This window comes from Schistocerca gregaria, chromosome 3 (genome assembly GCF_023897955.1).
Source record: "Schistocerca gregaria isolate iqSchGreg1 chromosome 3, iqSchGreg1.2, whole genome shotgun sequence".
In the NCBI taxonomy this organism is placed as follows: domain Eukaryota; kingdom Metazoa; phylum Arthropoda; class Insecta; order Orthoptera; family Acrididae; genus Schistocerca; species Schistocerca gregaria.
This window is the reverse complement of record NC_064922.1, coordinates 957,441,741-957,585,919: the sequence shown is the minus strand read 5'-3', so window position 1 is coordinate 957,585,919 and position 144,179 is coordinate 957,441,741.

Genomic DNA, 144,179 nt, shown 5'->3' with positions numbered 1-144,179 from the left:
TGCTTTTATGGCGTTACATGCAGACGGTTTTACCACACAGGAAGGGTAATAATAATGCTGATTATGAAACTTATTTTTTCAGTTGTAAATGTCGAGACCGACGTACTTACTCTTGCCTTGATTTTGTACTTAATGACTATGCGAGATGCAGTACCAGTGCCATTCGTCTCCTGCGAATCAAATCTGGTGAGATATGTTTGTGATACAGAGGCGCCGGCCGTAGTGGCCGAGCGATTCTAGGCGCTACAGTCTGGAGCCGGGCGACCGCCACGGTGGCAGGTTCCAATCTTGCCTCGGGCATGGATGTGTGTGATGCCCTTATGATAGTTAGGTTTAAGTAGTTCTGAGTTATATATATATATATATATATATATATATATATATATATATATATATATATATATATGAGGCGTAGGTGGTGTGGGTCGGTGACCACAGATAGAAGTACATAATCACGAGGGTCTAATTTTGCTGATAGTTTGTTCAAGAATGCACCTACATTGAAAGATTCGATGTATGAAATAACTTACCTAAGACAGAGTTCAGCATTGAAAACGAACACTCTCTTTAGGAAATTTTTTAAAGTCACTTCATTGGACGTGAAAGTCGAGGTATTAATTCGTAACTAAAACGACGTTATCAAATGCATGACAAGCATGTTAGTCATCTTGCCCATGCGGTTTTCCTTTCTTTCTCTCTCCCCTTCTCTCTCCTCTTTCTCTTCCATTTATTTTTTTTTGCGAGGGGGGGGGGGGGGGAATTGTGACATAATTCTATAATTCTGTAAGGAAATTATCAGACTGAAAGCAATAATAGTTACTGTTTGTGAAACGAGTGTAGTGTTTGTGAGCGTTCCTTGTACTGCTGTTGTACTGCTGCTTCCGAGTAGATGTTACTGGAAGTGGAATAAAACAGTAAAGACGACCATATACTTACTGTTTTCAGTCTTCTATAGAAAAACAGACACTTGCCAGAATATTATGACTTGCCTTTGAGAGTTTTCATAGTGAATTATCACAATTTATACTGCGCCATTTCATTGTCCAACCCAACGGCTAGTACCAAATATTTACTACTTACTGCCATGTCACGTTTTTTGTAGATGTTGGAGTTGATATGTTACGTCCTGACGAATGTCAGCTTGTGTTCTGAGCTGAAAGTGTTTTGGCTTTCCGCATTTCATATAGGTGACGGAGTTCCGATTACAAGAATGGCGCCCCCATTACCCCATGGCGAGAGTTCACTATATGGAGCGTATACTGCAAACTTTCTCCGTTATCCATGAAATGCTACGTTCGTCACAGGAGTACATTCTAATAATTATTTTCGCACTTACGAAAAATAGTGCAAGATTCCCTCGGCCGAAAACGTAATGCTCCGAAACCCAGCATATAGAATGTCAGCGGCAAGAAAGTTGCTATGCAGCTTCGCCTGCAACCTCGTCGATTTCGCCAAGGTCATCGGACGGTTGCCAAGTGCAGCAGGCATCGCTTCTCCGTGTGTCGTCACCAGTCCAGCCTCGTACGCTACACACGGCGCCTGCTGCATGCCAAACGGCGCGGGGATGCGTCACGAGGCGGCAGCGCCGAGGCGGAACCGGCGGGCCCGAGGCTGAGCTCCGAGGCCTGGGTGACCCCTACCTGACCCGCAGCGGCCGTCACTTGCTGACTGGCGCGGCGCTGGCGCCAGCATGAGCTGCGCGCCGAGGGCTCAGGGCAGGCACAGAGAAATGCGCCAAAGAGCCGGCACACATGGCTGTGTGAGAACCAGGGCGTTTCTAGGATTCCCTGCCCCAATTTGTAGAAAACAAACTCGTACAGCATTTTTAAGGTGCCTCTTATGTGAGGAAGACTCTTTTACCAGTTTTAATAAATTATTGTCTCTTATTGAAGTATTCACGACAGTTAGGAAGTGCTGTAGTCCGTAGGCGGCCACGAGTCGGAGAACATTTCCCACGCTGGCTGGCTAGGTGACGAAGCGACCATATGTGGCGCGTAGTGGAGTGGGGCTCGGCACTGGAGCGTCAGCCTGGGAAATATACGTGACGGGAGGTATCGCCATCTTGGCGCCAAAGTCACCGATTTCATTTGTATTTAATAATTAAAGTCCTTTATGACAACATGAATTCTAGGAGGAGCCTCTGGATGTTTAAAACCATCTATCATAATTTTGGCTCGTTAAAATTCACACCCGTTCATTAAGAAATGCATATCTTAGTAAGTACGAACTTGATCGGAGATCCACGAACTGTGACGAAACTAGTAAGAGGTACGGACTGCGCGACAAAGTCGGCAGTCAGCGTTAAGAGCTCTTCCCGTCTTGTTCGATGGTAGCCGTGCTCTCTGTTACGAGTAGTTTGTGACATGAGTGTTTCATTATTGATCTAATAGGAATAAAAGTGATATTACGGAATTCTGAATGTCAATTTCGAGTAAATAGATACCCCGAAGTTGATCGACAAACAAATTCAGATAATTGTCTTCCACCGACAAAGACATCCAATGCGCCACTGAAGAATCTGCACGGGACGACATTTAAGAGAGCTGCACCGCGCACAGGTAGGAGGAAACCCGACGACACGAGCCGCCAAGGAGGATCAAGGAAGGTCCGACTTACACTCGGATATTGCGGGTGGAAATGCTCACCAGTCATACTGCACGTCACATATACCACCCTCTACCGACTCGCGGCTAACCTGAGTAACAATAGTATCAGTTTAGAAGCGAGGGGATCTTGCACTTAGCTTTGTTGTCCGTCACTGTGTCTGTCTCTCTGACTGTCAAGAACACTTTCTCTCCGGAACGGGTAGACGTATCACGTTCAAATTTATGTCCCAAAGTAAAGTCTGTGGTCCCTTTCAGGTGTACAAAGTTTAAGCTGCTAAGTCAAGGCAATCAAAATATACGGAAATTTATTCGACATATTTTGATACTCGCAAACTCGCGGCTCAAACTTTATAGAGTGACTCCTGTTGAGCTAGAAATCGTGAAATTTGGCCAGAAGCAAGTTTTCACAGTGCAAGTAAGGGTGTTAATTTGTAACTGTATCACGCGAATTGTTTTCTTTTTTTATCTGTCTGTCTGTCCATCTTTTAAGACACGTTTTCCTCTGGAACAGTTTGGCGTACTGTCTTCCTTCACGTCACCGAATATGCAAGAATAACATGGTGAAAGATCTTGGCTTACGGGGAATATTGCAGTTATTCTCAACCAAATCGCCTTCGTCCGATTAGCAGTTTGGTGGCGGACCTTATGATGCGACAGGATGGTTCTGTCCGACGGCACTCCTGGGCGTTTTGACTTTACGGTGCGACGCTGTTTTTCTTTCAAGCGTCTTCATACTGCGGCGTACTAATCGTGCCTCTCCGCTTTCAGAAAGCAGCGGAAGCATCCTGTTGAACTATAACGCCCGCCGCCACTCTACTAACTGGACGAATGCTACGTTTCGACAATTTGGTTGGGAAACACTGCAACATCCTCCATACAGCTCGAATGCTTTGCGCGTGATTTTCGCATCTTTGGTGACCTGGAGAAAGATATGCGTAGACGTCGGTTTCAGTCGGATGGGGACGTGCAAGGGTGTGGATCCGTCAGCTGCAGACCGTTTCCTACGAAAAAAGAATTGATCGTCTCGTCTCCCATTGGGATAAATGTCTTAATTCATGTTGAGATACTTTTCAATGGAGCCAGTCCACGGTCCCCTAGCGGTGGGTGTTCGGTTTTTGTTTGTGTGATCCTCATAATTCAAGTCCTATAGTTTAAAAAATGTAAGTCTTGTTTCTTTTCTGCTTTTACTTGTCAACCTCTTATTTGTGGCGGCACTAATAGTTCTACGTACACTGGTAGCAATTTTTAGTACTAGACCTTTCCTTTAAAATTCGGAAATATAATTTTGCAGTTTGAATCTGTTCTACTGATATTTCAGTTTGTAGTTTTACATTGATCGTGACCGGGCCAAATATCTCACGAAATAAGCGTCAAACGAAAACGAAATTCGTCTAGCTTGAAAGGGGAAACCAGGTGGCGCTACGGCTGGCCCGCTAGATGACGCTGCCATAGGTCAAACGTATATCAAATGCGTTTAAAAAAAAATAGAAACCCCCATTTTTTATTATATATTGGTGTAGTACGTAAAGAAATATCAATATTTTGGTTCGACCACTTTTTCCGTTTTGTGACAGATGGCGCCGTAATAGTCACAAACATATGGCTCACAGTTTTAGACGAACAGTTGGTAACAGGTAGGTTCTTTAAATTAAAATACAGAACGCAGGTACGTTTGAACATTTTATTTCGGTTGTTCCAATGTGACACATGTACTTTTGTGAACTTATCATTTCTGAGAACGTATGCTATTACAACGTGATTACCTGTAAGTACCACATTAATGCAATAAATGCTCAAAACGATGTCCGTCAACCTCAATGCATTTCGCAATACGTATAAGACATTACTCTCAACAGGGAGTAGTTCGCCTTCCGTAATGTTCACACATGCATTGACAATGCGCTGAAGCATGTTGTCAGGCGTTGTCGGTGGATCACGATAGCAAATGTCCTTCAGCTTTCCCCACAGAAAGAAATCCGGGGACGTCAGATCCGGTGAACGTGCGGGACATGTTATGGTGCTTCGACGACCAATTCACATGTCATGAAATATGCTGTTCAATACCGCTTCAACCGCACGTGAGGTATGTGCCGGACATCCATCATGTTGGAAGTACATCGCCATCCTGTCATGCGGTGAAACATCTTGTAGTAACATCGGTAGAACTTTACGTAGGAAATCAGCGTACATTGCACCATTTAGACTGACATCGATAAAATGGGGGCCAGTTATCCTTCCTCCCATAATGCCGCACCATACATTAACCCCCCAAGGTCGCTGATGTTCCACTTGTTGCAGCCATCGTGGATTTTCCGTTGCCCAACAGTGCATATTTTGACGGTTTACGTTAACGCTGTTGGTGAACGCTTCGTCGCTAAATCGAACGCGAACAAAAAATCTGTCATCGTCCCGTAATTTCTCTTGTGCCCAGCGACAGAACTGTTCAGGACGTTCAAAGTCGTCGCCATGCAATTCCTGGTCCATAGAAATATGGTATGGGTGTAATCGATATTGATTTAGCATTCTTAACAGCGACGTTTTTGGGATTCCCCGTTCTCGCGCAAGTTGTCTGCTACTGATGTGCGGATTAGCCGCCAGGTTGACGTTTCACATGTGTCTGAACACTTCCTGTTTCCTTAAATAACGTAACTATCCGGCGAACGGTCCGGACACTTGGATGATGTCGTCCAGGATACCGAGCAGCATACATATCACACGCCCATAGGGCATTTTGATCACAATAGCCATACATCAACACGATATCGACCTTTTTCACAATTGGTAAACTGTCCATTTTAACACGGGTAATGTACCACGAAGCAAATACGGCCCGCACTGGCTGTGTGTGGTCCACCAGCGTGATCGTAATTTCGGAAGATAAGCTGGTACAAAATGATTAACATTCCAGTAATGAGGGTATGGAGATACTTAAGGATAATTTGTCTAAATAAGAACACATCATATATAACACATATTTTTTAACGCTACGTCCCTTTTTTATATTACAGTGATAATAGCTGATGCGTATTAACAAAAGCTTTGCACATCACAGGCAATACCAGAGATTAATGTCTTCTTGATGGTGCCTGCTTGTAATTAATTACATAAAACTGTATGTTTTCTGATTGAGAAGACAATTATCACATTCCGAGTTTTGCACAAATTATGAAATATAGATTTCGGAACGCAGCAAATCCGCTTCCGCCTTTCATGGAACAGATATAGTAACTGATAAAGCGTTCAAGGCCTCATTTGTCCTGAAAAAAAACAGAATTTTTTTTATATCATTAATCGATACGTGTACATAGAGATTTACAGCCGCCGCGCAGGAGCGCAAAGATAAAGAGTAATAGATTCTGTCACTGCTACGAGACGACTCATTTCTTTTACATTACAATTATTTGTTAACTTCAGACCATCAGGCGTTTACTATTGAGCATATACTAATGTTTTTGAGGCGAAAAATTACCAATATTACAAGTTGCAGATGGTAGCCTAACTCATTTCGACCATCAAGAAGAATATAGGGCTCTTAATTTGCCTTCGAACGGAACAGTGGCCAATGATTCAGCTTCCTTGTCCATGATGGAGGCCTAACCGATAAACGCTACTCACTGAGGACATTACGAGTGCGTTAGCGCTGTACAAGAAGACATGGAACTTGGGTGAAACACAGAAATGCACCCTCTCTCAGTTTCGTGTACACATAGGGAATCCTTTTGTGACACATCAGGAGACTCTGTCTTCTCCGGCGCCCGTACCGAGCAGACTTAGTGAGCTACATTTCATTGAAAAGATATGAACCACTCAGAAAGAATCGCTGTCAACACCTCTCTGCAAAGCGTGCTCCGGTGTCAGTAACAGGCGAAAGGGAAAAGCGTGCCGAAAACAAACGCCCCCATTATGTCCAAATTATCGTGTAGCCCGTTTTATGCTTGATATGGTATGTTTGTAAACTATGATACGAACGGGGTGTAAAAGCTTTTGTTTTAAAAAAAATCAAACCATTGTTCAGTAAAACTCTTCCTATATCTGCTAATTTCTCTAACTCATAATCCACCATTTGCATACCCAGCAGAAGGATAGTCTCAAAGTCAGTAAGCTACAGTACAGGATCACAGTGTTAGTGTTACACACTTGCTCCTGCTTAGACAAATGGAGCAAATTGGGTGGTTCTTTTTGCATTTGATGTTGTGCACAGGTGTACCGTGGGCTTGATGGAACTTATATAGGCACCATCAGTTCATGGGTGATTCCTCAGAAACCTCAAAACAGAGATTTTTAATATATTTTCGCTGTCATCAGAGGAGCAGAATCCAGCAGAGGGTTCCAAGACGGCTGTGCACAGTAAATGCCTAGAACTTTTGCGGTATATTCCTAAGGTCCCGATTTCGAAAAAGCTTGAAAATTTTCTTCACATTTTTATCCATTTCTGAGATATAGTGGTTAAAAGTTACCCTACTTGTATACGTAAAATACGGACGTAAAATTGGGAGTGACGAGAATATGTAGTTTATAAAGTGACGTAGCACGGAAAAATATGTTGTGTCTCCGTTACCATCTGGCAGAACCATGTTGCAGGATTGAATCAAATGGAAAACATTTTTGGACGTAAAATCCGTTTTGATGTGTAAACTTACGTTTGCTTTACTGAAGAGGCTGAAAAATCAGCAAATCAGTTGTAAATAAAGGTTTATTAGCTCTTGGCCTAGGTTTTTTTTTTTTTTAATATCTTCATCAGAAGTAGTCGGCCCTAAAAATTTAATCAACCTGTTACAAAATTATTTTTCCAAACATAATAAAATAATAATAGAAAAATATTTATGAGGTAAGCGTAATCACTTGTTACATCACATGATGGCACATTAGATTAGACGAAGCCGACCGGCTCTTGCGCCGGTCGGGGTGGCCAAGCGGTTCTAGGCGCTACAGCCTGGATCCGCGCGACCGCTACGGTCGCAGGTTCGAATCCTGCCTCGGGCATGGATGTGTGTGATGTCGTTCGGTTAGTTAGGTTTAAGTAGTTCTAAGTTCTAGGGCACTGATGACCTTAGAACTTAAGTCTCATAATGCTCAGAGCCATTTGAAGCGGCTCTTGCCATAAACAAAATGACAAAACAAGAACCATTGCAAGCCATAGCAGCCAGACTACATCTATCGTGCTTCAGAATGAGTCCTCACTAGTAACCGCCCACAGGTAGAGACTCTTGTCAACATGAAATTTTAATAGGCGTCACAGAATAAAATATCTGCGAAAGTTGGGTGCACGTCATGCCAAAGACTAAGGCCAGCTGCTGCAGAACACAGGCTCAAGGGACCAGGAAAAACTGCGCCGCTAAATACATGCTTGTAAGAGATGCGTCTTAGTTGTGTTGGACAACAGCATTTTAAATTAAAGTAAGCATGGAATTTCCTCTACAAGGCTCTTAAAAATATAATAGATTTACTAGTACACTTTACGTATAAAATTACTAATACATTTGCTGACATAGCAATACTCTACATAAATTAAGCGTGCAGAAGGTAGAGTCCTGTTTACTGATGATCACTGCTACAGCTGTATGGGAAAAGAAGAGCAAATATAAGCTACAACAACATCACTAAAAAGAAAAAACCTCCGCTTAAGACTATGGAAGCCTAAGCGATAATAACTGCGTTATCTCAGTTTCACATAACTAAACTATATAACCTTTACTGACCAATAAATAACTCTTCATAAGGGTTACATGTCCTGCTGCAGCAGGAAAAAGAAGGGAACCAGGGTAAAAATGCTGTAATTGAAGCACCGAAACTGCGAATAAGATCCTATTTATTATTTATTTATGTTCATGCTTATTTCAAAGACACAGACTGAAAAGTGGAGTACCAGATGCCTCATTCTACCTTCCTCAGCACCTTTAAAATTTTTCTCAAAATTTTGTACGGCCAACATATTCACGCTTTTCTATGCTAAGAGAGAAGAAGACTGACGCAATGGCATAGAGACGAAAAAGTAATAAATACTGGAAGATAGTAGACAGTGGTTGTGGTAGAGAAGAGCGAGTGAGACAATGACAGTCTCAAAGAAAGAGAGGGACACAATATCTGTGGACCATAGTTGGTAGTGACAGAACAGTACTAGAAGAGAGACAGGGTCACATAGGGAGGAGTACAGAAAGGAGAAAGTTGAAGTGGGTGATGCAGCTCTCTATGCTACTCTATCCTGTGCAAGATTGGTCATCTCCCAGTACGTATGGCAGCCTACATCCTTCTGAATATGCTTAGTGTATTCATCTCTTGGTCTCCCTCTAGTATTTTTAGCCTCCAAGCTGCCATCCAATACTAAATTGGTGATCCCTTGACGCCTCAGAACATGTCCTACCAACCGATCCTTTCTTCTAGTCAAGTTGTGCCACAAACTCCTCTTCTCCCCAATCCTATTCAGTACCTCCTCATTAGTTATGTGATCTACCTATCTAATCTTTAGCATTCTTCTGTAGCACCACATTTCGAAAGCTTCTATTCTCTTCCTCTCCAAACTACTTATCATCCATGTTTCACTTCCACACATGGCCATACTCCATACAAATACTTTCAGAAACGGCTTCCTGACACTTAAATCCATACTCGATGTTAACAAATTTCTCCTCTTCAGAAACGCTTTCCTTGCCATTGCCAGTCTACATTTTATATCCTCTGTACTTCGACCATCATCAATTATTTTGCTCCCCAAATAGCAAAACTCCTTTACTACTTTAAGAGTCTCATTTCCTAATCTAATTTCTGCAGCATCACCAGACTTAATTCGACTACATTTCATTATCCTGGTTTTGCTCTTGTTGATGTTCATCTTATATCCTCCTTTCAAGACACTGCCCATGCCGTTCAACTGCTCTTTTAAGTCCTTTTCGGTCTCTGACAGAATTACAATGTCATCGGCGAACCTCAAAGTTTTTATTTCTTCTCCATGGATTTTAATACCTACTCCGAATATTTCTTTTGTTTCCTTTACTGCTTGCTCAATATACAGATTGAACAACATCGGGGAGAGGCTACAACCCTGTCTCACTCCCTTCCCAACCACTGCTTCCCTTTCATGTCCCTCGACCCTTATAAGTGCCATCTGGTTTCTGTACAAATTGTAAATAGCCTTTCGTATTAGACCCCTACCACCTTCAGAATTTGAAAGAGAGTATTGCAGTCAACATTTTCAAAAGCTTTCTCTAAGTCTACAAATGCTAGAAATATAGGTTTGCCTTTTCTTAATGTAGCTTCTAAAATAAGTCGTAGAGTCAGTATTGCCTCACGTGTTCCCATATTTCTACGGAATCCAAACTGATCTTCCCCGAGGTCAGCTTCTACCAGTTTTTCCATTCGTCTGTAAAGAATTCGCGTTAGTATTTTGCAGCCGTGACTTATTAAACTGATAGTTCGGTAATTTTCACATCTGTCAACGCCTCCGCTCTTTGGGATTGGAATTATTATATTCTTCTTGAACTCTGAGGATATTTCGCCTGTCTCATACATCTTGCTCACCAGATGGTAGAGTTTTGTCAGGACTGGCTCTCCTAAGTTCTAATGGAATGTTGTCTACTTCCGGGGCCTTGTTTCGACATAGGTCTTTCAGTGCTCTATCAAACTCTACACGCAGTGTCATATCTCCCATTTCATCTTCATCTACATCCTCTTCCATTTCTATAACATTGCCCCCAAGTACATCGCCCTTGTATAGACCCTCTATATACTCCTTCCACCTTCCTGCTTTCACTTCTTTGCTTAGAACTGGCTTTCCATCTGAGCTCTTGATATTCATACAATTGGCTCTCTTTTCTCCAGAGGTCTCTTTCATTTTCCTGTAGGCAGTATTTATCTTACCCCTAGTGAGATAAGCCTCTACTTCCTTACATTTCTCCTCTAGGCATGCCTGCTTAGCCATTGCACATCCTGTCGATCTCATTTTTGAGATGTTTGTATTCCTTTTTGCCTGCTTCATTTACTGCATTTTTATATTTTCTCCTTTCATCTATTAAATTCAATACTTCTTCTGTCACCCAAGGATTTCTACTAGCCCTCGTCTTTTTACCTATTTGATGCTCTCCTGCCTTCACTAGTCACCCCTCGAAGCTATCCATTCTTCTTCTACTGTATTTCTTTCCCCCATTCTTGTCAATTGTTCCCTTATGCTCTCCCTGAAGCTCTCTACATCCTCTGGTTTAGTCAGTTTATCCAGGTCCCATCTCCGTAAATCCCCACCTTTTTGCAGTTTCTTCAGTTTTAATCTACAGTTCACAACCAATAGATTGTGGCCAGAGTCCACATCTGCCCCTGGAAATGTCTTACAATTTAAAACCTGGTTCCTAAATCTCTGTCTTACTATTATATAATCTATCTGGAACCTGTCGGAATCTCCAGGCTTCTTCCATGTATACAACCTTCCTTTATGATTCTTGAACCAAGTGTTCGCTTTGATTAAGTTGTGCTCTGTGGAAAATTCCACCAGGCGGCTTCCTCTTTCATTTCTTAGCCCCAATCCATATTCACCTACTACGTTTCTTTCTCTTCCTTTTCCTACTCTCGAATTCCAGTCACCCATGACTATTAAAATTTCGTCTCCCTTCAGTATATGAATAATTTCTTTTATCTCATAATACATTTCTTCAATTTCTTCGTCATCTGCAGAGCTTGTACTACTGTCGTAGCCACTGGCTTCGTGTCTATCGTGGCCACAACAGTGCGTTCGCTGTGCTGTTTGTAGTAGCTTACCCTCACTCCTATTTTTTTTATTCATTATTAAACCTACTCCTGCACTACCCCTATTTGATTTTGTAATTATAACCCTGTATTCACCTGTGCAAAAGTCATGTTCCTCCTAAATTTTCTAACCTACCTGCCCGATTAAGGGATCTGATTTCGACGCTCCGATCCGTAGAACGCCACTTTCCTTTCTCCTGATAACGACGTCCTCCTGAGCAGTCCCCGCCCGGAGATCCGAATGGGGGACTATTTTACCTCCGGAATATTTTACCCAAGCGGATGCCATCATCATTTATCCATACAGGAAAAATCACGGCCGTAGTTTCCCCTTGCTTTCAGCCGTTCGCAGTACCAGTACAGCAAGGCCGTTTTGGTTATTGTTGCAAGGCCAGATCAGTCAATCATCCCGAATGTTGCCCCTGCAACTACTGCAAAGCCTTGTGCCCCTCTTCAGGAACCATACGTTTGTCTGGCCTCTCAACAGATACGGTACAGCTGTCTGTATCGCTGAGGCACGCAAGCCTCCCCACCACCGGCATGGTCCATGGTTTATGGGAGGGGGGGGGGGGATAATGATATACGGAGTATATAACAACAACAATGAGTTAGAGGGGGGTATAGTGAGAAGATACAGCAGCATTAGGAAGGAAGGAATGAGATATTAACAGTGAAAGAGAGCAAGATGGGGACAGTGACACTGCGAGGAGACTGTAGTAGTAGGACAGAACGAAGGGCACTGTGGCTGTAACAGAAGAGAGGATGACAGAGAGGTTCAAAGAGATGATGGCAATGAGTTGGGCTGAATGACTGAGTGACCAAGGGCCACTGGGAGTGGATGGGTACGAGTTGCTTGCAGAGTTGGATTCGTGGGTGTGAGTGACTTACAGTTAGGGGAGTTTGTCACAGTTTGTCGCGAATATGTTCGCATGCCAAATTTTTGCGCAAGTTTTCAAAGGTGCTGAGGAAGGTAGAATGAGGCATCTGGTAGTCTGGCAGTCTGAGTCTTTTAGATATGTTGTTGTTGTCTTAAGTCCTGAGACTGGTTTGATGCAGCTCTCCGTGCTACTCTATTCTGTGCAAGCTGCTTCATCTCCCATTACCTACTGCAACCTACATCCTTCTGAATCTGCTTAGTGTACTCATCTCTCGGTCTCCCTCTACGATTTTTACCCTCCACGCTACCCTCCAATGCTAAATTTGTGATCCCTTGATGCCTCAAAACATGTCCTACCAACCGATCCCTTCTTCTAGTCAAGTTGTGCCACAAACTTCTCTTCTCCCCAATCCTATTCAATACCTCCTCATTAGTTACGTGATCTATCCACCTTATCTTCAGTATTCTTCTGTAGCACCACATTTCGAAAGCTTCTATTCTCTTCTTGTCCAAACTAGTTATCGTCCATGTTTCACTTCCATACATGGCTACACTCCAAACAATTACTTTCAGAAACGACTTCCTGATACATAAATCTATATTCGATGTTAACAAATTTCTCTTCTTCAGAAACGCTTTCCTTGCCATTGCCAGTCTACATTTTATATCCTCTCTACTTCGACCATCATCAGTTATTTTACTTCCTAAATAGCAAAACTCCTTTACTACTTTAAGTGTCTCATTTCCTAATCTAATTCCCTCAGCATCACCCGATTTAATTTGACTACATTCCATTATCCTCGTTTTGCTTTTGTTAATGTTCATCTTATATCCTCCTTTCAAGACACTGTCCATTCCGTTCAACTGCTCTTCCAAGTCCTTTGCCGTCTCTGACAGAATTACAATGTCATCGGCGAACCTCAAAGTTTTTACTTCGTCTCCATGAATTTTAATACCTACTCCAAATTTTTCTTTTGTTTCCTTTACTGCTTGGTCAATATACAGATTGAATAACATCGGGGAGAGGCTACAACCCTGTCTCACTCCTTTCCCAACCACTGCTTCCCTTTCATGCCCTTCGACTCTTATGACTGCCATCTGGTTTCTGTACAAATTATAAATAGCCTTTCGCTCCCTATATTTTACCCCTGCCCCCTTTAGAATTTGAAAAAGAGTATTCCAGTCAACATTGTCAAAAGCTTTCTCTAAGTCTACAAATGCTAGAAACGTAGGTTTGCCTTTTCTTAATCTTTCTTCTAAGATAAGTCGTAAGGTCAGTATTGCCTCACGTGTTCCAACATTTCGACGGAATCCAAACTGATCCTCCCCGAGGTCTGCATCTACCAGTTTTTCCATTCGTCTGTAAAGAATTCGCGTTAGTATTTTGCAGCCGTGGCTTATTAAACTGATAGTTCGGTAATTTTCACATCTGTCATCACCTGCTTTGTTTGGGATTGGAATTATTATATTCTTCTTGAAGTCTGAGGGTATTTCGCCTGTCTCATACATCTTGCTCACCAGCTGGTAGAGTTTTCTCAGGACTGATTGTCCCAAGGCCGTCAGTAGTTCTAATGGAATGTTGTCTACTCCGGGGGCCTTGTTTCGACTCAGGTCTTTCAGTGCTCTGTCAAACTCTTCACGCAGTATCATATCTCCCATTTCGTCTTCATCTACATCCTCTTCCATTTCCATAATATTGTCCTCAAGTACATCACCCTTGTATAAACCTTCTATATACTCCTTCCACCTTTCTGCCTTCCCTTCTTTGCTTAGAACTGGGCTGCCATCTGAGCTCTTGATATTCATACACGTGGTTCTCTTCTCTCCAAAGGTCTCTTTAATTTTCCTGTAGGCAGTATCTATCTTACCCTTAGTGAGATAAGCTTCTACATCCTTACATTTGTCCTCTAGCCATCCCTGTTTAGCCATTTTGCACTTCCTGTCGATCTCATTTTTGAGACGTTTGTATTCCTTTTTGCCTGCTTCATTTACTGCCTTTTTATATTTTCTCCTTTCATCAATTAAATTCAATATTTCTTCTGTTACCCAAGGATTTCTAGCAGCCCTCGTCTTTGTACCTACTTTATCCTCTGCTGCCTTCACTACTACATCCCTCAGAGCTACCCATTCTTCTTCTACTGTATTTCTTTCCCCTATTCCTGTCAATTATTCCCTTATGCTCTCCCTGAAACTCTGTACAACCTCTGGTTCTTTCAGTTTATCCAGGTCCCATCTCCTTAAATGCCCACATTTTTGCAGTTTCTTCAGTTTTAATCTACAGGTCATAACCAATAGATTGTGGTCAGAGTCCACATCTGCCCCTGGAAATGTCTTACAACTTAAAACCTGGTTCCTAAATCTCTGTCTTACCATTATATAATCTATCTGATACCTTTTAGTATCTCCAGGGTTCTTCCACGTATACAACCTTCTTTCATGATTCTTAAACCAAGTGTTAGCTATGATTAAGTTGTGCTCTGTGCAAAATTCTACTAGGCGGCTTCCTCTTTCATTTCTTAGCCCCAATCCATATTCACCTACTATGTTTCCTTCTCTCCCTTTTCCTACACTCGAATTCCAGTCACCATTACTATTAAATTTTCGTCTCCCTTCACTATCTGAATAATTTCTTTTATTTCATCGTACATTTCTTCAATTTCTTCATCATCTGCAGAGCTAGTTGGCATATGAACTTGTACTACTGTAGTAGGTGTGGGCTTCGTATCTATCTTGGCCACAATAATGCGTTCACTATGCTGTTTGTAGTAGCTTACCCGCATTCCTATTTTACTATTCATTATTAAACCTACTCCTGCATTACCCCTATTTGATTTTGTGTTTATAACCCTGTAGTCACCTGACGAGAAGTCTTGTTCCTCCTGCCACCGAACTTCACTAATTCCCACTATATCTAACTTTAACCTATCCATTTCCCTTTTTAAATTTTCTAACCTACCTGCCCGATTAAGGGATCTGACATTCCACGCTCCGATCCGTAGAACGCCAGTTTTCTTTCTCCTGATAACGACATCCTCCTGAGTAGTCCCCGCCCGGAGATCCGAATGGGGGACTATTTTACCTCCGGAATATTTTACCCAAGAGGATGCCATCATCATTTAATCATACAGTAAAGCTGCATGTCCTCGGGAAAAATTACGGCTGTTGTTTCCCCTTGCTTTCAGCCGTTCGCAGTACCAGCACAGCAATGCCGTTTTGGTTAATGTTGCAAGGCCAGATCAGTCAATCATCCAGACTGTTGCCCCTGCAACTACTGAAAAGGCTGCTGCCCCTCTTCAGGAACCACACGTTTGTCTGGTCTCTCAACAGCTACCCCTCCGTTGTGGTTGCACCTACGGTACGGCCATCTGTATCGCTGAGGCACGCAAGCCTCCCCACCAACGGCAAGGTCCATGGTTCATGGGGTTTTAGATAAGCATGAACATATTCTCGTTTTCTGTATTCCGATAGGAGCATTTGTCCGTTGGCGCTATGATCGTCGTTAAACGTGAGCAAAGTAGCCGCCTAGCTGGCCCAACCATGGAGACAGAGGCGCGTCTCGAAACTCTTATAAGCTTTCGCCTTCAGCGCAACCAGTGCGTCATCCGAAGCCGCATAAAGGAGGTGATACCGATGCCGCTGGTTACCTGCTGTGGGCAGCAGACAGCAGACGCGGCAACTACTGTAGCGTCAGGTGACTGGCGCGTCAAAGTACGTTGAGAGCAGAAAGCACTGGTCATCATGGTACAGTAGCCAAAAACAGCGAACATATAACTACGTGAATAAATAGCAAAAGCACTTTATACTTAAGAAACGAAGACTAAAGCCGTCCTTTCACGCGACGCTAAAATGCACATGGCCGAGGAGCTGGTGAGGACACACCATGGAATAGCGTGAAATTAAGAATCTGTCATGTTAGATGCCTCCCTCGTGGAGGGGAATATGGCCAATGAGATGCGACAACTTTTTACATCACAAGCAAAACATACGAGCCGCCACATTATATGGCGTTAAACATCGTGTTTGGTATATTTTCTTCCTCATAGAGTACGTAGTATGAATATAAGCTCTTTCAAAGCATCAGAAAATCGAGGACTTCCCGAAAACGCGTCGTTCTAGCTATGATTAGTTATAATATGAGTAAAATGATGGAAACTACATACCTGTAGGTAATGGCTTCCTGCGGTTGTTTTTAGTGTACAACTTTTACCGTTTCGATGCACAATGATGATCTATGAAGCGCGTGACTTTGTGGTACAATTTCCATATTAAATATCAAATAATGACATTTGAACATACAGTCTGGAGACAGGGTATGCAGCATTAAGAGACACGATAGTTGCGTAGAAAATGTAGTGCTGCTGACAGCGTTGTGAGACGTGAACTGTAAAGATAAAGGTAGCAGATTCAAATTTATCTCTTTTAAATTTTTTTCACCTTTTACTTTTTAATGGATCTGGCTCTTTCTTATTCATACAATAGAAGATTCGCCTCAAAAATCGATGTTCTGTATTATGAATTATGTATTTGCTGCAATTATTGTTGAAAAAGCTACCAACTTGAATGTTTCTGAAGTGGACAGAAACCTTTACTTGAGTGCCAGTCTCTGAAACTAAAAACAAGATATACACTGGAAGTTTTCGCCATTATGGAGCTTTCTGTAAAATATATATACCTATTTCTATGTTTATATTCTGCTTCATGTTTGTATCTTGCCGGTAAGTATCTTTTGAATGATGGAGAGCAGTTTCGAAAAAATGTCTTATTCGATTCGAATTAAATTTCGAAATGAATCTCGATATTGTAATCTATATGGTGAAGAATGTTGTTTGCGAGTGTTATTAGTCAACGCAACATCGAGAGTGTGGATATTATGCGTGCGCAAACAGACATTGGGCACCGCATCTTAACTATATTCGATTCAAAACCGCTAATGGTATGAAAATCCATTATTGCGTTAACGGATAACTTTTACTAGTATGTATCCCAGATGCCTGTATTGGATTATGTAGTGTTCCTCTATCAGCATTTCGCTGTCCAAGTCATTGACTAGTTCAGAATCTACTTCACGGTTTTCTCCGCTCTTCTTCGACAATCACTAACGCACCTGTTTTACGCGCGTCCATTTTCGTAAGGAAACTGTGTGGTTAGCGAGAGCTGGAGAGCGCTGAGAGAGCAAATCACGTTAGCCAGCTCGTCCCGTGTGCGCTGTCTCTCGTGAAGTCGGATGTCCCTTCTGTGTCCACGTCAACGCTAATAGCCTTGTCCCGTGTGAGGAAGCCTTAAGGGGAAGTCTTCATATTAAAACAAAGTGGCCACACAATTATAGAGATCAATAATAAACACAAATGTTCAGTAACAAGTGGGAATCGCATTACAAAGTACTCAACCACGATAGTTTATGAAGATATACCAAGAGCAATTTAAAGTCACAATGGTTCTGATCTTGGTGTGAGTCGAATGTGACAGAGTCGACGGGTAGTTTACTTCGAATCCAGATGCAGTCTTGTCGAAAATTTGCAAAGTATCGCTTATTTTGCCACAAAACTGTATGAAAAGGTGATAGAAAAGTAGAAACAGTGTAAAGAAAACACAATGTAAACAACTGAAATATGCGTAACAGTAGACGAAAATGGTCTTCGTTTTTTCCACCTCAACAGATTTGCATACACGTTAATGTACTCACTATGGGGTGCGACCATCCCTGGCTACAAGAGGGGCCTGACAGCGATGGAGCATACTGTGAATAACGTCATCAGTGTCATATTGAGGCAATAACGCCCATTCTTCCTGCGGAGCTGCTCGAAAGTCTTGGAGAGTGGTTGGCGGGTACTGACGTGATGCAACCTGTCTCCCTAGAGCATCCCAGACTGCTCAGTGGGATTCAAATCGGGAGAGCGAGCACTCCATGCGTGCAGTATCTTCCGTTTCCTAGAAAACATCAACCAGCTGTGCTCTGAGTTCGAGCACTGTCGTCCATCAATACGAAATCTAGGAGCACAGCACCTCGCAACAACCGCACACGAGGTCCCAAGATCTCGTCGCGATACCTGACAGCAGTTAAACTTTGCCACACCTTTTGCGAACCTCCTCCATATCGGCCCCTTTCCGCAACCTTCGGGCATCGAAATCGTGTTCCACATTCACTTCAGAAGCGAATCCATCGAGAATCACTCTCCAGATCGAATCTGGACCCACTGGTGAAAAGAAAATTGGCCCACTCTTTGACTATCCAGGTGGCACGTTGACGACTGCACTCTAGACGCTCCTTTCCCCGAAGAAGCGTCAGAGGTACACATACAGAAGGTCCGACTGAGCCGTGGTACAAATTTATGTTTCGAAGAGTGCGTCGCAGCGCGTTGTGTGAGGCAGTCGCCCTCCGTTTCTGGCGGTGGCGCCGCTGTGGCAATGGCAGCTTTGGTGTCTCCCTCTGGTGGGAAAGGGGATAGGTTGCCTGCTCACGTACATTTAAGGGGCGCTATCAGCTAGGCAGTTGGTCAGTCGAAACGAGGCTGGGTCAGTCTGAGTCGGTCAGTCTGGGCGAGTCTGGTCAGTTGGTCAGCCGGGTCAGTGTGGGGCAGTCAGTGTCTGTCTGTCGTCCGGAGTGCTAGTGTGTGTTAGGCCGCCAGTCTGCTCGAGTTTGTTCAGGCAATGGGCATCGGCTGTTGAATCGATCGGTTGGTTGGTCGCGCACTGGGACACAACATGACTCGTCCGCCTTGAGCGTCGGCGCATGTGAGGTCGCCACGTGAGTCCAGTGGGCCGCGCCGTATAGCGAGGGGTAGTGGCTTCGCGGCCGACACGAGAGCAGCAGGAGTCAAGCCACGACATGGGTCTGGCCGGCGCGAGCTGCGACGCCGTGAGACGGGAGAGCAACGCGCCTTCCTGCGTCCGTTGAAGCGGCTGGCAGCGGACGGTTCGGGAGAGCGATTTGGGGGTGCTGCGCCAGGTCTTCGCCACACATCGGAGTTATGAGAAGTTAAATGATTCGTGATATGTTATTTCATTTACTTGTTAAATTCTACTTGTTTTCTTGGTCAGTCTCTCGTCCCCAGCTTGCTCCTTTGTCTCTCGTCAGCAAGATAGATGGAATTCTTTCCAAGATGCCGCACACCGTTCGCGTTCAATCAGCGTTACGTCAGCCAGGCAGTCAGAACAAGCAACTCGTGATAATTTCTGGAAGCGGAATGCTATTGAACCGTCCCACACTGCCTCTGTTACAATCTAGGTCCAGTACTTCGCTGAAGAAATATATTTTATTTTCTGTAACTTTCCGGGTACAAGGGGATCTGTGAGAGTGGACGGAACTCGTGTCTGGCGAGGACGCACGCTGACACAGCTTCCCTACGAATCTTCCACACGTCAGTCCACCGAGTCCAATGTGACGTTAGAAAGCCAGACGCAATATTATGGTAACCATTACTTTTCGTAATCATGGGAAAGAATTAATATGGAAACAACTACTGTTTACTATATTATTACTGATTTAGTAGGAACAGCTTCATCTGATATTGACTGGGTATTCTTTGCAAGAAATTAAGCTACATTTGTAAGACGCAATGTATGAAATGGACAGTATGCCTTGCACACAATTCAGGTTAAGAATAGGCGCACATAAGGCAGAAGTGATGAATCATACCAGTGAAGTGAATACAGATGTGCTGCACTTCAAAATTTACAAAGACTCATAAGTTCAAAAAGTACTCACCCGAAACCTGGGGTGAAGGATTCTGAAGCCCGAATGGGTCCATATCCATTGTTTTTTTTTTTTTTTTTTTTGGAGATGCGCATCCATCACGATTCCAAATATTTTTAAAAAAGCAACCGCAACATTTTAAAAACCTTTGGCTGTTCGATCTGTCCAGTTTGACTTTAAAAACAAAGCTGAATATTTGCGAGACGCATACCATGGTACTTGGAGCTTTCACGTCATAACAGCTCCGACGTTCAAAGCTCCTGACGCAAGGAACTTACCAGGAGCTTTCACAGCCCCTTCTGGAGTGAAATCTGCAAGGCGAAAGGCGTATTAAACCTTGTGGAATACCTCGAAAAACGTTCAAGCAAAGAGAACTACTCAAGACTGTTTTGCACAGCTGCATCCGGGGATTCACCTACAACCAGTTGAGACTATAAAACAGGCAATGATGACAATAGTGGAGAAGGTGAAGATAAATGTTTTCAGATGTCATTGTATGCCATGTATCACATTTTTCGTCCTTTATCTGTAATAAATAATTGTTTAACAAATAGAAGTCGTAAGATATTATTTCAATTCGACAATAACATTTTTGTGGTATGTAACTATGATATTATTATACATTATATTGTTGTTGTTGTCTTCAGTCCTGAGACTGGTTTGATGCAGCTCTCCATGCTGCTCTATCCTGTGCAAGCTTCTTCATCTCCCAGTACTTACTGCAACCTACATCCTTCTGAATCTGCTTAGCGTATTCATCTCTTGGTCTCCCTCTACGATTTTTACCCTCCACGCTGCCCTCCAATGCTAAATTTGTGATCCCTTGATGCCTCAGAACATGTCCTACCAACCAGTCCCTTCTTCTTGTCAAGTTGTGCCACAGACTCCTCTTCTCCCCAATTCTGTTCAATACCTCCACATTAGTTATGTGATCTATCCATGTAATCTTCAGTGGCGCTTTTATTCAATTCCGCAAAGGAAACACTACTCCAAACCATTTTCCTTCTATACCTCAACAGAATACAATCTGTTATCACTCAATTGCTTCTGATAACATTTATGATGCCTACAGAATATTTAGACAAAATAAAAGCAAATTAGCTACTTATGTGACGAAGATACGCGGTGTTTTTCGTTCTCTCTTTGTGATTTTCTGATTAGTGGGGTTTCTGCCGGATACCCCTCAATTGCATCGCCAATATTTATCTGTGTTAAAATGAGTCCGTTCAAATGATAAACATATTACGTTGTAATTCAATACATGTCGTCGCGTTTGGAGTTAGTTTTACTAACGTCAGGCGTACCTACTTTGAGACTACAGGTCATGCATTAACACAAGTTATCGGTATGTGTATAATACAGCTGTATTTGATTACAGTAATGGGTTTTGCCATCAGCTCAGATAAGAACGATTAATTTCACACATTAATGAACTTACGAAATTCCCTAAACGAGTAACCTCTACCGTCAGTCAACTGAAGGTTCATCTTGATACCAACCTTTGCGGTTATAAAAAGTGAGTCGCAAAGCATCCCATAATCAGTACAGTTGTATATTAAACCTGTCAAAGCCCTGGACACGTTTAATGAACTTTAAATTCTTAACAGACTTTTATGGAAGTAACATTTCATTACGTATATCTGAGCAGTCAGGCATGTGTAATTAGTAATCGATAGCTAGTTAAAATCATGAAAGTATCACCACCATTTGCAGACAGTCGGATGTAGCGAGGATACAACGCCTGATAATACCATTTCTTTACGAAAAGAAAAATGAGAGAGGTTGAGAGGGGACGAATAAACAGGAGTGATGATACGACCTTTAAAACAGACATACTGCACAATTGTAGATTTAGAAATCTGTACCATAATATAAAGAACAAAGGCGTGCACGATTATCGAGTGAACAGAGTTGTAGAGTGAAAGAGCCAAAATGCAAAGCGAATATAAAGTAAAAACGAGAAATTATGCGGAAAGCAAGAAAAAAGAGTAGAAATGTAGCGATATAAATTCACAAGAATTCATGGAAGAATTTAATAGTTTTAAACGCAACAGTACTATTACTTTTAAACCTAAAAGAAAAAAAAGACATTTAGAAAACTGGACTGAACAGAAACTTTCAGTCAACAATCAGATCAATCTGTTACTTCTACCCACATAACATTATACGTGTCAGAGAATGTGTTACAGAGTAAAACCTTTGTAGGTCGAAAAGCGTCAGACGAATTTGAAATCGTAATCACAATCCTGAAAAATCTTAAGGCAACAGGGTCGAATATCATAAATTTTTACAATATACGTTTGTTACCTGTCTCTGCCTGAAATGTTTTATCAAGACTTGTAGGGAACACAGAAATAAAGCAGAGTGGTGAAATTTCAGAGTGTTTTCGATTGAAAAAGACGTTACCACACCTAAACACCACTAGTGCTTTTGATGGAGAGCTGTTCCCCGCAACAGCTATGTAAATGTTATTCTATAAACGAAACACGTTGTACCAGGAAAAGGCTTTGTAAACGAACATGTAATTGATTACACACTACATGTGCCGTGTACATTCGTAGCGCTCCACTATTTAACAGCTGTTTGTAATGCAAGCAAATACGGCAGAAAAGCAAATTAGTTCCGAGAGATAATTGGTCTGATTTTACCGTTCAACAAATAATTGCAAAACCCTCTGCAGTTAATGAACAAACTCACTTGAATTATTTGCGTCAGTAGAAGGCTTTTAATCGAATCAGTATACCTTTTCTGTACAACGATGCAAGAGGAAAAGAAATCACTACGTCTAAGCTGATCACAAAGACGCCGAAGGCGGAGGAAATGAAAATGCACTGTGACAGTAACTAGTAATAGAAGTTTACGAAAAGAGTGCTTCGTGTCTTCCATCATGCTTAACTCATACGGTGGTGAATTACACATTGCACATTCCATGCGATGCGGTGACCATGTAGCAAAGCAAGGAAATGTTAGCCGGGTATTGTAGTGTATAAATCCACCTTGCTATTGCCACAGATGTTAGCAGTAGAGCACAGCAGCTTAACACATTTTGGCTAATTTCGAGTCATTTTCCCATCAGAACTTCCAGCATAACATTACCAATTGATATATAATATTCAGAAAGTACTATTTTCCTAACCAAACAAAAAGACTGCGTTTAGCGATTTTTAGAAAAGCAGAGTTTAAGAGCTAGCCTCATTGAATTACAATTACCTGTGTTTGTATGTGGGATTCTCTGAAGTTCACATAACCTGATTGCCATAGCTCAGCCTGACTGACCGGTACATACCGGCCCACAGACCTGTATGTGGTATACGCCACTTTGTGCCATCGGTTGCAGTCTGCCTCTACTGTCGAATGGGAATTACTAGGTTACCTGAACAATAGAGAAGATGGAGATTAAAAAAAAAGGATCCCATCTTTGCCGATCATCTTTAAACTGAAAACAAGGTACATGAAATAGAATGAAAAATTCGGAAAAGTAGAAAGTTCACACTACTGGAAATACTGGATATCAAGAAACAAATTATATAGAATGCCAGTTTAGCTTAAATGACCAAACATTATTTTCATTTTCTCCTCTGATAAATAAGGTTTTACCTGCACATTTTAGCTAGAAACAGCAAAATCAACTCTATTTAGTATCGGCTTCTACTATCTCTCTACATAAAAACTTTGTTTCCGTTTTTGGTTAGTGTAATCTTTTCTACGTGATAGAAAGTGCAACACTTTTCTCAGTTCTTCTAATAATTTCCGGGTATGCAGCCGGATCCCGTCGACATTCTGCCACGATATTTCGGCCCAGAGACTTCCGGCCATCATCAGGTGAGTTCACAACTACTGAAGAGCCCAGGTGCAGTCGCGGTATTTATGCCGATTCTCGCGCACGTGTTTACATGCGCGGCATAGCCGAGTTGTACGTGCTGCCCTCGGTGGTGAAAGTCACTTTTCTCAGTATTCACTCTACGTGTTATCTTTTTCGTACATTTTTTATCTTCTGTGTAAATGCCATCGGGAAGGTAGGTTAGAAAATTTAAAAATGGAAATGGATAGATTGAGGGCAGATATAGTGGAAGATAGCGAAGTTCGGCGGCAGGGGGAACAGAATTTCTGCTCAGGTGCATACGGAGCTATAAATACAAAATCAAATATCGGTGAAGCAGGAGTAGATTTAATAACGAATGAAAAATAGGAACTAGTAAAACAGAACCTTGGGATGACATAAAAATTTGGAGAAGGAATTAAAGTCCAGTCAGAAGAAATAAAATCTTTGGGATTTGCCGATGACATTGTAATTCTATCAGAGACAGCAAAGAACCTGGAAGAATAGTTGAACGGAGTGGACAGTGTCTTGAAAGGAGGATACAAGATGAACATCAACAAAAGCAAGACGAGGATAATGGAAAGTTGTCGAAATAAATCTGGTGATGCTGAGGGAATTAGATTAGGAAATGAGTAGAAGAGTTTTGCTATTTTGGGAGCAAAATAACTGATCATGGCCGAAGTAGAGAGGTTATAAAATGTAGACCGGCAATGGCAAGGAAAGCGTATCTGAAGAAGAGAAATTTGTTAACATGAAGTATAGACTTAACTGTCAGGAAGTCGCATCTGAAAGTATTTTGGTGGAGTATAGCCATTTATGGAAGTGAAATACGGACAATAAACATTTTAGACAAGAAGAAAATAGAAGCTTTTGAAATGATTTGCTACAAAAGAATGTTGAAGGTTACATGGGTAGATCACATAACTAATTAGGAGGTAAGGAATAGAATTGAGGAGGAAAGGAATTTGTGCCACAACCTGACTAGCTGAAGGGGTCGCTTGGTAGGACATGTATGAAACTTTAAGGGATCACCAATTTAGTACTGAATCGTAGAGGAAAACCAATAGTTGAATACAGTAAGGAGGTTCAGGAGAATGTAGGCTGCAGTAGTTACTCGGAAATGAAAAGGCTTGCACAGGATAAAGTAGCATGGAGAGCTGCATCCAGCCACTAGTCAGTTTGAAGATCGCAACAAGAACATCGTGTTCTGGCAATCACCTACGGAACTTTCAGTTAATTTTAAAAATACTCAAGGTTGTGTTTAATATTTTCCAGTGTCCATGTAGTCATTATTTACACCAAAGCTAGTACAAAATTCATCAACTGTGTAGCAGACTTCATTTTTAATCTACACGACTTCATTTCCTCCTTGTTTACTCATCGTAATTGATTTTCAGGACTGCTTTCAAATAACTTATATTAAGTTCTCATAATCATCTTTGATGTTGGTCTGCACTTCTAAACAAATTGTAGTGTAAAATGTCGTAGCTCGATCAGGTCCTAGAAGTTCGTCTATAAACTTCCTGCCAGATTACAACTGTGTGCCCGACCGAGACTCGAACTCGGGACCTTTGCCTTTCGCGGGCAAGTGCTCTACCACTTGCCCGCGAAAGGCAAAGGTCCCGAATTCGAGTCTCGGTCGGGTATACAGTTTTAATCTGCCAGGAAGTTTAATATCAGCGCACACTCCGCTGCAGAGTGAAAATCTCATTCTGGAAGTTCGTCTAGGATTGTTAGGAATAGTTTTTGTGACACAGGTTCTCCTTTGCTGAATCCTTTTTATATTCTGAATTTCTCGACATCCGGACTTTAAATCTAAAACCTTGTTTATCGACGAGTGTTGGATCTGATTTCGTATTGATTACCTCAAAATCTTCTTCAAAATCTAGTAATACAAAACTCATAACTCAAATTTATTCTTTCGTTCTATAATTTCATTGAGGACTTACAGCGGCTCTTGGTTAAAAGCTAATGTTTTTCTGTCAGATTGTTGGTACGTTTAGTGAATATCTAGTACATTACATAAGGAGGAAACATAGATCTGTAGATTCAGTGTATTGTCAGAAATAATTTCGGTAATGTTCTTCGGCAATTTTTTCTGCATCTACATCTATATGACTACCGTTCAATTCAAACTTTAGTGCCTGGAAGAGAGTTCATCGGACCAACTTCAGGTTATTTCTCTACCGTCCCATTCTCGAACAGCACACTTGAAAAATAAACCCTTAAATCTTTCCGTGCGTATTCTGATTTCTTACATCTTCTAAGTGTTCTGCCAATAAAACGCAATCGCCTTTCCACAGTATTAAGTATGTAATCGTTCCAATTTAAGTTTTTTGTAATCAAAATCTCCGAGCATTAGTTGAATAGACAGCCTTTTGGTTACGGTAATTTGATGTGTAACAAAAATGTAACGTATTCCTTTTAGTGTCCGTGTGGGTGACCTCACACTTCTACATCTACATCTACATACATACTCCGCAATCCACCATACGGTGCGTGGCGGTGGGTACCTCATACCAAAACTAGCATCTTCTCCCCCTGTTCCACTCCCAAACAGAACAAGGGAAAAATGTCTGCCTATATGACTCTGTACGAGCCTTAATCTCTCTTATCTTTGTGGTCTTTTCGCGAGAAACAAGTTGGCGGCAGTAAAACTGTACTGCAGTCAGCCTCAAATGCTGGTTCTTTAAATTTTCTCAGTAGCGATTCAAGAAAAGAACGCCTCCTTTCCTCCAGAGACTCCCACCCGAGTTCCTGAAGCATTCGCGTAATACTCGAGTGATGATCAAAGCTACCAGTAACAAATCTAGCAACCCGACTCTGAACTGCTTCTATGTCCTCCCTCAATCCGACCTGATAGGGATTCCAAACGCTCGAGCAGTACTCAAGAATAGGTCGTATTAGTGTTTTATAAGCGGTCTCCTTTACAGATGAACTACATCTTTCCAAAATTCTACTAATGAACCGAAGACGATTATCCGCCTTCCCAATTGCCATTACGTGCTTGTCCCACTTCATATCGCTCTGCAATGTTACGCCCAAATATTTAATCGACGTGACTGTGTCAAGCGCTACACAACTAATGGAGTATTCAAACATTACGGGATTCTTTTTCCTATTCATCTGCATTAATTTACATTTATCTATATTTAGAGTTAGCTGCCATTCTTTACACCAATCACAAATCCTGTCCAAGTCATCTTGTATCCTCCTACAGTCACTCAACGACGACACCTTCCCACACAGCACAGCATCATCAGCAAACAGCCGCACATTGATTTACACCCTATCCAAAAGATCATTTATGTAAATAGAAAACAACAGCGGACCTACCACACTTCCCCGGGGCACTCCAGCTGATACCCTCGCCTCCGATGAACACTCACCATCGAGGACCACGAGCTGCTCAGATTGTCTCCTAAATCTTTTACATATATTAGGTACACTAAATTGTCTACAACACATCCGTGGACAACAACAGGTATCAGTTATGTTTTACTCGATTACTTTCCTTCGATTACTACGGAATTCGACCTCACTGACAAAAAAGCACGAATTCAGTCGCACAACTGAGACGATACTCCATAGGCTCGCAATGTGATTAGAAGGCGCTATGTGGGGTACGATGCCAAAAATATTCTGGAAGTACAGAAATATGCAGTTAGTTTGAGATCCTCTACTGATACAGCTCATTACATCGTGTAAATAATGAGCCAATAATGTTGCACAGGGATGACATTTTCAGAAAACTTCCTAACTGTGTCTCCATAGATCGTAGTCTTCGGTGTCAACCATTACGTTCGAGCACAGTGTGTGTTCCAAAACCCTGCTCCAAACCGACGTCTAAATATATAAGGCCACTAACATGTTTATAACGTAGCTTAATTTTTGCTCTTTTCTTCCCATCATTGCTATAGGGAAAGAAAGAACACTTAATGTGGCATCATCACCTTTATTAAACAAATACTTATTTCTTCAGTATCTCTCCCGTTTTCTTCCCAAATTCTATCGACATATTGTTGTTGTTGACGTCATTGTTTTTGCAGTCTTCAGCTGAGGACTGGACTGATGCAGCTGTACGCGCTAGTCCATCCAGCCCAGTCCTCTTCAGTTCCGTAACTACTGCAGCCTGTATCCATTTGAGCCTGCTAGCTGTAATCAATTCTTGCTGTACGTCTACATTTTCACACTCTAATTCCCCAGCTTCAAACTGACAATTGCTCTGTATCACACAATGTGTCCCACCCATCAAATCATTCATTCCTTTCTCCAATTGTGCCATAAACTAATTTTCTCCTCAGTTCGATTCGTTTCATTCTCACTAGTCATTCGATCTACGAGGGTGAGTCAAATGAAAGAATTAAATTTGTAATAATAAATCGTAATTTCGAGCCGTTATCCTGTAAGTCGGTAAGCGTGCTACACACAGCGTGCAGAATGGCCTGTAAGTTGGCAGCATAGTGCAGTTGCACACATACCGTCGCAGTATCAGTATAACAATGGTAGCCCCACCTGCGACTTGCACCAGGGAAGAACAGCGTTCTGTTATTCGGTTTCTGCGTAGTGAATTTGTGAAACCTATGGAAATTCATCGAAGAATGAAGGTTCAGTACGGTGATGCATGTTTGTCACAGCAGCAAGTCTGCGAATGGAGTAGGAAATGGTGTGACTTCATCGAAAGATGCTCCTCGTCCAGGTCAGGCATAATGAGTAGTGACTCCGCAGAACATTGCAGCAGTTGAAGCCATAGTGAAGGAAAACCTCCGAGTGACACTGAATGACATTGCAGCTTGTTTACAGATTAGTCGTGGGTCAGCATACCACATTGTGCATGATGTGCTCCAGTTTCACAAAGTGTCTGCAAGGTGAGTGCCACGGCAGCTGACTCCTGAAATGAGAGAACGACGTGTTGATGCTTGTGAAGAACGTCTTCAGCGCTTTGAACGAGAAGGTGATGGCTTCCTTGAAAGAATCGTTACTGGAGATGAAACCTGGGTTCACTTCCACCAACCGGAAACGAAAGAGCGAGCAAGGAATGGCACCATTCCTCATCACCGAAACCACAGATGTTTCGAACAGAACCATCACCAGGGGAAGTTATGCTGACTCTCTTTTGAGAAAAAAAGGCGTCATTTTGGAGCACTACACGCCTAGAGGGACCACTGTCACCAGTGCATCATACACAGATCTCCTGAAAACTCATCTGCTGCCTGCAGTCAAATCAGAGCCACGTGGATTGCTGTCAGCAGGTGTCCTTTTGCAGCACGCCAATGCAAGGCCCCATACTGCCCGTACAACAGCTGCAACAATCGCAGACCTGCATTTCGAGTGTCTTCCTCATCTACCATACTCATCAGTCCTTGCCCAAAGTGTTTTCCATATGTTTGGACCACTCGAAGACGCTTTGGGGGAAAGAAGTTCCGTTCTGATGCGGTGCATGACTGGTTGCGCGAACTACCAAAAGAATTTTTTTCTAAAGGAATTTGTGCACGTCGTAAGCGCTGGAAGACTTTCATTGAGCCGCGCGGGATTAGCCGAGCGGTCTGGGGGACTGCAGTCATATACTGTACGGCCGGTCCTCCCTCGGGCATCGTTGTGTGTGTGTGTTTGCCCTTAGGATAATTTAGGTTAAGTAGTGTGTAAGCTTAGGGACTGATGACCTTAGCAGTTAAGTCCCTTAAGATTTCACATACATTTGAACATTTTGAACTTTCATTGAGCGTGGGGGAGATCGTGTAGAAAAGTGATACAGCTTTGTACTACTCCTGCACAGTAAATAATATTTAAAAAAATATTTGACTCACCCTCGTACAAACATAATTTTCAGCATTCTCCTGTAGCTGCGAGTTCCAAAAGCGTCTACAGTGAAGTGACAAAAGTCATAAGCACAGATGGCGGTAGTGCTGCGTGCGCAACGACTAAAAGGGCTGCGCAGTGGCAGAGGCGCCATTTTTAGTCAGGTAGTTCATGCGGTAAGGTGTCCGGCGTGCTTATGGCCGCGCGACGGGAATTAACGGAATTTGTACGCGGAATGGTAATTGGAGCTAGACGCATGGAAACATTCCGTTTTGGAAATCTTCAGGGAATCCAGTATTCCGAGATCCACAGTGTCAAGAGTGTGCCGAGAATACCATAACTTCATGGATTACATCTCGTCTCGGACAACGCAGTGGCCGATGGCCTTTAATTATGGGTGGGGAGCACCGGCTATTGCCTAGCGTTGTCAGTGCTAATAGACAAGCAACACTGCGTGAAATAACCGCAGAAACTAATTTCGGACGTACGATGACCGTATCCGCTAGGACAGTGCGGCGAAATACGGTGTTAGTGGGCTATGACAGCAAACGATGGACGCGAGTGCCTTTGGTAAGATCGTGACATCGCCTGCACTGTCTGTCCTGGGTTGGACGCTAGACAAGTGGAAAACCGTGGCCTGGTAAGATGAGCTCCGATCTCCGTTGGTAAGAACTGATGCTAGGGTTGGAGAGACCCCACGTGCACATCATGTGACTGACTTCCTTCAGGATGACATCACTCAACTAGAGTGGCCAGCATGTTCTCCAGACATGAACCCCATCGAATATGCCTGAGATAGATTCAAAAGGGCTGTTTATGGACGACATGATCCACCAGCCACTCTGAGGGATCTACGCCATACTGCCGTTGAGGAGTGGGACAATTTGAACCAACAGTGAACATGTGGATAGTATGCCACGGCGAATACAGGCATGCATCAGTGCAAGAGGACATTCTATTGGGTATTAGAGGTACCGGTGAGTATAGAAATTTGGAGTACCACCTCTGAAGTTCTCGCTGTGTGGTGTTACAAAGTGCAATGTGTGGTTTTCATGAGCTATAAAAGTGGCGGAAATGACGTTTATGTTAATCTCTATTCCAGTTTTGTGTACTGGTTCCAGAACTCTCTAAACCGATGTGATGCAAAGCATTTTCCGATGCATTATTATACAGGTTGTTTCAGAAGTGATGGTCAATCTTCATGGATAAGACAGGAAAAATTATTCGAAACAAAAAAGTCAAGTAAACAGGGGGTCTAAAACGCATACCTTTATAGCTTTGAGCTATTCTTAATCTTCGATACTGTGAAACAAATCTCTTCTACTGCAAGCTCTCTGCTTTCCATATTTTCGGAAGTGCTAGTATGGACTAAAACAAGAAAAAATCCAGTAAACATGTGCCCTAAAACGCATAACTTAAGGTGTTAGCAGTTGGTCAAATTCGCTATTTTGAAGCATAACTATTCTAATGAACAAGTGCTTATTACTTTTAAGATATGCATTTCAGAGCACACGTTTACTTGACATTTCTCTCTTGTTTCGGTCCATACTACCACTTCCCAAAATATGGAAAGCAGAGAGCTTGCGGTACAAAAGATTTTTTTTACAGCATCGAAGTTCAAGAATTGCTCATAGCTCTTAAGGTGTGCGTTTTAGACCCCATGTTTACTTGACTTTTTTTTGTTCCGAATTACCATTCCTGTTATATCCCTGAATATTGCATACCACGTCTGAAACACGCTGTATACAAGGTGAGCAACATAAAACTGGATCGGAAAACATTTCATGTACCCTGAAATATGCAACCCGACTTACATCTAACGCATCTGGGGCACACAACGTAAGTTGGCTGCCTATCTTAAGCTGCACGAAACATTTTCTGGGACAATTTCATTTTGCCGACCCTTTGCACGTTGCAGCGCTTCGTGTCAGTATGAAAAATATCGTTGTTGTGGCAATCTGATAATGTTCGTTAATCAGGCTATATGTAGAAGACTTAACAGTAAATAATGCAAAGGGTTAAACCAGTTTATACGAAAAACCTCTGGATGACATAGACTGAAATTCAGAGAGCAGACTTCACGTTCCTGTACACGTCAAAGCCGGTGATTGCATCCTATTTCGAGGTAAGCGACATGTTATGTTTCTACAAGCTAATGCAAGATCGCATATTTCCCGTGCTATCTTCACCTACGTCGATAAAGGTGTTATTCCACTCTGGGCCTGGTCAACACTCTCCCCAGATCTCTTGCACACTGGAAACATCTTGTAACGGGTTAGCGAGAAAGTACCACGCACCATTCGCGGGCGACTACAATTGCCAAATTTTGGCACGAATGGAATTCAACTTCAGTCTGGCGGTGCTTTGATTGGTTAGAGTCTTTGTTCTAAATATCGTAAGCTGTATACTCCCAGAGCACAGACAGGTGTCGAATACTTTGACAGGTAGTAGTACTCATCGAAGCAAGAAAAGTAAGTCCAATAAACATGGGTCCGGAAACACATACTTTCCGAGATAAACACATGTTTGTGGGAAAGGCTGCACGACGCTCTTTTGTGGATAATAGCACAGTCATTGCATTGGCGCTCCGTCAAACGCGCCGGCAGGGTACTATGATGTCTCACTCACAGTACTCTAGCTGCCATTACACGGTCTGAAGTCAGTCGTGTTGTTCAAGTGGTGTTGTAGGCTACTTCACTTTTCGTCGTCTCCGTGTGTCTTATTGCACAGTACTGACAACTCTGGGTATGTACCACTGATGTAGTACATTTACATTTTCGCTCTTCCACTACTTGTTAGCAATGGAATCCTACTACTTGACAAGTGGATTGGTGGAAATGATGTTCTGCTATGGTGTAGAAAATGGCCTAGGCTGGCCTTTGTCCTCTACGCTGAAACATATTCACAGCGCAGAGTGCCCTCTGATAAGCGCCGGCACGGTAGCTCAGCGTGTTCGTTCAGAGGCTTAGCTGCCTCATTTAATGGCTCAATGACGAAGTGAAACTGGTGTCTTGAGACGTCAACTCCGAGCAGATACAATTAACTAAAACGAACAAAATGAGATTTTTAAAAAAATGCGTCGTAAAAAAAAGATAAGCTGTTCGGGACACTTTTCCAGCGTATGAGGGACACAGGTACCATTGCACCTCGGAAGACGGACAGTGGAAAGCCCTGCACACTCCACACGTCTGACATGGAGGATCGTGTGCCAAGTTCACGGGAAGAAACCCCTGGGACCAGTGTGCGACGATTAGCAGAAGCAGAAGCCGTGTCTCACTCTGTTATCTGGTGGTACTTCATGAGTAATTGCTGTACCCATTTCATCTACAGCGCGTTCAGGCTCTAAGGCCACAGGATCATCATGGCAGATGGCGGTTCGGTCAGTGGCTGTTGCAGAAGTGTGCCGCAGATCCACAATTAACATCCAGTATTTTACTTACCGACGATGCAGGATTCACAAGAGATCGTGTTTTGAATTTCCATAACCACTGTGTATGGCAAATGCAAATCCGCAACCAATTCAGGAAAGAGGGCATCAACACCGATTCTCAATTAACGCAGCGACAGGCGTATTTGGCGATAGATTAATAGGGCCAAACGTGCTACGACAGAGGTCAACTGGGACGCATTTTCTGGACTTTCTCATTAACGTATTGCCAACCTTGCAGGAGGCTGGCCATTGCAACAACGAATACAAGTGTGGTTCATGCATCGTGGCGTACCAGCACACTTTCGTCACAATGTCCGCGAACATCTGACGCAGACATTTGACGACCGATGGACCGGTAGGGGAGGGAGGGGAGAGGGGTGGAGAGGGGGGTACACCTTGGCCTGCTCGCTCCAAGGCCTCCATTTCCTAGACATCTGGTTATGCAGAGACTTGAAGGAACTGGCCTATGCCACGCCAATAAACGATGTGTAGACACTACAGACTCGCGTCTTCAGTGTGTGCCACCAGGTACAACAGCAATCGGGCATACTTCGAAGGGTGCGTCATTCCTTATGCTGGAGGGCAGAGTGGTACATTGTCATGAATGGACGCCATGTTGAACACCTCCATGTTTATCGTCGACAGTACCCATTTTCGGACCCATATTTATTGGACTTATCTCAGGATGTATGCATTTTCGGACACATGTTTATTGGACTAATTTTCTTGTTTCGATGGGTACTAACACCTCTCAAAGTATTCAACACTTTCTTGAGCACCATCTATTGTGTACGAATACTAACTAAGATTTCTGTTAAAATTCGTGGTGAAACCTTAAGCTGTGATTTATTTTGCACAATTCACTACTAGTTTAGGTCAATGACCATTATCAAGCTTAGCAATAAACGGCAGTGTCTTACTAGCTGACGATGTGGACTAGCTTTTACAAACTGGGTTCAAGGGTGATAATCACATATATACATAAAAGACTAGACCATGATAGCGAATACTCGAGTTGAGAACGTATTAATCTTTATACTTCGACGGGACGTTAAACACTAATCTCCTCCCCCTCCCCTCCTTTATACTTTTCTGAGGTTATTCAGACGCTTTAAGCGAACGAAAAGCGAATCAGCGCTACCTCCGCGAATGATGATTGGCTAATAACGTCTTAGCAGTGGGCTCCGGAAGAACTGCTACGTTGTGTTGCTCATACAACCGTTTACGTGTCTGTAAGGTCTGCTGGACCAGGGAGGAGTAGTTAGTGACATGGCCCATTCCACGAACTTCGTCTCCTGTAATCGGTATTTGGACTACGTTTTATATTTCGGAATATGTGTCGTGTGTGCTTTGTAAGATAACGACTTTGAATAATTTCTTCTTTGTCGAACTAAGAATTAGGCCGCTTGTGTCATGTGTAAAGTTAAAAATTTACTTAGAAAAGGAAAGGTTTTCCTAATGTTGCGTAGATATTTATGGAATATGAAGAATTGTATTTCCATGTAGATACGTATTTTTATCATGTTCAGGAGAAAGAAAACTGGCGCTCTACGGATCGGAGCGTGGAATGTCAGATCCCTTAATCGGGCAGGAGTAGGTTTAATAATGAATAGGAAAATAGGAATGCGGGTAAGCTACTACAAACAGCACAGTGAACGCATTATTGTGCCCAAGATAGATACGAAGCCCACACCTACTACAGTAGTACAAGTTTATATGCCAACTAGCTCTGCAGAACACGAAGAAATTGAAGAAATGTATGATCAAATAAAAGAAATTATTCAGATAGTGAAGGGAGATGAAAATTTAATAGTCATAGGTGACTGGAATTCGGTAGTAGGAAAAGGGAGAGAAGGAAACGTAGTAGGTGATTATGGACTGGAGCAAAGAAATGAAAGAGAAAGCCGCCTGGTAGAGTTTTGCACAGAGCACAACTTAATCATAGATAACACTTGGTTCAAGAATCATAAAAGAAGGCTGTATACATGGAAGAAACCTGCAGATACTAAAAGGTATCAAATAGATCATATAATGGTAAGACAGAGATTTAGGAACCAGGTTTTAAATTGTAAGACATTTCCAGGGGCAGATGTGGACTCTGACCACAATCTATTGCTTATGACCTGTAGATTAAAACTGAAGAAACTGCAAAAAGGTGGGAATTTAAGGAGATGGGACCTGGATAAACTGAAAGAACCAGAGGTTGTACAGAGTTTCAGGGAGAGCATAAGGCAACAATTGACAGGAATGGGGGAAAGAAATACAGTAGAAGAAGAATGGGTAGCTTTAAGGGATGAAGTAGTGAAGGCAGCAGAAGATCAAGTAGGTAAAAAGACGAGGGCTAGTAGAAATCCTTGGGTAACAGAAGAAATATTGAATTTAACTAATGAAAGGAGAAAATTTAAAAATGCAGTAAATGAAGCAGGCAAAAAGGAATACAGACGTCTCAAAAATGAGATCGACAGGAAGTGCAAAATGGCTAAGCAGGGATGGCTAGAGGACAAATGTAAGGATGTAGAGGCTTATCTCACTAGGGGTAAGATAGATACTGCCTACAGGAAAATTAAAGAGACCTTTGGAGATAAGAGAACCACTTGTATGAACATCAAGAGCTCAGATGAAAACCCAGAACTAAGCAATGAAGGGAAAGCAGAAAGGTGGAAGGAGTATACAAGGGCGATGTACTTGAGGACAATATTATGGAGATGGAAGAGGATATAGATGAAGACGAAATGGGAGATACGATACTGCGTGTAGAGTTTGACAGAACACTGAAAGACCTAAGTCGAAACAAGGCCCCAGGAGTAGACAACATTCCATTAGAACTACTGACGGCCTTGGGAGAGCCAGTCCTGACAAAACTCTAGCATCCGGTAAGCAAGATGTATGAGACAGGCGAAATACCCTCAGACTTCAAGAAGAATATAATAATTCCAATCCCAAACAAAGCAGGTGCTGACAGATGTGGAAATTACCGAACTATCAGTTTAATAAGCCACGGCTGCAAAATACTAACCCGAATTCTTTACAGACGAATGGAAAAACTGGTAGATGCAGACCTCGGGGAGGATCAGTTTGGATTCCGTCGAAATGTTGGAACACGTGAGGCAATACTGACCTTACGACTTATTTTAGAAGAAAGATTAAGAAAAGGCAAACCTACGTTTCTAGCATTTGTAGACTTAGAGAAAGCTTTTGACAATGTTGACTGGAATACTCTTTTTCAAATTCAGAAGGTGGCGTGGGTAAAATATAGGTAACGAAAGGCTATTTACAATTTGTACAGAAACCAGATGGCAGTTATAAGAGTCGAGGGACATGAAAGGGAATCAGTGGTTGGGAAGGGAGTGAGACAGGGTTGTAGTCTCTCCCCGATGTTTTTCAATCTGTATATTGAGCAAGAAGTAAAGGAAACAAAAGAAAAATTTGGAGTAGGTATTAAAATCCATGGAGAAGAAATAAAAACTTTGAGGTTCGCCGATGACATTGTAATTCTCTCAGAGACAGCAAAGGACTTAAAAGAGCAGTTGAACGGCATGGGCAGTGTCTTGAAAGGAGGATATAAGATGAACATCAACAAGAGCAAAACGAGGATAATGAAATGTAGTCGAATTAAGTCTGATGATGCTGAGGGAATTAGATTAGCAAATGAGACACTTAAAGTAGTAAAGGGGTTTTGCTATTTGGGGAGCAAAATAACTGATGATGGTCGAAGTAGAGAGGATATAAAATGTAGACTGGCAATGGCAAGGAAAGCGTTTCTGAAGAAGAGAAATTTGTTAACATCGAGTCTAGATTTAAGTGTCAGGAAGTCATTTCTGAAAGTATTTGTATGGAGTGTAGCCATGTATGGAAGTGAAACATGGACGATAAATAGTTTGGAGAAGAAGAGAATAGAAGCTTTCTAAATGTGGTGCTACAGAAGAATGCTGAAGATTAGATGGGTAGATCACATGACTAATGAGGAAGTATTGAATAGGATTGGGGAGAAGAGAAGTTTGTGGCACAACTTGACTAGAAGAAGGGATCGGTTGGTGGGACATGTTCTGAGGCAGCAAGGGATTACCAATTTAGTATTGGAGGGCAGCGTGGAGGGTAAATATCGTAGAGGGAGACCAAGAGATGACTACACTAAGCAGTTTCAGAAGGATGTGGGTTGCAGTGGTTTCTGGGAGATGAAGAAGCTTGGACAGGATAGAGTAGCATGGAGAGTTGCATCAAACCAGTCTCAGGACTGAAGACCACAACAACAACAACTGTCGAGCAAACCTAGAGAATTAAGTTAGTATTTAAAACATTTCCGCGCGAACGCATTCCTTATTTTGCTTTTGGTTGCAGTTGGAAAAATTTTACCTTTCGAATTTTCGTTTAGTACATTTCAGAAAGTTTTCAGGTTAAAGTAAGGCCGTTTCGTGTGGCAGAAGTGAATTTTGAGTATTAGAACAACAATTTTAATTTTTTATGGCAAGATTTTTCGGGTGAATATCTTCTACATCTACACACTATGTGGTTTGTGGCCACGGGTAATTCGAAGGCCACTGTGGTCTTCGCCTTCTCTGTTACTTTCTCGAATGGTGCGTGCGGATAATGACTTTTGGTAGGGGTCTCTGTGTGTCGAACTGCCTCCATAACCGAGATCGCTAACACACACCTGGAAGTGGCTCGGCGGTAGGTGGTTCACACTCTGATGGTGAAAGAAATTCTCATCGCCAGTATGAGGCCGACAATGGGACGAGACGCCGTCGCATAAAATTCATATTATGTGTCCAGGACTAAGCGGCAAACCTATCCTCAGTGACTTATGTGGTGAAGGCAGTTCTCACATTTGATGATGATTCGTTTTTCAGTTGGGGACTTTAAACCGAGTGGTCTCCTTGGTAAGGTTCGAGAGTAGTAGGGTGCCCATTGTTCGTCGTCATAGATCATGAACACGTTACCAGACAGCATACACGCCAATTATGGTTAACTACATCCAACAGTATGAGTTAACGAACATTGCGCTCTCATTTAAATATATGGCTGAAAGAGTCAGCCTACAGGAATTGTGAAACGAACCTTGTCGTTCAGGACTGCATGCCACTAAGGGCTCAGATTCACCACGAGATGGGGAAACTCACAGGCGTCTATTGAGGCCTAAGCGCTGTAGTGTGTGAGTGAGACAGACGAAAACCTACGTCATAGGGAAACCAAGTATAATGCGTTTGTGGCTAGGGAGACGTAGCAGTGTTAAATATGGCGGACCTAAGATCAGCCATAGAGGGAAACATTTATGGGAAATATTTGATTATATAGTAATGCAGGGAATCAAGCCAGAGTAATTTTAATCTACCTCCGTTCATAAAATTTAATGGTGATTCCAATAAACCGAATATTGATCATATGTATAATAGTTTAGAATTTACTGTCAAAGTGAAATTCACAAGTTTTGTGACAAGGACTGTAATGCTAAAATCTGAACACTTTAGTTGATCTTAACAATCGACATTTCATATAGAAGCGCATCATTAAAATGACAAATGACGTACTATCAACTCTGTAACTTCATTTGTTTAAACGATACAGTAAATTTAAATTATTAGTATTTTTCAGTTAAGCATCAGATAATCATTTCCTCCACACAAACCACATTGAACGATGATAGCATGATTCAATAGAATCATTAGGTAATAGAATATTTGTTGTAAAATTTAGTGTATAATACTTACTTGTTCTTTATTTATTTATCAGAAAGCACATTGATGCAAGGCTATTGGCCCTAACATTCAAACTTAAGAAGTAAATTGTATTGGTTTTATGTAAAAGGATTTAACAGTGGATATTACTGTTACTTTATCTAGAACGTGATTATTAAATAAATTAAAAATGTAAAATATTGTAGAATAAGCTGTAGCCAATCAGATGGACGGCTTCAGGAGAGGGAACTGCACTAGTGAGTTGAGCGAGGACATTCGGCGCACGGGAAACGCGGCCATGGACGGGCAGAGGGGGACAGTGTTGGGGTAGACGCGACAGTGGACAGTCGGTCTTTAGGCAGCTAGGAGGTGAAACGGCGTTGTGTGGCATCGCGGGACTTAAGTCTCTGAGCGGCGAGCAGCCGCGCCCCTGTTGTGGACTCGAGAACGTTTCGTGTCAATATCGAGGTGGATTATTGGACTTGTGTTTCGCGATGAAACTATGAATGTTCGAACTGTGTCAAATGGATAAGCGATCGAGTGTAAAAGAAATTCAATGTACGACCACTTTCGCTATTAATTTTCCTTCTGAATAAACATTATTCTAACCAAATCGCAAGTGTGTGGCCTACATCATTTATGGGTCGTTAATTTAGTTCCCGATATTACCGTTACTATATGTTACACTAACTTTGTTTCATACAATTTCGCAAACTTGCCATCATCCAGACAATTTAAGCAAAGGGTCACAAGTGTCTAATTTATGGCGTGTAATGCGACACGTGCAGTTAAAACCCTGGACGAGTCTGAGCCAAGGCATTTCGACGAAGAGGAAACGCATGTGAGCCCGAACATCTTTGGGATGTTAGCTCGCAACAGATATACACCTCTCACAACCCGCGAGATCTAGGGCATTGTGAGTGGGAGAAACGCCTTTTTCTAAATCTACCCTTGCACGTATGCGCTATATCATTGTGCAAGTTGCGAGTCACTTGCATGATGCAACGACAACTTTGTCTATACTTCGTCTGCCAGCAGAGTGTCATCTTTCGTTATACATTGCAGGCAGAGCGTTGTTTGCAAGTCAGGTCGCTAGGTGGTTAGATTCGAGTTATTTTGACCCTGGCATAGGCGGACAAAGCACTCTTACACATTGAGCTGGAGATGCTGTTTGAATTCCGCTGTACGCCAACGGCTTTGAAAAAATTCAGATCTATTGTCTTTTCAGCGATTTGAGATAGGAATGACTCGGATATAGCTTCATCTACATCTACATCTACATCCGTACTCCGCAAGCCACCTGACGGTGTGTGGCGGAGGGTACCCTGAGTACCTCTATCGGTTCTCCCTTCTATTCCAGTCTCGTATTGTACGTGGAAAGAAGGACTGTCGGTATGCTTCTGTGTGGGCTCTAATCTCTCTGATTTTATCCTCATGGTCTCTTCGCGAGATATACGTAGGAGGGAGCAATATACTGCTTGACTCTTCGGTGAAGGTATGTTCTCGAAACTTCAACAAAAGCCCGTACCGAGCTACTGAGCGTCTCTCCTGCAGAGTCTTCCACTGGAGTTTATCTATCATCTCCGTAACGCTTTCGCAATTACTAAATGATCCTGTAACGAAGCGCGCTGCTCTCCGTTGGATCTTCTCTATCTCCTCTATCAACCCCACCTGGTGCGGATCCCACACTGCTGAGCAGTATTCAAGCATTGGGCGAACAAGCGTACTGTAACCTACTTCCTTTGTTGTCGGATTGCATTTCCTTAGGATTCTTCCAATGAATCTCAGTCTGGCATCTGCTTTACCGACGATCAACTTTATATGATCATTCCATTTTAAATCACTCCTAATGCGTACTCCCAGATAATTTATGGAATTAACTGCTTCCAGTTGCTGACCTGCTATTTTGTAGCTAAATGATAAGGGACCTATCTTTCTATGTATTCGCATCACATTACACTTCGCTACATTGAGATTCAATTGCCATTCCGTGCACCATGCGTCAATTCGCTGCAGATCCTCCTGCATTTCAGTACAATTTTCCATTGTTGCAACCTCTCGATACACCACAGCATCATCTGCAAAAAGCCTCAGTGAACTTCCGATGTCATCCACCAGGTCATTTATGTATATTGAAAATAGCAACGGTCCTATGACACTCCCCTGAAATCACTCTTACTTCGGAAGACTTCTCTCCATTGAGAATGACGTGCTGCGTTCTGTTATCTAGGAACTCCTCAATCCAATCACACAATTGATCTGATAGTCCGTATGCTCTTACTTTGTTCATTAAACGACTATGGGGAACTGTGTCAAACGCCTTGCGGAAGTCAAGAAACACGGCATCTACCTGTGAACCCGTGTCTAAGGCTCTCTGAGTCTCGTGGACGAATAGCGCGAGCTGGGTTTCACACGATCGTCTTTTTCGAAACCCATGCTGATTCCTACAGAGTAGATTTCTAGTCTCCAGAAAAGACATTATACTCGAACATAATACGTGTTCCAAAATTCTACAACTGATCGACGTTAGAGATATAGGTCTATAGTTCTGCACATCTGTTCGACGTCCCTTCTTGAGAACGGGGATGACCTGTGCCCTTTTCCAATCCTTTGGAACGCTTCGCTCTTCTAGAGACCTACGGTACACCGCTGCAAGAAGGGGGGCAAGTTCCTTCGCGTACTCTGTGTAAAATCGAACTGGTATCCCATCAGGACCAGCGGCCTTTCCTCTTTTGAGCGATTTTAATTGTTTCTCTATCCCTCTGTCGTCTACTTCGATATCTACCATTTTGTCAACTGTGCGACAATCTAGAGAAGGAAGCACAGTGCAGTCTTCCTCTGTGAAACAGCTTTGGAAGAAGACATTTAGTAATTCGGCCTTTAGTCTGTCATCCTCTGTTTCAGTACCATTTTCGTCACAGAGTGTCTGGACATTTTGTTTTGATCCACCTACCGCTTTGACATAGGACCAAAATTTCTTAGGATTTTCTGCCAAGTCAGTACATAGAACGTTACTTTCGAATTCATTGAAAGCCTCTCGCATAGCCCTCCTCACACTACATTTCGCTTCGCGTAATTTTTGTTTGTCTGCAAGGCTTTGGCTATGTTTATGTTTGCTGTGAAGTTCCCTTTGCTTCCGCAGCAGTTTTCTAACTCGGTTGTTGTACCACGGTGGCTCTTTTCCATCTCTTACGATCTTGCTTGGCACATACTCATCTAACGCATATTGTACCATGGTTTTGAACTTTGTCCACTGATCCTCAACACTATCTGCACTTGAGACAAAACTTTTGTGTTGAGCCGTCAGGTACTCTGTAATCTGCTTTTTGTCACTTTTGCTAAACAGAAAAATCTTCCTACCTTTTTTAATATTTCTATTTACGGCTGAAATCATCGACGCAGTAACCGCTTTATGATCGCTGATTCCCTGTTCTGCATTAACTGACTCAAATAGTTCGGGTCTGTTTGTCACCAGAAGGTCTAATATATTATCGCCACGAGTCGGTTTTCTGTTTAACTGCTCAAGGCAGTTTTCAGATAAAGCACTTAAAAATATTTCACTGGATTCTTTGTCACTGCCACCCGTTATGAACGTATGAGTCTCCCAGTCTATATCCGGCAAATTAAAATCTCCACCCAGAACTATAACATGGTGGGGAAATCTACTCGAAATATTTTCCAAATTATTCTTCAGGTGCTGACCCACAACAGCTGCTGAGCCCGGGGGCCTATAGAGACATCCAATTACCATGTCTGAGCCTGCTTTAACCGTGACCTTCACCCAGATCATTTCACAATTCGAATCTCCGTCAATTTCCTTCGATACTATTGCACTTCTTATCGCTATAAACACGCCTCCCCCTTCACTGTCCAGCCTATCTCTGCGGTATACATTCCAATCAGAGTTTAGGATTTCATTACTGTTTACGTCTGGTTTCAGCCAACTTTCTGTTCCTAGTACTATATGGGCGTTGTGACCGTTTATTAATGAGAGCAGTTCTGGGACCTTTCTATAGACGCTTCTGCAGTTTACTATTAGCACATTAATATTGTTATTCCTTGTTGCATTTTGCCTACTCCTGCCTTGCCGCGTCTCAGGAGGCGTCTTGTCGGGCCTAGGGAGGGAATTCTCTAACCTAAAAAAAACCCCATGTGCACTCCACACGTACTCCGCTACCCTCGTAGCCGCTTCCGGCGTGTAGTGCACGCCTGACCTATTCAGGGGGACCCTACATTTCTCCACCCGATAGCGGAGGTCGAGAAATTTGCACCCCAGCTCTCCGCAGAATCGTCTGAGCCTCTGGTTTAAGCCTTCCACTCGGCTCCAAACCAGAGGACCGCGATCGGTTCTCGGAACGATACTACAAATAGTTAGCTCTGATTCCACCCCGCGAGCGAGGCTTTCCACCTTCACCAACTCCGCCAACCGCCTGTACGAACTGAGGATGACCTCTGAACCCAGACGGCAAGAGTCATTGGTGCCGACATGAGCAACAATTTGCAGTCGGGTGCACCCAGTGCTCTCTATCGCCGCCGGTAGGGCCTCCTCCACATCTCGGATGAGACCCCCCGGCAAGCAGACAGAGTGAACACTGGCCTTCTTCCCCGACCTTTCCGCTATTTTCCTAAGGGGCTCCATCACCCGCCTAACGTTGGAGCTCCCAATAACTAATAAACCCCTCCCCCCGTGTGCCTGCTCGGACCTTGCTGAAGGAGCAGCCACATGTCCACTCACAGGCAGAGCGGGCGATGCCACACGGCCAGCCTCCACATTGACCCTCCGCCTCGTGCGCCGCGAACGCCGCTGAACCCGCCACTCCCCTTGGGGAGAGGGTGGCCCAACCGCGCCCGGTACCCGCGAAGATGTCTCGACAGCAGGGACAGTGGGTGAAGCATCTAACACCTGGGGTGCACCATGCGACGCACCAGACTCCCCACTGCCGCTACACTCCGAGGCAGCAGCCTGAAGACGGCTGACCGCAGCCATCAACACGCTCAGCTGTTCGCGAAGAGTGGCCAGCTTCCAGGAATTTTGGTGATAATGATTCACCCTCGCGCTGCGTTGGCATGGTGACATATCTCTCTCAGCGGCGCTTCATACAGCAAGATGTGGACATATGCGGAAAAAAAGACGAAAGCTCAGAAGATGATATGAAGTGAAAGGTGGATCAAATGATATCACACTGGCACCAAATTTCACCACAATTCGTCCCAGCGCCGGGTGTCACAAAATGGGTAGATCGTCGTACCCCCACTTACCCACAATTCATCCTTCTCTTGAGGCCTTGGCAATGGAGGTGAGAAACACGGCGCCCGACGCTGTTTACTACAGGGCGGAGGAGGAAATCGTTTCAAACACACCGCCGCTCAGAATAAACCCGGAAACGCCTGAGGGGGTGGCATAAAAGCGCCAATAAACCCGCCTTGCCTTGTGGCTATGATTCCAACACATTTCAAGGTCGAGAAGTAAACTTCGCAGTGCGATGAGCAGGAGAACGACTTCTTGGCACCTTTTAACATTGCTGACTCTTCAACTCTGTTCTACAGACACCGTGGGGCAGCTAACGCAATGAACGGGGTCGAACCCCTTTTTGGAGTTCAGTGCGATCTAAGTTTGTGCTCTGGTGTATAGGGTGGAACCACTAGGGACCGTTCAACACCACTGGACGAAATTTTAACCAGAGCCGAAGAAGCAGATGGAGCTTATGCTTCCTTAGCCCTGTTTCTCGAACTCCTGTGATGTGATCATGGGCTGGTGTGACTTCACAAAAGCGTGAACAGAACGGCAAAGTCCACCCAGTTACACAACATCCTCATTTGCTGAGCATATTAAAAATGTACCTATAGAGATACAATTCATGACGGAGTCCTAGGTAAGTGCAGGCGATGCAACGCTGCTGCTCTAGCGCCTGTTAGAAGGCATGCCGAAACGAAGGGAAGGCATGGGCTTGCCTATCTGCCAGCGTCCAAGATTCCGTCACAGGCCGTCTGCATTCGGGTGCATTTTTAAAGCGCGCTACAAAGGCGACAGGTTAGCACGGAGAGTGTTGGTGAGAGATCTTAGAGGGACCCTCTGCCGTTCTGCTCACGCATGTGTCAATGCCACACCCCTCTGTGATCACGCCAGAGAAGGGCGCAAAACAGGGGCATCTGAAAAGCGTAAGTAACCTTTCCTGCTTCAGATGACTTTCAAATTTCGTCAAATAATTTTGAACGGCCACTAGTGGTTTCGTCCTGTACAGCAGAGCAAAAATGGTGGATGCACTACGCTACTTAGGAGTGCGGTCGCATTCAGTAATGTTGCTGGCTCACAGTGTCCTTAGAGAAGCGTTGAATCGCCCGAGGAGTGGGATCAGTGTCCAATGTTAAGAAAGTCGTCCTGTTGCTCAGGAACACTGCCACCTAGCGTTCCCGATCGCGAAATGCGTGTCGATCAACTCCCCAAAGGAAAGGCACGGTTTCAATGACGTTTCGTATGCCACCTCCCAAGTCCTTTCCGTCTCGATTGTTAGCGGCGGTGTGTCTGAAATGTTTTCCTCGCAACCGCGTAACAAAACCGAGGAGCTGTAACGCTGGACTTTGCGGTTCTGACCTCCATCGTGGAGTCGTCGGAAGAAGGGGATGAAATGTGACTAAGTGGGGTTGTGGCGACCTTCCCATCGTATGACAAGTCCGCGGTGGCGTTGAGTGTAATTGTGGTGAAATGTGGTGTAAATTTGGCATCAGTAAACCATTTTTAACCTCATAAACGATGGCAGGTAATGAAAACGTCGTAACTCCATTTTGTTAAATTTTGCAGATCACGCAAAAACAGTTTCTTAAAAAATAATGTAAAGTGATTCAGAAAAGCTGCTTTATATGGGTAACTGTGTAGTAGTAGCCTAGGTATTGACAGATTACAAAGGCCCGTGCACTTTCAAATCTCTCTTTGACCATGGAGTTACTGGTTACTGCTATTACGTTGTCACGGACAGATGGAGTGACGAGGTTCTCATTGCCTTCCATCGAATATGAACTTCTGAGGTCTGGCCTTATTTCTGCATGTGTCGACACTCTGGTGCCTGGAGCTTCGCCGAACCCGAGGGCGACCTCGCAGAGCACCACGCTTTTGCCCCATTTCGGGGAAGATTGTAGGCACTTTGAGCCGAATTTCAAACTTCTACTTTCCAATGGAAGACAGCTAAGGTGATTCGAAAAAGTGAACCTTCAATCGTGTTACGATGTTTATATTGGGCTAATTTCTGTTTCTTCTGAAATTTTGGTATTTTTACATGCACGTGGTCCGATTATGGTCATTTGTATGTATGCCCAGGAAATTAAATTAATATTTCTAATGCGTTGTTTTCTCCTCAAGTCAGTCTTTAACATTACGGATTATTGGAGTCAGTAGTCGGTAGCAAATGTTCTCGATTACCCTTCTAGCTGACTAATAGCAGCCTGGATCACAGCTTATTATGAATGACCTGCCTTCACTACAATCGACGCCACTGTAAACTACTTTCAACAGGTGAAACATTTGCTACCTTTCCAGACTATTTTCAAACCAGTTAAGATAACTCGCAAGTTGAATAAAATTTCGATACACGTGATGCAAACGTAGACATTTCATGGCATTACATTTCAGTAATTTATTCCGTCGTTAGTAGTCCTAGGCTGTACAGAAGACGTTTGCATGTGAATCACAAGCGTCTTTTCTACACATTGTCCCAAGAACAATGATCCGTATTGATGGATATCACAGGAAAGAACAGTCGAAGCAAAAAAATCAAGTAAACTTGGGATATAAGGTGCTCACGTTAAGAGTTTTGAGCACTTCTTTGTCTTCTATACAGCGAATCAAACCTCTTGTAGAGAACATTCTTTGCTGTCCATATTTTGGGAGGAAGTAGTATAAACGAAAACAAGAAAAAATACATAATGAACATGAACTCTATAAAGTATATACCTTAAGAGCTACGAACATTTCTTTTCGGTGGAAGAGATGAGTTTTACAGCAGCGAAGATGAACAAGTGCTCGGAGCTTGCAGTAGAAGACATTTGCTTCACATTCTCAAAGAACGGACTTTTTCATAGTTCTTAAAGTATGAATTTAAGAACCCATGTTTACTAGACATTTTTGCTTCGAATAATCGTTCCAGTTATGTCCCTGCACATAGATCATTCCTCCTAGGACGTCCTATGTTCTAAGAGACGCGCTAGTAGTAATATGTTGTATTAGGACTGTCTAATAACTTAGACAGAAATCTGTCTTACTTTAATACATGTTAAAGCCCCCTTTGCATTCCGGTAGGCTATGAAAATTCGCTCACTGTCGCAAATTTGGTTAAGAGCAGTCAGATCCTGTTGTCAGTTCGTTCATGACTCAAATCATCTACAAAGGGTAATATTTTCAGGGAATTAATAACGGAATCATAACTTACATGTACTCTTAAGGTGTATAAAACCCAATAGTAAGGAAGGATTTCAGTCTACATGGGTTACTCAGAGAATAACATTGAGTTCACAGTTACTTAAACAGGTCACTAACTCAACTCATATCACCGTTCAAAACTCGTATCTAGAGATGCTTTCCACCAATACTGCGGTTTGGTAGTTTTGGTACATGACATAAATGAAGTAGTAAATGGTAGAAATACTGGTAGTATTGGTAGTATTGGCAGGGAAAAACATAAATGAATGAGTGACAGAGAAACTGAAAGCCGACAACTTCTCTTTGTTTATCTGTTTGTTTAGCACAAAATGAGGACCACATATCGCTCAGTGTTAGTCCATTGAGTATTTAGTATCATTACGAAATAGAAATTATATTTCATAAGTAATAGAAATTAGATAATCTTGTAATTTCCGCGCTTTGACGTAAACAATGCAATGACTTTTAATGCAACTCAGTTTACATGCACAACCATAAAAAAGCTATATAATTATTGTTGTTTTTTTACTTAATCGAACGTTCTTCATCGTGATCAAATACAAGATTTTCCTGTTATTACCGAGAATTGCGAAAGTTGTTCATGAATAACAGAAAAATTTATATAAGCTCAATGAAGTACTGAAGCAATGTTTGGCATGTATTTCTTTTACAATGCTTTTTTTGTTTTACCTTTCCTTTAGGAACTGCTTTATAGTGCTACATGATATATGTACTATAACATCCCCCTGCTTTACATAACAATCAACAAATTCCAAATAAAACCAGAATTAAATATCAACAATTTCCATTTGTCTATAAATACTTTTATTCTTAAGTAATAGACAGGATAACTATGTAGAACTAAAATGTTCTGTAAGTTAAGTACCGTTTATATATCCTCACTCAGTTTCTAAATAGTTCACTGCTGCCAGTTTCTAGGTGAACCTAGTAAGAAACTGGTCCCATATACAAACAAAGCGATTTAAAAGAGACGATGCTGAAAAGGTATGCAACACACCTAACATACAGGTAACGCTGTTACAATCGTAACTGACCAAAGCTGCTAGGAAAACTACCATATTCTACACTTACGATAAACTACTTGAGGCGTAGCGCCGTATAACGATCCTGCCTTGGAGGTGGTTAAGTGGGAGATGTGCCTCGGAGCTGGATACTGAGAGATGGTGACGCGAGACTGGACGCGCACGTAGTTTACGTATCAGCCGATAGATGACAGTATTGAATAGGGGGACTGTGATTGTGCCCACTAGAGTGCACTAAAGTAGTAGAATGCTTTTCACGCAGCGAGGTGGCGCAGTGGTTAGCACGCTGGACTCGCATTCGGGAGGACGACGGTTCAATCCCGCGTCCGGCCATCCTGGTTTTGATTTCCGTGATTTCCCTAAATCGCTCCAGGCAAATGCCGGGATAGTTCCTTTCAAAGGGCACGGCCGATTTCCTTCCCCATCCTTCCCTAATCCGATGTACCACATGACCTCGCTGTCAGGTCCCCTACCACCACAAAAAAAAGTTTTTCATAAACTGTTCTAGTATTTTCGTTAAGTATGAATGATGCGTGAATGTGGTTTAAGGTTAATATGAAGACAATTGTTTAACGAGTTATGTAGTAGGTTTTAGTGTGGGGACATTTAGAAGAAGTATGGATATGGATAAAGGGGATTTTTGTAGAATAGTTTTGTAAAGTAAGTTATGGTAAAGGGAAAGTTAATTTGGGTATAAAAAACAATAGTAAATAGCTTTATGCATAAATGAAACTTCAGCATATTACATAATTACGTCGGTAAAAAGTGCAGTCGTGAGGTTTACTATTTTGCGATTGGTTAAGGATGAAAAGCGCGGACTGAAGCGGAAGAATGTTGTTTTGCTATTGACTGTTAAGTAAACTGACCAATGGTAAAGCAATATTCTTCGAGCGCCTTTCTCTGCTGGTAGAGAAGACTTAGAGTATTCTAGAGAGGAGTCGGAGCCCAGCCATGTAACAGTTCGGACGTGTATAGTAGTAGTTCCGATGGAAACGATAAGTTGCCGGATCTAGCAGTGTTTCATACATCAAAAGTGTGGTAAAGTGAGGGCATAATTATTCTGATGTGTGTGTAGAAATTTCGGAATTTTTAAGTGAATTTTGTGTCGAGAAAAGACATATATTCTGCGTGGCGTGTTGAGCAGGTCGGTGGCTTAAACCTGTGACTGCATTAGGTACCGACAAACGTAACATTTGGCGAGCATTCTCAATCAAAAACAATCATTATTTTTGCAGCTATTACGTTTTCGTGAAATGCAACACCATAAACTTGCTAACATGAGTGAGAGGGATTGCTAGTCACTTTGTTAAGATTACCACGGGCTTGGCAGTGATAGTTGTTCACCTAAGTTTCAGAATATATTAATTGAGGACAAGATTTCCCACCTTTCATTTGAGTGAAAACTTTCTCCCGAAACGTAGATTAGTGATTTAAATTGCAGCCTGGTTCACGTCGAAGTGCAGTAGGTTTCACTCGGCTTTCCTACTGATTATCTGCTGAGACAATTTTCACAGGTAGGTACAGGTTCGTGGTAAAGGGACGGAAAGAACCGCGCCGCCGCATACTGTAGGCTACAGCAGGATTACAAATCTAGTCATACCTGATTGCGTATAGATGCTCTCTTATGACGGCTTAATTTTTTTTCTTTATTGCGATTTCATTCCCGTGCCCCACATGAGCAGGGGAGGGCTGTCAGCGGCACAATCCGCCGCTCTTCAGCCGAGTGACACTGCAACTAAAACAAGAATAAAATGATACATACATAAGGAGATAAAAAAGGGGAAACAAAACAGAGTAAGGGGAGAAAATTGACGTAAAATATACACTGACATGGAGACGTTCATGAGGGACAGTTTAAAAAAGTCACCAGAAAGTTAAAAAAACCAGTTGGCGATTCTTAAAACACAGAGAATATACTGAATGCGCAGGCACAGGTTAAAAGTCGGCCACAGTAGTAAAAACACTCCGGAACAACACACTTCAAACCCATTTGGAGCACACATGACGAACGATAAAACGACCAGGTGGGACCTGCCGAGGGAAAAGGTCAGAGAGTATGGAAAAGGGGGGGATATGACGGCTTAATGTGTGTCTTATACATTGATTACCAGACTTTATGCCTGAGAATAAATCCACCTGTGCTTCGAAATGGACTTTGTAAAAAAAGAAGCGCTAATAGCTGGATGTAGAAAGTTATATTAATGCAAGGGAATAAAGAATTTTCAATCTTTGTAGCAAGATTCTTATTAACGCCAATTCTCATAACTTAGAAGAGTTAGGAGTATTTAAGATCGTTTACGACCTCTTTCTCATGCCACATAACCAGCGCAATAATTGACAATTGAGCTCGCACGCCTTGTACGTATTAAAGCTGATACCGCTGATCCTCGGAACTGGGCAGCAATGAATTGTCGGTTAGCACAAAGCAGCGACGATAACGGAATGAACGGCGCACGGCCGACACGTAAGGGGCACTGGCCAGAGGCCAGCTCTGCGAAATGGTCGTAGTCGGGGCGGTGGCAGCGGCGGCGGCGGCGGCGGCGGCGGCGGCGTCGGCGGCGGGGTTGATGTAGAGGGCCGGTGCTCCCACAGCTGGGCCCGCGGCGCTGCGCGGGTTGCATACCTCTGTCCGCCCTCCGGACCCAGGGGTTGCTGCGCCAACGCGAGGTTCATAAGCACCGCCGATCGTGACGCACTCGTACGGCCAAGAGGGCCGGAGGCAGCGATGGCGTGACAAACCTCCTGCTGAAGAACCTTCCGCCGGGATTACACTGGCAACTTGCCGACGTTTTCAAGGAGATTCTCCGATCAGGTGTCTACCCCTCTGCGTGGAAACACGCGGAGGTCGTGGCCATTCTGAAATGCGGCAAGGACCCACGCCAGGCATCGAGCTACCGACCCATCAGCCTGCTCCCGTCCCTCTCGAAAGTTTTCGAGAGGCTGTACGCGAGAAGACTGATGCGACACGGCACTCAGGAGGGCATCATCCCAGACGAGCAGTTCGGGTTCCGAGAAGAACATGCCACTTCCCAACCACTTCCCACCAGCTCTTCCGGGTGGTAGAACCGGCGATGAGGGCACTGGGAACAAGGGAATACTTTGGGGCAGTGTTCCTCGACGTCTCCCGAGCGTTTGACTCGATGTGATACGACGGTCTCGAGGTCAAACTTTTTGGACATGCGATGCCGACGTCCCACATGACGCTGCTGCTGTCGCACCTGTCTCAACGAACCTTCCACTTGAGGGCTGACGACGGTACGTCCACAGACCGGCAGATACATGCAGGGGTGCCGCAGGAGTCGGTCCTCGGCCCCTCGCTGTACTTCCTGTATACTGCCGACACGCCGAAAGTGGCAGGAGTCGAACTGGCGCTGTACGCTGATGATACGGCCCCGTTCACGCGCAGCATGAACGCCCAAGTGCTGAGGAACCGCCTCCAACGCGGGTGCGACGCCTTGGGCTCATGGACAACAAAGCGGCGGCTAAAATTCAACTCCCCAAAGAGCCAGGCATTCGTCTTCACCCGAGGACTTCTGTCGCCAGGGCTTACTCCGGTCGAAATCCTGGGAGAACCTATCCCATGGAGTGGGACGGCGAAATACCTAGGGGTTACCCTAGACCGCAGGCTCACCTTGAAGCATCGCATCCGTGATGTGAAAGGGAGAGCAATAGGACGCCTCCTCGCCCTGTATCCGCTGCTAAACCCACAGCCGTCATTGCCACGGCAACATGGCATCACGCTTTACCTAACATTGGTTCCCCCACTGTTAGAGTATGCGGCCGTGGTATGGAAGAAAGCCGCATATGCTCACATAGTGACTCTGCAGCGGATAGAGAACTGGGCCCTGAAGACTGCTGTGCATCTTCCGAGGCGCTTCTCGACGCGCCAACTCCACGAGGACAGGATCCTGCCTCTCCGAGACAGGGTTCGCGCCATCGCCAGGACGTTCTACGAGAAGACGGGACGCTCCCGCAACTGGCTCATCCGTGGACTGGGCCAACAACCTCATCACACGCCAACCACGCGTTGGCCTGACCTGCTGAGGGATTAAGTTTTACTACTCCCTCAACAGAGTGTGTCTTTCTCGTTTTCAACAAGAGTGGTAATATATCTTTCTCTCTCTTACAGGAACCGCAGGAATGACACCACGAGCCTAGGACAGGCTCGTCATTCCAGCGTCAGCGTCAACGCAGTCGTACGGGAGGAGGCACAGTAGCACCGCACGGCACGTTGCTGGAGCGCCTGCCGGCGATTAGCGGCGCGCGGCTCAGCTGTAAACACCCCGAACTACTGCCCCAAAGGCCACGTAACATGCCATGCTACACTTTATCGCCGGAAATGGCTTCTGGGCTCCACCATTCTTCAACGAACTAGAAAACTATCAGCGCGGAATTTGTTAAACTACATCTTCCTCGATGTTGGTGGAATATGCAACTACTACCTGTTTACTCCTTCTTACAGTACCAAACACGGACGTCAGCAGAAATTTATCTGAGAGAGGGAAAGATTTGAAAATTGTCATTCACGATACAGCTAATGTTGTGAGTTTGAGAAGGTGTACCACAGAACTATTTTTGAAAGTAAGGACACCAAACATACACTGAAGTAAAAAAAGTCATGGGATGCGTATATGCACATATGCAGATGGTGGCAGCAGGATCACAAGGAACAAACGGGCAGCGCCTTGGAGGAATTGTCAATTTGAAACGTCCCCTTTGAACAATTATACAAGATTGTGCTTAAACTGACACACAATATTTTTAGCGCAACGCAATCTGACTTTCAAAAATCCCTACAAAAAAATGGCCCTGACTAACATTACCCTATACGTTTCACAAATCGCTTACCTCACAACAATCTTGGTCACTCGAACTACTGCAATACAGCGAGCGCCACTACTGCCAGCTAAATAAAAGATTCAAACTACTGAAGGCACTAACTACTGACAGGGATAGTTAGCAAATGAAAGATTTTAATAGAAAACAAACAATGTATTTACCTTACTATCATTATAAGTCATAATATATATAGCAGTTCATGACATCCAGTCCTACAAATTTCAAAACTCCGCCATTTCTCTCCCCACATCCACCACTGCTGGCGGCTCACCTCCAACTGCGCAACGCTACGCGCTGTTAGCATCCAGCTGCCGCTGCCCAACACTGCAATGGCGACTATTACAACAATGCCAACCAGCCACTGACTGCACACAGCACAGCCAGTGAGTTTTCATACAGAGCGCTACGTGGCGTTACCAATAAAAAAACCTAAACAGCCTACTTACAAATTGTACTCAGGTTATTCATGTAAAAGATTGCCGACGTGATTAGAGCCGTGCGACGTGAGTTAATAGATTGTGAACGCTAAATGTAGTTAGAGTTAGATGCATGGGACATTCTGTTTCGGAAATCGTTTGGGAATTGAATAACAATGCCAAGAGTGTGCGGAGGATACCAAATTCCAGGCTCCACCACTCACTACAGATGTGCAGTTGCCAAAGGCCTTCGCTTAACGACCGAGAGCAGCGGAATTTGCGTAGAGTTGGCACTGCTGACAGACAAGCAAAACTGCGTGACGGACGGCGAACGTATTCGTTTGGACAGTGCTGCAAAATTTCGCGTTAATGGGTTACGGTAGCAGACGACCAACAGGAGCGCCTCTAATAACAGCACAACATCGCCTGCACCGCATCGTCTGGGCTCAGAACCTAATCGATTGGACCCTACACGTCTGGGAATCTCGGAATACTCAATATTTCAGTTGGTAAGAGCTGATGGTAGGGTTCGAGTGTGGCGCAGACGCCATGCAGACCCAAGTCATCAGCAAGACACTGTGCAACCTGGTAGTGGCTCCATAACGGTGCTGGCTGTGTTAACATTGAACAAACTGGGTCCTCTGATCCAGCTGAATGCGTCACAGGCTGACAATGGTTATGGTTCAAATGACTCTGAGCACTATGGGACTTAACTTCTGAGGTCATCAGTCCCCTAGAACTGAGAACTACTTAAACCTAACTAACCTAAGGACATCACACACATCCATGCCCGAGGCAGGATTCAAACCTGCGACTGTAGCAATTTCGCGGATCCAGACTGTGTCACCTAGAACCGCTCGGCCACCCCAGCAGGCGGCAATGGTTATGTTCGGCTACTTGGAGACCATGTGCAGCCAGTCATGGATTCCATGTTCCCAAGCAAGTACGTCCTGTCACCAGGCCACAATCGATTTGTAACTTTTCAGATTCGGCATGTCTGCAGGACTACACCAAAACTACCGCCATGCACAGGAAAGGGCATATCTCACCATGACCAGCCCAAGAATCAAACAAATCCATGTTATATAGTCATTACTGACGCCATTTTATTTCCCGCCACACTCGAAATGGTCCCTTGTATAGTGTAGTAGAATCACAGAGAATCATATCTAGAAATGTGTAATAATTCTGTACCTCAGATTCCAGGAAAGTGAAAGTGCTCCTTTTTTCCCCCCTCTCTTGCGGCGTCTAAGATATCACTTTACACCAAGATTTCTCCTATAATAGATGCAGAAATGTGGTGATAGTATCATTTATTCCCAGAATTAACTATCACCGGGACAAAAGCAGATTGACAGGAGGAGGTGGACAGAGAGAGGGGCAAGAGGGATTGGACAGAGAGTGGGAGTGGAGGTGGTGGACAAAGAGACAGGGTGGAAGAGGTGAGCAGAGAGGGGGAGTGGAGGTGGTGGACAAAGAGACAGGGTGGTAGAGGTGAGCAGAGAGTGGGAGTGGAGGTGGTGGACAAAGAGACAGGGTGGTTGAGGTGAGCAGAGAGTGGTGGTGGACAAAGAGACAGGGTGGTAGAGGTGAGCAGAGAGCGGGAGTGGCCACTCTCTTTGTCCATCTTCTCCTTCCCCCTCTCTTTAACCATCTCAGTTAGGCAGAGGGGGAAGAAGAGGATGGACAAAGAGAGTGGCAACAGGTGATGGTTCAGAGAGGGGGAAGGTAGAAATCAATAGAGAGAGAGGAGAGAGGAGAGAGGAGGAATGGACGAGCAGAAGTTTGAAATAAATAAATAATTTCCCAGGCGACGCCAGATATCTCAGCTGGAACGCTGATAAACGGACCAGAAGAAAGAGAGGCAACGTGACACCATTTCGTTATATTAGGAAACGTTTTACTGAAAACTGTCGACAAAGGCTGCCTCCATATGAAACTTTAGCTATACGAGTAAATTAGTAGTTTTTCTCCCTCAAAGTTCGCTGCAGCTCTATTCAGTATTTCCCTGCAAAGCAGGGAAATATTCAATTTTCTTCCATTCTATGACTTCAAATGCCAGATATGTTTCAGTTCTTGCCTGTAAAAGTGCCTGATCAGAGAAAATAAACCACGTTTCAGTAGAAACACTAACAAAGACATTGAGAGCAGCCTCAACAAATCTCACAGTGGATTATTTTTCATAAGTCATCTGTTTTTGCAGAGCTATTGCCGGTTAGGATGACAACAGTGAAAACTTTGGGACAAAAAGTGATGAAAATCCATCATAAATTAAGACGTTCAAGTTCAGATATGTTTTATCACCATTTGGTTTCAAAAACAGTTCGTGAGTTTGGAGTTACGTGACGAAAAAGAACAAAGCTGCCATATTTCTAAGTTTTCTGCTCCAGAGATTCAGGAGACAGTTAATGATATATTTACTAAAGCAACATTAATGGTCACCGTTGTCGCTGTAAGCAGTCATTAGCCTTGTACATCCTTGTTTCCAACCAGATCTTTCTCATTTCCATTGCTCTTAGCTGGTGCAATCTCCTCCAATTTCATTTCGCCAGAACACGTAATAGCAGAAAACATCTGTTTTGTATATCTGTTTTTTTATATCTTCCACTAATATTATTGTTATTATTGTCATTTCTTTCCTTTCTCAGACGTTATGTCTGGTTAAAAATGGAAAGTGACGCTGACCTTGATCAAGCGTGACGTGACCTTGATCAAGCTGTGAGAAATTGGCCACTACAGAGTTGCAGTCTGCTACCACATTAGTGATGCCCGACATATGACGAATGTCCGTACTAAACTGGCTAATAAATTCCAATTGGCTGTACTGCCGTGGAGTACGGTATATGTTACATTGCATTTAGGAACTTTCGGGTAACTGACCATGTATCAATAATTACAGATTTCTGTTATCAATAATAACAGATTTCTGTATCAATAATTACAGATTATTATTATTATTATTATTATTATTATTACTGGCAGTAGCAGTAGACAAGTACTGCCATTATTAACTATATAAGTTCATAGTCAGTATCATTTACTCACATAGCCGCCTGAGACACTCAGATAAAAAATGGTTCAAATGGCTCTGAGCACTATGCAATTTAACTTCTGAGATCATCAGTCGCCTAGAATTTAGAACTAATTAAACCTAACTAACCTAAGGACATAACACACTTCCAGGATTCGAACCTGCGACTGTAGCGGTCGCTCGGCTCCAGACTGCACCGCGTAGAACCGCACGGCCACTACGGCCGACCACACTCAGATCATTTTAATACGATTTGTTATATTAAATTGATATTTCAAACATTAGAAGATCCTGTATGGAATGTAACAATATTATGAAAGGAAAGTTGCTACTCACCATATAGCGGAGACGCTGAGTCGCAGATAGACACAACAAAAAGTCACCAATAAAGCTTTCAGTCAGTAAGGCCTTCGTCAACAATACACGACATTCTATATCGTGAGTAGCAACTTCGCTTTCATAATATTGTTAAAATTGTTATTTCTTAGGTAACTATGATGCAAGAAAAGTAATGTGTGTCTTAAACCGTGCTTCGGTGTAAGAGAAGTCCTCGTAAGTGTCAGGTTAAATAAATAACTGAAATTTCTCATCTTGAGAAATGAGAAGACGCGATGTGTTTTACTTGGTAAAAAACCTTCTATAGTCAAGATCGCATATATTTGTTTTCGACAGTGGGTTTCGATACACTTTGCTGCTATTCTCTGGTCTTTGTAACAAAATTTTTTAAGACTGGAAGATGAGCAGCAAAAGCTGTCGCAACCGGATGTCGAAAATAAATTAGTATTTATGCGATCTGGGCTGTAGGAAGCGTTATACCAAATTAAATAAATAAATAAAATATACAGTTTCTCAGCAAATGATGAAAGTATAAATAGGCCAGAGATAGTTTCATTCTATAATAATATTCATTTAGGAGCTGATTTTCTTGCGGAGAAGGCACATACATACAGATACAAGAGAAAGCCAACATGAGAACATTTTGTCTTATGGACAAACGTAATCAACCTAGCAGCGCTGGACTCCCAGTGTTTATTTTCACAGCAGCATTACAATTAACAGAAGGCACATCTTACATAAGAAGAAGAAAATAAAACTTACATGAATTTAGAAAACCATCCCTCCAAAAGAACACTCAACAGGTGCGTTCTAGGTTTCGCGGGAACAGACGAAAACTACGGAAAATGGAAGACCACGACAAAGTAGATGCTTCATATGTTGACACAGAGTCGGAGAAAGTGGCGAAACATGCTAAAAATTGAAAAAAAATATTTGTAATGAGTAAAGTGTAATTACTTGTAAAGAGTGTTATTTTTAATAGCAGAACTTCTGGTACGAACGTAATAAAACTGAAAGTTTCTTGTTTAATTTCATAAAAATGTAATAATATTTTACATCATGCCTAAATGGAAGCCACAAAATCGTAATAAATGCTTCCTTATCTATCCTATCCCAAACAAAAAGTAATATTATGATATTCATTTAATATCACTATTTTGTTTTTGTTCTCATGTTGTGGTCTTCTAGACTCCTCTCTCGCATTTTTTTGGATTCAGTCGCTCATACATCGAAGGGTTAAAAATTTAATCTTTTATTACCTTATGTGACGTTTGTATTTCTTTCTGAATTGTAAGCACACTACATCAAGTTCCGATATGCTTGTAGTACCTAGCGTAGAGTTTAGTTCAGTAAGTTAACTGAACCCTTTAAGACTGCGAATAAAGTAAAACTGTCTTCAATCCCCATGGTTGGTGTAAACACGACAGTGGTTGACTAAGTTGGAGCGGCCCTGTTGGAGGAGTGAAATCGTAGCCTTCCACCGACCTTTAAAGTGACCTAGGCCTCAAGTCACACGGGGACGGAAAGCGTGGCAGTCAAACAGTCACGCAACTTAATGGTTTTGCTTGTCCTAGATCGTAGTTGAGGAAATGGCAATTTCGAAACGTCCTTGTAAAAATGTATACTGCTGAAAGGATGCTTATCAGAGCATTGTTTTCACTTTCCTGTACGCTAATATTGTAGATAACACAATAAACTTCAATAAAGAAGGAATGTTAAAGTAAAGCTATCAGTTATTGTACCATCCACATCAGTATCAGTAGTATTAGAGACGAACCAAAAGCTTGTATGAAGAATAAAGGGACAAAAAATTCATTACTGTCTTTCTAAGGAGATTGTGGCAAGCAAATAAGTTTTGAGAGGCCATGGGTAAACGATATCGTGTGGACCAAACAGAGAACTGAACGCTTCTCTCCCCAAGTAGGAGTTTGATGGTTCTTGGAAAGATATTGGACTAAAGAAAAATAAGATACTGCCGTTATAGTCGTACGTGTATGATTTACATGTATGTCTTTTTGAGCATTTGTGTGCTTTACGGACAACAGTGAAGAAGGCATTGTATCAAAGTGTGTCACGTCCTTCTGAAGGTGGCCAGTGGCCCAAATTCTGCAGGAAAACTATAAAATATTTCTCATCGAGACAAACATACCATCAGATTACAGTTGTCATCGTTTCGTTGTAAGCGTTGTCTTATAAACCACTTCTGATGTGTGGGGTTGGTGATTTGGAATGCAGAATCAGCGATTTCGGTGTCCTCTGTCCGATCATCGCCAGTGATGACAGAGTGACTGCTGATGTTGTTATCATTTCTTCTGTTTACGTACAGGTTGCGGATAACATATAAATCGCTTTTCAGAAGCTGGTAATTTCTTAAAGTGACTCCGAACCATGGTATAAATTGGCATTTTCCACATTACGAAATCTTCCCTAGAGGTGAAAGAAATGATAAGCAATATGAAAAAAATCTTAGCACGAACTGGGTATTTATCTCCATATGTTCCGATTTGTAGTCTGCAAGTCATACTACAAGGCGAAGATACACAGTATTTTTAGGATTGCACTAGGCTTCAGAATGTGCTGCATTACGTGAATAAAGGAGGAAAGAAACATTAATAATAACATTAATTGTGGTGATGCTGCAGCAGTTGTAAAATGCTAATTGTGTTCAGGTAAGTCAGTGTCCCTAGGATCCTGCGCTTGTGATTAAATCTTGTTAAGGTGCATGTCACGACCGCCTTACCGAAGCATGAGGTATAGTTTCACCTACATCTACTCCGTAAGTCACCGAATGGTGGGTGGCGGAGTCGACGCTGTACCAATATTTGTCATTTCCTTTCCGGCTCCATTCGCAGACAGATCGAGGGGAAAAGGATTGAAACTTCCTGGCAGATTAAAACTGTGTGCCCGACCGAGACTCGAACTCGGGATCTTTGCCTTTCGCGGGCAAGCGCTCTACCATCCGAGCTACCGAAGCACGACTCACGCCCGGTACTCACAGCTTTACTTCTGCCAGTATCCGTCTCCTACCTTCCAAACTTTACAGAAGCTCTCCTGCGAAACTTGCAGAACTAGCACTCCTGAAAGAAAGGATATTGCGGAGACATGGCTTAGCCACAGCCTGGGGGATGTTTCCAGAATGAGATTTTTCACTCTGCAGCGGAGTGTGCGCTGATATGAAACTTCCTGGCAGATTAAAACTGTGTGCCCGACCGAGACTCGAACTCGGGACCTTTGCCTTTCGCGGGCAAGCGCTCTACCATCCGAGCTACCGAAGCACGACTCACGCCCGGTACTCACAGCTTTACTTCTGCCAGTATCCGTCTCCTACCTTCCAAACTTTACAGAAGCGCACACTCCGCTGCAGAGTGAAAAATCTCATTCTGGAAACATCCCCCAGGCTGTGGCTAAGCCATGTCTCCGCAATATCCTTTCTTTCAGGAGTGCTAGTTCTGCAAGTTTCGCAGGAGAGCTTCTGTAAAGTTTGGAAGGTAGGAGACGGATACTGGCAGAAGTAAAGCTGTGAGTACCGGGCGTGAGTCGTGCTTCGGTAGCTCGGATGGTAGAGCGCTTGCCCGCGAAAGGCAAAGGTCCCGAGTTCGAGTCTCGGTCGGGCACACAGTTTTAATCTGCCATTAAGTTTCATATCAGCGCACACTCCGCTGCAGAGTGAAAAATCTCATTCGGGAAAAGGATTGTTTACATACCTCTGTACGAATGCAAAGCGACTCTTTATGTGCCTCAGTACCAACCCTAATCTCTCTAATCTTATCTTCATGGTCCTCGTCCGAAATGGCCAAATGTACGTTGGCGGCACTAGAATCGTTCTGCAGTCAGCCTCAAATGATGAGGGGGAATGCGCCATTCGAACGGTCGGAGCCAGTCGCATACCGGTTACGGCTGATCGGATGGAATCGTGCTCGCTCCAGCCGGCTGCGCCGCGACAAAAGCCCGGCCCTCGCCTCTTAGGCGGCTGGAGACACGCAGCGTTGCGGTGCAGCCGCTGGTGGCAGTAGAACACTGCACCGCAGAGCGCTACAGAGGCGTTACTGCAGGGTCGCCGTGCAGAATTACCTACGTGGCTGGCCTGCGTATTTCTTGCCTGGTTCTAGGGTGTGGCTGAGATCAGTGCTGCATCACATAATATTTGCCACACCTTGAAGTAGAAATAATCGCGAAAATCAAGGAGAGGACAGTAACCGCCAAGGTATCGATGATTCATAATGAATTTAAACGAGGAAAGTATTGTGTTACTACTCTTTAGTTCAGGAAATCAGAAAAAATGGTTCAAATGGCTCCTAGCACTATAGGACTTAACATATCAGGTCATCAGTCCCCTAGTCTTAGATCTACTTGGTCCTAACTGACCTAAGGACATCACACACATCCGTGCGCGAGGCAGGATTCGAACCTGCGACCGTAGCAGCCGCGTGGTTCCGGACTGAAGCGCCTAGAAGCGCTCGGCCTCAGCTGCCGGCTCAGCAAATCAGAGAAAGACGAGGGTCGTTCAATAAGTAATGCAACACTTTTTTTTCTCAGAGCAGATTGGTTTTATCCAGGATTCTAATACACCGTGTTATTCCGCACACTTTTGGCAACAAAATCCTGTTTTCCAACATGATCTGCGTTCTGTGCGACGGTGTTACATCACATTCCTAGGAGGGCCTGCATGACATCATGGTACCCCTCTACTGCAACAACCTTCCCATTCTCCAAGTACTGCTTCCCGTGTACTACATCCTTCATTGCACTAAGCATACGGAAGTAGGAAAGCGTGAGGTCTGGCCTGTTGGGTGAATGGCCGGCCGGAGTGGCCGATCGGTTCGAGGCGCTACAGTCTGGAACCGCGCGACCGCTACGGACGCAGGTTCGAATCCTGCCTCGGGCATGGATGTGTGTGATGTCCTTAGGTTAGTTAGGTTTAAGTAGTTCTACGTTCTAGGGGACTGATGACCTCAAAAGTTAAGTCTCATAGTGCTCAGGGCCATTTGAAGCATTTTGTTGTTGTTGGGTGAATGAGGAAGGACAGTCCACTGAAGCGCTGTGAGCTCTTCTTGGGTGCACAGACTTGTGTGTGGCCTTGCGTTGCCATGAAGAAGAACTTCATTTGCATTTTTGTGACGATGAAAACGCTGATGTCGCTTCTTTAATTTCCTTAGGGCAGCACAATACATTCCCGAGTGAGCCTTATACCATGACGGAGGACATGAAGCATATTCCCCCTACAGAGCACTAGAAAACCGTCACCGTTAATGTACTGGCTGAGGGTGTAGTTTTGAACATTTTCTTCGGAGGACAGTTGCTGTGGCGCCGCTCCACGGATTTTCGACTTGCTTTCGATTCAAAATGATCAACACATGTTTCACCTCCTGTGGCGATGGTCTACAGAAAATTGCCACAATCAGCCTCGTAAGGCGCAAGTAATTCTGCACAGATGGTTCTTAGTTGCACTTCATAGTCTTCTCTTAGGCGGAGAGGAACCCAACGGGCACAAATCTCAGTACACCAAGTAGTGGACGAGTGTGTCAGCACTGCCGTCTACTTGTCCAGAATGGTGTTTGATTACTGTCCGCCGGTCACCTTGAATGACAGAATCTGCACGTTCCAGCATTGCAGGAGTCACAACTGTTTGCAGCCGGCTGGTATGCGGGAGACCAGACATGTTTGCGCGACATCCTTCCGATAATGACAGACGCCTGGCCCGACGACTCACCGCGCTGTTTTTTTTTTCAATGACAGTTTTCGTTAGATGTTCTGCGATGCTCTGGTTTTCCACCAAACAAAACTCTATGGCGCCTCTCTGCCTAGAACGCACCTCTGTTACGGACGCTGTTTTGAAGGTTACGTCTAGTGCAGAAACCTAATGCAACTTCACATAACTATTGAGGCTGAAGCGGGAATATTCAACAATGTTCAACAACAAATTCCGAATTTTTTCAACCAAAATTGGACGAGGAAAAAATATGTAGCATTACATATTAAATGTCGCTCTTAAGAAAGTGGAATTTAATCAATGGTTGATCTTAGGGATAAATCAATCAGCCATTATTTGTCTAATGAGACACATTTTATTCTCCTTTACCGCTTTTGGGTGTTTTCAGACCCACGTAAGGACAATACAGACTTATGTTATCCGTAAAACAGGTAGTTGTTTTAGACTTGTGCAACATGATTATACTACTTGGTAAAAGCGACAGAAGGTGTAGACCTACCACCTACTTTATATTACATGTGCACCTTCTATAGCTGTATGTGATAAACCCGAAACTTGAAGGAACTGTAAATTTGATAACACAAATAGTGACTAGTTGCTGCCGTAATTCCCTCGGAAGGAATGGTAATCACCGGTTTAATTATCACCTCGACCAATAAAGTTGCGTAATAAATTTCGTGTTAGTTTGCAGGTACACGTCTGGAATCTTGGATAGACATGATGAGCCCCACGTTACAGCAGCATAAAATGTACAAGACGAGCCAAAACAAAACGTTACAATTCACTGTTTTATAAATCGGAATGCCATGTGGTAATTCGTTTCCTGCATTTGACTCCACAACAGTCTACAACGAGTTGGAAAGTGTGCGGCAACGATGAACCATCATGTGACACAGTGGTTAGATGGCGCGAACGATTCCACTGTGGTAAAACAAGTTGGAATCGAAAATGAAGTGGAAAACCAACTGTCTTTGGATAGCTTTGAAATCGCAAGAGATGTGTCGGGCCTGGCACTCGAAACCGGTTTACCATGATCGAGGCGAATGCGGAGAAAGTGAGGATCGTTCATTGATCAGTTTCCAACTTCCTGCACGACAATTTGAACATCGCAAATGCTGCCGTACACTATGTGGCACGACTCCCCACACGTTGTCAAAGAACTCTGCCAACCAAGAGTGAAAAAGCTGCAGATATGTCACGCCAGTCTGGATGACTTCCCCTGATCATCACTCTCCAGAGTCACACATGCTGCATCTTCGAGCTATCAAATCCCGCCCACCCCTCCCTTATTCTACTGATATGGCACCCAGTGACCTCTTAATCTTTTCTATAATGAAGAAACTCCTAGGTCTCCGTCATGTCATCCATCGCCGTGAAGAGTGTGTCACATTGAAGGGTGAAACTGTAGAAAAGGACTAACACCAATGCCATCGTCATGCCTCGTCTGTCCTCTCTTTACTTATCTCCTCGTTCCACTCTTTCAAACCATCATCTCTTGCCACTCTCTTTATCCAACTCCTTTATCCCCCTCTCTCCAACCACGTCCTTCTCCTCTCACCCTACCCTTCTTCTCACTCTTTATCCACTTCTCGTCCATCCTTTCTCCTTTGTCCTTAAATGACCCTGCCCATTAGCTCCACCACTTCCACTCTCTCTACCCATCTCTACGACCCTGTCTCTCTGCCCACTCCTCCACCCACACTCTCTGTTGACCTCCTCCTGCCACTCTATCAGTCCTGCACTAACCTCTCTCTGTGTATTTCCTCCTCCTCCTGTCTCTATTCAGCTTTTTCTCCCCAATCTCTCTGCCTCTCTATTCCTTCACCTGTCTCTGTCCATCTTCTCCTCTTTCTTTTCTCTGTTCATCTTCTCTTATCCCTTCTCTCTGTCCATTTCCCCCTCCAGTATCTTCATCCATCTCTTCCTCCTCCTTTCCACTTGCACTCTCTCCGACCATTTCTTCCTCCTCCTACCTGTGCTTGTCTCCTCCTTTCTCCTCGCTGTCTGTCAATCTCCTGCTCTCTGATTCCACAACGTAACACCCTAATAGGAGGCTGGTGGTTCTTGTTGATTTTGTTGTTGTGGTCTTCAGTCCTGAGAGTGGTTTGATGCAGCTCTCCATGCAACTCTATCCTGAGCAAGCTTCTTCATCTCCCAGTACCTTCTGCAGCCTACATCCTTCTGAATCTGCTTTGTGTACCCATCTCTTGGTATCCCTCTACGATTTTTACCCTCCACGTCGCTCTCCAATACTAAATTGGTGATCCCTCGATGCCTCAGAACATGCCCTACTAACCGGTCCCTTCTTTTTGTCAAGTTGTGCCACAAGCTCCTCTTCTTCCCAATTCTATTCAGTTCCTCCTCATTAGTTATGTGATCTACCCATCTAATCTTCAGCATTCTTCCGTAGCACCACATTTCGAAAGCTTCTATTCTCTTCTTGTCCAAACTATTTATCGTCCATGTTTCACTTCCATACATGGCTACACTCCATACAAATACTTTCATAAACGACTTCATGACACTTAATCTATACTCGATGTTAACAAATTTCTTTTCTTCAGAAACGTTTTCCTTGCCATTGGCAGTCTACATTTTATATCCTCTCTAGTTCGACCATCATCAGCTATTTTACTCCACAAACAGCAAAACTCCTTTACTACTTTCAGTGTCTCATTTCCTAATGTAATTCCCTCAGCATCACCCGACTTAATTCGACTGCATTCCGTTATCCTCGTTTTGCTTTTGTTGATGTTCATCTTATATTCTCCTTTCAAGACACTGTCCATTCCGTTCAAGTGCTCTTCCAAGTCCTTTGCTGTCTCTGACAGAATTACAGTGTCATCGGCGAACCTAAAAGTTTTTAATTATTCTCCTTGAATTTAGTACCTACTACGAACTTTTCTTTTGTTTCTTTTATTGCTTGCTCTATATACAGATTGAATAACATCGGGGATAGGCTACAACCCTGTTTCATTCCCTTCCCAACCACTGTTTCCTCTTTCATACCCCCTCGACTCTTATAACTGCCATCTGCTTTCTGTGCAAATTGTAAATAGCCTTTCGCTCTGTGTATTTTACCGCTGCCACCTTCAGAACTTGAAAGAGAGTATTCCAATCAACATTACCAAAATCTTTCTCTAAGTCTACAAATGCTGGAAACATAGGTTTGCCTTTCCTTAATCTTTTTTGTAAGGTAAGTCGTATGGTCAGTATTGCCTCACGTGTTCCAACAATTTCTACGGAATCCAAACTGATCTTCCCCGAGGTCGGCTTCTACTAGTTTTTCCATTCGTCTGTAAAGAATTCGCGTTAGTATTTTGCAGCTGTGACTTATTAAACTGATATTTCGGTAATTTTCACACCTGCTTTCTTTGGGATTTGAATTATTATATTCTTCTTGAAGTCTGAGGGTATTTCGCCTGTCTCATACATCTTGCTCACCGGATGCTAGAGTTTTGTCAGGACTGGCTCTCCCAAGGCCGTCAGTAGTTCCAGCGGAATGTTGTCTACTCCGGGGGCCTTGTTTCGACTCAGGTCTTTCAGTGTTCTGTCAAACTCTACACGCAATATCATATCTCCCATTTCATCTTCATCTACATCCTCTACCATTTCCACAGTATTGTCCTCAAGTACATCGCCCTTGTATAGACCCTCTTTTACTCCTTCCACCTTTCTGCTTTCACTTCTTTGCCTAGAACTGGGTTTCCACCAAAGCTCTTGATATTCATACAAGTGATTCTCCTTTCTCCAAAGGTCTCTTTAATTTTCCTGTAGGCAGTATCTATCTTACCCCTAGTTAGATAAGCCTCTACAACCTTACATTTGTCCTCTATCCATCCCTGCTTAGCCATTATGTATTTCCCTTCGATATCATTTTTGAGACTTTTGTATTCCTTTTTGCTTGCTCCATTTACTGCATTTTTAAATTTTCTCCTTTCATCAATTAAATTTAATATTTCTTCTGTTACCTAAGAGTTTCTACTAGCCCTCGTCTTTTTACCTACTAGTTCCCCTGCTGCCTTCGCTATTTCATCCCTCAAAGCTACCCATTCTTCTTCTACTGTATTTCTTTCCCCCATTCCTGTCAATTGTTCCCTTACGCTCTCCCTGAAACTCTGTACAACCTCTGGTTCTTTCAGTTTCTTCAGGTCCCATCTCCTTAAATCCCCATCTTTTGCTGTTTCTTCAGTTTTAATCTACAGTTCATAACCAATAGATTGTGGTCAGAGTCCACATCTGCCCCTGGAAATGTCTTATAATTTAAAACATTATATAATCTATCTGATACCTTTTAGTATATCCAGGGTTCTTCCATGTATACAACCTTCTTTCATGATTCTTAAACGAAGTGTTAGCTATGATTAAGTTATGCTCTTCGCAAAATTCTACCAGGCGGCTTCCTCTTTCATTTCTTAGCCCCAATCCATATTCACCTACTATGTTTCCTTCTCTTCCTTTTCCTACTCTTGAATTCCAGTCAGCCATGACTATTAAATTTTTGTCACCCTTTACTATCTGTATCATTTCTTTTATTTCATCATACATTTCTTTAATTTCTTCGTCATCTGCAGAGCTAGTTGGCATATAAACTTGTACTACTGTAGTAGGTGTGGGCTCCGTATCTTTCTTGGCCACAATAATGCATTTGTAGTAGCTTACCCGTACTCCTATTTTTTATTCATTATTAAACCTACTCCTGCATTACCCCTATTTGATTTTGTATTTTGTATAACCAAAAGTCTTGTTCCTCCTGCCACCGAACTTCACTAATTCCCACTATATCTAACTTTAACCTATCCATTTCCCTTTTTAAATTTTCTAACCTACCTACCCGATTAATGGATCTGACATTCCACGCTCCGACCCGTAGAACGCCAGATTTCTTTCTCCTGATAACGACGTCCTCCTGAGTAGTCCCCGCCCGGAGATCCGAATGGGGGACTACTGTACCTGCGGAATATTTCACCCAAGAGGACGCCATCATCATTTAACAGTAAAGCTGCATGCCCTCGGGAAAAATTACGTCTGTAGTTTCCCCTTGCGTTCAGCCGTTCGCAGTCCCAGCACAGCAAGGCAATTTTGGTTAGTGTTGGAAGGCAAGATCAGTCAATCATCCAGACTGTTGCCCCTGCAACTACTGAAAAGGCTGCTGCCCCTCTTCAGGAACCACACGTTTGTCTGGCCTCTCAACAGATAACCCTCCGTTGTGGTTGGCACCTACGGTACGGCTATCTCTATCGTTCGAACACAAACATTTCAAATATATTTCACACATATTAAACATATGTCACGCTTATTTGTACACATATTTCACCTATACGTGTAGCGTATTGCTTCTTGCGGTTTCATTTTGACACTGATTAACGTTTATGATGCCGTGGCTCCTCACCTATGTGTTGTATAATGATATAATTTTGCAAGTACATCCGGTGTTACATGTGCCTACTGTCTGCGAAATGTGTTTTGATTAGAGTTTTTGTAAAGAAGTAATGAATCAAAATGTCGTGTATGATGTGACATTATTTGACATCAGATCTCCAGAACTGTGTGTCGTAAATGATAAATTTTTCTAGGTTCACTCACGCGGCAAATGTGGGTACTGACTCCGACTGGAGTTAGTAGCAACAAAGTAATAAATTTAACCCACTTGCATAATGCTGCTATGTTTCCCACAGTCGTTGGTTATGAGGTCGTATTCCTAAAGTAAGTGTCTCATTAATTTTTCTAGTTCATTTAGTAGTGTATGAGAAACCGCCTACAATACGTCTCACGAGAACAGTTTGTAGCATGGAAGCTTCATGTGGCAGTTTTATTGCATGAAGAGCGCAAACGTGGTAAGTGACCAACTTTTTGGCTTTCATAACCTAGCGGGAGTCAACAGAGAAGCAAAGTTTCGTAAGGCTTTGAAATTAAGTGTAAAGTTCGTTGCAAGTCTCTAAATGCTCTAGTTCTCAAATACTGAATAAGTGAAGCATGGATAAACTCACGTTGTGGGCTACAATGCTTTTTCACCTCCACCCCCACCCTGTTGATTGTTAGGTGGTTCCTATCACCACAGCGATTCTTTCCAGGCATTAAATAACAACTGTACCAAGGTTGATTGAAATCGGTCTAGTGGTTTAGGAGGAGGTGTGAATCATACAACATTACCGACGCGCTGATTTCGGCAACGCCTATATAAGACAACAAGTGTCTGGTGTGGTTGTTCAGTAGGTTACCGCTGCTACAATGGCAGGTTATCAAGATTCAAGTGAGTTTAAATGTAGTGTTATAGTCGGCGCACAAGCGATGAGACACTGCATCTCCGATGTAGCGTTGAATTGTGGACTTTTCCGTACGACCGTTTCACGAGTGTACATTGAATATCAGGAATCCGGTAAAATATCAAATCTCCGACATTGTTGCGGCCAGAAAAAGATCCTACAAGAACGAGACCAACGACAACTGAAGAGAATCTGTAGGGAAGCAGCCTACTCACGCCGTATAAAATTCACAGCAGTCTTTCCATTGTGTGCCAGCCAGTCCGCTGTAACTAGCTCTGACGTCATAAATGCTGCGCAATACTTTAAAATCAAGTAAATAACCTGAAAAGTTTCCAGCATGTCAGGAGTAATACTAAATCAATATGTGTTGAATATCAGTTCAATAACTTTAACCACTTTCGAAATTTGGACGTTTTTCTGTAAAAATCATTGGCGCAACAGAAAAGAGCTAGAAACTTAAAAATTTATATTTAGATTCCATTTGCATAATAATTTAGTAGAAACAGTATTCTGGATCTCACAAATTAAAATTTTAGTTGAAATTCATGGTTTTCTGGTTTTGTCTTAAAAATTAAGGAAGCAAGATAAATTAAGTAGGTGAAAAAATAAAGCTAGGATGTTTACATTTAAGTAGAAGGGAGATACGCTACAATCATAAAGATGTGAAAAGTTTCTACTGAGTACCTATAAAACTATAGCGATAACGTATATCCAAAGGGCAAGTTCAGAGCTCGTCTACTGCGTGTAGTGCAGTTAAATTAATTCTCTCGCCCAAAATATGTTACTTAGCCACGTCAGACTTTTATTATGGTTACTTACCTGTGTGCTGACTGCACATTTAAATTGACAGCTTCATCGGCAATCAGCAAAGGAAGCAATGATTTATTCAATAACTTAAAGTGGTGCATTACTAGCGCAGTGGCTAGTCGGGACAGCGGATTTAATCAGGTGTTCCCTTAGCCGTCCGCACCGCGGTTTTATATATAAGAACGCTGCGCGAGAAGGAAAGGCCCGAGTTCTCTACAGACGCTGATCAGCGCACCACCTGTGCCGGGAGTTGCGTCGCGTCGGTATCATTGCTATAAACAGCCTCGGATGCCGTAATAAGTGACTCGGGATACGCGTAGCCATGAAATCATTTTTGAGTGAAGTGTTAATTCTGGGATGACTTTCATGATCGATCTTCAGTTCGCGAATGTCGTATTTTCACGTGCCGCCGCGGGACAGCCATTCTAACATTATTTAGCGTGGCGTTTGATGAACATTATCATCAAATTATGGCGAGCATGCACTTAAACATTTAATTTGTACAGTTACAGTTCCATCAGCGCATTAGTCTCTGAACTGCTCTGGTAGTTGAATTGTGTGAATTCTTTTTGGTCTGTGACTTTCAGAAAATAGTGAACATTTTTGAAAGAATCGTTTTTGATTATGAATCCCAGACAATCTCGTAATTCCTCAGAGCTATAAGCTGCGGCTATAAGTGTATCTCTCAGATGAAGTGAGCACTATGAATTCTAATTACAGGCTTCACGTTCTGTTAATCACTTTCTGGTTGCCAATATTGTGGTTAGAGAGCCAGTGTTGAGAACGGCAACCAACAGCATTAAATACATCATAGGAACATTTTAATAACAACAATTATTTCCACCCGCCGCACCACATATGTTGCTACTCGGCCAGGAAGGACATGCATCCATTATCATTAACAAAATAAATTCCACCCGCCGCCCCACATATGGTGCATCGGTTAGGAAAGACATTCCACATTCATTTATTTCAAACAATAAATTTCCACACACCGCCCCACAAATCGTTCAAAGTGACAAAAGTGCAGATTTCAATGCTGAGTCATCAACAAGTGTCAGCGTGCGAAACATTCAACAAGACATCTTTGACATGCGCCTTCGGAGGCGAAGGCTCACTCTTGTGCCCTTGACGACTGCACGACACAAAGCTTTAGCCGGCCCGGATGACCGAGCGGTTCTAGGCGCCTTTGTCTGGAACCGCGCGATCTCTACGGTCGCAAGTTCGAATCCTGCCTCGAGCATGGGTGTGTGTGATGTCCTTAGGTTAGTTAAGTTTAAGTAGTTCTAAGGGGACTGATGACCTCAGCTGTTGAGTCCCATAGTGCTCAGGGCCATTTGAACACTAGAAGACACTACTGCATTATCCTGGGAACCATCAGGGCTTGAATCGCTGCTATCATCTTTATTAATATCAGCTTCATTTTTAAACCATTCATAAATTGTTCATTCAATACTTAGTTTTGGATTACGGGTCAAATGATAACTATGGTGTAAGTAAATGATAAATTAATTTTGCATAAATATTTAATTTGTTAAATTAAATTTACGCTCATCTGAAACTAATTTGACATACAAAATGATACTCGGCTGTAGCGTATACAGTACACTATGATGTATCATGCAGCGTAACTTGCTGTGACAGTGCGAGAGAGAGAGAGAGAGAGAGAGAGAGAGAGAGAGAGATAAAGATATTGTTTATTACTCTGTGGCGGTCAGCGCTCATATAATTATTCCTAGGAGATAGAGCTTTTGTTACTCTGTGAAGCAAAAAAAAGTTAGGAGAGGAGAGCCATTCTTGCGTGTAAAAATCAACGCCATTGTGAGTTTTTGATTCACATTGTAAAATATATGTGTATATGGAAGCAAATCAGTTAATAGAACAGTAAAACATTGTTCATTTCAAGAAGGTATGTGTTATTATACATCCAGCGATGTACTTCTATTGTGATTTACTAATAAACACCAGCTTGAGAACAGTTCCGACGGGACCGTTCAGTTCTAGTGAAATAGTTCGATGTTTTCTTCGGAAAAGAAGTCACTTCATGGATCATTCAAATCCACAATAGTACCTGGACATTTATCAGAACTGAAAGCAATCTGATTGCTATGCAACAGAGCCCCGAGGAATATTTCTCCGTACTTTGGTTACCACTTTCAGCTCAACACGGTATCTGCAGCATCTGGAGCAGTTTTCTACAACAGCGGAAGTGTGTAATCGCTATCAGTTTTACACATCGCCCTGTGTACGCTGTATGTATTTACCACAACAGTGAACATACAGTTACTCACACACATAGAAAGACAATACAGGATGGTGTGGAAACATTTCAGTACAAAGGTCCTGTAGGGCTAAACAGTAATTAGCCTAGTAGTAGTAGTGGTAAACGAAAATTTTTTTCTTATTTTTCAAAGGAGCCTTTATATATGGCGGCCGTGACAGGACTCGATCCTGATACAACACTCGTAGTGAACCTGCAATATAACTATGTTAGTAATTTAGTAATTAATGTTTCCATGTGTGTATATACGTCTAGTTTTATAGAGTAACTACATTATGGTCCTTTGTACGTTTCATGCTAACGGAACGTGCGGGAGTATCTTGTGAAGAGAACGAGTACGCCGTCCCAGCAGCCGACCAGAAACTTCAAAAAGGCCAGAACATTTGAATTACTAGCTTTCTTGAGCATTTATGCATTGTAGTGACCTTTCATGTATTAATTTTCTAAGTATAAATAGTGTTGCTACATTAATTTTACTAGAATTCCAGTATTTCAGTAGATATAGTAAGACAATATTTTATGTGTCATCTATGTACTGTGTTCGTGTTACATTCTAAAGGGTACATTAACAGCATTAGGACATTAACGTTTTTTGCGTGTGTAAAATTTAATAGCCACTTTTGTAGAACTTATTTAGAGGAGAAACTGTCAATTGCTCATTTACATGGAGATAACTAAATCTATGTTCAAAGCCAATAAGCAAGAACGCAACACAATGCCACAAAATCAATTAAGTAGTGCGAATGCATCGTCAACTAGTGCCACAGAATTTAATACCACCGTATTTAGCGATATGTCGATTACGGCTGAGCAACCAGCAGTAATTAATGCGTTCACGCCGTCGACACAAACGGTTGCTAGTTTCGATATTCACATGTCGAAAGAAGTCCAGAGAAATATGCCGCAACCAACAAACAACATGAATTTCATCTCTGACACAGACGCGTGCGAAAACGAAATGACTGTACCGAAAATTGTGTCGGTACAATCCTCATTAAGCCCAGTGCAATCGTCAATTGCTGAGAATACCGATTTGTTATCCCAGCTGATGTCAAGTTTGACTGTCATAACACAAGGGATTAAAGCATTGGAAACCACACAGTCCACGTTTGCAAATGACATGAATCATGGATTCCAAGTAATGGAGAGTGCGCAATTTAATTTGGCTCAGAAGCAATCTAATAAACTAAAAGAAATAAACGATAAGATTACTGAAAAATTCCAGAGTTTGGAATCAAAGCAGAGTCACTTGATTGCCAGTCAGGCACAACTCATAGTTACACAAGAACAACATTATCAGGAATTAACAACCAAATACAAAGACATCTCGTGTGGTCAAGATACACTAAATCATCAAGTGCAAGAAGTTATTCATGTACAGAACACCATTGCGCAGGACGTGAATACAATTAAGCACGATAACGAGCAAGCTGTCATTGAGCTTACTCGGAGGATAGACGCTCTCAGTCTCGAAGGCGAGAAACACATAGAGAAATTTTCCAATGAACATAAGATCGCATTATCTAAGAACATTGAAGATTCGGCGAAAGAGCAAACCGAGACAGTGCGAAATTATGTTGACAAAACCTTGAAAGAAACGGTTTCTAACGTGCAAGTTAACAAAGAAGCTGCACAAGAACAACTTAAAGCAGAAGTAAAAGAGATTAAGGAGAGTATAGGAGATGGATTTCCTGCCTGGAAAGCAAAGATAGAAACTACATTAAAAGCATGCCATCAGGGTCTAGTTAATACTAGAGGGGCACATACTACTTGTAGTTTATCAAAAGCAGACATTATTCCTGATGAAACCAGTGAAACCGAATCCATGCAACAATATCCATGTATTGGTGCATATTCACGTAATCAAACAGAAACAAATTATCGAGATTATCATTCACCACGAAGTAGCCATCAGAATACACCTATGACTATGAATTAAGAAAAAATGCTTAAATTTCATCAATTCCAGATATTTATTCCCGAAAGGAAGTCGATCAGTCCCGTGGTATTTATCAAGCAATTTAAAGAGATATTGCCGCGAATGTGGACTGAGCAACAAAAAATTATGTACGTTGCAGGATTCATACATGGAGATGGATCGATGTGGGCGTCAGAAGCATCCGATTGGTGTCCAGTTTATGACCAATTTGAACGCGCTTTCTTGCACAAATACTGGAATAAGGGAGTACAAGAAAGTCGACGTAAGCAAGTTTTTTACTCACAACCTTTTTCTTTCAAAAATGGATCTTTAAGAAAATATTTCGAGAAGTAAATAAATAAAAGCAAATACTGGAATGAACCAATCCCGACGCAAGATATCATTCGAATATTAAGTGGCAAACTTAGACTTGAAGTTAAGGAAAAACTTCTACATGTGCCTGAACAACATGTAGAAGATTTTCTAGCCACATTGGATTCAATAGACATTCTGTTCGAAGAATCACGTGTGCGCTATAACCAACCAAGTTACCAACCTAACAAATACAATAGTAACAACAAACAGTATGGAAACAAAGCTTCTGCACACGATTCACCAAACCCACAGGTGAATTATTTCCAGAAAAACGTGAAATTTGGTAACGAAAATCCCGACCAGTGTGATCATGACCAACAGTGTGAACAAACACATAAACGGAAATGGAGGAAGAATAATAAGAAGAGGAAAGGATACTATCAAGAGGGGAATTATCAGCAAAAACGCCGATATCAGCGACCAACCCAAGAATACCACAACCAACCACAAACTTCAGGTTGGGTACCAAAAGCTAATGCAAATGAATGGAGAAATGAAGCACCAATAATAATTGACGTAACGGAGCAGACATCTACTAATAATGGACAATCGTCAAACTAAACTCGACTGTCAGAAGCCCCGACGGTGCAGTGGAGGAAGTTATCAGGGCCGAAAATTCAAGCGTAAATTTTTTTCGGTACAATGATGGCAGATTATTAATAGAAGAACTTCAGCAGGATATGATGCCTTCTCTAGAGGAACATATCACTGAACCTGTTGCGAAAATTCAGGCTGCAATTGAAGGCATTACTGTGCAACTTTAGATACAGGAGCAGCAGTAAATGTCGTTTCTGAGAAGTTATTTCAAAGAATATTTCAGAAAGCAAATCCACCGATTTTTCCTGTTCAATGTTGTAGAATTGCAGGTCCACTGGTCATAAGTCTTCTCAGGTTAAAGTGCAGACTCAACTCCAGTTAGATGTAGGAAATGCAGCTATAAATTGCACATGTAATAGAAAAATTGGTTGATTGCTGTATCCTGGATATAGAATTTAGAGAGAGAAATTGGCATATCGCTTTTCCTCTAAGTCGCGCCAGTTTTACAATAATGGATCAGAAACACCAAGTGAATCTTCTCAGGGAATGTAGTACCCATGAAAAGTATTGTCAGGGACGAAAGCTGCAAATAAAGTGGATACATAGCAAACCTGCACGGTATTACCAAATTAATTACTTGCAACCAGTTTTAAAGACTGAAGATATGGTATATGAAAAGGTGCAAGAACCTGAATATTTGCAACCACCAAAGAAAGCAATTATATGATCTTCTACAGGAATATCATGAAGTCTTTCAAGAAAGACCTGGTGTACTCAAGGGATACACATGCCATTTAGATGTGATACCACACCAAGTTTTCTGCCATATTTTTTAATCCAGTACCGTGGCATCAACGAAAGGCAGTTGATGCGGAAATACACCAGATGCTTGAATGGGATCGGAACGAACCTTCGACGAGTCCATACTGTTGTCCGCTTCATGTTGTCTCGAAAAAGGGAGGAAAAGCTCGTCTCGTGCTAGACGCACGACAGATAAATAAGATCATCGTGCCCGTGCGAACTCATCCGGAAAATATCGATGAGCTAATTCATAAGTTCGAGGGGATAGTGAAAGACCAAGTTTTAGTAAAAACTCATCCTAAGGCTTCACTTATACAGAGGAAGAACACAAAATGGCAAGTATTGTATCAAGGACCATTTGTGATTACCAAAATACCCCATCCAGGAACTTACGTTTTGAAGGATGTGAAGAATGGAAAGGTGAAAAGAATGTATCCTCATCACTTGTTAAAGCAATTTCATGATGATTGAAGATTCTGAAGATTGAAGATACTATTCTTATCAAATAATATTGATTAGAGAATTTTCATTAAACCTATCAATCACACATAGGATAGTTTCTTTATTTTTGCAATTTAGTAGTTAGTTTTTCTTTTCATTCATAATGTACGAGAGATATGAAGACATTATGTGTTTATTTTCCACTGTGAAGATAAGTTTTGTTTACAGTATCCAGAGAATATAGCTATAGTATGAATGATTTCTTTTTAAAAAAATTATTTAGTTGATAGTGACTTCAATGAGGTTTCACAATGCATAATGACCATGGGTTAGTGACTCAAATGAATCTGGTCTACGGCAAGACATTTTTTCTTATGTCAATTTAACAATGTCAGTATATGTTTGTATTTGCGTTTTTACTCTCTGAGCTGAAGTCATGCTGTTCGGAACGCGTTACCCGTTCTCAGTTTTAAAAGGACGCCTATTACTTTGTTTCAATCTTTTGTGATGGACATTGTCTTTATAATTGTACTGTTGCTGTATCATACCTGTGTATGTAAATTATGTTATGTCAATTGTTGCTCTCGAAGTTACCAACTGAGCGAATGCCTTTCAGTTATAAGCACATCAACAAGTGTTAAAGTCCATCTGAAAGATGACGAGCATAAGTTGACACGGTAGCACCAGTTGGACTTGTGTATAGTGCATTCTAGGATTGTTGATAGAAATGAAAAACACCTTACGACTTCCGAATATTTCGAATTCAGGACAGAGAATTAGAAAGAACTTTAGCCCGGAGATGACAGATAGAAGGGAATCGTAGATGGACGTAAACCAACGCGTCGACGGTTCACCTCAAGACACAGAAGATTAACAGTGTTGGTTTCTTTTGTGAGCAGTGTTTAAATTCATTCAAAACAATCCATATTGTAAATATTTCTTTGCATTGTAATTCAGTTTATTTTCTTTGCAAATGATAAATACGAGGATGGTAAATCTACCCCGAGGTTTTCCTTGGTTTTCCTTTGTGGCTAGGTTATCCGTTTGAGACAGCCCAAGGCGAGTGACAGAAGCTTTGAGTGATGATGAAAAAGGTTTCTGATCACATCTCATACCATCCTCGACAAATGAATAAAAGCAAGCATGTAAACTATGCATATAAGCTGCATCAGGAATTTTGAAGGAGCACTAATACCAAAATATCATAAGAAATATAGTGGACATTAATACTCTAGCGGACATTAATACGGCTTCATTAACAATCACCGATATAGTGTTGTGTGAACGCTCGTGTTTGTTTTTGCCCAAAAACGTTCGTCCAGAATAGGGGCATATATGATGTATCATGCAGCGTAACTTGCTGTGACAGTGCGAGAGAGAGAGAGAGAGCGAGAGAGACAAAGATATTGTTTATTACGGTGTGGCGGTCAGCGCTCACATAATTATTCTCAGGAGATAGAGCTTTTGTTCCTCTGTGAAGCAAAAAAAAAAGTTAGGAGAGGAGAGCCATTCTTGCGTGTAAAAATCGACGCCATTGCGAGTTTTTGATTCACATTGTAAAATATATGTGTATGTGGAAGCAAATCAGTTAATAGAACAATAAAATATTGTTCATTTCAAGAAGGTACGTGTTATTATACACCCAGCGATATACTTCTACTGTGATTTACTAATAAACACCAGCTTGAGGACAGTTCCGACGGGAGCGTTTAGTTCTAGTGAAATAGTTCGATGTTTTCTTCGGAAAAGAAGTCACTTCATGGATCATTAAAATCCACAATAGTACCTGGACATTTATCAGAACTGAAAGCAATCTGATTGCTATGCAACAGAGCCCCGAGGAATATTTCTCCGTACTTTGGTTACCACTTTCAGCTCAACACGGTATCTGCAGCATCTGGAGCAGATTTCTACAACAGCGGCAGTGTGTAATCGCTATCAGTTTTACACATCGCCCTGTGTACGCTATATGTATTTGCCCACAACAGTAAACATACAGTTACTCAGACACATAGAGTATAAAGTATAAAGAAATCATACCTATGTGTGCATTAATAAATACATATTATGTGACATGTGATTTCTCCCAGGATATGGTCACCTTACGATTGTGGATTGGAATGTTTACCGGCTGCACGTGTGACAAGTCTGCCATGACTCATTACCCGGGCCAGGTTATAAGTTCTTGTTTACAGCGAGACAGCAGACCATTGCCTCTGCCCTCTCGAACTAAGCAATGACGCTCCGAGCAGATGCAGCCAACAGCGGCAGGACGGGCGGCGCAGCTCCGAGTCGTCGCGCCGCTGGAGGGTCTCTGGACAATGAGGCTCACCGTGGCCTACGAGGAAGACAGGACATGCTGCGTGTGAACCTTTGGGAACATCTAAACATACAACAGGTGAGATTCAACACAGTGTGAAATTCGTCCACACTGCCGATAAAGGCCCTCAGTGAAGTATTTTGAAATAACTGGAAATTTTCGCAGAAAAGAAGAAAAACCTCGAAATTTATTAAACGTGCAATTGGATTCTAATTTACATGGGTTCATACAGTTATCTGATGTAGTTCTGCAGATAAGAAACTAAAATATAATACACTGTTCAACAGAGGTTGGAATGTTGTTTTGTAGGACTGGCAACCATAGCCAAACCTCGACATCTTTTCAAAGGAAATTCCGCATTGGCTGTATGAATGATATTTATTAAATTTGCGACCGGTTTCATAGCACTTATCGGTGCATCCTCAGGCAATATACGCCACTTACAGCACAGTAACGTTGAACGTTGCCCCGTAGCTACCCCCCGCCATTCACGTCCAGTACGCCGTCATCTGGTGAAAGCGGCAGTTCTGCCGGGTTTCGGCCAGTCAGTCAGTCAGTCAGTCAGGCCGTCTGCGTTGCCGCGCGGGTCCTCTCAACTTGCACGCTCATTGCCGCTCCCGTCATTCAAAAAATTTAAAACAAAAGGTTTTTAAATTTTAACACCAGATGACGGTATATTGGACGTGAATGGTGGGGACTAGCTACAGGGCAATGTTCAACGTCACTGTGTTGTAAGTGGCGTATATTGCCTGAGGATGCACCGATAAGTGGTGCGAAACCGGTCGCAGATTTAATAAAAATCATTAATATAGCCAGTGCGGAATTTTCTTTAGAAAAAAAATGTAAAGGTAGGAAATGCTGTTATGAAATGTAGCCTACGATAGTACAGGCCTCACTGACCTAGGTACTTCATGCTTTAACCAGGTAGAGCCCATACACTTGGCGGTGTTAACCACTGGAATGCTTTGTGGTTTTTCCCAGACATGTAAACATACCGCTGCCGCAGCGGCACACCACGAACAGTCCAGTATCAAGAGCAGCTTCATTCAGTTTGTGTTCAGCACTACTTAGTCAGGACAGCAGCTTTGCTTTCAGCAGGTCACAAACGCCAAGATGTTGCCGATCGGTTACATGTCGCTCAAAGCAGTGTGTATAACGTGTGGAGAAAGCACTCAGAGACGGGAAATGTGAACGATAGATCTCGCAGTCGTCGTCCTCGTATGACAGCACCAGTGCAGGAGTGTTTCCTCCAACTCTCAGCTCACAGGTGGCCAACATCAACTGCCACAAGTACTGGAAATGACTTCTCCCGGGCAACTGGGATTCGTATCTCAGACCAAACAGTCAGTACAAGATTCCATCAGGGTGTTCTTCATTCCACGAGACCAATAAGACGTTTTGCACTGAACCAACGGAAGAGACGCTATCGAAGTTTGGAGAAGCTCTAGGTGACTCCAGGAACGCTGATATTTTCAGGAAGTCCATCCGTTTGCAGGTGGAAGTGTAATGTTGTGGGCAGCAATAATGATGGGACTGCGGAACCGTCTAGTTCCCATCTACATCAATTTGACTGCTCCCCGATACCTCAAAGAGGTCCTATACAGACGTCAAGTCGGTGACAACTTCATCCTAGTGGATGACAATGCAAGACCGCACCGCATTCTAGCGGTGTCTCGGTATCTTCAAAGATGCAACGACAACCGAATGTATTGGCCAGCACAGTCCCGAGGCATGAATGCAACTGAGTATATATGGTACCTGTTGAATGTGGAAATTGCGCAGCATTCGAATACACTTGACGATCTTCAGGACTCACTGATACTGCCATTGAAGAGTTGGACCTCATACACCAAGAGAAACTTGTTGGTTTCATCCAGAGCATGTCTCGCAGAGCGGAAGAACTCATCCATGTACGGCGAGGACATACCAACTACTGACGACCGAAAATGATGACCACGAGATTTTAAATGTTTTTGTTTTCAAGATGCACTCTTAGGAGAGATCCTGCTTTGTTTCGTAATGATTTTCTAAACCTCATCAAAATCATCATTGTCTTCAGAAGGAATTACGTTTATTTTGTCGATAAAATATTGTACAAACATCAATGGGTGTAAATTGAGGAGTCATTTAGTGAATTCTAAGATATTCCAAACCTTTGAATAGGTATGTACGTACTATATTATCCTAACAGAAATATTTTTAAAAACAGCAAGTTTCAATGCACGTTTGTAAAGAGATTTTTAAATAATTATTTTTCACACTGTGTTGTGGAAGATACTCTAGTTTTTACAGACGTATTTTGAAAGATAAGCAGGTATGTACAGACATGAGATGTTTATGCACACACTCATAAAGTAGGCCATTAAAATGTAAATTTAGTTTTCTGTAGTTGGATACTATCTTTGGATACACTATGCCAGGGACGTTACAGTTAGTGTCACACAGTTTAATCTTGGACGCTGTCAGTGTCATCATTTACTAGTGCGCTTTAAACTATGTTTGATTATAGTACAGTCAGTTTAATCCTTAGTGCGTCAGCAACTTTAAACGCAATCTTTAGTGTTGTCAGCCAACCTTAAACGTAAGTCACCATACTGAGACTATAATACGTACTTTATGTAACGTCAATATAAGTTTTCCTTATTACCTCGGTACGTGTCTTTTACAGAGTATATTCTGACGAGGGTCTTGTTCATTTGAAGAGCAAAACCGGGAAGTAAAAAGATTAACTGTGATAAGGGCTCTTTTTAAATCTTTTTTCAGACTAGTTTAATAATTGTTGACTACCTGTTTAAATACACACAGAACTTGTGGCTTTCACTAAATCTCCTTGGTGCCTTTTAGTGCATCTGTCAAACACATTGCCACAGGACAAGCTGCACCTTAATTCCCAGGATTGTTTGTTAAGTGTTTCTTTCCACCATAAATATCCTACAATGGTCATACTCCCATCGACTCGCAACTTGGGTGTGCTTTTTCCATCCTGACAGTGTCGTTCTACAGAGACGGATATTCGCAATGTCCAAGTGGACAGTCTGTGACTTAAGAGCTAAGGCATCCGCCAAGTCTTCTGTCGGCTAACAGCTAATGGGAACTTTCTGTAGACACTTCTTATGTGATCGGTAACATTCCTTTCGCTCAAACTACTTTTTTTGGACTGAATTGTACAGGGTGGCTATCCAATATATCGTATCGTACAATATGCATACAGAATCTCCCGTATGTTAGCTCACTTCACTCCTATGTTTGCTACCACATAAGTCACGGGAGCACAGAAGTGCTACAGTTTATTTGGTGTTTCCAAGTTACTAGTACCGGGCCACCTTGCGTCGCACAAAGAAACCGACATTTATGTGGGTAAGAATATCTTTTTTATTGTATTTATCTGGTCTCTATCTGCCCAGCTATCTAACAAATTATATTATCTAGTGTACTTACAATTGCATACTTATGTTACACATCTCACTCTTTGTTGTCACATACTTTCACTCCAAATAACAGACATATAAGCTTTATTATTTGTACGCTGATGTTGATAATTAGCGATCGGTTTCACTCGTTCTTAGGGCTTATCGCGTTCATCATTTGAATAAACGAGTAATAGAGAAAGAGATAAACATCGTACAGAAATCACCAATTACAAAAGTCAGTGAAGACGGTTTATTCTTCTGGTCTCTGTTGCTGGCATGTACCTGTTTCATTATATAATGTATTTATTGTTCCCCGGTGTCTCCTTGAAAAGATCTTGCAGTGTGGACATAGATTGTTTGGTGTGGGGCAAAGGTTCGTGAAGTCTATAGGAAGGGCACTTTTCAGTTTGTCGATTGCCTTTCAATGTTTGTACTGCGGACGCGTTACGGGAACAGTCGGGCGGTAGATGACTTCGCTGTACAAGTTATAAAAGGTAACCTTCGCCACGCAAAGAGGCTACAACTCTGCTCCCATCGCGTAACTTTTAATTCTGAATATAGTGTTCTTTTGAGTCTCCGCCAAGTTTTCTTATCATCGATATCGTTTATCAAACACACCTTTCTTTACAGTGGTTGCGAAGTCTGCATAAAATATACGTACAAAAAACTGCAATCCTTCCACGATACTACTATTTGCTATCAAGTTAAATACCGTCTTGTCTATGATTTTGAAACTCCCTTTGACCAAGAGAGGTAACACTCTTTTATTTTCTTCGATACACTGATAGATCTGTTTCCGTACATTGAAGAGTAGCAGTTAGTTTTCAAGTTCTCTGCAGAGTTTTCTCGTCATCTGAGATGTTTCCCAGAATCGGAACCATTTATCAAATGCACTTTTCGTATGGTTATGAAGTCTGTAAAAAAACGAGGTACGAAGAATGTTATTCCTTTTCTCTACTACTTTACACTAACTGGTCGTATACATCTGCATTCATATATACGTGATTACTCTGCTGTTGAATGAACCACCTTAAAGCTGTCTCTCTGCCCTTCACACTTTAATTTGTCTGTGCGAGCCCAGATTTCTCTTATTTTATCGTGATGATCATTTCTCCGTAAGTAGGTGCGTGCCAACAGAATGTTTTCTCAACCGGAGGAGAAAACTGGTAACTGAAATTTCATTAAAAGTTACCGTCGACCCGAAAAACGACTATGTTTTAATGATTGCCACTCCAATTCACGTATCATGTCTGTGACACTATCTCCCCTATTTCGCAACAGTACAAAACGAGCAAACCCTCTTTGTACTTTTTCGATGTCATCTGTCAGTCCCACCTGATGCGGATCCCAAACGGCATAGCAATACTCCAGAACAGGGTGGACAAGCGTGGTGTAAGCAGTGTAGTAGAGCTGTTGCACCTTAAGTGTTCTGCCAATGAATCGCACTCTTTGGTTTACTCTACCCACAACATTATCTATGTGATCTATCCACTTAAGGTTATTTGTAATTGTAATCCCTAATCATTTGCTTAAATTTACAGCCTTAAGATTTGTGTGACTTACCGCATAATCGAAATTTTGCGAATTTTTTTTAAGTGCTCATGTGAAATTTTTCTCACTTTTCTTTTTCAGGGTCAATTGCCATTTTTCGCACCACATAGGTATCTTACCTAAAACATTTTGCAATTTGTTTCGGTCATCTGATGACTTTACAAGACGGTTAATGACAGTATCAACTGCAAACAATCTAATAGGGCTACTCAGATTGTCTCCTACGTCGTTATTATAGATCAGGAACAATAGAGGGCCTGTAACACTTCCTTTGGTAACGCCGGATATTACTTCCGTTTTACTCGATGACTTTCCGTCTTTTACTACGAACTGTGAGCTTTTTGACCGGTAATCACGAATCCAGTGCACGACTGAGGCGATATTCCATAGGCACGCAGTTTGGTTAGTAGACGCTTGTGAAGAACAGTGTCGAAAGCGTTCTGTAAATCTAAAAATATGGAATCAATTTGACGTCCATTGTCGATAGCACTCATTACTTCATGAGTGTAAAGAGCTAGTTGTGTTTCACAAGAACGATGTTTTCTGAATCCGTTCTACCCATGTGTCAATAAACCGTTTTCTTCGATGTAATTCATAATGTTCGAACACAGTACATGTTCCAAATCCCTACTGCAAATCGACGTTAGTGATATGGGCGTGTAATTCAGCGGATTACTCGTATTTTTCATTTTGGGTATTGGTGTGACTTGTGCAATTTTCCAGTCTTTAGGTACGGAACTTTCTCTGAGCGATCGGTTGTGTATAATTTCTAAGTATGGAGCTATTATATCAGCATACTCTGAAAGCAACTTCACTGGTATACAATCTGGACCGTAGGCCTTACCTTTATTAAGTTGTTGAAGGTGCTTTGCTACACCGAGGGTATGTACTTCCGTATTTCTCACTTAGGTAGTTGTTCTTGATTGGAATTCAGGAATATTTACGTCTTCTTTGGTGAAGGAGTTTCGGAAAACCGTGTTTAATAACTCTGCTTTAGTGGCACTGTCACCAGTGACTTCAGTGCTGTTATCGCGCAGTGAAGGTATTGATTACGTCTTGCCACTGGTGTGGTTTACCTATTAACAAAATCTCTTTGGGTTTTCTGCCATATTACGAGTCAGAGGTTTGTTGTGGAAATTATGAAAAGCATCTCGCATTGCAGTAAGCGCAAAATTTCGTATTTCTGCAAAACTTTGCCAATCTTCGGGATTTTTCGTTCTTTTCAATTTGCCACGCTTTCTTCGCTGTTTCTGCAAAAAGTGTCCTGACCCGCTTTGTGTGCCGTGGGGGATCAGTAGCATCACTTATTAATTTATGTGGTATATATCTCTCAATTGCTGTTAATACTGTCTATGAAATGATTCCACATATTTTCTAAGCTTACATGGTCAAATCGGAAGAAGTTGAGAGCGTCTCTTAAAAACGCGTTTAGAGCATTTCTATCAGCTTTTTTAAATAGATATACTTTGCGTTTCTTTTTGATGGTTGTAGGAGTTACGGTATTCAACCTAGCAGCAACTTCCTTGTGGTCGTTAATCCCTGTATTTGTCATGATTCTCCCTATTTGTCGAGGATTATTTGTGGCTAAGAGGTCAAGTATGCTTTCTCAACCATTTACGCTTTGAGTGGGCTCATGAATTAATTGTTCAAAGTAATTTTCTGAGAAGGGATTCAGTACAATTTCGGATGACCTATTATACCTTCCGTCAGCTTTAAACGTATAATTTTATCGAGGGAAGTTGTAGTCACCATCGACTATAATTGCATGAGCGGGTACTCATTTGAAATGAGACTCAAGTTTTCTTTGAACTGTTCACCAACTATATATTTTGAGTCGGGGGATCGGTAAAACGATCCAATTAATAGTTTAGTCCGATTGTCAAGAATAACCGCTACCCATAGTATTTCGCAGCAACTATCTACTTCAATTTCATGAAACGACCCCTTAGAAAAATTATGCATGACTGTGCTGAAACTGACACACAATATTTTTTAGCGCAACGCAATCTGACTTTCAATAATCCCTACAAAAGAATGGCCCTGACTAACATTAACCTATACCTTTCACAAATCACTTAACTCACAAAAATCTTCGTTACTCGAACTACTGCAATACAGCGAGCGCCACTACTGCCTGCTAAATAAAAGATTCAAACTACAGAAGGCACTAACTACTGATAGGCATAGTTAGCAAATAAAAGATTGGCAGTCTCTACCATTTCTGCTAGCCGCCCGAAACCAAAGGGAATCTCCTCCAATCCAAAGCGACACATGTTACTGGTACGGACATGAGCCACCACCTGCAGTTGGTTGCACCCTGTACTCTTCATGGTATCAGGAAGCACCATTTCCTCATCCGGAATCAATCCCCCCGAAACAGAGTGCACACTGGCTTCCTTCCCCTCCTTGGCAGTCATGTTCCTAAGGGACCGCATTACGCGCCTAACGTTGGAGCTCCAAACTACCAGCAAACCCACCCTCTGTGAATGCCCAGATCTTGTGGGACGAGAAGCTTCCCCTGGAACAGGGTGGACGATTGCATCCGGCCCAGGAACTACCTCAGCCACAAATAATGCCCGAAACCTGTTCGTCAAACGACCCAGGGAGGGTCTACGATCAGCCCCTCGTAAAGTCTTTCGCTGCCTGCCAGACTTTGGAATGCTCTCCCACTGGAGCACATGTGAGGGGTCAACCTCAGAGCAGGCAGTACCCAGGGCGGCCACAGCAGTGGACCGATCGGGTGACATGTGGAACGTGCTCGACGCCCCTCGCATCCTGGCTTCCGAACCCTCACAGTGATGCACCTTTGCAGCAGCCTCAAGCTGTGTGATGGAAGCCAACACAGCCTGGAGCTGTGAGCGAAGGTCAACAACTCAGCTCGCATCTTTACACAATAATCACAGTTCCTATCCATTACTGAAGTCGCTCCTGTTTGAAGCTCGTAAAAATATATAATAGACGAAAGGTTTACTGGCCTTATTGGCAGCAGGAACTCACAGTGCACTCTCACTGATGGTCTAACCGATTTGTTGACTGTAATTGCAGAATACTTTATAGGTCAACAAAAATTGCAGTCTTTTCTATTCTTCTATACTCTTATAGATTGATCGCTGTACATCGAAGTCGTAATACACTGTTGGAAAAACAAATCTCAACATTAAGAAGGTTTTATGCGACATAAACGAAAATTGGTAGGCGAGTTTATACGTTTGAAAGATGATGTCTGTTCAAACCTCGTGCCAGCCGCATGATAGTGGCGCCAGTAGTGCCACTATGAGGATGCCAATAAGTTTTTCTTTAAATACAAGCTGTAACGGTCGTGAGCATTATTTATCTTTGACACTGGACATGGTTACGTTAGGCAAGAATGATGCCAATAGCAGCACTTCACTGAGTTTGAACGACGTTGTGCAATAGGGCTAGGAGACACAGGATGCTGCTTCTCCCATACTGAAGGAAGACTTGACAGGAATGTAGGCACTGTACACAATTGCTACCATAAATGGTCACGAGAATGTACGTTCATAAGACGACTATCGAGAAGATAGATAGTCGTGTTCGGCGCATGGCTCTGGCCGATTGCACTACAGCTGCAGCAGTTATTGGGCAGTAGTTGGCACATAGTGACCCAATGAACAGTGGCAGATCGGTTACTTCAAGGACATCGCCGAGCCAGAATCCGTGCATTCTACGTAGACCCAAGAACCACCATTTGCGACTTCATTGGTGACAAGCGAGAGCTCATTGGAGGGCAGGGTTGAGGCCTGTTGTGTTTTCTGACGAAAGTTGGTTCTGCCTCGGCACCAGTTGAGGCCGTGTGCCGCTCAGAAGGAGGTCAGTCGAGGCCGTGCGTCAAACCTGTCTGTGTGCACCACATACTGAAACTACGCCTTAAAGAGCCGGCCGCTGTGGCCGTGCTGTTCTAGGCGCTTCAGTCCGGAATCCTGCCTCGAGCATGGATGTGTGTGATGTCCTTAGGTTAGTTACGTTTAAGTAGTTCTAAGTTCTAGGGGATGGTCCCGGTAGGCCACTCGTGGCCTGAAGACGGAGTGCTAAATGGCTTATCTCGCATTTATGTTAACACATGGTCTTGCAATATTAAGCACTTAAATACGTTACTCGGATGTTGACTCCCATAGTGCTCAGAGCCATTTGACCCATTTGAGCAACTTAAGTTATGGTCTGGGAGGACGCTATGTCGTATGATAGCAGGGACACTGTCTTAATTATCTCACGTACCCTCTTTGCAAAACTGTACATCAATCTGGTGATTCCACCTGTTGTGCAGCCATTCATGAATGGCATTCCAAGGGGTGTTTTACAACAGGATAAAACTCAACCACACAGCACTGTTGTAATCCGACATGCTCTACAGACCGTCGAAAAGTTGCCTCGGCCTGCTCGATCTGTCTTCAATCGAGCATATGTGGGACATCATGGGACAATTTCAGCGTCATCCACAGACAGCATTAAACGTCCCTGCATGGGACGACGAAGACACGGGACTGACATCTGTACAACATAATGCATGCTTCTTTGCATGCTTGTATTCAACATTCTGGTGGTACACCTGTTATTAATGTACCAGCATTTTATGTTTGCAATGGGGTATCTCGGGCAACGACCTTGCCGCAGTGGATACACCGATTCCCATGGGATCACCGAAGTTAAGCGCTGTTGAGCGTGCGTCGCACTTGGATGGGTGACCATCCAGAAGCCATGCGCTGTTGCCATTTTTCGGGGTGCACTGAGTCTCGTGAGGACAATTGAGGAACTACTCGACCGAATAGCAAGAGCATCATGACTGATACAGGGATTAGTGATCACAAGGTCGTTGTAGCCAGGTTCAATACCGTTTCTTCCAAATCCATCAGAAACAAATGCAAAATAATTTTATTTAAAAAAGCGGATAAAGTGTCACTAGAAGCCTTCCTAAAAGACAATCACCATTCCTTCCGAACTGACTATGCAAATGTAGACGATATGTGGCTCAAATTCAAGGATATAGTAGCAACAGCAATCGAGAGATTCATACCTCATAAATTGGTAAGAGATGGAACGGACCCCCGTGGTACACAAAAAAGGTCTGAACGCTGTTGCAGAGGTAACGGAAAAAGCATGCGAAGTTCAGAAGAACTCGAAATCCCGAAGATTTACAGACGCGCGAAATTTGGCACGGACTTCGATGCGAGATGCCTTTAATAGGTTCCACAACGAAACATTGTCTCGAAATTTGGTAGAAAATCCGAAGAAATTCTGATCGTATGTAAAGTACACAAGCGGCAAGACGCAGTCAATACCTTCGCTGCGCAGTGCCGATGGTACTGTTACCGACGACTGTGACGCTAAAGCGAAGTTATTGAACGCAGTTTTCCGAAATTCCTTCACCAGGGAAGACGAATGGAATATTCCAGAATTTGAAACACGAACATCTGCTAGCATGAGTTACTTAGAAGTAGATACCTTAGGGGTTACGAAGCAACGCAAATCGCTTGATACGGGCAAGTCTTCAGCTCCAGATTGTATACCGATTAGGTTCCTTTCAGGTTACGCTGATACAATAGCTCCCTACTTAGCACTCACATACAACCGCTCGCTCACCGATAGATCTGTACCTACAGATTGGATAATTGCGCAGGTCACACCAGTGTTTAAGAAGGGTAGTAGGAGTAATCCATCGAACTACAGACCTATATCATTGACGTCGGTTTGCAGTAGGGTTTTGGAGCATATATTGTATTCAAACATTATGAATCACCTCGAAGGGAACGATCTATTGATACGTAATCAGCATGGCTTCAGAAAACATCGCTCTTGCGCAACGCAGCTAGCTCTTTATTCGCACGAAGTAATGGCCGCTATCGACAGGGGATCTCAAGTTGATTGCGTATTTCTAGATTTCCGGATAGCTTTTGACACCGTTCCTCACAAGCGACTTCTAATCAAGCTTCGGCCCTATGGGGTATCGTGCGACTGGATTCGTGATTTCCTGTCAGGAAGGTCGCAGTTCGTAGTAATAGACGGCAAATCATCGAGTAAAATTGAAGTGATATCAGGTTTTCCCCAGGGAAGCGCCCTGGGATCTCTGCTGTTCCTGATCTATTTAAATGACGTGGGTGACAATCTGAGCAGTTCTCTTAGGTTGTTCGCAGATGATGCTGTAATTTACCGTCTAGTAAGGTCATCCGAAGACCAGTATCAGTTGCAAAGCGATTTATAAAAGATTGTTGTATGGTGTGGCAGGTGTCAGTTGACGCTAAATAACGAAACGTGTGAGGTGATCCACATGAGTTCCAAAAGAAATCCGTTGGAATTCGATTACTCGATAAATAGTACAATTCTCAAGGCTGTCATTTCAACTAAGTACCTGGGTGTTAAAATTACGAATAATTTCAGTTGGAAAGACCACATAGATAATATCTACATCCATGTTATATTTTTATTACGGATACTATTTGTTTTTAGTAACACAAAAATAACTGTTTTTCGATTACTTGAAATATCGGAACTTTAAGTTTACTCCATAATTACAATAGCAGTTTTATTCCTATTAAGTGCCTGAAGTTTGTATAGTATATTGTGGGGAAGGCGAGCCAAAGGTTGCGTTTCATTGGCAGGACACTTAGAAGATGCAACAAGTCCACTAACGAGACAGCTCACACTACACTCGTTGGTCCTGTGTTAGAATATTTCTGCGCGGTGTGGGATCCTTACCAGGTGGGATTGACGGAGGACATCGAAAGGGTGCAGAAAGGGCAGCTCGTTTTGTATTATCACGTAATAGGGGAGAGAGTCTGGCAGATATGATACGTGAGTTGGGATGGAAGTCATTACAGCAAAGATGTTTTTCGTCGCGGCGAGACCTTTTTACGAAATTTCAGTCACCAACTTTCTCTTCCGAATGCGAAAATATTTTGTTGAGCCCAACCTACATAGGTAGGAATGATCATCAAAATAAAATAAGAGAAATCACAGCTCGAACAGAAAGGTTTAGGTATTCGTTTTTCCCGCGCTGTTCGGGAGTGGCATAGTAGAGAGATAGTATGATTGTGGTTCGATGGACCCTCTGCCAAGCACTTAAATGTGAATTGCAGAGTAGTCATATAGATGTAGATGTAGATGTAGATAGTAGCGGCTTCGGTCAAGAATACCATCATAACGACCGGGAGAGCGGTGTGCTGACCCCACGCCCCTCCTACCCGCATCGTCACTGAGGATGACACGATGGTCGGATGGTCCCGGTAAGCGACTCGCAGCCTGACGACGGAGTACTAAATGGTTTATTTCGCATTTATATTAACATATGCTCTTGCAATGTTAATCACTTAAATACGTTACTCAGACAAAGACATTCCCCAAATTTCATTACTCTACATTAATAACCTTTTGGCGTTGGGATTTTTTTTTCGTCAGCGTAGTTAGATTTGTAGATCTCGAATTTAAGTTCTACTTTTCACAGGGCACTGCCCAAACTTCTTATCAGGATGTTGTTGGTATTACTTACTGTGTATGCCGGCCGTTGTAACCGAGCGGTTCTAGTCGCTTCAGTCTGGAACCGCGCGATCGCTACGGTGGCAGGTTCGAATCGAGCCTGTGTGTGATGTTCTTAGGTTAGTTAGGTTTAAGTGGTTCTAAGTTAAAGGGGATTGATGACTTCAGATGTTAAGTCCATAGTGCACAGAGGCATTTGAAATATTTTTTCACTGTGTATCTGAGAGCTCGTACACATATCCTGTTTCCGTGGTGGCACCCAAGTGTACAAATCCTAATCCTTGGCTAGGCTCCTCTGAATGGAATGAGATACTGCCAAATTCTTTGGGTTTAAAGACCTTAACTAATAGTACCCTGGTAAATATAATTGTTGTTGTTTTTGTTGTAGTCTTCAGTCCTGAGACTGGTTTGATGCAGCTCTCCATGCCACCCTACCCTGAGCACGTTTCCTCATCTCCCAGTACCTACTGCAACCTACATCCTTCAGAATCTGCACAGTGTATTCATCTCTTGGTCTCCATATACGATTTTTACCCTCCACGCTGCCCTCCAATGCTAAATTTGTGATCTCTTTATGCCTCAGAACATGTCCTACCAACCGGTCCCTTCTTCTTGTCAAGTTGTGCCACAAACTCCTCTTCTCCCCAATTCTATTCAATAACTCCTAATTAGTTATGTGATCTACCCATCTAATCTTCAGCAATCTTCTGTAGCACCACATTTCGAAAGCTTCTATTCTCTTCTTGTCCAAACTATTTATCATCCATGTTTCACTTCCATACATGGCTACACTCCACATAAATACTTTCAGAAATGACTTCCTGACACTTAAATCTATACTCGATGTTAACAAATTTCTCTTTTTCAGAAACGATATCCTTGCCATTGCCAGTCTACATTTTATATCCTCTCTACTTCGACCATCATCAGTTATTTTGCTCCCCAAATAGCAAAATTCCTTTACTGCTTTAAGTGTCTCATTTCCTAATCTAATTTCCTCAGCATCACCCGACTTAATTCGACTACATTCCATTATCCTCGTTTTACTTTTGTTGATGTTCATCTTATATCCTCCTTTCAAGACACTGTCCATTCCGTTCAACTGCTCTTCCAAGTCCTTTGCTGTCTCTGACAGAATTACAATGTCATCGGCGAACCTCAAAGTTTTTATTTCTTCTCCATGGATTCTAATACCTACTCTAAATTTTTCTTTTGTTTCCTTTAGTGCTTCCTCAATATACAGATTGAATAACATCGGGGACAGGCTACACCCTGTCTCACTCCCTTTCCAACAGCTGCTTCCCTTTCATATCCCTCGACTCATATAACTGCCATCAGGTTTCTGTACAAATTGTAAATAGCCTTTCGCTCCCTATATTTTACCCCTGCCACCTTCAGAATTTGAAAGAGAGTATTCCAGTCAACATTGTCAAAAGCTTTCTCTAAGTCTACAAATGCTAGAAATGTAGGTTTGCCTTTCCTTAATCTAGCTTCTAAGATAAGTCGTAGGGTCAGTATTGCCTCACGTGTTCCAACATTTCTGCGGAATCCAAACTGATCTTCGCTGAGGTCGGTTTCTACCAGTTTTTCCATTCGTCTCTAAAGAATTCGCGTTAGTATTTTGCAGCTGTGCCTTATTAAAGTGATGGTTCTGTAATTTTCACCTCTTTCAACACCTGCTTTCTTTGGGATTGGAATTTTTATAGTCTTCTAGAAGTCTGAGGATACTGCGCCTGTCTTCCTCACCAGATGGTAGAGTTTTGTCAGAACTGGCTCTACCAAGGCCGTCAGTACGTCTAATGGAATGTTGTCTAGTCCCGGGGCCTTGTTTCGGCTCAGGTCTTTCAGTGGTCTGTCGAACTCTTCACGCAGTATCATATCTCTCATTTCATCTTCATCTACATCCTCTTGCATTTCCATAATATTGTCCTCAGGTACATCGCCCTTGTATAGACCCTCTATATACTCCTTCCACCTTTCTGCTTTCCCTTCTTTGCTTAGAACTGGGTTCCCATCTGAGATCTTTATATTCACACAAGTGGTTCTCTTTCCTCCAAAGGTCTCTTCAGTTTTCCTGTAGGCAGTATCTATCTTACCCCTAGTGAGATAAGCCTCTACATCCTTACATTTGTCCTCTAGCCATCCATGCTTAGCCATTTTGCACTTCCTGTCGAGCTCATTTTTGAGACGTTTGTATTCCTTTTTGCCTGCTTCATTTACTGCATTTTTATATTATCTCCTTTCATCAATTAAATTCAATATTTCTTCTGTTACTCAAGGATATATACTAGCCCTCGTCCTTTTACCTACTTGATCCTCTGCTGCCTTCACCACTTCATCCCTTAAAGCTATCCATTCTTCTTCTACTGTAGTTCTTTCTCCCACTGTTGTCAGTTGTTCCCTTATGCTCTCCCTGAAACTCTGTATAACCTATGGTTTAGTCAGTTTATCCAGGTACCATCTCCTTAAATTACCTCCTTTTTGCAGTTTCTTCAATTTTAATCTGCAGCTCATAACCAATAGATTGTGGTCGAAGTCCACCTCTGCCCCTGGAAATGTCTTACAATTTAAAACCTGGTTCCTAAATCTTTGTCTTACCATTATATAATCTATGTGATACCTTTTAGTATCTCCGGAATTCTTCCATGTATACAACCTTCTTTAACATTTAAAATAATAGGGTATCCTAGGTTCAGATCAGTATGTCAGGATCGTGGTCGGGCACATGCCCAAAATATGCTGAATGACATTTAGCTGCTGGCTGGCAGAAGAGGCGACGGGCCCTGCGTCAATGCAGACGCTTCGTGGCCAGTGCGCCCCTGGTGAGCGACTCGGCACCCGGTCGCTGCACCGGCCGCCGCGCCTCCACCACCCACACCCACGGCCGTGGTGCCCTTGCACCGGCTTTACCATGCGAGCCGCGTCCAGAGGCGAGCGCCACGCCGTCCGTGGTCCGAGGAGAATGCGCAATGGCGGCCGCTGCTCGCCGCCGTGGTTGCGCTGCTTCCGAGTCCCACGTTAATAATGTAGCACGTGTCACCCACCCGTCGGCGCCTATCTCGGCCGACGCTCTTTATTATTCCCGACCGCGACGCGTGACACGAGAACTACTGCGCTGCTAACAATGTGTAGGAACTCGTGCTATCCTTTCTCCAGGGCCAACAACTGCAGCAGTATAAGCAAACGCACAAACAGTTACTGACCCTACTCACTTATGCCAGCGTTCCCTGAATCTCTGCTTCGCCTAAACTCTACGGATCCCTTGACACCCTGGAAAGACACGCTTCTGCCTTGCCTTCCGCATCAGCCTACCTTCCCCAAATCGCATTTTCTTATAGACTTATTCACTTCCCACACCTTCTCCTATTCCTAGAGCACCTTTGGATCCAATACATAAGCACGGACAGATAATTTTAAATGTTTTGAACACGGCTGTGATCAGCAACCGTAATTCATTACAATGTCACAAATTTCCAGCCAACCGGTTGCAAATAGAATTTAAAATTCTTTAACTAGTTCCAACGCCAACTAGGGGTGCCTTCTTCAGAAGAAACTGTTACCTCATCTAACAATATCACAGGAAGCACGTAGGATTTAGAACAAACACTTAATTTTTACAAATTAAATTGCACTAAAATACTCACATGTGGTGAAAAGGAAATTTGAGCGACATCGCTCTAGTCGAAACATTAAAACCACAATTAAAACATTTTCCACCTGAATACATAACAGGTATACTCAAAATTTTAAAACAATATACAACTGTGCCAGTAAGGGCAGTACAGTGGTCTAGGACACGAGTGAGTAACAGCCACTGCGCCAGTGGGCCGTACCAAATGACAACGTGAACATGGTACAGCTTGCGCTATCTAGTGGCACAATTTACAAACGCTTAACAACTTCTATACAATATTAATGTAACAGTGATTGACAAATTAAGAGGATGTAAATCATAAAACCAAGGGAGAGGAAAACAGTGTTTAAGGGCGTAACAGCGAAGCGGATAACCAACTTTAGCTATCAGACATCTTTGAGTAAAAAATTTTTATTACGAATAAACATTTTTTCATTGCATTAAAGCTGTTAGTTAAAGATGTATATGTAAAAATTTTTATTACGAATAAAATTTTTTTTCATTGCCTTAAAGACGTTGCTTAAAGATGTAAAAATTAAGAGTTTGTTCTAAATCGTACCTGCTTCCTGTGATATTGTTAGATAAGGTAACAGTATCTTCTAAAGAAGGCGCCCCTAGTTGGAAATGAAAAGTAATTAAAGAATTTTAAATTCTATTTGCAACCGGTTGGCTGGAAATTTGTGACAATGACAATTTTAATATTAGGCAACCACAGATAAAGTCATTATACACAAGTGATTGACCAGTTCATACAATGTAAAGGATGTTTATATACAAATGTTAAAACTGCTAACATATAGAACTGAGTGAAAAGCATATAGTGCGCAGTAGTCGATTAGAGACTCACACAACTGGTTTTACAACTTTTAAGTTGAATCTTCAAGTGTATATCCACGCAGAAATTTTTTAGAAATTAATACTTCGATAATAGCGAAATGAAGTTATCTCAGATATCTTAAAATACTGAGTGAACAAACTTAAACAACGAAGAAAACTTATGCATCTCTTAATGAAGCTGGTGTGAATCACTTATGCTCCAACAAAGAACGGGCCTATTCGCATGTAATGAATGAGATTTATAATTTCACACCAAAATATGATTTCTTACTGTGCGATGACAGATCATATTGGGAGCTATTACAGAATGCCATAGAATAACAGTTTGTGTCTCTAGGCAAAGTTCTCAGACTTCTGCAATTCGTAAAACCATCATTAGTGATGAATTTCCAGTGTATAAAAGCGAAGGAATGGAATTATGAATAAGAAACTTATCCTTGACTAAAAAACAGTGAAGCAGTGACTAAAATGAAAAAGGGATGCAGACAGTCCCCAATGAACATGGAACAACTACCACAAATGGGGCAAACCTGTGTAAAATCAAGAACTTGTAGTGTCCTGCAGTTGGCAGGAAAGAGCAAAGGATTAAGTGCTAACGATTTTAACTAAAATGACCTTCTTGGCACGCACTAATTTCCAAACTCAAGAACAATATGAAACACAATAATTCTTATGGTGGCAAAAGCCAAATAAAAGTTACAAGACAATGGAAAGAAACAATAAAAACCAAAATTACTACGCTAGACAATTCCAAAGTGGCGTTACATCCAAGAAAATACAAATTCCTACAGAAAGACTACAGCGATTGTGTACTGGGCTCGAGCCGGGTTAGGTATTGGCCAGAGCTGTCCTAGCTGTAGGTACATACGGCCAGTCTTCTGGGGTGTTTATAACAGCGATTCTGTGGCGTGCTACACTTATTCACATTAGTTCCAGTTGGTGGATCTCTTGTCACATGGCTTTTCGTGAAGTAGTGCAGTGTTTACGCGGAAAGTCTGTTGATGTTTAAATCCACTTGCGATGTTTTGATCTGAGCTCTTGAAGGGAGCCCAGCAACCCACCTTGCTTGTCTGTTGTTTGGGCCTGCTAACTGATAAGGGGCCACTACATTTCTCCTTCTGCACAGCACCAGAAGTCGGGGTGCCTGGTCGACATCCATAGATTCGTGGCCATCAGGGGCTGGAGACAACGATGCAGCAGGGGCAGCTGGTGGCGGAGGCAGTGGCTGAGGTGGAGGTTCGGTCAAGGGCGGCCATCGATAGACACTGGCAGCCCCCATGGGGCATCATGGTCCACCATGCGGGGGCCAAGCTGATTGAGGTGCCAGCAGGTGGCTAAACTATCAGCCCAATTAAGTGATGCCATTGCCCAGCCACAGAGCTTGGTGATGATGGCAGGGGACCAGCGCGCCAGTGGATGAGAGAAGATCCATGACTAGACCTCTTGCCTGACATGAAAGGAGAGCATCTGAATGCACGCAGAAGGGTGAGAAGCTTTGGGAACAGATACAGATAAGGGAGAGCAGAATGGTCGAACATGAAGTATCTCAGCTTTTACCAGCATTGGGGGGGGGGGGGGGGGAGGTGTGTGGTGTGTAGCCAAAAAAAAATAACCACAACCTCCTCCAATAGGTGATGGCTTAGCGGCTTATCGAGTTGGATCTTGAACATCTCCACAAAGCGTTCTGCCCAGCTGTTTGATGGAGGGTGAAATGGGCAGTGTGGATGAGGGAAATCCCATTATCAGCAGAGAATTGCTTTAACTCGGCTGAAGTAAAACTGTGGACTGTTGTTTGTAACGATCGTTTTGGGGAGGCCCTCGACAGCATAAAGATGCCGAAGAGTTTTGACAGTATCAGCAGGAGTGGTGCTCATCAAGAGGGATATGTAAGGGTATCCCGACCCAGAGTCGATCAGGATGAGCCACTGGCATCCATGAAAACGGCCCTGAGAAATCCAAATGGAGACATTCCCACGGAGCAGCTGCATCTGGTCAGGAAAAATTCTGGCATGGGGGCGCTACCTGAAGCGTTTGGCATGTGGTGTGGGCACTCATGTGGGAGGCTATGTCTTTATCCAATCTACGTAAATGAATGTGTCGGTGGGCTGGCTATTTGGTGAGGACGATTCCCCAGTGGCTAGCATGGAGGAGGTCGAGGACACGATGGTGCAATGCATGTGGTATGGCCACCCAGGCAATGTCCGAATCACAACGCAAAGAAAAGACTGTGCCAATGACCCTAAAATGCTGGACTTGTGCCTCACAGACGCTACGACACTGTTGGGAAAACCTGCAAAGATTTGGCGGTAGAGAGCTTGCAGAGCTTCAGCGATGGGCCACAGAACATCATTGGCATCCAACAGAAGCGCGTCCAGAGCTAAGTCCATGTTCGGTTTCGCATGGGGAGGCATCAAGCTCATGATCCGCTTCGGCCGGCAACCGGGAAAGGAAATCGGCATTTGGGTGCCTTTCAGATGTGCAGTAGGCTATCAAAATCGAATGTCGCCGGGAAGAGCGCCCAACGCTGGAGGCGGCACAGTGTCTGGGTGGACACTGTGGCACCTGGGTGAACCAAGGAAACCAACGGTTTGTGGTCGGTCTGCAAAGTGAAATGATGACCATACACGAAATCGTAGAATTTTGCTAGGGTGAAAACCAGCGCCAAAGCTTCCTTTTCAATTTAGCTATATTTGGTTTGAGCGTCAGTCAATTTTTTTGGATGCGAAGGCCACCACCCTCTCCGTTTACCACTTGCTAGAGGACTGCACCCAGGCTATAGTCCAAAGCATTGGTGGCGACGATGAGGAGCAGGGAAGGTTTGTAAGTATCCAGACAAGCAAGTCGGAGGAGAGCCAACTTGAGACTTGTGACAGCCTGCTCACATACCACATCCCAAACTCAACGCACACCCTTGCGCAACAGGCCGGTCAGGGGCGCCGAAATCTCGTTGGCGCAGGGTATAAAAGGCCAATGACAGTTAATTTGACCGAAATCAGATTGCAGTTGCTTCACTGTGGAGGGAGGGGCAGGTTGAGAACCACCTGAACATACTCCTTAGAGGCGTGTCGGCCGCAGGCATCAATCGTGAACCCGAGATAACTGACCTTTGCGGGCAAAAAAAATATCACACTTTTATTTCTGGCGCTGCAGGTTAGCCTCAGAAAAAACCTGAAACAACCTCTCCAGCTTGTCTGTGACGTCTATTGCGGACATGAAACCGACGATGACGTCGTCCAGATAATTTGCTGCCCTGGGTACCTGGCTTCTGTTCCAAATAATGTAGGACAATAGCGGGGACGCTTTCAATGTCAAACGGGGGGCTGTTGTACCGGAAAAGGACACACGAGATATTGATGACTAGGATCTGCTACGATCCCTCGTCCAACGGCAGCTGCAAATAAGCATCGCGCAAATCAATTTTGGCGAAAACGGTTGAGCCCGCAAAACGTGTGGGTATGTCATCCACCGATGGGACAGGATATGCATCGATGACGGACTGAGAATCGCTACAGATGCGTTAAGCGCTGTTTGGCTTCTCAACAAACACGGTAGGCCTCGCACAGCGACTGTGCCTTTGTCTTGCAAGCGGCGAAGATCCACCTGGAGCCTGTCTTGCGGAGCAAACGGGAATGGAGGGCGGGCCTTAGAAAAACGAGGGATAGCAGAAGGAGGAAGCTGAACATGTGCGGTGAAACCCTTCACCCCTGGTGTGGAGGATGAGAACAATGTTTCTTATTTGCTGAGCAACAGAGCGAGGAGGGTGTCCAAGGAGAGGATCGAAACCACCAGTACCTCGCCCTGCACCGACAAACCCAGACGACCAAAAATGTCCAAACCCAGAAGGTTAGTAGCATCGGAGGAACCGACCACCAAGACCTGAGTGGTGAAGGAACCACCATTGATGAAGATTTGTGTGGAAAAAACGCCGTCGACTGATATATGGTGATTACTGAAGCTACGCAAGTCGCTAGTGTATGCAGACAAAGCTGGTGAGCCCAAGCGTTGACATGTGGCACCATGCACCATAGAAGCGGAAGATGCCATGTCAATTGGAAGAACACAGGAATGTGTGTGACCTCCAAGGTAAGAAGGAAACCTACTCCCGACGGCGGAATGATGGAGAATACTTGTCCATCAATGGAATGTGCAGCTTCCAGGTCCTGCGGTGACGACTCGTCATCAGCCTGTGCATCTGCAGGAAGTGTGGCATCTACAAGGTGTTTCTGCGAAGTCTGACAGACAACGGTGGTACGGCCTATTCGGCTGCAATCCGTGCACCGCGGTCACCGGTGGGGGCGCTCCGACAGTTGGTGAGTCCGGAAACCGACCGGACATGATGGAAAACGTGTGAAAGACGTTCTGTCATTGGTTGCACCAACGGACCGACTCGGAGCGAGGAAACGGACGAGCAGCGAAAACAGCCGTATCAAAACGCTGTGGTTAGAGCGGTGATACTGTTCAAACACACGAATGATCGGCAGACGGGTGTCGAGGGATGGGTCGTGTAACTTCAAAATATCTGCTCGAAGACCCTTGTCTGGTGCGTGAAACACCACGATATCGCGAACCAACGAAGAGGCATAAGACTGCTTGCAGACAACGTTGGAGCACAGGAATTTGCAATCTCGGGAGGGACCCTGGAGTGTCGAAATCCAACCCCGATATGTCTGACCTGAAGGCTTCCCACAAGAAAAGAAAGTCTCATGGGTGGAGATGATGTGTATTTGTGCATCAAAAGTACTCAAAAAGGCACCCCTTAATATGTGTAAACGAGAGATCTCGAGGTAACTGCATAGGGTTCCATTGTTGAAGTAAACGATACACTTGTGGTGGAAAAAGCCACATAAAAGTTACAAGAAAATGAAAACAAATAATAACAACCAAAATTACTACGCTACACAATATCAAAGTGGCGTTACACCCAACAAATTGCAGATTCCTACAGAACAGAGCTGTGCTAGCTGTAGGTACACACTACCAGTCTGACTATGCTGACGTGCTTATAACACCAATTCTGTGGAGTAATACACTTAGTCACATTAGTTCCAGTTCTGTGGACTACTACACGTAGTCCCATTAGTTACAATTGGTGGTTCACTATCACAAGGCTTTTCACGAAGTAGTGCCGTGTTTATGCACGATGTCTGTTGATGTTTACATCCGTTGGCGATGTTTTGATCTGGGCTCTAGAAGGGCGGTCGACACCCCATCTTGCTTGTCTGTTGTGCAGGTCCTCTAACTGATAAAGAGGCCGCTACTACAGAACTGTTGTCACTTAACCGATTAAATTAAGTTCCTGTGGACCTATATTCAGCAACGGACGATGCCTCTACAGTTAGTTATATAAATATCTCTTAGCCTTTGTAAACTGATGAATCAGTTAGGTATTAATTGAGAAACTTAAACTGATAAATCCGTTAGGTATTAATTGAGAAAGTTAATCCAGTCCGCTAGTAACTAATGTAAGAACTCTGCTGGCCTGTACACACCTTCCATGCACGTTCAACTCCCGTCGGAATTTCAACCACCTCCCACTGAAAACGTTCAAACACATCCCAAGATATGACCTCATTCCCACACTAGTCAGATCACTGCAACTCACTCCATCGTTTCATCTTCCTTCCTTGTCGTTCCTTTACCCCGCTTACTTTTAGTCGATACTTGTGGCTTCTCAGCACCCCATAGTCAACTCATTTCATCATCATCTTGTTTATAACCATTTCAAGAACAACAGGACCGTTATTACGCCATAAAATCATTCAGCCCATCTTCATTGAATATACGAGGACTATCCAGAAAACAAGGAATGCTCAGTTGTGAAATGAAGACCACAGCGAAATTGAAAACATTTTTATTTGCAACTGTCAGCTATACTTTCCAGTTATTTCTCTGCACAGTGGCCGCTCCGACATAGACATCTGCCATAGCATTGTACCAACTTACCAAAATTCTGGTTGTGGAACTCGGTCTCCCATGTTTTCTGACAATTTCTTGAGCTGTACTGCAATTCGGTCCCTGAGACAAAATGTTGTCTTCACAGCCAGCAGTTTATCTTAGCAGAGGTGAAAATCAAAGGGAGCTAAATCCAGGCTGTACAGTTGATGACCAAATACTTTCCGACAAAAACGCTGCAGGCAATTCCATATTTCCCCTGAACTGGCTATCACAAAGAAGGAACTGCATTATACTTACGTTATGTGGGGCTGCTTGAAATCAGGCGAAATCACTGTCAGATGCCTATACTTGGCGGAAGACGCTGTTTTCTAGGCATCTTTACGCACTCACTGTGCGCTCACAACTGAAATGAGCGATGTGACTCCATCTCCTGGCATATGAGAGACACTGCCCATCATACCTGTGGAAAGCTTCACCATATATTCACTATAGTTCCCATTTCGGAAGCGATCGTCCCTTACTTTCCGAATAGCCCTCGTATTCAACTGTAATCTAAAATCATCAAAAAGCTTTAAAAATCTTAGATATTCTCCAAACAATTTTTTAAAATGAAATACCATTTATGGTGGTCTGTTTTATGTAAAAATCATAAATACTGTTCACTAACATTAAAAAAAACATAGTTTATTGTCATCTCGTTTTATGTGTTTAAAAACGTACTTTCAGTTGGTGTAATCATTGACTCAAATAGGTTTTATCCGCTGCCAGTCCACCCTCTCGTGGGGAACCGAAACACAACAAAGGCAAGAATAGTGACAAGATACAGCATGCTTATAACAATGGAGGGGTTTCTGTTGACAAGTCAGACAGTCAGAGAAACATGTCGTTCCTGAAGACAGGCAGCAGCCTCGTCAGTAGTTTCAAGGGCAACAATGTGGATGATTGACTGATCTGGTCTTGTAATATCAACAATAATGCCCTTTCTTTCCCTTTACTGTGAACGGTTGAACTCAAGTGAAAAATATAGTCATAACGTTTCATGAGGGCAGGCAGCTCTTCTGTATGATCAAAGATGAGGGCATGCTTTTGTGTGAAATATTCTGGAGGTAAAACTGTCCCCCATTTGGATTTACGGTCAAAGACTGATCAAGGGACCCTCATTATCGGGAAAAGAAAAATTGCGTTATACGAATTGGAGTGTGGAATGCCAGATACCTTAATGGAGCAAGTATGTTAGAAAATTTAAAACGGGACATGTATTCGTTAAATTTGATTAGAGGGGGGTCTACTGAAGTTGGGAACAGGAAGAAAAGGACTTCTGATCAGTTGACTACTGGGTTACTAATAGAAAATGAAAAAGGGTAATGCAGGAGTAGGTTTAATAGCGAATAAGAAAATAGGAATGCGAATAATGTACTATGAACGGTAGCCAAGATAGACAATAAGGGCCTAGTCACAACAGTAGTACAAGTTTATATGCCAACTATTAGCGCAGATTAAGAAGAGATTGAGGAAATATGACATAAAAGAAATCATTCACCCAGCTAAGGGAGACGAATATTTAATTGCAATGGGGGACTGGAATTCGATAGTAGAGAAAGAAAGAGAAGAAAATTGTATGAATATCAAGAGCTCAGGTGGAAACCCAGTTCTAAGTAAAGAAGGGAAAGCAGAAAGGTGGAAGAAGTATTTAGAAGGTCTATACAAGGGCGATGTACTTGAGGACAATATTATGGAAATGGAAGAGGATGCAAATGAAGATGAAATGGGAGATACGATACTGCGTGAAGAGTTCGGCAGAGCACTGAAAGACCTGAGTCGAAACAAGGTCCCGGGAGTAGACAACATTCCATTGGAACTACTAACGGCCTTGGGAGAGCCAGTCCTGGCAAAACTCTACCACCTGGTGAGCAAGATTTATGAGACAGGCAAAATTCCCCCAGACTTCAAGAAGAATATAATAATTCCAATCCCAAAGAAAGTAGATGTTGACATATGTGAAAATTACGGAACTATGAGTTTAATAAGTCACAGCTGCAAAATTCTAACGCGAATTCTTTACAGACGAATGGAAAAACTGGTAGAAGCGGACCTCAGTGAAGATCCGTTTGGATTCCGCAGAAATCTTGGAACACGTGAGGCAATACTGACCCTACGACTTATCTTAGAAGCTAGATTAAGGAAAGGCAAACCTACATTTCTAACATTTGTAGACTTAGAGAAAGCTTTTGACAATGTTGACTGGAATACACTCTTTCAAATTCTAAAGGTGGTAGGGCTAAAATACAGGGAGCGAAAGGCTATTTACAATTTGTACGGAACCAGACGGCAGTTATAAGAGTCGAGGGGCATGAAAGGAAGCAGCTGTTGGGAAGGGAGTGAGACAGGGTTGTAGGCTGTCCCCGATGTTATTCAATCTGTATATTGAGCAAGCAGTAAAGGAAACAAAAGAAAAATTCGGAGTAGGTATTAAAGTCCATGGAGAAGAAATAAAAACGTTGAGGTTCGCCGATGACATTGTAATTCTGTCAGATACAGCAAAGGACTTGGAAGAGCAGTTGAATGGAATGGACAGTGTCTTGAAAGGAGAATATAAGATGAACATGAACAAAAACAAAACGAGGATAATGTAATGTAGTCGAATTAAGTCGGGTGATGCTGAGGGAATTAGATTAGGAAATGAGACACTTGAAGTAGTAAAGGAGATTTGCTATTTGGGGAGCTAAATAACTGATGATGCTCAAAGTAGAGAGGATATAAAATGTAGACTGGCAATGGGAAGGAAACCGTTTCTGAAAAAGACAATTTTGTTAACATAGAGTATTGATTTAAGTGTCAGGAAAACGTTTCTGAAAGTATTTGCATGGAGTGTAGCCATGTATGGAAGCGTAACGTGGAGGATAAATAGTTTGGACAAGAAGAGAATAGAAGCTTTCGAAATGTGGTGCTGTAGAAGAATGCTGAGGATGTGTAGATCACATAACTAATGAGGAGGTACTGAACAGAATTGGGCAGAAGAGGAGTTTGTGGCACAATTTGACAACAAGTAGGGGCCGGTTGGTAGGACATGGTCTGAGGCATTAGAGGGCAGCGGGGAGGGTAAAAACCGTAGAGGGAGAGCAAGATATGAATACACTAAGCAGATTCTGAAGGATGTAGGTTGCAGTAAGTACTGGGTGATGAAGAAGCTTGCACAGGATAGAGTTTCACGGAGAGCTGCATCAAACCAGTTTCAGGACTGAAGACAACAACAGCAACAACATTTTATTTACACGTCCAGTAGAAGCAAATTGAGGAGCAAATCTCCAAGGTCTTTTAGCGTGTGAGCACATGAAATTATAACACACAAGGAATAACAGGTAAAATAAAAGTTCATGAACTCAAGAAAAGTAAAGACATAAGTTTACGTAAACACTATCAACAATATAACGTAGGAATCAGTTTTATTTTCCAAGAAAAACCTCGACACAATAGAAGGAATGACCCATGAGGAAACTCTTTAGTTTCGATTTGAAAGCGCGTGCATTACTGCTAAGATTTTTGAATTCTTGTGGTAGCTTATTGAAAACGGCTGCACCAGTATACTACGCACCTTCCTGCACAAGAGTCAAGGAAGTGAGAGAAGTATTAATTTCCTGGTATTTGTTATGTTGGAGAAAAACATTTGTATAGAGGAATAGCTCAGCAAATAATAAAATAATAACTACAATAATAATAATAATTATTATATTCAATATTACTACTAAAAAATTCATATGATACTGTTGACTTGGAGACCCCAAACGGTAAGTTTTGCTGCCTCGTCGTGTGATTTCTTCCTCCCCCCTCAGTGTCTCACTTTCTTCGCAGTGTGTGAGAATTGTGATTTAAGTTTATGAGTTGAACGAACTGGCTGTAGTGGATGTTTGTATAACACACATAGGGTGGTCTCCAGTTTGCCTATATAACGCTGAAAGGTGAGTGTGGGTGATACCCGGTGCCGACAAACCATGATACTAAGCGGTCCACAGAGCTTAGCGTCCCCATCCGACGGACTTGTCACCGTGAAGAGTGTCATCTGGCCTCGCTCCATGAGAAACTGGCGAGGGGTTTGGAATTTAACCTAGGACACTGGCGCAAAGTCTGGTGAGCTGGAGTTTTTTCCTCCCTTTGCCGCCTATAAAAGTAGTTTGCACCGTCTGTACTCGAGGCAGGTACATCCAGCTCGACGGCCCCCACTCACTCGCGCACTAGCACCATCGGCTACAGTTGCGGGTGGAGCGTTAGTGCGGAACTGTTACTCAATGACGGGCTGTCTCGTTAGACAGTAATAGACTTCATAAAAATCGATCGATGCAGTAGAAGCGAAAGAGCAGTGTTGCACAGAAAGAGTTCTTCTACTATGCTTGAAGGCAAAACGACAATTTCATGGAAACCGACTTCTATGAATTACGTAATAGAATGGAGCACATAAACAGAGCGAGGTGGCGCAGTGGTTAGCGCTCTGGACTCGCATTCGGGAAGACGACGGTTCAATCCCGTCTCCAGCCATCCTGATTTAGATTTTCCGTGATTTCCCTAAATCGCTTCAGGCAAATGCCGGGATGGTTCCTTTGAAAGGGCACGGCCGATTTCCTTCCCAATCCTACCCTAACCCGAGCTTGCGCTCCGTCTCTAATGACCTCGTTGTCGACGAGACGTTAAACACTAACCACCACCACCAATGGAGCACATAAAATAGGAGACAACTGAGAAATGGCGTGAAGGCGGATGCCAGAGTGACTGGTTTAAGAAAAGTGAAATATGTTTGTATACGAGGAAGAGACCTGGAGACACATAATTGGGTATATAATGATGAGACAGAGGTTTCGATACCAGATTTCAAATTTTAAGACATTCCTAGTGACAGGCGCACACTTCAAACACTATTTAGTGGTTAATAACTGTAGATTAAACCTGATGAAACTGTGAAAATGCGGAAAATTAGTGAAAGAACGAGAGGTTGTTGAGAGGTTCAGAGAGAGTAATGGGCAATGAATGACTAGAAGAGACTCAAACTTGCCTGGAGCTTGAAGAGATGCAATAGCCTTTGTGGAATGATAGATGGAGCGGGGACACGTCGGATTTCGCCGATATTACGTTGCCAGACGTAACCATTCACCGCCCACGGGGTAGCAGTCAATGGTCCAAACTGTCTTGAGCGCCTAAAAGTTACTGTAGCCTGCCAAAACAAGGAGTCAACGTATCACAGACTGGCATTCAGATTGCGTATGTGCTATTTAATATTAAAACTAATTCCTCCATTCAAGCCATGCAGACAAAGTGAATCTGTCTTATCAAGTCACCTACAAAAATTAATTTCTTTAAAAGAGTCACAGTTGCTATAAAATGACATTAATAGATAAAGTAGCGTGGGAGAAGGTTCCAGCCACTGATTGGCAGGTACAAACGTTCGTTGTGCGAGTCACTCTGGAGACGGTACTGCTGGGAAAGGACACTTTGTCCACTTTGTCGTGGTCACTCGTGAGAGGCGGACGCATTAGACTCCTGCCTCGACCCTCGTGAAATCTGTAAGCGCAATACAAAATTCAAACCACCGCAACTACACACACCGCAGGACAAAGCTGGAAGCAGACACAGTCGCATAGTAACACGCCATGGCAAATGTTTCCTTAGAACAGCAGTCTGTGCCTTTCTATTTTGTTGAAATACCAATTACGTCTCACATACCAACCGAACGTACTTAAATCTTCTGTAAGGACAAAATGACATCATGTCACCTGTTAGCGCACAGTGTTGAATAAATGCCTCGGTACAGATTTCAGCTATACATATGGTTAAAAACTAACAGTCAATCATTACGGGAGAAAATCGAGAGATGCGAAAATAATTTGTGTAGTACCACAAAAGAGCTGTTAGGGCTGTTACTATTTAGATTCTACGAGGCTGCAGGCGGACAGCGCAGTTGTCCAAAGAAAGGCTGCAACGCCAGGAGACTCTATCGGACTGCAAGGAAGTCTGTACAAATCGACGATTACTTCAAGATGTGACAGCTGACCATTAACATAAATACGTGTAATGTGCTCCGCGTCAATGAGTGATTAGTATTAGATCACACTCTTCTTTTTTCCTTTCCTGTTGCCTTTTTCCGTTCCCATGCAGGATCGGCGTTATGATATATCGGTATTGACAGCGTTAGAGGCATCTGGTGGCCGGCCACTTCCTACCTGACGCCGGTCTCATCATGCTGATGGCACTAGTTCCAAGAAGAGCTGGCCACCCTCGTACTTCCTCACACACACACACACACATCTCACGTCACAACTAGAACACCCCGACACCTTCGCTTCGACGCACCCTTCTGTAGCGGTAGGGAACGGTCAGGGACTGGTAATGCTATGGACGGTAATTAAATGATTCATTTTGTCAAAGTTTTTATTACATTCAGTTTCAAAATATAACAGAAATTGTTGTTGTTGTGGTCTTCAGTTCTGGACTGGTTTGATGCAGCTCTCCATGCTACTCTATCCTTCGCAAGCTTCTTCATCACCCAGTACATACTGCAACCTACATCCTTCAGAATCTGCTTAGTGTATTCATCTCTTGGGCTCCCTCTACGATTTTTACCCTCCACGCTGCCCTCCAATGCTAAATTTGTGATCTCTTTATGCCTCAGAACATGTCCTACCAACCGGTCCCTTCTTCTTGTCAAGTTGTGCCACAAACTCCTCTTCTCCCCAATTCTATTCAATAACTCCTAATTAGTTATGTGATCTACCCATCTAATCTTCAGCAATCTTCTGTAGCACCACATTTCGAAAGCTTCTATTCTCTTCTTGTCCAAACTATTTATCATCCATGTTTCACTTCCATACATGGCTACACTCCATACAAATACTTTCAGAAATGACTTCCTGACACTTAAATTTATAGTCGATGTTAACAAATTTCTCTTTTTCAGAAACGATTTTCTTGCCATTGCCAGTCTACATTTTATATCCTCTCTACTTCGACCATCATCATTTATTTTACTCCCTAAATAGCCAAACTCCTTTACTACTTCAAGTGTCTCATTTCCTAATCTAATTCCCTCAGCATCACCCGACTTAATTCGACTACATTCCATTATCCTCGTTTTGCTTTTGTTGATGTTCATCTTATATCCCCCTTTCAAGACACTATCCATTCCGTTCAACTGCTCTTCCAAGTCCTTTGCAGTCTCTGAGAGAATTACAATGTCATCGGCGAACCTCAACGTTTTTATTTCTTCTCCATGGATTTTAATACCCACTCCGAACTTTTCTTTTGTTTCCTTTACTGCTTGCTCAATATACAGATCGAATAACATCAGGGAGAGGCTACAACCCTGTCTCACTCCATTCCCAAGCACTGCTTCCCTTTCGTGCCCCTCGACTCTTATAACTGGCATCTGGTTTCTGTACAAATTGTAAATAGCCTTTCGCTACCTATATTTTACCCCTGCCACCTTCAGAATTTGAAAGAGACTATTCCAGTCAACATTGTCAAAAGCTTTCTCTAAGTCTACAAATGCTAGAAAGGTAGGTTTGCCTTTCCTTAATCTAGCTTCTAAGATAAGTCGTAGGGTCAGTATTGCCTCACGTATTCCAAGATTTCTGCGGAATCCAAACGGATCTTCACTGAGGTCCGCTTCTACCAGTTTTTCCATTCGTCTGTAAAGAATTCGCGTTAGTATTTTGCAGCTGTGACTTATTAAACTGATACTTCGGTAATTTTCACATCTGTCAACACCTGCTTTCTTTGGGATTGGAATTATTATATTCTTCTTGAGGTCTGGGGCTATTTCGCCTGTCTCATAAATCTTGCTCACCAGATGGTAGAGTTTTTCCAGGACTGGCTCTCCCAAGGCCGTCAGTAGTTCTAATGGAATGTTGTCTACTCCTGGGGCCTTGTTTCGACTCAGGTCTTTCATTGCTCTGTCAAACTCCTCACGCAGTATCTTATCTCCCATTTCGTCTTCATCTACATCCTCTTCCATTTCCATAATATTGTCCTCAAGTACATCTCCCTTGTATAAACCCTCTATATACTCCTTCCACCTTTCCGCCTTCCCTTCTTTGCTTAGAACTGGGTTGCCATCTGAGCTCTTGATATTCATACAAGTGGCTCTCTTTTCTCCAAAGGTCTCTTTAATTTTCCTGTAGGCAGTATCTGTCATACCCCTCGTGAGATAAGCCTCTACAGCCTTACATTTGTCCTCTAGCCATCCCTGCTTTGCCATTTTGCACTTCCTGTCGATCTCATTTTTGAGACGTTTGTATTCTTTTTTGGCTGCATCGTTTACTGCATTTTTATATTATCTCCTTTCATCAATTAAATTCAATATTTCTTCTGTTACCCATGGATTTCCACTATCCCTCCTCTTTTTACCTACTTGATCCTCTGCTGCCTTCACCACTTCAACCCTTAAAGCTACCCATTCTTCTTCTACTGTATTTCTTTCCCCCATTTCTGTCAATTATTTCCTTATGCTCTCCCTGAAACTCTCTACAACCTCTGGTTCTTTCAGTTTATCCAGCTTCCATCTCCTTAAATTCCCACATTTTTGCAGTTTCTTCAGTTTTAATCTACAGTTCATAACCAATAGATTGTGGTCAGAGTCCACATCTGCCCCTGAAAATTTAAAACCTGGTTCCTAAATCTCTGTCTTACCATTATATAATCTATCTGATACCTTTTAGTATCTCCAGGATTCTTCCATGTATTCGACCTTCTTTTATGATTCTTGAACCAAGTATTAGCAATGATTAAGTTATGCTCTGTGCAAAATTCTACCAGACGGCTACCTCTTTTATTTCTTCCCCCCAATCCATATTCACCTACTATATTTCCTTCTCTCCCTTTTCCTACTACTGAATTCCAGTCACCCATGACTATTAAATTTTCGTCTCCCTTCACTACCGGTATAATTTCTTTTATTTGATCATACATTTCATCAATTTCTTCGTCATCGGTAGAGCTAGTTGGCATATAAACTTGTACTACTGTAGTAGGTGTGGGCTTCGTATCTATCTTGGCCACAGTTCGTAGTACCAGGACAGCAAGGCCGTTTTGGTATACAAGGTTTGGTATACAAGGCCAGATCATCCAGACTGTTGCCCCTGCAACTAGTGAAAAGGCTGCTGCCCCTCTTCAGGAACCACACGTTTGTCTTGCCTCTCAGCAGATACCCCTCAGTTGTGGTTGCACCTACGGTACGGCCATTTGTATCGCTGAGGCATGCAAGCCTCCCCACCAACGGCAAGGTCCATGGTTCATGGGGGGGACACATAGAAATTAGAAAAACTAAAAAAAATTATAGCTTTAAACATTTGCACAAAACGATAAAAGACTATTCAAAATCATTGACCTGAATATTCAAGTTATTTTCTTTGTAAACTAAATCTTTGACAGTATACTGTGAAAAGTAGAACGAAAAACCAGTACAGCGAATGCAGTGACTGTTATCTGTATGCACTATAACTCTTCGTTGTACATTTTAGACATGTTTTTCACACCTTCCGAAACGCCATTTTCGATTATGTTACGATGATTTGAAAATCGCTCTCGAACCGAAGCTACTCATCGAGTGAATAAAAAAGTAAAATTTGCAACTTTGCACTGGTTTTTCGTTCAATTGATTAACAGGAGTTACTGGCCCACAGCTACTCAATCCCTCTGGGAGTACGTACTCTACACTGAAGTAAGGTGTAATAAAGTAAATTAAAAGGAAAACTTTATGTGGCCAATCACAGGGAGGAAATTAAGGCCACAGCATGGAAAACTAATGAAATATCAATACAACGTGAAATTCACTGCCGGCCCCTGTGACCGAGCAGTTCTAGGCGCTTCAGTCCGGAACGCCGCTGCTGCCACGGTCGCAGGTTCGAAACCTGCCTCGTGCATGGATGTGTGTGATGTCCTTAGGTTATTTAGGTTTAAGTAGTTCTAACTCTAGGGCATGATGAACTCAGATGTTAAATCCCATAGTGCTTAAAGTCATTTGAGTCATTTTGAAATTCTTTTGAAGCTTAAATACACACATCAAAAAGAATTCCGGAACCTGTACAGAAAATTGGAATAGAGATCAACATAAACATCATTTCCGCCCTTTTTGTTGCTCATGAAAACCACACATTGCATGTTTTACCACCATACAGTGAGGTCTTCAGAGGTGGTGATCCAGTTTGCTGTGCACACCGGTATCTCTAATACCCAGCAGCATGTCCTCTTACATTGATGCATGCCTGTTTTCGTCGTGGCATACTACACAGAAGTTCATCAAGGCATTGTTGATCCAAATTGTCCCATTCCTCAACGGCGATTCGGGGTAGATCTCTCACAGTAGTTGGTAGGTCGCATCGTCCATAAGCAGGCCATTTCAGTCTATCCCAAGAATGTTCTATAGGGTTGATAGATGAAGAACGTGCTGGCCACTCTAGTCGAGCGACGTCGTTGTCCTGAAGGAAGTCATTCACAAGATGTGCACGTTGGAGGCGCGAATTGTCGTCCATGAAGACGAATGCCTCCCCAATATGCTGCAGATATGGTTGCACTATCGGTGTGAGGATGGCATTCAAATATCGTACAGCCGTTACGGCGCCTTCCCTGACCACCAGCGGCGTACGTCGGTCCCACATAATGCCACCCCAAAACAGCAGGGAACCTCCACCTTGCTGCACTCGCTGGACAGTGTGCCTAAGGCGTTCAGCATGACCGAGGTATCTCCAAACACGTCCCCGACGATTGACTGGTTGAAGGCATTTGCGACACTCATCGGTGAAGATAATGTGATACTAATCCTGAGCGGTGCATTCGACATGTTGTTGCGCCCACCTGTACTGCGCTGCACGGTGTCGTGGTTACAAAGATGGACCTGAAGTTTCGTATCATGCAGCCTATTGCGCACAGTTTGAGTCGTAACACGACGTCCTGTGGCCGCACGAAAATCATTATTCAACATGTTGGTGTTGCTTTCAGGGTTCCTCCGAGCCATAATCCGTAGGTAGCGGTCATCCACTGCAGTAGTAGCCCTTGGGCGGCCTCAGCGACGCATGTAATGAACAGTCCCGTCTCTCTGTAACTCCTCCATGTCCGAACAACACCGCTTTGGTTCACTCGGAGACGCCTGGACACTTCCCATGTCGAGAGACCTCCCTGGCACAAAGTAACGATGCGGACGCGATCGAGCCGCGGTACTGACCGTCTAGGCACGGCTGAACTACAGACAACACGAGCCGTGTACCTCCTTCCTGGTGGAGTGACTCTTATCTGACCCCCTCCGTTTAATAGACGCTGCTGGTGCGTCGTTGTTTACAGCTTTGGCGGGTTTAGTGAGAACTCTGAACAGCCAAAGGGACTGAGTCTGTGATACAATGCCCACAGTAAACGTCTATCTTCAGGAGATTTGAGAACCGCGATGATACAAAACTGTTTTCGAGCTGTGTATCTTTCCATCAGGCCAACCTTAGTCAACTGTAACTACAATTTCGTAAAATGTCTGTATTTTATAGTTTTTGACAAAACCGTGAACTTGTAACAATACAAGAATGTGCTGTTCAAATGTACGGAATTTAAATTTCCACACTTGGCTTACAACTCAGTTACATATTCTGAGAGTAGTTATACAGCCAGTAAGAAATGCCTGCTTATCAAATAGTGATCTTAATACTGAAAGGTAATATCAAGACTCGCACTTGCACCAAACAAAAAGCAGTAAATGATCGGAATTACGTAATTACAAGTGAAGCAGCTCGCAAGAGAGCATACTAAGTTAACAACAAATTACTCAATTTACGCAGGTGGTGTCGTATTGGGCCATTAACACTATCACAGTCACCCTCTGTCAAATTGGTCACCGCCATTCGAGTCTGCCATCTACTGTAGCTCATACTCAATTTCCAAAATTTTGAACAGAGCGAAGCGAGGAAGAGGTAAACACCGCAATCGATCAAACCAAGGAGTCAGTAAGGAGCGGTAAGGTGCACAAGGACGGCTGGAGGCAAACACTGCAGGCGCCTCGCTCACACTCATGAACGGAATGGCGAGGTGAGGGATATGATAGTGGTGCCATGCCAGAACTACCCTCCGACACACATCGTAAGGTGACCTGCGGAGTGTAGATATTGATTTTGAAGCATTCTTGTTGTCTTTATATGTTTTACAATGAGCCCTACCAAACTTCCGTTCTGTGGTCTGTTCTTACATCAGCAAAGAACTTCCAAGGTCTGCGGAACATTCGTGCACCTGGCCAGATGTTCTGCCTACATTAATTTTATTTTTACTGCAGTGCAATTACATCTTCAACCCATTCCCTGATCATTTTATTGGTTTTTCTGTCTCTCCCAGACGTTTGTAACAAGAATCTCCCCATCCTCTTTACTCGCTAAGTGATCTTCAGTATTTGAATATTCCTTGCTGTTACAACATATAAAACCTCGTTGACTGATTCCACGAATTAATTGGGAAGTTGTAGTTTCCACTATTTGTGTTGATTATACTTTATTTGCGCCTTTTTTTATTTTCTACCTATTTCCATATTTGCTGTTTTCAGTTGTTTCATCAGTTGAAGTTTACATGCCCTGGAAGCAAAAAGTACTTTGCCTTCAGTAAACTAAAGACGGTTAAGATAAAATCCAATAATGTATATCTGCTTTTGCTGTGTATCTCCTCACTAATTCGCCAGGTTTATCACCTTTTTATCTAATATTAAAGTTAATGTTAGTTTACACTATTCTTTTCAAGTCTGTATGTGTGCAGGTATCGAAAAGCATTAACTCAATATTGAAAATACGAAGGGCATTCAATAAGTAATGCAACACGTCTATTCTGGGCCAGTTTCAGTTGGAAAAAATGCGGAATTTTCTGTGCAATATCCTGAAATATTCCCGCTTCAGCTCGAACAGTTTCATGAAATCCTGATACGGGGCGGTGCGATAAGAAGCCGTCAAAGTTTTGTCTAAAATGGAGATGCGTTCCGAAGAGGCAGCTGTCTTTTAATTTCTTTCGGCGGAAAACCACACCATCTCAGATAATCACAGGCGCTTGCACAATGTCTACGGAGATCTGGCACTGACTAAGAACACTGTGATCGTTTGGCGAGGCACCTGTTATCATCCCAGAAAGGCTGCATGTCGGCTGGGAGCACGTAGCTGTGACTCCTGCAGTGCTGGATCGTGTCGACACTCTCATTCCAAGTCACTGGTAATCCAGGACGGTGCGACGGCAACATGACCTGAATCACTTAGAAAATAATAACGGAAACGAATAGATATATTGTAATCTGACGCCGCTCATTCAAAACAGGCTACCAGTTTCGCCGCCGAAAAGCGACATCTCCTGGCTCCAAGCGTAACCTGCCATCGATGTACGAACCACAACGGCAAAGACCAGCGGAGTCTTCAGATGGAAACAGCGCAGCTTACTGAGCGTGTTGCGCCAGCATGTGCCTCCACCAAAGTCGAATGCAGCGGTGCCAAAATCAACTGGATTAGACGAGAATTTTTTTCCGAATCAGAAACGAACGGCAATCCATGGACTGGAGCCACACCACCTATCTTGCAAAGAAAAAATCAAAGTCTACATCTACATCTACATACATACTCCGCAATCCACCATACGGTGCGTGGCGGAGGGTACCTCGTACCACAACTAGCGTCTTGTCTCCCTGTTCCACTCCCAAACAGAACGAGGGAAAAATGACGGCCTATATGCCTCAGTACGTGTCCTAATCTCTCTTATCTTATCTTTGTGGTCTCTCCGCGGAATGTAAGTTGGCGGCAGCAAAACTGTACCGCAGTCAGCCTCAAATGCTGCTTCTCTAAATTAACTCGGTAGCGATTCCCGAAAAGAACTCCTCCTTTCCTCTAGAGACTCCCACCCGAGTTCCTGAAGCATTTCCGCAACACTCGCGTCATGATCAAACCTACCAGTAGCAGCCCACCTCTGACTTGCTTCTATGTCCTCCCTCAATCCGACCCAAACGCTCAAGCAGTATTCAAAAATAGGTCGTATTAGTGTTTTATAAGCGGTCTCCTTTACAGATGAACAGCATCTTCCGAAGACGACTATCCGCCTTCCCCACAACTGCCACTACATGCTTGTCCACCTTCATATCGCTCTGCAATGTTACGCCCAAATATTTAATCGACGTGACTGTGCCAAGCGCTACACTACTAATGGAGTACTCAAATATTACGGGATTCTTTTTCCTATTCATCTGCATTAATTTCCTTTTATCTATATTTAGAGTTAGCTGCCATTCCTTACACCAATCACAAATCTTATCCAAGTCATCTCGTATCCTCCTACAGTCACTCAACGACGACACCTTCCCACACAGTACAGCATCATCAGCAAACAGCCGCACACTGCTATCCACTCTATCCAAAAGATCATTTATGTAGATAGAAAACAACAGCGGACCTACCACACTTCCCTGGGGCACTCCAGATGATACCCTCACCTCATTGCGACGGTCTTCTGGGACCCCAGAGGAGTTACTCTGCTTGATGTCCTCCCTCATGGTGCAACGATAAATTCTGAAGTTTATTCTGGTACCCTCAGGAAATTGGAAAAACTACTTCAGCGTGTTCGTCACTAAAAAAATGGAAATCAATCTCTCCTTCATCACGACAACGAAAGCCTCACACGAGTTTGCACACCCGAGGGGAACTCAGAGACCTTAACTGGATTGTTGTTTCTCATTCACCCAACAGTCCGTATCTCGCACCTATCGGCTCCCGTCTGTTTCGCCTAATGAAGAATGCACCCCGCGGGAAGCAGTACACGGATGATGGGGAGGATACTGACGCAGCAGAACGTTGCCTCCGACGTGGACCAGTAGCGTGTCACGGTGTTGGCATACAGGCCCTCCACTAAACTGGCATGAGTGCGTCGCATTGAACGAAGATTGCGTTGAAAAATAAGGTTTTCTAGCCAGAAGGGTGTGGAATAATGTGGCGCATTGGAATCCTGAATAAAACCAATCTGCTTTCAGAAAAAAATGTTTTGTATTAGACCCCTCGTCTATTTTAACGACTGTAGTGGACAAAGTGTATTTTATTTGGTGTATCTCTGCAGGTATTGCGTGCTTAACAAGTTTATGGAGAAAAGGTAAAGCTTAGAAGACTGAGATACTGTGACGCTGTGATTAATGACCATAATGAAATGAAATGAAGCATGTGATACTAAAGTAAAACAATCATCGGTCTGCATGGATTCCCAAGTGAAACGTCCTTTGGAGATTAAATAAATTCTGCCTACCGTTTTATTTTACATACCGTTACACTCGTTTTGCGCTCCAACACTGACTGAAGTAACTCAGTGAGCTGAAACCTGTCTAGGACTTTCAGTTCTCTGACACGCTTGATGTAGTGGTCTCTGTTTAGAACCAAACCTCAGCTGAAGGTCCTAGGTCAAAACTGAGTGGCTTGTGCTATTTTTCATTTCCTTTCACCTTTGTAATACTTCATAGTTTGTAACACCATAGCTTGGACATTACCTACCTTTTGTTGATTCATTTAGCTTTCTATTTTGTTCAACACCCCATCGTTGAACTTCTGTAATTAGTGTACGATTAATTTGATACTGTAATAAGCATAATCTACCCAATGATCGTTTGTCTTCCTCATGTAATCCCTTTGGTTATCTTTAAAATTGAATAATTTTGTTTAAATAATTTTTTGTTGAAATACCAATATGTGCAAATATTCTGTTTTAATTAAAATGTTTGTTTGCTGTTATGTAAATTGCTGACCTTCACTTAGGGCTGTTAGTTATTTTTTATGTAAAAGGTGTTGTGGTTCCCCTCAGGAACGGAACTGTCTAGCGCACGCTAATTGTGGTTGACCTAGGTAGAAAAGGTGGAATTGAGAGTCAGTCGGAGACGAGCTACCAAACTATCAATCGCTCATGGAAACGTTGTGTATTGTATTGGTTCCGATAGAGGATTTTTCTGACGCTTTCCAATGCCTCGGATGGATGGATAACGAGCTGGAACTATTCTGGAACTGCTGTCTATCATCGCCACCAAGAAATAGAGTCCAGCAATTCTACCTGCAAATACACCTACCAACATGCAATCGCCACCACATTGCGCAATCACTGCAATGGAACACTATACTAATGTACAGTGAAGGATCAACTTATTGGATGTGTTTGTGTGCTCAATTATAAGGTAATTTATAACTGATTTTATGTACTTACCTTGATTTTTTTCCTTATCATAACACCTCTCAGGTTCCTCTCCATTTGAACTAAAGTGATTAATGTTCTTTCAGTAAGGACACTCAGTAAAGTCGAGTGTTTTACTAATTAATGCCTCTTGAACATAGTAAAAAGAAAGTTAAAATTAATGTGGCAAGAGAGTGAGTTAAAGCAAATGATGCTTGCTGAAAATAATTTTCCTATTAAAACTGCTTATTAATATGTTGTTGCCAACTTCAAAATTAAAAGTTCTTAAAACTGGGGCTTATAAAGTTTTGCTTAGAAAATGATCACATTGCTGCTTGTTATAAATCGCAAAAGGTGAGTCAGTATCTTCAAATATGTCGATTTTGTGTACTGAAAGTGTATTTAGTATGTTTTGCTACAGTGGTCAAGATTAAGGGACCCCCTCCACTGAAAGTAGTTCAAATGTACAAAGTTACTTAATTATAGCAAGTTTCAATTACTCTTCCTATTCAAGTGAACTACTGTACAATATTGGACTTCCAAAGTGTATTACAAGTGCATATTAATCATATTAATGCTGTACAAGGATCTATACTTTGTCTATTGTGCTCATGGTACATAACGATTAATAGAAGGACCAACATTTATGATAACAGTAACTTCTTTGTTCAAAAGACAGTGAGAAGTAACCTGTTAGGGAATTCCATTTAACGTTCATTCTAAATAGAAAATTATTTGGCTGAGAGAGACTTAACCTGTGACCAGTTCATAATTTTTCAGTGAACTACATTTAAAATTTTATGTCAGCTAAGAAAATGTTTGAAAAGTAATACTGAACCTATGTCCAATTTATGATTCTACAGTGAATATTAATAGTAATATTATAAAGACCATTCAGCTTGACTAAGCCCTGAAGATAGTGGTGTGTATCGTTATCTGTTATATTTATGCAAATAGTTTGTTCTGCTGTAGCTGTCAATTCCAAACTTAACTTTAACATATGCAGGTGCCAGAGTTCATTGCACTTGTGTGTGGCAAAGTATAGTTGTGTTTGTCTGTTAAAGTTACTCATACCTATCTTCTTCTACAAGAATGTTAATCATTATCTTGCCTAATTAGGCTGGAGACCGTTTTCTTTAATCTTTGAACAGTTTTGCTAGGTAAAATATTATTTGTTACTGTTTAAATATTTACGTAATTCATACTTTCACTTCTGATAAGCCACCTCCGTTAGGTACAACAGTCAACATAGCAAAATTCCTCTCAGACGGTAACACTGCTCTGCTTCTTCATACTATAATTACTTGAATAAAAATAATTTCATTGTACAAACTGCCTTCAGCTTTTAGGTTATGGTATAGTAGTAGCGGACAGTAGTGTTATAAGTTCTCCTACTCTTTCATTTTCTGTAGTACCGCTTACAAAATACAAATGCGTTAATAAATAATATCCAAAGTTTTATTAACTGTTTACCAACATTGGAAAATTTTAGAAAATACTGAAACTATAAACTTGGATTTTCATATATGTGTTCCCGAATTTGACTCTAATTAAACGTAAACAGCTTTACTCTTTGGTCTCACATCTAGTAAAACGAAAACCTGGCTATGCTAACAGGATTTTAATAGAATTACATGGGGAGCCTTTCGAAATAGTATCGAATTATAAATGAATACATCGCGACCCAATAATGACTTAGGAACTATTCGGATCATCTAGTTTACCTAGGTACAGCAGGTTCCAGTCCAATAGAACAAGAAAATTTAATTATTTTTTGTGTCGATTTTAACGATGCGCTTCTTAGTACCATTCTTTCTATTCGCTTGTTATATTACCTGGACGCACAAATGCTGATTCTTTAATGACTGTCTAGTTATAATTTAAGACTGTAACTGATTATCGTCATCATAGAAAGTACAATATTGGTGAACAAGATTAAAGACGATGTTAGAAATAAAGAGCGAAGTAAGAATACATAATAACTGTTAGCTACACTAGCGCAGCGGCAACGCAGTTAGAAATTTCAAGCACAAAATAAATGTAAAGGAAATGAACAAAGGAACCCTTAACACTTAACTCGAAGAAACAGGGTCTATATAACAATTTTAATCAAATTAACACTCTCATTAAATTGCAGTCAGTTGTGAAAAGAGTACTGAAGGATAGCTTGAAAAGTATGACATATGGAAGGAGAGACACAGGCAGAGAAAAGATAGAATTGCCAATTGCAACAACAGAATATATGTCAGTTGTTGATGTATGACTGTGAGACTGACAATTGTAACAACAGAATATATGCCAACTGAAAATGTATAGCAAGTGTCAGTTCTATCTTTTAGTCCATTTCCGTGTTACCTGTCATATGTAATACTTCTCCAAGCTATTCTTCAGTACTCTTTTCACGTACTAATTTTATTTCATTGAAACTATCAATTTAAGTAGCTACATAGACACTGTTCTTTTGGGATTAATGTTGATGCTTTTTACTGGTGTCTCTCCTTTATATTTATTCACTGTTTAACACTTTAATTGCTTTATCACTAAACTGCCAAAGATGGAATTTACACTGAGATTGCACCTCATTCACTGTTTATGACATCGCTTTCAATATTCTTCAAGAATATTGCACCTTCTTTGACTATAAGAGTCAGTTAACCGCTGACGATGTTCTTGTAAGCCGAAAACCGCTCAACAAAACAGACGAACTTTGTAGAATCTAGGCGACATTGTGCTATTCATTTGTAATATGAACTTCGTCTGCCACAGAAGGGTCAGTTAATATATATTTTACAGCACTATTGTAATAGTTCTGTGGATTTGATGTACGGAATACATTTATTTAAAATGGAAATAAAGGTGATTCTAGATTCACAACAATCTCCCACACACTTTAGAATTTTCTTTTGTCTTACAATCCAATATTTGTCTTCGTCAGAATCTTTTCATATACTAAGGAGTGTATCCTGATGTTCCTTTTAATGAGAGTTTCTGTGTTGAAAGAATAGTAGATTGCTAAGAAAGATATTTAACTTCTCTAATTTGAAAATTATTCGTCGCTAAAAAAACTTACATTACTGAAGTTTGTTTTCAGTATTTGTAGATTGCTTCTTGACAATACTAGTTTGCCATGATTATTTGATATTTAATAAAGTCCATAAAATCTCAGTTTTATTCGCTTAAAATGTACACTTGCAAAACTCCGAACAGCATGAAAATTCAATTGCTTACATTTTAACTTCATCTTGTTTGGGGTTCAAGATCATTATTTCACAGGAATGTGGAAGCTTCTTCTTAGTCAGCTAGCACCTGGAACTTAATAATTTTATCAAATCAGTTTCTGAAGAGGAATTTTAATGCATTGTATGTAAGCATATTTACTTAGGCTACAGCAACCTAGAGTTGCCAAATAACTTTTTTGAAAGCTGTATTCGAAAAGATTGACAGTATGAATCTCAGCAGAAGTTGCAAATCTTACCGAGGGAATCTGTTGCAAACTGTGTCGTGCCCTGTAACGTGTTTCTGGTAACTCAAAATAATCAGGTTTGCTGATATCGATCTAAGCAGACTTTCCATAGATGCTAACTAACAGAAGTTGCTACAAATCCTGTACGCATTGCTTACGCAAGTCTACGAACACTGCATCATAAGATCATTGTACCCACGCACTTGCGGAAACACTAACCAAAACAAAGTGTTGGGCTGGCAATTCGTTACAGACCTTAGTTGGAAGGTATAATGCAAGTCATCTTTCGCGTATAACGTCTCTCTTCCATCGATCACCATTACAGTTCATCTTTCTTAAGGTTACGATTTACGTTAGAAGTATTTTGACTTCCTTTCCTGTTTATTTGCCACCACCTATACTACTGTGTCTGTTGGTGCCAAGGAGATTTTTTTATTAAGGCTTGGATAATACAGTTTAATGACGAGGTGATTAAAGGGAAAGAACAAGTGCGATGGCGTATGAGTAGGGACGGGTGTAGGCTGTTTCCTTTTTGATGGCAGTAGGCTTCCATTTGGAATCCCGTGTTTCTTGCGCATAAAGGTGCATGGGCTCGGTCCGCGTCGCGAAGACATCTGCTGATATTACTACAGACGGGCAATCCAGTGGCGTATTTACGGATGCCCTGCACGGAGCCGATACCCCAGATGAAATTCTACCGTGCATCACTGCCAATTGTATGACGGCACTGTCTCCATCTGTCGACGGCAGTCTCATAGCGCACAGACAGTATGCTGCTCGTTCAGTTCTCTACATCCACGTCATCGGACGTGCTTGACTGTAGCAGCGTTCTGAAGCAAATAAAGCTAAAACTTCATAAAACGACAGAGAACACTCACGAAGTCACAGCACCTGCTCCAATTCCGTAACTTGCCTATTAACTGCTATTCGGCCTATAAAACCTTTCGTTTCTAGCTTCTCGTAGAATTCTGTCGATTTACCAACTTTCACCATGGAACAACAAATTTTACAAGTAGTGATATATTTTTCATTTCCACAGACCAATAGTGTACTCGATATTCTTTTTTATCTACCTACATCCTCTCCATTATGAATGTTCACATAATGTTCTTCGGAGGATTTTGACGTGTATTTGGCACTGTCTGGGATGAATACAACTGTTACATAACCTGTCATTCTCTATGCTAGTATTGACACCACTTCAACAGCGAATGTTTGGATATCGAATCCACGTAAATTGTTATTCTGAAGAAGAGTAAAACGAGGAAACTTTGTGTGCAAATAGTCTCACATAGTTTGAAACGCTGTTTGAGTAGTACCTGTGTTAACAATCCTCTGCTTGTGCTTCCTCGAAGTCACGGCTTCCAAGGCCGGCAACCATGTGCTAAACGTGCACGTATTCTTCAGAAGGAGAGCTTGTCCTCTCGTTTTCCAATAGATTAGAAATCAAGATTAGGATTTAATGTACCGTCAATATCGAGATCATAAGAGACGGAGCACAAGCTCGGAATGCTACAATGGTGGGGAAGGAAATCGCCCGTTTCAAGAAAACTACGCCAGAATTTACCTGGAATCATTTAGAGGAATCACGAACAAACGAAATCTGGATGGTCGGACGCGGTTTTGAGCCCTCGTCCTCCCGAATGTGAGACCAGTGGTCTACCCACTGAGATACATTCTCAGTCACCCAGTCGATATGGAGTGCCAGCATTTCTGTAGTTGCCGAGTTTCTTAAAATCTTACCTTTGTGCTGCCACTTAAAATTTCCATCCATATCCTCTAGAAGTAAACTTCGCTACCCATTTGCTTTATTAAGTTTCTCATGACTTTGGGATCGCGATATACAAGGCGGTGAAGCGATCGGAAGTTACACAAGAGTATCCATGTCCTACGAAATGCGTATTATGTCCTTTTGAGAGCATAATTCGCAGACTTGACGTCTTCTGAATTTTTTTTGTTATTTTTTTTTCTATTTCTGGCGCCTATTGTGCACGTGTCGCTGATGGCTCCCAGTCAGCTCCCGAGTTAGCGTTCGAGTGCGGCTCCGTCGAGGGTTGTATCCGGAGTGATGCTGGGATTCGGGTACGCAACACGCTACATTTAGGATACAGCTCGAAGGTGGACCAATGACGCGCTACGTACGGAGATGTGCTCTATGCAGTTGCGCTAGGCGTTGGCAGCTGTACAACATTTTCAAGCAATTTTAGGACACGGAACGAGAAGTGATGCCATGATCGCATGGATAGAAGTTCCTAAAGTCGATGAAATTACGGAAAATACGTATAAATTGAAGGAAGAAACGCCGAAATGCGGGAAAATTGAGGGTGTACTTGCACGTCTTCTGATTGGTGCAGAACAGTTCTTGTACTTGGGAACGAGTATGCGACAGTAAGAGGAATACGGGAAACAGGCGAGACGGAAGCGCCAGGAACTGGGGACAAAATCTTTTATTTTTCGTCGGGCCAACGTTCTAACGTACATCTATTGAGGTAATACTGATACGCGTGGGTTGACTGCTGTCTCTGATGCTTTCCTGGAAAAAAAGAGAACCACCTGCCTTTAAACTTACTTGCATATGCGTTAAAGTTTGACAGAGGGTGGATAGGTTGATAGGGTGAGATGGAGTTATAACGAGGTAGGATTTAATGGTAGATTGATGAAGCGCTCTGTATGAAAATCAATGGCTGTGCTGCGTGGAGTCTGTGGCTAATTTGCATTGTTGTCTGCCATTGTAGTGTTGGGCAATTGGATGTTAACAGCGCGTAGCGTTGGGCAGTTGGAAGTGAGCCGCCAGCAGTGGTGGATATGGAGAGAGAGATGGCGGAGATTTGAAACTTGCAAGGCTGGATGTCATGAACTGCTATATATATTATGACTTTTGAACACTATTGAGGTAAATACATTGTTTGTTCTCTATCGAATTCTTTCATTTGCTGACTATGCCTATCAGTAGTTAGTGCCTTCAGTAGTTTGAATCTTTTATTTAGCTGGCAGTAGTGATGCTCGCTGTATTGCAGTAGTTCGAGTAACGAAGATTTTTGTGAGGTAAGTGATTTGTGAAAGGTTTAGGTTATTCTTAGTCAGGGCCTTTCTTTTGTAGGGATTTTCAAAGTCAGACTGCATTGCGCTAAAAATATTGTGTGTCAGTTTAAACACAGTGATGTATAATTTTTCTAAGGGGACGTTTCATACGTGTTGCTGTAGGTCATTTGACCATTTTTCCGTTGTTTTGTTGAGATGCATCAGTTGCGTGGCGTGACCTATGTTCCTTGTATGACAGACCACTTGCGATCGTTAACAAACCGCGCGACCGCTACGGTAGCAGGTTCGAATCCTGCCTCGGGCATGGATGTGTGTGATGTCCTTAGGTTAGTTAGGTTTAAGTAATTCTAAGTTCTAGGTGACTGATGACCTTAGAAGTTAAGTCCCATAGTGCTCAGAGCCATTTGAACCATTTTGATCGTTAACAGCAAACCTCTCGGCCATTGCAGGATTTCCATCATCCTCTTTCGACACATTTCTGTAAACGAACAAAGATTAATGCGAGACACTCCATCCTCCTGCCCCATCTTGGGCATAAAATCGAGCTAGCGATAGATGTTTGTGAGGTACTACACTCCCCATGTATACATCTGATTGACAGATGTCCTGTATAGGAGTTAGTGACGGCATGAAGTGTAACACCGCTGCTATGCGTTTCTCCCTTTCTTTCTAAGAGGCATTCCCCGTTACTAAAGATCATTTTATATAGGACTGATGCGAGCATAGTATAATTTCTAAACCGTGATCGGATGTGAATAATGGAGGCTGTATACCTCTCGAAAGCTATATTGTATGTGTATCACAAGGAATAAATGTTTAAGGAAGTAGTTTTTTATTTTACAGTTTATCACCAGATACTAGGACAATACTTTAGAACTGCTAGCACAGTTGATTCGCATAAAACGTAACAAACTCCTTCCGCCTGGAGCTCCATCATGCATAAAATCCACCCGTTTCTCGTTCTTCAACGACTATCATATCATGACAACAGTTTTATATCTACTGTACACAGATAAGGGGTGCTAACCTCCTAGACATTCTGGAGAAATCTCGTGCTCTTGGATGCGTGCGGGACAGTAGTCACGGCCTCGGTTCGCACTGTTCCTACAAGAAACGTGGAATGAAGCGGTCTACTTCTAGTCAGCTACAGGGAGCGTTGGTAAACGACAATGCGAGGAGATCTTTCGGTCTCTTACTTTACCCTACGAATGCGAAACTGCTCTGTGACTTCCATCCACATAGAGAAAGATCGTAAGTTAGTCACTATGATCGAAGTGCTCGAGATATATAGGGCGCTGTCTGTAAAGTTTGGAAAGTAGGAGATGAGGTACTGGGAGAAGTAAAGCTGTGAGGACGGGGCATGAGTCGTGCTTGGGTAGCTCAGATGGTAGAGCACTTGCCCGCGAAACGCAATGATCCCGATATCGAGTCTCCGTATGGCACACAGTTTTAATCTGCCAGGAAGTTTCATATCTGCACACACTCTGCTGCAGAGTGAAAATCTCATTCTGGAAAGTGTATGGCGGTGTAGTCTGATTGGATGTGGTACAACCGAAGAAAAACAATTTATTAAACTGGTTATGAAGGAACAATACAGAAACCTTCTCATGTGATTGGTTGGATGTCCGCCCCTGGTAGCTTAGTGGTCGCCGCCATGGTAGCTCAGCGTGTTCGGTCAGAGGGTTAGCTGCCCTCTGCAATAAAAAAAACTGAGTTAATAGATCAACAACGAACTGAAACGGGTGTCTTTCGACGTCCGCCCCGAGCAGATACAACCAACAAAAACGAACAAAAGCGAGATTAAAAAAAAATAGTCAGTGCGACAGACTGTCAATCCTAAGGGACCGGGTTCGATTCCCGGCTGGGTCGGAGATTTTCTCCGCTCAGGGACTGGGTGTTGTGTTGTCCTAATCATCATCATTTCATCCTCATCGACATGCAAGTCGCCGAAGTGGCGTCAAATCAAAAGACTTGCACCCGGCGGACAGTCTACCCGATGGGAGGCCCTCGTCACACGACATTTCTTTTTTATAGTCTCTTGGACATGGTCATCTTACAGTACGGGTGATGGAACTTTACCCCGGTCTGTGTAAGCGACTTCGACCATGAACCACCTGCTCCATTGAACTAATACCTGCATATTTAATAGGATCGCGACATATTTCTGGGTGATAGGCATGAATGCACCCCGAGAGACACAGATCTTCTTCGGACTAGCTGTATGTAGTTTGGAGATGTGTTGAAAACTCTTTGTCCTCCTTCCCAACGAGAAGCAGGATTGTAATTGCTCATACTGTCTCTTCTACTATCTCATGTTGCAGGGGAAAGATTTGTTAGGAGTTGGTTTTAGACATTGTAGATGGCAGGCAAAGATATGAAATCATGATCCCATTTCTACCGAGTCGTCAACGCGCACTCCTGTCGCATTAACTCAGTTCGTCCTGTTTCCCTACAGGATGCAGAAGTGAAATGCAGAAGTGAAATTAAACGGTACATGGATGACGGTGTTGAAGAAGATGTGTACCACCCGTGCACCACTGGGTAACGGCAACGGCGATCGACGGCAGCGTACAGCGGCCAATTGCACTGACGTTTTCAAAACACGTGACGTCACGCCTCAGCGCGGGAGCGCGCGGACACGGCATTTAGCGGCTGACAGTAGCGAGCCAGTGGGTGTGTTGGACCTTCCATCGGGCTACGGACACCCATGAAAATGTCCTCCGCAGACGGAGAAGAAACTTTGGGAATTGACACAGAATTCATCAACCGACCACAGAAAACAGCCCGGATAACTATAATGGAAATGTTAAACAAAAGTGTTTTCTACCCAGAACAATAGGCCTATTGGAGGCATTGAGGACCTGTCTAGTCTGTGACAGCTCGTCACCACAGGAGCGTCCCCTAGCCATTAGGGGTGGCTGTGTCACTTTACTTTAGACGACAAAGATGCATTTGGGACAGCCGTTCTTTTACCTCCTATTGTTTAGTTAAGTATACCTGCTTTTGTGTTGGCGAAGACCATAGTCTCAAGGCGAATGGCGCCCTGCACGTGTCGCGAGGCTGCTGGCGAAGCAGCTCCTTCCCCCTGTCCATCCACCCTAATGGTGGTTGGTGGGAGGGAGGGAAGAGGGCCTCAGTTTTTGGCAGTTTGTGATTGTATACTGAGGATAACACATATACTACTACCACCTCCTCTGTAGTCTTTTAGGATGACGTTTTTCCGCAGTACATGTGCTGCATTATGGCACATTCAATACGAGTGTTCGTTTTTTCATCACAATTTCGAAGTGTAATTAGAACTGTGACGCTTTTTTCCATCAGGTGTGATAGTGTGTATATGCTTCAGTTAGCTGGGCTGTAGAGTGATTTTTAGAAGGCGTCTGTAGTGAACTCTGACGTCAGACAACAACAGATACTGTGTGCTTGTAATACGTTTTTTAAACTCATCTGTGTTCAACACACAGCATCTAGTCAGTTGAAGGTATCTCCTACCAAAAACAATAAAGATAGTACCTCGCACCCCAGCCTTTATCCTACCAGCTTGTAGATGTAGTGTAGAGGTTAAGTGTTTCTGTCGCTGGTTTAGAGTGGTATTGCGAAATTTTTTCCCAGCAAGACAATACCAGTTGTATGGTATCGTCAGTTTTTGTGATGTACTGCGATTTTATGCCATCCTTCTGCAGCGCTGTGCATATAGTTGCATAAGTAGGACCGACTTTTTTGATTAATTGCGTAATTAAGATTGATAATTGGGTCAGTTTCCCGACCAGAATACATAAAGTACACTAACCTAATTTCCTCTCCTGCGTCTGGACAGTTTCCATGTGTTTGGGGGTGTACTTGGCCCTTCCATTCAGTGAATCAGGGTTTGAGTTGCTGATTTTGAGGTTTTTTGTGCACTGAGTGTTTGTACACTGCATTATTTTCGTGTGTTTAAAGCGTTGTGAGCATGTTTGCTTATTGTTATAGATGCATTAGTTTAGTGATCTATGAGTACTTTGCACATCTGTATGCTGTGTAAGTCATCATGGTGCTGTGCTCCTACTGGTTGAGAGCACGATCATGTGACATATCACATGTCCCCTCTGTGAACTCGGGAACTAGCTCAGTTCTTTGGTCTTGTGCATTGGAGGCAGTTGTCTCTTGTGGCACGGGGGCTTGTATGTAGGTTTTAGAAATGACAGACAGTTCCAGCAGAGACAGATGTTTCCCTGCATTGTCTAATGCATCTTTAATGCATCTCAGTCCAAAGCATTTATGCGCAGAACAGTATTCTTCCTCTTCATATGTTCAAGCATTAATGCACTCTACCATTCTTCATGCAGTCCGCTGTGGATGCACTCCTCAGCTGAATGAGTGCATGTGATACAGCTATTAAAACTATGCCTGTCTGGCACCAACATCTTGCTACTCGAACACATGCTCCTTCCACACTGACAGCACAACAAGCACTGATATCTCAGGTGCTTGTGGTGGTAACACCACATTATGCCACTACTGCCATAAGTAGATAATAAATTTAAACAAATTTATACAAATTTAAAGAAATTATATTCAAATTGAATGACATCTTGAGCAGTCTCTAGTGGGGGTAACACTATACTAAATCTCCTCAGCGGCAGGAGTAAGCTCTTAGAGCAAAATTCCATCCAAAATTCAAATTTTCCCTCCAATTTTCCAAGAGAATAATGTGCCACCATCATGCAGAAGTCGGGAAGGGAGGGGGGGGGGGGGGGACTGTGAGGTGACCCACAGATGCACGTAATACAATGTCCCACCAAAATTCAAACTTTCCACCAGGAGGGTGCAGCACTTTACCACCAAAAGTCGCCATCTTGGATAACAGTACTCGTGTCATCAGCTGACGTCATGGCTGCCATCTTTGAGATATCAAGCACTGTTGCCAAGTCTGAGGCCGCCATCTTGGATACATCTGGCAACAATGCACTCTGTGCTGGGAATCCCATCTCCCTACTACTCATAAGGTATTCCATATCTGACTCTGGGACTTGTATTAGTTTTTCACGTATCTCAAACGGTAATTTTGCTTTTAGAATACTGAAAATATCATGGTCTGAGGCGGGTTCATCCCAGTGGTCCGTCATGTTTAGATATTTTCAAAATAGCGTCTTAGACTGCCTTGATGCGAATTAAATAATTCTGGGTCAAAAAACTGTTTCCTCAACCTCTCCTGAACCGAGCCTGACAAACATTTGTTCAAGGAAGAACTTTGAAACCGTTCATAGTCGATACAGTTTCCGCTGACGTGGTTATCCATACGGCGGCGCAGCCCTGTGCGTAGTGTATCACGTAATTAATCTTTTGTCACTCAGTCCAAGCCATAGGCGAAGCCGTTCTGAATTATTCTAGGGAAAGTCTGGGTAGTCTTTTTCTCGCCCAGTATTGCAGCTGGCAAGTTAGGTACTGACCCCGGATTATGTAGTGCGGCATTGGTGAGCAACTGAACACCATACACATTTTCATCACTATTTGCACTTGACTGGAACGTTTATGTGTGGATGCAGTTGTGGGTGAGGAATGTGTTACACTTTCCTGTGCTTATTTTAGTTCCTTTTGCAAATTTGATATGTGTGAAGACACATGTTGTTGCCAGACCGAAAGATCTATGTTAAAGGTTTGTGTAAGTTGGTTAAATTCACGAGTCTGTTGAGGTTTTGAAATGTCGTTGCCTGCAAAGTAATCATTCACGTACTTTGCACTACTCACGGTAACTCTGCACTAATACGTTTATCAGTGTGCTTATCTTTGTTATCTCTCCGTTCTGAATAATTACTGCTAAAAGTACGCATCTGGTCATCGAATTGTAAAATTTAAATTATTTGCCTGTTCAATAGTGAAATCCTCTACTTTAGAGCGAAGTGTATGTACGAGTTGTTCCTTACCTAAATTTGATTGAACATCTTATTGGTATGTGTAAGATTCCGATTGTGCACCGATTTCACACACACAGCAGCATTAATATTCTCGATGTTTGGATTAATTTCTATTTCATTAGTTTCTTCTGCTGAAGATATGTGACCAGTATTTGATTCTGCCATTTTTTGTTTCTTACCAATTTTGACCATAATATTGAAAGATTAACAAATCACAGTCACAAGTTTTTGCAAAAAAAGACTGATAAATTAAAATATTAACACTGTTACTAAATGACCACAGTGCTGTTGCATTTACTTCGATAATGAACTCCGCAGTTACGCGCGACGTGCAACAAGATTGTCCATCTTGGACCAGTTAAATTGTACATTTTTACGTTTTTTACTCTCAACCGTATTGTACTGTATGAAAGCATGTGACTAAGGTAGAAAAGTAACGTACTGTTTAGATATTTACATGAACATGCATAAGAACACAGCCTGGAACTCAACACTTCAAGCAGTAAGACACAACAAATTCGCTCTCTCCTTAACTATCTTCATTCCGCTTTGGGTTGTTAATTTCTCCTTTACCGATTTCATTGCCTATTTTTTTCTGCCACCAGTCACAATTTTATTCATATTTTACACGACGCATTTCGCGAAATGATTCCAATATTCAAGTGTTTTCTCTTTATTGTGTGCCATTTTTTCGTAATGTTTTCTATGTGTGAGGTTCCGCTTTGCTTCGTTACCTTTACCGCGATGTATAAAGAACGCGCCAATTTTAGTTAGTTAACGTCTTTTTTATGTATGTAGTGGCGAAATTTGGAAGAAATTGTTCTTACGGTTTTCTTATGGTCCATTTGTACAGGTCTCGCTTATGTTTTTATCACACACAACTTTCTGTGCACAGTATACATCGAGAGTAACTTACATAAACAAACAGTAACAAATATTTTTATAATGTTACAGGTCTTCCACAGAGTATGATGTGCATTTGTACTGAAGATATGGATTATAAATTCCTTATATCTGTTTTACAGTGGTGCCTATTGCTACGTGTTACCACTTTTATCTTCGTATGTTAGCGAAGCATCTGAAGAAATTCACCGATTCACTTTCAAGTTCTTCGTTTAACATTTTGTCTTCATATTTTTTGTAATGTGAATATATCTCCAGTTCTTCTAAAAATCCGTTTTATACCCTTTATTAGTCGGTGGAGTACTTTGACAGTTTGCTGTAGTTCTCCAAATAGGGATCCTGCGTTATGTATGTGTGTAGCCATTGCTAATGCTGTGTAGGCTTTAATGCGCCCTGTGTACGTGATGTAATTATGGCTGTTTGTTCTAGGTAGCACATGAAGCATTCCTAGCATATTACTTTGTATATTCCATAATCTGATTACACTTTGAAACGTCCCCTTAGAAAAATTATAAATGAATGTGCTTAAACGGACACACAATATTTTTAGCGCAACGCAATCTGACATTCAAAAATCCCTACAAGAGAATGGCCCTGACCTTTCATGAATCACTTACTCCACAAAAATCTTCGTTCCTCGAACTGCTGCAATACAGTGATCGCCAGTACTGCAGCTAAATAAAAGATTCTAACTACTGAAGGCACTAACAACTGATAGGCATAGTTAGCAAATGAAAGAATTCGATAGAGAACAAACAATGTACTTACCTTAATAGTGTTCAAAAGTCATAATACACCGGGTGCGTCACCTAACGTTACTGCTGGATATATTTCGTAAACCACATCATATACTGACGAATCGATTCCACATACCGAACGTGAGGTGAGGGGCTAGTGTAATTGTTCAATACAAACCATACAAAAATGCACGGAAGTATGTTTTTTAACACAAACGTACGTTTTTTTAAATGGAACCACGTTACTTTTGTTAGCACATCTGAACATATAAACAAATACGTAATCAATGCCGTTTGTTGCATTGTAAAATGTTAATTACATCCGAAGATATTGTAATTTAAAGTTGACGCTTGAAACGTCCGACGTTCAGTTGCGTGTTGTACAAACACGGGCCACGGTTGGCGAGCAGTGCCATGCGCATACTGCATCGTCACCGTTTTCACCCGTTTCATGTGTCGGTACATCAGCAATTACATGGTGATGACTTTAATCATCGAGTGCAATTCTGTCAATGGGCATTAACAGAGAATGCGTTACAGTTCTACCTGTTTTCCGATGAAGCGGGTTTCACAAACCACAGGGCAGTGAATCTACGGAGCATGCATTACTGGTCCGTGGACAATCCTCGCTGGCTCAGACAGGTAGAGCGACAGCGACCGTGGACTGTAAATGTATGGTGCGGAATCACTGGCGACCACCTCATTGGTCCTCACTTCATTGCAGGGGCCCAAACAGCTGCAACATACATCGCGTTTCTACAGAGAGATCTGGCAACGTTGTTCAAAAATGCCCACTGGAAACGCGTCGACATATGTGGTATCAGCATGATGGTGCACCTGCACATTTCGCAATTAACACTAGGCTGACCCTTGACAGGATGTTCGACGGGCGTTTCATAGGATGTGGAGGACGCATAAATTGGCCAGCCCGTTCTCCTGACCTTACACCTCTGGACTTCTTTCTGTGGGGTACGTTAAAGAGAATGTGTACCTTGATGTGCCTACAACCCCAGAGCATATGAAACAACGTATTGTGGCAGACTGCGGCGACATTATACCAGATGTACTGCGGCGTGTACGACATTCATTACGCCAGAGACTGCAATTGTGTGCAGCAAATGATGGCCACCACATTGAACATCTATTGGCCTGACATGTCGGGACACACTCTATTTCACTCCGTAATTGAAAACGGAAACCACGTGTGTACGTGTACGTCACCCCTCATGGTAATAGACATGTGCGTCAGTGAAAAAGACCAATAAGAAGGTGTTAGCATGTGGACGTAATGTGCTGTTCCAGTCTCTTCTGTACCTAAGGTCCATCACCGTTCCCTTTGGATCCCCACGTAATTCGGTGCTCTTCGATACACACGATCGAACAGCGGAGGAGTGGTACTCAAGCGTCAACTTTAGTCTACAGTATCTCCGGATGTAATTAACATTATACAATGCAACAAAACGGCACTGATTACGTATTTGTTTATATGTTCAGATGTGCTAACAAAACTAACGGGGTTCCATTTAAAAAAAGTAAGTTTGTGTTAATGAACATACTTCTATATCAGTTCATGACATCCAGTCTTACAAATTTACTGTCTCTGATGGACACACATCCAGATCATCCGCTCTCAAACCTCTGCCATCTCTCTCCCCACATCCATTACTGCTGGCGGCTCACCTTCAACTGTGCAACTCTACGCGCTGTTCACATCCAACTGCCCAACACTACAATAGCGAATGTTCCAACAATGCCAACCAGCCACAGACTGCACACAGCACAGCCAGTGATTTTCATATAGAGCACTACGTGGCGTTACCAGCATAAAAACGTAAGCAGCCTACTTACAGCTTTACATTTATGTATTAGTTTTTGTTGTAGTTTATTTGTTGTAATTATGTATTAGTTTTTGCTGTAGTTTTTTTTATCTAGAAAACCAAACATTTGCTTTAAGGTTTTTGAAAATATATCACAGAAGATTGCAAATGTTTTCACGAATCACAATTTCTACATCAAAAGAAAGTCACCTTAAGGCGAGTTGATGCCACGTCGAAATGTTGCGTCTCTATTTCAAAAAGCTGAAACTCTCATTTAGGATTGCAATGGTTATCAACATAAATATGTGGATTAGTATTGTAATGATGTATTTCAAAAATTTTGAATAAAAGCTACTTCAACATATTAAAAATTATTCAGAGCTACAGAGAAAGATGCTTACATGAAAAGATCAGCAAGGTAAAAGACGAAACCGAACCACCATGCATCTCCTAGCTGCCCTCGAAAACAATTCGAGGTAGTGCCTTCGTTTATTTTAACAGATAATGTGATTATTGGCATTAGTACTCCCTGATCCTCAATCAATTTGGCAATTACATGTTACTTTACGCTAACATACACCAAATTTAACACACAAAAAATAATTTTTGGTCCAGGAATCTCACAGTCCCAATGTCCGAACAACAGAACTGCCTTCTGAACGAAGAATGCTGCTGTTTAAACGAACATAGAATATTCCAGAATGTGCAAACGTTACCAACATAAGACATAGCAAGAACATTTTTTTTTTTTTTTTTTTTTTGAGTCAACAGTCTTCTGACTGTTTTAATGCGGCCTGTGGCGAATTCGTCTCCTGCTTCAACCTCTTCATCTCAGAGAAGCAACCTACGTCCTCAATTATTTACTGAATGTATTCCAATCTCTGTCGCCGTCTACAGTTTTTACGTCTACAGATCCCCCTAGTACTATGGGAATCATTCCCTGATGTCTTAACAGATGTCTTACCATACTGCTCCTCCTTCTTGTTTTCCACATAATCCTTTCCTTTCCAATGCTCCGCAGAACCTTCTCATTCCTTACCTTATCAGTCCATCTAATTTTCAGCATTCGTCTGCATCACCTCATCGCAGATGTTTCGATTATCTTCTGTTCTGGTTTTCCCGAAGTCCATGTTTCACTACCACACAGCGGTGTGCTCCGAACGTACGTTGTCACAAATTTCTTCCTCAATTTAAGGCCTGTGTTTGGTATTAGTAGACTTCTCTTGGCCAGGAATGCTCTTCTTATTAGTGGCAGTCTGCTTTTGATGTCCTGCTTCCTCTGTCCGACACTGGTTATTTTGCTGCCTGAATAACAGAATCCATTAACTTCATGTACTTTGTGACCATAAACTGGCAAATACTAAAAAACAAATATTTGATTGTGGTCGGAAAAGGCGTGTGAAGTTACTGGATTTGTTGGTTTTGAGCAGCGTTCTGTTCGCCGTGTCTACAAGCAGTGCTATAGCACACGTGGTCAAGTGGTCACGTGGTCACGAAACACGACGTCAGAGGTGTGGGACTGAGAGGGACTGGAGACACGTGTCACGGCATTGTGAATCAAAATACAAATGCGACATGAATTGCTGGAGGCACATGTTAGTGAGATAAAACTGCGACGGGAACTGGATGCAGTGGACATTTGGAGTTTTTCGCCTCGCAGGAGATTGATACCGTAATTATTCAAGACAGCAGCAAAGCTAATCGGGCTGCGATAGTGTGTGACTGGTTTTCTAAACATTCCGAACCCTATTACATCTCGATTGGTCTCCAAAATCACCTGAGTTCAATCCCACTGAAAATCTGTAGGACATGTTGGAATAGCGGCTAAAACGACGACATCAACATCTCCCAATTTGGTGGAATTGCTCGATCTAATCCTCCGTGAGTGACTTAAGCTGGATGTGATGAACCTGAACAAGCTTTTGGACTTCCCAATCGAATCCAGGCGCTTATCAAGTCCAAGAGCGGAATCAGACGTTACTAAATGATGATCATAATGATGATCTTAATGAATTCACTAAAAGGTCCGGTGAGTTTACTTCACTCAGTCAGCGTACATAGCATCCTTCGACATAAAATCTACTTCTTCATTTCCCTTTATCCAATTGCGAACCTTCACCTCAAACATGATGGTTCTCTTATTTAGGCAGAAAAGCCCCAGAAGTACTTCTATAAGGCGGTATGCTAGATAACTTTCTTCTTGTCATTGCAGCGTTAATTATTTCTGAATGAGTCTTCTTAAGGCACTTGTAATCAGTTTGACTGTGGTCCGGAACAACATCAGTTTTGTGAAAAATAAGGAAATTATAGCACAGCTAAATTACATTTCTGCAGCTGACGCAAGTTTCGTGGCACAAAAAATGAACTTGATGAACTTCTCAAAGTATTCAGTTCCCTTCACAATAAAATAAAGTTTACAATTGAACATGAAGCTGACCATTCCATAACTTTCTTAGGCCTCGCAGTTGTTGACGAACAGCAAGAACACAATTTTTACGTATACAGAAAACCACCTTTCACTGACATCACAACAGATGAATCAGCACACCATTCAAACACACACAAGTCTGCCACGTTTAGATCTGTGCCGGACAGCGCACCCACGTTACCATTAAAACCGAAAGCACTAACACACGAAATTGACACCATCAAAACAATTTCAAGTAATAATGGATATTCTGAAAATCAATTGACAAATTATCAACAAAACACAGGCCTACATCAGTTAAAGAAGCACTCCTTATTGAAGCACAGCATCACAAAAAATTGCTAACTTACTTACGACCACCAATATTACAATTTCTTTCTCCACAAACAACTAAATGGAGCACCACTTACCTCACACAATAAACGTAAACGTTCCAATAACATAAAAAATGGAGTATATAAATTAATTGTATCAGCTGCCCTGAATTTTACATAGGCAAAACAGGAAGAACTTTCCATACGCGTTACGAATAACGCACTGATGCCTTTAGAATTAGCAGCTTTGACAACTCTGCACTAGCTAACAACATTACCTTAACGTACACAGACTGTGACATTCATAACAGCTTAACGGTACTCCATATAAAAAAACAACGGTAGAAACCTCAATCTGTTAGAGAAATTACAAATAATGTCGCATAAAGAAAAAGCTTCTGAAAATTTGTTGAATGAAGAAACATAGATTAGCAGTCACAATTTTTTCAGTAATTTTAAAATTTCATTGTTTTCTACAGAAACAAGTATTTCGTAATGTAACCATTTCACGAAACATAGGCATATTTACCACAGTCACAAATATTTGTGTCACTAAGGACATCTATGTAAATAGTAAGGTAACACGTTGTAAATAATATATGTGTTTGTAAAAACGCAGCATCTTCGCGGCCGAAATACTTTGACTTGCTTTGAACACTGCGAAAAAATGTACTGTGTCGAAATGTTTCTGCAAATGTGCTGTTTAACAGAAAGTGTGTATTTGTACATAAACAATCTCGAGAACCGAACACCTACTACTAGAAACAGAAAGTTACTTATCAATTTATCATAGTTTTATAAAGCTTTATTTCATAATGTGGCAGTTTGTAATACACTCCTGGAAATTGAAATAAGAACACCGTGAATTCATTGTCCCAGGAAGGGGAAACTTTATTGACACATTCCTGGGGTCAGATACATCACATGATCACACTGACAGAACCACATGCACATAGACACAGGCAAAAGAGCATGCACAATGTCGGAACTAGTACAGTGTATATCCACCTTTCGCAGCAATGCAGGCTGCTATTCTCCCATGGAGATGATCGTAGAGAAGCTGGATGTAGTCCTGTGGAACGGCTTGCCATGCCATTTCCACCTGGCGCCTCAGTTGGACCAGAGTTCGTGCTGGACGTGCAGACCGCGTGAGACGACGCTTCATCCAGTCCCAAACATGCTCAATGGGGGACAGATCCGGAGATCTTGCTGGCCAGGGTAGTTGACTTACACCTTCTAGAGCACGTTGGGTGGCACGGGATACATGCGGACGTGCATTGTCCTGTTGGAACAGCAAGTTCCCTTGCCGGTCTAGGAATGGTAGAACGATGGGTTCGATGACGGTTTGGATGTACCGTGCACTATTCAGTGTCCCCTAGACGATCACCAGAGGTGTACGGCCAGTGTAGGAGATCGCTCCCCACACCATGATGCCGGGTGTTGGCCCTGTGTGCCTCGGTCGTATGCAGTCCTGATTGTGGCGCTCACCTGCACGGCGCCAAACACGCATACGACCATCATTGGCACCAAGGCACAAGCGACTCTCATCGCTGAAGACGACACGTCTCCATTCGTCCCTCCATTCACGCCTGTCGCGACACCACTGGAGGCGGGCTGCACGATGTTGGGGCGTGAGCGGAAGACGGCCTAACGGTGTGCGGGACCGTAGCCCAGCTTCATGGAGACGGTTGCGAATGGTCCTCGCCGATACCCCAGGAGCAACAGTGTCCCTAATTTGCTGGGAAGTGGCGGTGCGGTCCCCTACGGCACTGCGTAGGATCCTACGGTCTTGGCGTGCATCCGTGCGTCGCTGCGGTCCGGTCCCAGGTCGACGGGCACGTGCTCCTTCCGCCGAACACTGGCGACAACATCGATGTACTGTGGAGACCTCACGCCCCACGTGTTGAGCAATTCGGCGGTACGTCCACCCGGCCTCCAGCATGCCCACTATACGCCCTCGCTCAAAGTCCGTCAACTGCACATACTGTTCACGTCCACGCTGTCGCGGCATGCTACCAGTGTTAAAGACTGCGATGGAGCTCCGTATGCCACGGCAAACTGGCTGACACTGACGGCGGCGGTGCACAAATGCTGCGCAGCTAGCGCCATTCGACGGCCAACACCGTGGTTCCTGGTGTGTCCGCTGTGCCGTGCGTGTGATCATTGCTTGTACAGCCCTCTCGCAGTGTCCGGAGCAAGTATGGTGGGTCTGACACACTGGTGTCAATGTGTTCTTTTTTCCATTTCCAGGAGTGTATAAGAACGTGATCTTGCCAGATCCAGAATTAAACACAATGAAAAAGCTGATGTAAACTGTCAAAGAACATGAAGATGAGCCCCCAGGGCTCGAAATGCATCGCGTATTTTAATGAAATCACGATTTGTGGTTGAATCCGGTTGTTCTTTATTATAGCGGAAGTTGTATATTCACGGAGGAAACACCGCAAACGACGGGTAAACTTAAGTCTAATCATTTAGTTATTGGTATTAAATGCTGCCGCAGAGTGCAATTATTATGGTAAATTATTATATCGAACTGGATAGAAAAAGAAACCATTTGCCACTTAAAGTGACTTGCAGTGTGGGCCTAACAAAAGTAGCACTATAGAAATAACCTTCTAAAGTCGTCCATTAGTAGATCTGGGAACCGTATATACGTTCAGTTCATTAAAATCTCCGGCACAACCGTTTGATGACTGTCGGACGGAAAGCTTCAGAGGCAGCCACGCAAACGCATCGTGTTTGTCGGCACAGCCGAAACTGCGTAACATCAGTGTTAGCACTTCACTGCCAAGTGTGCCCGCGGTGCGGTGAGACCTCAATTGCCTGCGATTTCGCACAGCCCAAACAGCAGCGGCAAACTCGAGGTGCAAACAAATCGCCGACAAAGCGGCACAGCCCGGCCGCCGTCGCTGGTCTGTTGTTCGCCGCTGCCGCCGCCGCTGCCGCTGTGTTTGCCGGTCTCCCTCGCAGGCCGGCGCTTCGCAGCCGCTCGTGCGACTGGACAGGCGGGCAGCCGGTGACGTCACGGGGTGTCTCTTAATGGCCTGCCTGCCTGCCATGTGGCTCGGCGCCATCACGTGACGTCACCCAGTGTCGCCGCGCAGCGCATTTCTGTGACGAGTGTGCGGTTAACAGAGCTTTTCGTTTGCCTTAATTGGCAGGCGAAACACAAGCGTGGCTAAACGCGACAGCCGCTGCTTGTAACATCACCTTACACAGCAGTTACACTGAGCAGTAGAACACAATTTCTGAGGAAGAAAAATTCTATAAAAATATATGCTGTATAAGTGAACCTTTGTTTAAAGTCAGTACCGCCATTGAACTGCTGGTTATTTACAGTGTTTCATTTACACATACACAATCATGATTTCGGCTTTGAAGCCAGAAAGTGTTAAGTGTAAATGAAACATTATAAATAATCAACAGTCTAATGACGGTACTGACTTCAAAGAAATATATTATGACTGTGGACCCACATTATGAAAAAAATATTAACTGAATCTTTGTTTTTCCTTTTATGTGCTCCTTCACCAATCATCCGATTTCATGAAATTTTGGTGAGTTGTGTGCTCACGCCTGCGGAAGATCCTTTGGGGTAAGAACCACCTACAGTAGATGGGTGAGAGAAAAAAGGGGCAGACAAAGAAGCTCAAGGCCAGGCTCTCATTCAGCTAAGTAAAAATTAGGCGAAGTTTAAAAATTTTAAAGAAATGAAAAGACATACAAAGAAATTCTTTGGAGATTATGATTGACCATACTTCGAAATCTATTTTAGATTTTCAAACAAAAAAATAACAAAACAAAAAGAAACAGAAAACAATGAAGCAAAATGGTACCTGTAGTTCGGATTTGATCAAGGGTCTGCGAGTTTTAAGCACGAAGACTGCGTGCCGCCTAGCCCTCAGGACTGATCTGAAGTCAAAAACACATGACAACAGTGGATACTACATTGTATTTACGGGAGCTTATACCTAACCAGAATTAAATATCCTTAAACTTAACGATATGGTGCTAACTTGAACTTTGAGTTCGATTTTTGGCAATTTTGTTCACTCTTTATGGGTTTATAAAAAATAGTTAACATTAACAAATTTCGTACGTAACAGGTAAAAGCTCCCGAGAAAAGAATTTACCTTTCCGGGTCATAGCTAGAAGCTAATAGGTTGAACAGTTTTTATTTTATGCTGCATCCGGTTTTGACAAATCGTTTTTCAAGAAAAATCTGTTTAGAGTTTGTGGAAAACTCTTATATCTATTATTAGTTCAATCTGCAAACATTACATTTCCGTGTCCAGATCAAATTTTATCTTTCTAATATTTAGCCACCGCTACGGCTTTGTCGTTGGCTTGTAGCAGGTCACTAAAACTGCAGGGCTCCAGCAAAGAAAGTATGTGGTATGATATATTTTTGATGGCGCTGAACGCAGATGTCAAGTTAGATTTTCAAAACTGAAAATTGCTAATCCAATACGGTGGACTAAAATTTATATTTTGACCAATATTGACCAAAATTTGACCAAAAACGTTTTTTCCTTACTTACGTTTTGTCTGGAATTCTAGGACCGCTTATCAAACCTTCCTCTAACTCGAATTGTTCCTGGGGAATAGCCGACCTGCCTGAACTGGAAATGCATCGTTCAGCAGCCTTTTTGGAAAATATCTTTGCATACATACTGCAATATAAATCATATTGTGAACCTCTGTCACAGCACGTCAAGTTTTCTACCTGAGCTGGGAGTTTTCGGCTGTGACGGGTCTCACGGTGTTCGTGACAATGCTTCGAACAATAGGCTGTAGAAACTTTCCTACGGATTAACAAAATTTTCGCCCCAAAATTCTACACTCATGTACAATAAAATAAAAATCGAATTTTCGATAATTTTGAATAGGAAATTGGACTTAACTCTGGAAGTTTGTAGCACTTTTCCGTTCGTTTAATCACTTGTATAAAAATGTTGTGAGGTAATATGCTCCAGTCATCACTAGGGGTATAGGTTGGGATGAGAAGACATGACATGTAAAATGTACGATGTTGTTGTTGTTGTCTTCAGTCCTGAGACTGGTTTGATGCAGCTCTCCATGCTACTCTATCCTGTGCAAGCTGCTTCATCTCCCAGTACCTACTGCAACCTACATCCTTCTGAATCTGCTTAGTGTACTCATCTCTCGGTCTCCCTCTACGATTTTTACCCTCCACGCTGCCCTCCAATGCTAAATTTGTGATCCCTTGATGCCTCAAAACATGTCCTACCAACCGATCCCTTCTTCTAGTCAAGTTGTGCCACAAACTTCTCTTCTCCCCAATCCTATTCAATACCTCCTCATTAGTTACGTGATCTATCCACCTTATCTTCAGTATTCTTCTGTAGCACCACATTTCGAAAGCTTCTATTCTCTTCTTGTCCAAACTAGTTATCGTCCATGTTTCACTTCCATACATGGCTACACTCCAAACAAATACTTTCAGAAACGACTTCCTGATACATAAATCTATATTCGATGTTAACAAATTTCTCTTCTTCAGAAACGCTTTCCTTGCCATTGCCAGTCTACATTTTATATCCTCTCTACTTCGAACATGGTCAGTTATTTTACTTCCTAAATAGCAAAACTCCTTTACTACTTTAAGTGTCTCATTTCCTAATCTAATTCCCTCAGCATCACCCGATTTAATTTGACTACATTCCATTATCCTCGTTTTGCTTTTGTTAATGTTCATCTTATATCATCCTTTCAAGACACTGTCCATTCCGTTCAACTGCTCTTCCAAGTCCTTTGCTGTCTCTGACAGAATTACAATGTCATCGGCGAACCTCAAATTTTTACTTCGTCTCCATGAATTTTAATACCTACTCCAAATTTTTCTTTTGTTTCCTTTACTGCTTGCTCAATATACAGATTGAATAACATCGGGAAGAGGCTACAGCCCTGTCTCACTCCCTTCCCAACCACTGCTTCCCTTTCTTGTCCCTCGACCCTTATAACTGCCATCTGGTTTCTGTACAAATTGTAAATAGCCTTTCGCTCCCTGTATTTTACCCCTGCTACCTTCAGAATTTGAAAGAGAGTATTCCAGTCAACATTGTCAAAAGCTTTCTCTAAGTCTACAAATGCTAGAAACGTAGGTTTGCCCTTTCTCAATCTTTCCTCTAAGATAAGTCGTAAGGTCACTATTGCCTCACGTGTTCCAACATTTCGACGGAATCCAAACTGATCCTCCCCGAGGTCTGCATCTACCAGTTTTTCCATTCGTCTGTAAAGAATTCGCGTTAGTATTTTGCAGCCGTGGCTTATTAAACTGATAGTTCGGTAATTTTCACATCTGTCAGCACCTGCTTTCTTTGGGATTGGAATTATTATATTCTTCTTGAAGTCTGAGGGTATTTCGCCTATCTCATACATCTTGCTCACCAGCTGGTAGATTTTTGTCAGGACTGGTTGTCCCAAGGCCGTCAGTAGTTCTAATGGAATGTTGTCTACTCCGGGGGCATTGTTTCGACTCAGGTCTTTCAGTGCTCTGTCAAACTCTTCACGCAGTATCGTATCTCCCATTTCGTCTTCATCTACATCCTCTTCCATTTCCATAATATTGTCCTCAAGTACATCGCCCTTGTATAAACCTTCTATATACTCCTTCCACCTTTCTGCCTTCCCTTCTTTGCTTAGAACTGGGTTTCCATCTGAGCTCTTGATATTCATACACGTGGTTCTCTTCTCTCCAAAGGTCTCTTTAATTTTCCTGTAGGCAGTATCTATCTTACCCCTAGTGAGATAAGCTTCTACATCTTTACATTTGTCCTCTAGCCATCCCTGTTTAGCCATTTTGCACTTCCTGTCGATCTCATTTTTGAGACGTTTGTATTCCTTTTTGCCTGCTTCATTTACTGCATTTTTATATTTTCTCCTTTCATCAATTAAATTCAATATTTCTTCAGTTACCCAAGGATTTCTAGCAGCCCTCGTCTTTGTACCTACTTTATCCTCTGCTGCCTTCACTACTACATCCCTCAGAGCTACCCATTCTTCTTCTACTGTATTTCTTTCCCCTATTCCTGTCAATTGTTCCCTTATGCTCTCTCTGAAACTCTGTACAACCTCTGGTTCTTTCAGTTTATCCAGGTCCCATCTCCTTAATTTCCCACATTTTTGCAGTTTCTTCAGTTTTAATCTACAGGTCATAACCAATAGATTGTGGTCAGAGTCCACATCTGCCCCTGGAAATGTACGATAACAATCGATATTAGTATCAAATTCATAGATTTGAGGTTTGCTAAACCTGTAAGAAACAGTGTAAGTAGGCTGTTTAGGTTTTCTTATTGGTAACGCCACATAGCGCTCTGTATGAAAAATCACTGGCTGTGCTCTGCGCAGTCTGTGGCTAGTTTGCATTGTTGTATGCCATTGTCGTGTCGGGCAGCGGCAGCTGGATGCTAACAGCGCGTAGCGTTGGGCAGTTGGAGGTGAGCCGCCAGCAGTGGTGGACGTGGGGAGAGAGATGGCGGAGTTTTGAAATTTGTAAGAATTGGTGTCATGAACTGATATATATATATATATATATATATATATATATATATATATATATATATATATATATTATGACCATAAAGGTAAATACATTGTTTGTTCCCTATTAAAATCTTTCATTTGCTAACTGTGCCTATCAGTAGTTAGTGACTTCCGTAGTTTGAATCTTTTAGTTAGCTGGCAGTAGTGGTGCTCGCTGTATTGCAGTAGTTCGAGTAACGAAGATTTTTGGTGAGGTAAGTGATTTGTGAAAGGTATAGGTTAATGTTAGTCAGGGCCGTTCTTTTGTAGGGATTATTGAAAGTCAGATTGCGTTGCGCTAAAAACTATTGTGTGTCAGTTTAAGCACAGTCGTGTATAATTTTTCAAAGGGGACGTTTCAACAGACACAATAACATTTCACATCTATAGTTCTGGGGTAGTAGCGGATAGAGATACAATGACAGTGGTGTGTCAGCATAGCTGTGCAATGCTTGAAGGAATTGGCACACGTATCATTTGCTATATGCAACAGTTTTTCTGCGACAGTAAGACACTCTTAGCACCCATATAGAGGAGGGTTTGGAGTGAAAAGCGGTGACATAAAAGTGTAGCTCAGTAAGGCCTGAGATAGTTTAAACCAAATTTGGTATATGCAAAACATTATTTTCGTGGAGGTATGTGCCGTCTATGCAACTAAATGAAGGCAGTTTGTTTGTTGCCATACGCGTTTCGCTTCATTTATTTGGGAAGCATCATCAGTGGCGATTTCCAGCACTGCTAACACATATATGTGTTTCTGGAGATGTATTTGTTGGTCTTCATGCTCCAGTTAGCCGAATCAGGTGTTTTTTAGCCACTTGTCACATCACATTTCACTTTCACTGCCATTTGGCGATCAACATTATTTGCATACAAATGTTGTGGAA